This window comes from Monosiga brevicollis, genomic scaffold (genome assembly GCF_000002865.3).
Source record: "Monosiga brevicollis MX1 MONBRscaffold_2 genomic scaffold, whole genome shotgun sequence".
Taxonomy (NCBI): domain Eukaryota; class Choanoflagellata; order Craspedida; family Salpingoecidae; genus Monosiga; species Monosiga brevicollis.
Genome location: NW_001865039.1, coordinates 2,780,719 through 2,899,716, shown reverse-complemented (window position 1 = coordinate 2,899,716; position 118,998 = coordinate 2,780,719). Strand labels below are relative to the sequence as shown.

The 118,998-nt window shown below is 54.5% G+C and overlaps 26 protein-coding genes across 26 annotated transcripts; 15 read left to right on the top strand and 11 right to left on the bottom strand.

Moving 5' to 3' along the window:
- Nucleotides 1-2,053: 2,053 nt before the first annotated feature.
- On the bottom strand, nucleotides 2,054-2,353 carry MONBRDRAFT_14043 (uncharacterized protein; the record flags this gene model as incomplete). Its single annotated transcript, XM_001742351.1, has 1 exon — nucleotides 2,054-2,353. The coding sequence occupies one exon, from the start codon at nucleotides 2,351-2,353 to the stop codon at nucleotides 2,054-2,056; it is 300 nt and encodes a 99-aa protein (XP_001742403.1).
- A 657-nt stretch (nucleotides 2,354-3,010) lies between these two features.
- Nucleotides 3,011-15,172, top strand: MBCDH9 (uncharacterized protein; the record flags this gene model as incomplete). The annotated part of the gene is made up of 9 exons (XM_001742801.1): nucleotides 3,011-3,026; nucleotides 3,183-3,365; nucleotides 3,500-12,790; nucleotides 12,829-13,315; nucleotides 13,339-13,510; nucleotides 13,595-13,662; nucleotides 13,754-13,816; nucleotides 13,920-14,542; nucleotides 14,681-15,172. The coding sequence occupies 6 exons, from the start codon at nucleotides 3,011-3,013 to the stop codon at nucleotides 13,631-13,633; spliced, it is 10,188 nt and encodes a 3,395-aa protein (XP_001742853.1). The 3' UTR covers nucleotides 13,634-13,662; nucleotides 13,754-13,816; nucleotides 13,920-14,542; nucleotides 14,681-15,172.
- A 38-nt stretch (nucleotides 15,173-15,210) lies between these two features.
- Nucleotides 15,211-18,444, bottom strand: MONBRDRAFT_5354 (uncharacterized protein; the record flags this gene model as incomplete). Its single annotated transcript, XM_001742350.1, has 2 exons — nucleotides 15,211-16,904; nucleotides 17,121-18,444. 2 exons carry the CDS (start codon nucleotides 18,442-18,444, stop codon nucleotides 15,211-15,213), a joined length of 3,018 nt encoding a protein of 1,005 aa, XP_001742402.1.
- Nucleotides 18,445-19,028: 584 nt separating this feature from the next.
- MONBRDRAFT_17332 (uncharacterized protein) lies at nucleotides 19,029-23,097 on the top strand (the record flags this gene model as incomplete). Its single annotated transcript, XM_001742800.1, has 13 exons — nucleotides 19,029-19,129; nucleotides 19,288-19,317; nucleotides 19,450-19,520; nucleotides 19,649-19,713; nucleotides 19,841-20,090; nucleotides 20,196-20,291; nucleotides 20,418-20,482; nucleotides 20,585-20,871; nucleotides 20,977-21,041; nucleotides 21,236-21,323; nucleotides 21,448-21,974; nucleotides 22,066-22,763; nucleotides 22,941-23,097. The coding sequence occupies exons 2-13, from the start codon at nucleotides 19,308-19,310 to the stop codon at nucleotides 23,095-23,097; spliced, it is 2,379 nt and encodes a 792-aa protein (XP_001742852.1). The 5' UTR covers nucleotides 19,029-19,129; nucleotides 19,288-19,307.
- Nucleotides 23,098-25,498: 2,401 nt separating this feature from the next.
- On the bottom strand, nucleotides 25,499-26,799 carry MONBRDRAFT_2537 (uncharacterized protein; the record flags this gene model as incomplete). Its single annotated transcript, XM_001742349.1, has 5 exons — nucleotides 25,499-25,536; nucleotides 25,646-25,814; nucleotides 26,086-26,274; nucleotides 26,392-26,477; nucleotides 26,556-26,799. Coding segments are annotated over 5 exons (726 nt in total), but the record flags the coding sequence as incomplete, so codon positions are not given.
- A 1,365-nt stretch (nucleotides 26,800-28,164) lies between these two features.
- MONBRDRAFT_5351 (uncharacterized protein) lies at nucleotides 28,165-29,807 on the bottom strand (the record flags this gene model as incomplete). The annotated part of the gene is made up of 5 exons (XM_001742348.1): nucleotides 28,165-28,756; nucleotides 28,910-29,009; nucleotides 29,142-29,408; nucleotides 29,488-29,611; nucleotides 29,715-29,807. The coding sequence occupies 5 exons, from the start codon at nucleotides 29,805-29,807 to the stop codon at nucleotides 28,165-28,167; spliced, it is 1,176 nt and encodes a 391-aa protein (XP_001742400.1).
- Nucleotides 29,808-30,202: 395 nt separating this feature from the next.
- On the top strand, nucleotides 30,203-31,879 carry MONBRDRAFT_35682 (uncharacterized protein). Its single transcript, XM_001742799.1, has 5 exons — nucleotides 30,203-30,396; nucleotides 30,505-30,649; nucleotides 30,889-30,957; nucleotides 31,053-31,173; nucleotides 31,266-31,879. Exons 1-5 carry the CDS (start codon nucleotides 30,377-30,379, stop codon nucleotides 31,655-31,657), a joined length of 747 nt encoding a protein of 248 aa, XP_001742851.1. The 5' UTR covers nucleotides 30,203-30,376; the 3' UTR covers nucleotides 31,658-31,879.
- A 304-nt stretch (nucleotides 31,880-32,183) lies between these two features.
- MONBRDRAFT_19343 (uncharacterized protein) lies at nucleotides 32,184-35,232 on the top strand. Its single transcript, XM_001742798.1, has 10 exons — nucleotides 32,184-32,270; nucleotides 32,525-32,719; nucleotides 32,818-32,891; nucleotides 33,024-33,096; nucleotides 33,192-33,323; nucleotides 33,480-33,739; nucleotides 33,887-34,021; nucleotides 34,160-34,300; nucleotides 34,410-34,716; nucleotides 34,821-35,232. Exons 1-10 carry the CDS (start codon nucleotides 32,187-32,189, stop codon nucleotides 35,070-35,072), a joined length of 1,653 nt encoding a protein of 550 aa, XP_001742850.1. The 5' UTR covers nucleotides 32,184-32,186; the 3' UTR covers nucleotides 35,073-35,232.
- An 826-nt stretch (nucleotides 35,233-36,058) lies between these two features.
- MONBRDRAFT_21090 (uncharacterized protein) lies at nucleotides 36,059-37,657 on the top strand (the record flags this gene model as incomplete). The annotated part of the gene is made up of 3 exons (XM_001742797.1): nucleotides 36,059-36,091; nucleotides 36,313-36,465; nucleotides 36,932-37,657. 3 exons carry the CDS (start codon nucleotides 36,059-36,061, stop codon nucleotides 37,655-37,657), a joined length of 912 nt encoding a protein of 303 aa, XP_001742849.1.
- Nucleotides 37,658-38,079: 422 nt separating this feature from the next.
- Nucleotides 38,080-40,000, top strand: MONBRDRAFT_31008 (uncharacterized protein). The gene is made up of 8 exons (XM_001742796.1): nucleotides 38,080-38,096; nucleotides 38,266-38,427; nucleotides 38,536-38,600; nucleotides 38,690-38,757; nucleotides 38,833-39,068; nucleotides 39,188-39,227; nucleotides 39,388-39,573; nucleotides 39,784-40,000. Exons 2-8 carry the CDS (start codon nucleotides 38,291-38,293, stop codon nucleotides 39,925-39,927), a joined length of 876 nt encoding a protein of 291 aa, XP_001742848.1. The 5' UTR covers nucleotides 38,080-38,096; nucleotides 38,266-38,290; the 3' UTR covers nucleotides 39,928-40,000.
- A 231-nt stretch (nucleotides 40,001-40,231) lies between these two features.
- Nucleotides 40,232-41,227, bottom strand: MONBRDRAFT_14092 (uncharacterized protein; the record flags this gene model as incomplete). Its single annotated transcript, XM_001742347.1, has 5 exons — nucleotides 40,232-40,342; nucleotides 40,482-40,534; nucleotides 40,650-40,771; nucleotides 40,854-40,968; nucleotides 41,149-41,227. Coding segments are annotated over 5 exons (480 nt in total), but the record flags the coding sequence as incomplete, so codon positions are not given.
- A 1,304-nt stretch (nucleotides 41,228-42,531) lies between these two features.
- Nucleotides 42,532-43,371, top strand: MONBRDRAFT_22480 (uncharacterized protein; the record flags this gene model as incomplete). Its single annotated transcript, XM_001742795.1, has 4 exons — nucleotides 42,532-42,612; nucleotides 42,926-43,025; nucleotides 43,124-43,182; nucleotides 43,297-43,371. The coding sequence occupies 4 exons, from the start codon at nucleotides 42,532-42,534 to the stop codon at nucleotides 43,369-43,371; spliced, it is 315 nt and encodes a 104-aa protein (XP_001742847.1).
- Nucleotides 43,372-44,173: 802 nt separating this feature from the next.
- MONBRDRAFT_22479 (uncharacterized protein) lies at nucleotides 44,174-44,898 on the top strand (the record flags this gene model as incomplete). Its single annotated transcript, XM_001742794.1, has 4 exons — nucleotides 44,174-44,221; nucleotides 44,376-44,515; nucleotides 44,609-44,735; nucleotides 44,830-44,898. 4 exons carry the CDS (start codon nucleotides 44,174-44,176, stop codon nucleotides 44,896-44,898), a joined length of 384 nt encoding a protein of 127 aa, XP_001742846.1.
- Nucleotides 44,899-45,292: 394 nt separating this feature from the next.
- Nucleotides 45,293-45,838, bottom strand: MONBRDRAFT_22478 (uncharacterized protein; the record flags this gene model as incomplete). Its single annotated transcript, XM_001742346.1, has 3 exons — nucleotides 45,293-45,388; nucleotides 45,501-45,622; nucleotides 45,703-45,838. 3 exons carry the CDS (start codon nucleotides 45,836-45,838, stop codon nucleotides 45,293-45,295), a joined length of 354 nt encoding a protein of 117 aa, XP_001742398.1.
- A 147-nt stretch (nucleotides 45,839-45,985) lies between these two features.
- On the top strand, nucleotides 45,986-48,290 carry MONBRDRAFT_17321 (uncharacterized protein; the record flags this gene model as incomplete). Its single annotated transcript, XM_001742793.1, has 10 exons — nucleotides 45,986-46,203; nucleotides 46,425-46,463; nucleotides 46,545-46,658; nucleotides 46,774-46,848; nucleotides 47,015-47,114; nucleotides 47,213-47,335; nucleotides 47,461-47,577; nucleotides 47,723-47,813; nucleotides 47,916-48,045; nucleotides 48,099-48,290. The coding sequence occupies exons 1-10, from the start codon at nucleotides 45,991-45,993 to the stop codon at nucleotides 48,288-48,290; spliced, it is 1,194 nt and encodes a 397-aa protein (XP_001742845.1). The 5' UTR covers nucleotides 45,986-45,990.
- A 3,507-nt stretch (nucleotides 48,291-51,797) lies between these two features.
- Nucleotides 51,798-54,649, top strand: MONBRDRAFT_17320 (uncharacterized protein). The gene is made up of 10 exons (XM_001742792.1): nucleotides 51,798-52,000; nucleotides 52,124-52,291; nucleotides 52,423-52,789; nucleotides 52,928-53,125; nucleotides 53,251-53,469; nucleotides 53,576-53,636; nucleotides 53,758-53,828; nucleotides 53,951-54,113; nucleotides 54,250-54,401; nucleotides 54,475-54,649. The coding sequence occupies exons 1-10, from the start codon at nucleotides 51,807-51,809 to the stop codon at nucleotides 54,511-54,513; spliced, it is 1,632 nt and encodes a 543-aa protein (XP_001742844.1). The 5' UTR covers nucleotides 51,798-51,806; the 3' UTR covers nucleotides 54,514-54,649.
- A 1,435-nt stretch (nucleotides 54,650-56,084) lies between these two features.
- MONBRDRAFT_31004 (uncharacterized protein) lies at nucleotides 56,085-58,778 on the top strand (the record flags this gene model as incomplete). Its single annotated transcript, XM_001742791.1, has 12 exons — nucleotides 56,085-56,196; nucleotides 56,293-56,398; nucleotides 56,488-56,708; nucleotides 56,838-56,898; nucleotides 56,994-57,035; nucleotides 57,157-57,241; nucleotides 57,343-57,486; nucleotides 57,589-57,843; nucleotides 57,936-58,058; nucleotides 58,170-58,236; nucleotides 58,310-58,398; nucleotides 58,516-58,778. 12 exons carry the CDS (start codon nucleotides 56,085-56,087, stop codon nucleotides 58,699-58,701), a joined length of 1,491 nt encoding a protein of 496 aa, XP_001742843.1. The 3' UTR covers nucleotides 58,702-58,778.
- A 300-nt stretch (nucleotides 58,779-59,078) lies between these two features.
- Nucleotides 59,079-61,415, bottom strand: MONBRDRAFT_13989 (uncharacterized protein; the record flags this gene model as incomplete). The annotated part of the gene is made up of 2 exons (XM_001742345.1): nucleotides 59,079-60,059; nucleotides 60,231-61,415. 2 exons carry the CDS (start codon nucleotides 61,413-61,415, stop codon nucleotides 59,079-59,081), a joined length of 2,166 nt encoding a protein of 721 aa, XP_001742397.1.
- Nucleotides 61,416-73,753: 12,338 nt separating this feature from the next.
- Nucleotides 73,754-75,170, top strand: MONBRDRAFT_22474 (uncharacterized protein; the record flags this gene model as incomplete). Its single annotated transcript, XM_001742790.1, has 7 exons — nucleotides 73,754-73,846; nucleotides 73,963-74,001; nucleotides 74,134-74,204; nucleotides 74,309-74,408; nucleotides 74,496-74,537; nucleotides 74,715-74,779; nucleotides 75,056-75,170. 7 exons carry the CDS (start codon nucleotides 73,754-73,756, stop codon nucleotides 75,168-75,170), a joined length of 525 nt encoding a protein of 174 aa, XP_001742842.1.
- Nucleotides 75,171-75,320: 150 nt separating this feature from the next.
- Nucleotides 75,321-75,828, bottom strand: MONBRDRAFT_5342 (uncharacterized protein; the record flags this gene model as incomplete). Its single annotated transcript, XM_001742344.1, has 2 exons — nucleotides 75,321-75,474; nucleotides 75,611-75,828. 2 exons carry the CDS (start codon nucleotides 75,826-75,828, stop codon nucleotides 75,321-75,323), a joined length of 372 nt encoding a protein of 123 aa, XP_001742396.1.
- Nucleotides 75,829-77,375: 1,547 nt separating this feature from the next.
- MONBRDRAFT_22473 (uncharacterized protein) lies at nucleotides 77,376-79,949 on the top strand (the record flags this gene model as incomplete). The annotated part of the gene is made up of 12 exons (XM_001742789.1): nucleotides 77,376-77,490; nucleotides 77,596-77,654; nucleotides 77,785-77,841; nucleotides 77,941-78,015; nucleotides 78,184-78,279; nucleotides 78,387-78,461; nucleotides 78,581-78,790; nucleotides 78,880-79,012; nucleotides 79,106-79,236; nucleotides 79,289-79,397; nucleotides 79,596-79,695; nucleotides 79,772-79,949. The coding sequence occupies 12 exons, from the start codon at nucleotides 77,376-77,378 to the stop codon at nucleotides 79,947-79,949; spliced, it is 1,338 nt and encodes a 445-aa protein (XP_001742841.1).
- A 451-nt stretch (nucleotides 79,950-80,400) lies between these two features.
- On the top strand, nucleotides 80,401-101,809 carry MBCDH7 (uncharacterized protein; the record flags this gene model as incomplete). Its single annotated transcript, XM_001742788.1, has 3 exons — nucleotides 80,401-80,614; nucleotides 80,794-87,517; nucleotides 87,619-101,809. 3 exons carry the CDS (start codon nucleotides 80,401-80,403, stop codon nucleotides 101,807-101,809), a joined length of 21,129 nt encoding a protein of 7,042 aa, XP_001742840.1.
- A 634-nt stretch (nucleotides 101,810-102,443) lies between these two features.
- Nucleotides 102,444-103,765, bottom strand: MONBRDRAFT_14154 (uncharacterized protein; the record flags this gene model as incomplete). The annotated part of the gene is made up of 6 exons (XM_001742343.1): nucleotides 102,444-102,701; nucleotides 102,998-103,039; nucleotides 103,123-103,202; nucleotides 103,286-103,349; nucleotides 103,515-103,565; nucleotides 103,670-103,765. Coding segments are annotated over 6 exons (591 nt in total), but the record flags the coding sequence as incomplete, so codon positions are not given.
- A 2,130-nt stretch (nucleotides 103,766-105,895) lies between these two features.
- On the bottom strand, nucleotides 105,896-109,060 carry MONBRDRAFT_19326 (uncharacterized protein). The gene is made up of 14 exons (XM_001742342.1): nucleotides 108,938-109,060; nucleotides 108,701-108,843; nucleotides 108,470-108,605; nucleotides 108,307-108,358; nucleotides 108,167-108,202; nucleotides 107,942-108,032; nucleotides 107,598-107,793; nucleotides 107,278-107,432; nucleotides 107,016-107,112; nucleotides 106,831-106,893; nucleotides 106,574-106,735; nucleotides 106,389-106,455; nucleotides 106,191-106,247; nucleotides 105,896-106,057 (listed from the first exon to the last, which is right to left on the bottom strand). Exons 1-14 carry the CDS (start codon nucleotides 108,982-108,984, stop codon nucleotides 106,019-106,021), a joined length of 1,341 nt encoding a protein of 446 aa, XP_001742394.1. The 5' UTR covers nucleotides 108,985-109,060; the 3' UTR covers nucleotides 105,896-106,018.
- Nucleotides 109,061-109,343: 283 nt separating this feature from the next.
- MONBRDRAFT_22469 (uncharacterized protein) lies at nucleotides 109,344-111,793 on the top strand (the record flags this gene model as incomplete). Its single annotated transcript, XM_001742787.1, has 11 exons — nucleotides 109,344-109,577; nucleotides 109,713-109,798; nucleotides 109,883-110,011; nucleotides 110,159-110,222; nucleotides 110,350-110,466; nucleotides 110,509-110,662; nucleotides 110,788-110,890; nucleotides 110,972-111,073; nucleotides 111,152-111,230; nucleotides 111,373-111,534; nucleotides 111,650-111,793. 11 exons carry the CDS (start codon nucleotides 109,344-109,346, stop codon nucleotides 111,791-111,793), a joined length of 1,374 nt encoding a protein of 457 aa, XP_001742839.1.
- Nucleotides 111,794-112,764: 971 nt separating this feature from the next.
- MONBRDRAFT_35673 (uncharacterized protein) lies at nucleotides 112,765-116,544 on the bottom strand (the record flags this gene model as incomplete). Its single annotated transcript, XM_001742341.1, has 2 exons — nucleotides 112,765-116,314; nucleotides 116,434-116,544. The coding sequence occupies 2 exons, from the start codon at nucleotides 116,542-116,544 to the stop codon at nucleotides 112,919-112,921; spliced, it is 3,507 nt and encodes a 1,168-aa protein (XP_001742393.1). The 3' UTR covers nucleotides 112,765-112,918.
- Between the last annotated feature and the right edge of the window lie 2,454 nt (nucleotides 116,545-118,998).

The following is a 118,998-nucleotide window of genomic DNA, read 5'->3' as shown; positions in this document are numbered from 1 at the left end:
CAAGGTCTTAACGATGGGATCCACTTGTCGACCAATAGCCGCCTCCTCCTCCTCCTCCTTGGCAGCCGCAATAGCTGCGCTGTCGTGTTGTGGAAGTGCAGGGTTCGACACTGGCTCGGTCGACGGCGCCATGGGGGCTTCTAGTGAGGTGGTCGCCGCGGCAGGTTCGACGAGATCAGCGGACGCGTTGGTCGAGCTTTTGCTGGCAGAAGTGACAGGCGCCGTCTCTATAAAAGCAACCTCGGCCAGGCGCTCTTCGTCATCCTCGTCAAGCTCAGCAAAAGAGAGCGAGCTCTCGGAAAGCGCATCGTCCTCGTCGGCAGGCGGGCTCATGGCGGTCGCTTGGTTCAACAAAAAAGAGTTTGAACCCATTCGATCCGAATCTTCGGGTGCGTGGGCTTTCCGAGAAGATGTGCTTGTAGGGTCGCCCCCAGCGTTGGAGGGTGCTTCGGGTGGGGGCGTTGACGATTTGCTGGGCACAGGCATTAGATCATCCGTTCTGCAGCATCAAGCACAATTGAAAATGACAAACGCATGCATGAGAGGCGGGCGGGTGCGGCAGTCGCAAGGTGCCCCGCCCACGAACGCACCGCTCAGCCAACACAAACACCGTGTTCTCCTCAGACACGACCTTGTGTACAGCCAGGCCGTTCATGTTGTTCTCACGCAATAGCGCTTGACGAATGTCCTCCAGCTTCTTATTCAAACGATTGCGTTGCACCACACCTGATAGCTGGATGTGTGCGCAGCATAACCCATGATAAGAACACGCCCTCGCGTGATCCTGAAGCTGGGAAACGGTGGAGGTGGCTGGGGCGACAAAATGGACGAACACGTACCTGAGTGGACGAGAAAGCATTGGACTCGGAAGGTCCGCCATACTTTGAACGTCGCGAGCGGTTTTTATTCAGCTCACGGCGCTCCATGATGATCTCATACTGAATTTCCAAGGGCAGCTGGTCAAAGTCATGGGAAAAAATATCAATGGTGGTCGTGTCAATCTCATATTGCATGCCTGCACGAAATCCGCCACGAGGATCGCGGGCAGCAAGGACCTGCGCCGCTGAGGCAGTCCCCGGTGTTTCCTCCACGTTGGTGTGTGGTGGTGCCTGCGAGGGTGATGAGGCATGGGGTGAAAGTGTGGTTTCATCCAACCCCGATGCCTGCGTGCTGCCCGGTCCGGCATCACCAGCATCGTCACCGATGAGAATAAGGTCGTCTTCTGACCCGGAAAGTGCCGTGGCGAGCTGATCTTGCACGTCTCTATCCCAAGCGGCCTCCTCGTCGCTGCGCTCGGCAGCCTGGTCGGCCAGGATCTGATTATATCGTTGGGCCAACTCTCCCAGCGCAACAGGGCTCCGTCGTGGGCGCGAGGAACGGTGGGAGCGCTGACGAGGGTGTCGCTGCCGAGATGCAGAGGCATGGCGTCGAACAGGACTGCGTGCTTTCGGCTGCCACAAAGAGTCAGCGAGATCCTCATCCTCATCCAAATCCAGCTCGAACAGCGGCAAACCAGCTTTGAGGGCCATGAGGTCATCAGCCTCGCTCTCATCGTTGCTTTCCTTGCCTTCGTCCTCGCTGGAAGAGGATTGAGCTCTACTAGGTTCGGGCAGGTCAAACATATCGGATTCACCATGACGGCTCTTCAAATCATGACCTGCAACAAGTTTGTCGGACGCGGTCGTCGTATCCCCACGTAGTACCTAAGTACAAAGGATGTCCGATATGGAAATGCCAGGACGTCAGCGTGTGGGTTCAGTGAGCAGTGGCTTCGTCATGTCTGCGGCACTCAAGGTGGGTCGAGGGCAAAGGCCTACGTGTTGCTTGAGGCGATTGTGGAGCAGCTGCCGTTGGGCCTTTTGGAGGGCGTCGGAGCCCTGCGTGATTCGGCGACGTCGCTCAGCCTAGAGTATGCAGCAACCCCACCATGCCGCATCAGTACATATGCACAGACACAAAAATCTCGACGACGGAGAGGCTTGGGCTGAGGACGAGAGCACAGGTGCTGGCGATAGGGATGCCCAAGCCTACAACGCAAAACGTTGAGGCATAGCTACGGCTTTGGCTCGGCAGGAAAAGGAGCGCTTACCACAGCCTGCTGCTTGATGGCCGGCGCTGCGCCATCGAAAATAAAAACAGGTTTAATCTGGTGATACAGGAGCTTGCACAACCGGGAAAGGAGCGCATGTACATGGGCATTTTGAACCAGGTTGCCTTGTCGATCACGCATCGCCCGCACAATCTGGTGCAGCCAAATGCTCACGTCCACAGCCAAGATTTGCCCCTCCAACTCATCGGGCTGGACCGGCCGCTCAGCTTTCTCCAGCAATTGCCACAGTGAATGAACACCCATCGCCCTGGCTCAGGGACCAGCCGAGCTTCTGCCCGCCTGTCCCCGCTCCCACCAGCTCGAAATCAGAAAACAGCTTGGAGCCGTTCGACTCGACCTTTTTGTCTTACAATAAAATGTACCTTCACTGGTTTCGCGTACTGATTTCAGACGCTATTGACAACAGCTGTTGTGGCTGATATTTTGATTTGGTAGGGAGGACGACTGAATAATTTGAAAAAAAAAAAAGAGGGATGGGCATTGTTTCACAGTACAATTCAAGTGTGGCGGCAAGTACACTCCACCGCTCTAAACTGTAACCAATTGCCGCAAAACCCCTCCCTTGTCTTGTGCTACCAAATGTGCATGTTGTGTTGAAGAACACCAACAACAACTACCAAAGGCTTACAAAAAGCATTGCTTGGCACTGATGGGCGGAGAAAAGACACATGCCAGCAGCACCCTTCTGTGCATTCTTGGCGGGCCACTTTCCGTCACCGTCGACCACGCAGCCGGCCTGACTGAAGAGGTCGTGATTCGGCTCGAGCCGATGACAAGGCGCTTCGGCTGCAAAACGACTGCTTGATCTTGGAGCAGCTGAATCATTTCATACTGACTGCATTTCTTAACTTCCATTTCTTTCCACACCACGCGCTCCGGACTGGCGATCAAACGGCCAGCATGATCGTGCGGCAAGGTTTGTTGCATTGATTTCGCGTCGTGTTTTGCCAAATGCTTCTTCGTTGAGCCCGAGTTCTTGAAGCTCGCTGCTTCCCATTCAAGGTCTCCGTTGTAGGAGGCCGGGCGCCCATCTCGTGCACCTCACATGCCACTCGACTGCCTCAATGTTTAGGTTCTCTGGGCCTCGCAGGGCTGGTCGTCACGTTGCTTGCTATCGCTTCCGCAGCCTCGGCGCTGCAGGTCACGACGCAGGTGGCAGGTGATGCAGCCACCTTGGTGATTCAAGCCCACAATGCCTCATCAACCCTTACCGTCTCTACGCAAGGGGTGACGGCCACTTCCTCTGCAGGCACTGGTACGCGATTGCGCTTCAATCACTGCAAGCAAAGACCAGACCGCATCTCTTGCCTTCATCCACTCAATCCTCTCTAGCCTCGTCGAATCTTGCTTAATCTTACTCGCGCTTGATCCCTCTTCACTCGCCCACAGGTACTCTGCATGCAACCAAGTTGGCAGCCCAGAACAATTTGGCAGCCCAGGCCCAAGACACTGTGACCATTGGTGATGAGACGTACATGGCCCTGGCAGAGTACTTCTCTCAGTCCATCATGATCCAGCGCATTGATGGCCATAGCGTTGAACTGGTGCAGACCATAGCGGCCAATTCGCCAGTGGACGTTGAGTTTTATGAGTGGAACAGCGTCCATTACCTCGCAATCTGTAATCGCCGAAATCTATCATCCTACGGCGGTGGTGAAACCAACTCGGAGGTGTGGCGCCGCTCGGCATCCACCGGCGTTTGGTCTCGTCTGCAAACATTTGCCACCTCCTACTGCAGTGATGTCGAGGTGATCCCGTCCGCGGATGGCAGCCTCTTTCTGGGCTTTTCCAACTTTAAGTACATGGATAGTGATCGTGTCGACCTCGAGCTCGAGTCAGATATTTATGCCTGGAGCCCGACCTTACAGCGCTTTCAGCTGCAACACGCGATTACCACCCAAGGCGCTTCAAAAATGGAGAGCTTCATCTGGAACTCCAACACCTACCTTTTTGTTGGCAACAGCGAGATGTTTGAGAGCACCTGGGGTATTGTAGTCAAGGCCCAAGACTTCTCCTTAGACTCTAGCGTTTTCAAGCTCAACACCGCGTCGGCCACTTTTGAAAAAGTCTCAACCGTTGCTACCGCTGGCATCTCCGATGCCACAACCGCCGTCATTGACTCAGAACTGTACCTCTTTGTGACCAATCGCGTCTCGAACGACGGCGGCACGGACGACTATGCCCAAACCCTTGAGGTGTACTTGTGGGTCAACTCCCTTGAATCCTTCTTCAACGTCAATACGCCTTCCGCCACTGTCTATGCCGCCTCAGCCGTTCAAGTCGTCACGGTGGAAGACAACGTCTTCGTGGCTGTTGGTGCTGAGCGTGATGCGGCCGATTCCTCTGTCAATGCCACGCTTGATATTTTCCGCCTTGACTTGACCCTGAATGCTCTGGTACCCGTGTACTCGGCTGCCACGGGCACCGTTCGGTGCCTAAGCTCGCATACCATTGGCAACCAGGTGCTGCTCTTTGCTGCCGTTGAGCAACGCGAGGACAGCTACGAGGCGAACCCAGACCGCATTACCACTGTCGGTGCACTTGAGACACTCCGACTTTTTCGGGCCTCTGCTGCTGACACCGACTTTGCCAATACCGTCGGCTCGCTCTTCGTCGACGGCAGCGGTGAAGCAAGCATTCGCATTCCCGTCGTGGACAATAACGCCGTTGAACCGGACGAGTACTTTTATGTGTCCGTCACCGAAACCAATGGGGGCGTACAGGTGAATACGACGACTGTTCGCGTGGACCTGCCCGGAGTTGGGGTGGCTGATTTGACAGTTTCTCCGATTGTGACCGTGGTCAATGGCGATGAGCTTCTTCTTACCGAGGAACTGCCGGCAGGCCAGCAGCTTTGCACCTTTGCCTTTGGTGGTTCGCCCGTTTCAAGTGGCCTAAGCATTGTGCAGAGTAGTAGCAACTTTGCCATCGCCAGCGGGCTACTCTACACCACCGCCACCATCGACCTGGAGCAATACGATTCGGATTTCTTCACACTTTTGGTTGAGTACACCGGCACAAGCCCCGTTGCGCAGGCTTGGGTCGTCGTACGCATTGAAGACATCAACGACAACTTGCCCGTATTTGTTGGCAATGTTGGATCCAATGCCGCATACCAGGCTGACGTGGAGGAGAACCAAGCCGTGGGGACCACGGTCGTTCAGCTGGTCGTCACGGATCGCGATGCAGATCTAAACGTAGTTTACGGCATTACTGAGGTTTCGCCCAGCTCTGCTTCGGGTTATTTTGCCATTGACAACTCCACGGGTCTGATCACGACGCGCACCGTATTCGACCGCGAAGCTCTCGCAGCTGGAGGCTCAGAATCCTTTGTTATCAACGTTGAGGCATATGACCCCCGTGTGATCGACCACGTTGCTTCGACCTACGTTCTTGTTGACGTGACTGATCAAAATGACAACGCCCCCATCTTCGCACAGAGCAACTATTCTACCGTCATTCCGGAGTTTGTGCAAGCCAGCTATGTCGTGGTGGGCCAGCGCGAGGGAACTGCGATTGGCAGTACCATCATTACGGGCATCGCCGCCACGGATGCAGATGAGGCTGCCAACGCGGCTTTGACGTATACCATCATCTCCGGTGACCCCCAAAGGCTATTCTCCGTCGTAACGACCAACGGCGTCGCCAGCTTGCGTGCTGGCCTGCTCGACTTTGAAACTATGACCACGACCGATTTCAACATCACCGTTGCTGCTTGTGATACCCCCGCTGCCAGCGATCCTTTTGGCCAGCAGTGTGATTACACCTCGCTTTACATCACCGTTGAAGATGAGAACGATAATCCGCCCGTGCTAAGCCCAGTGGCTGTGAGCAGCGCCGTTGCCACGGTCGGTTCGACCAATTACATCCTGGCATCCTACAGCGCTGGCCAGTCCTTGGGCACCATCAGCGCCACCGATGCCGACTCGGGCATTAATGAAGTGATCACGTTCTCCACCTCCTCACCGGAGATCAACGTGGATAGCAACACCGGTCTCATCACCCTTGCCGTGAACGCTTCCACCCTCACGGTGGGGTCGCACACCGTGACCATTGCTGCAACAGATGGTGGATCGCCCTCCTTCACCCGAACCGCCACCTTTTCGTTCTCGGTTCTGGATATGCCCACTTTTACCGCCAGCCCGTATGCTTTGGATGTCACTGAGAATACGCCGGCCGGTGCCCTGCTGGGCACGTCTGTTCAGGCTGCTGTCCAAGTGCAGCTGACAGGTACCTCCTTTCAGTATCAGATTCTGAGTGGAAATGACCTGGGCCTCTTCAGCATCGGGTCCTCCTCGGGTACACTGGCCGTGGCCGCGGGTGCCAGCATTGATTATGAGACGCTGGCCGCGCATGAATTCACCCTCATGGTTCGAGCAACAGATCTGGGCAGTCCTCTCACAGGTCGCAGCTCCCTCACGGCCGTGAACATCACCATTCTTGATGAAAATGATGTAGCTCCCACCTTTGATCTTCCTGTCTATGCGCTCGGCTCTGTGCCAGAAGACGATGCAAACCTTGCTTTTGTTGCACGCAACTTTGTGAATGTCTCGGCCAGCGATGCTGATCAAGATCCCGTCTTGAGCTTTAGCATTCTCTCTGCCACCGCAACGCACCCCGAAACGGGTGCGGTCAGTGACGTCAGTGCTCTATTCTCCATCGACTCCAGCACGGGCTACTTCATGAATGTGGCACCCCTCGATGCCGAGCAATACTCGGCCTTTGCTCTTCAGCTAGGTGTGAGTGACGGCATTTTCAACGTATCAGCAGCTTTGACCCTGCAGCTTTCGGATATCAACGACGTTGCTCCTGTGTTTGAAGAGGCTTTGAACATCGATGCCACCACTGTTTCAGAGTCGTTGGCCGTGGGCAGCCACGTGATGTCATTTCTTGTCACGGACAAGGACGTGGGCTCAACAAGTCTCACTTGGAGCCTGATTGATCTGCCTACTACTACAGGCTTGGTTGGCAATAGCTCCCGCTTTGCACTCAGCCATGGTGTTCTTACTGTCGCCTCGCCTCTCGACTACGAAACGCACGAGTCGCACCGTTTCAATGTAACCGTTTCTGATGGCCGTTTTGAGGCGATGCTGACCTTCACCGTTTTCTTGACCAATCAAAACGAGGTTCCGCCCGTTTTTACCCCCTCCTCCCTTGGCAACACGACGGTCGTTGAGAACGTTTCAACGGGTTACGAGCTCGGCTATGTGGTGGCCATTGACACCGATACCGATGCAGTGGTCACTTACACGCTCATCTCGGGTGGCTTCGGCCACTTTGGGGTCGACAGCAACACTGGTCTCGTAGCGGTTATTGCCCCACTCGATCGCGAAAACAAGAGCGCATACTCCCTTGTTTTCCGTGCCGCCGATCAGTTTGGACTTGAATCTCGCAGCACCGTGCACGTGAGCATTGGGGATATCAATGATAACACACCAATTTTCACGCAAGCCAACTATGTTGCTGCCCCGGTGGCAGAGAATTCGGCTCAGGGTACCCCTGTCATCACCGTGTCTGCCACGGATATTGATGCAGGCATCAACGCCCAGCTGACTTACACCCTGCTGCCCGGCGCGGACGCCGGCCATTTCAGCGTGCACCCAACCACAGGTGCTGTGACCTTGAGTGCTGATCTCATCGACCGTGAGGCAAGCGTGTCTCTCAGTTTTGTCATTCAGGTCACGGATGGTGGCCACCCATCGCGCAGTGCGCAAGCCTCGGTTTCTGTCAACGTTTTGGATGCTAACGACAATGCACCTTACTTTCTTTCCAACGGGACTGCCCTGTCGCTTTCCGAAGCCACGTCCCCGGGCGCTGAGGTGTATGACCTCCAGGCCTTTGATGACGACGCTACCGTGGTTAACAATGTTGTCACCTACGAGCTCATTTCCGCGGACACCAGCGTGTTCAGTGTAGAGCAGTCGACGGGCAAGGTGGTTCTGGAGGCTGCTGTGGATTTCGAGACTCGTGGCGCCCAGCCCTTTGTTCTCACGCTCCGGGCTCTTGATTCAGGCTCTCCAACCCTCACCAGCAACGTCTTTACACTGACAATCACATTCACCGACGTTAATGACAATGATCCGGTGTTCGAGCCCACGCAGAGTTTCTCGTACAGCGTTGCCGAGGAGCTGACCAACTTTGCCGTGTTTACTGTTGAAGCTTCAGACCCAGACCTTGTGGATGTGGATCAACTCACCTACGATATCGTGTCCATCGTCCCGGATGATGACGTATTTGTCATCAATGACCAGGGTGTTGTGCGAACCTCCCCCACGAACCGCATTGACCGCGAGGCTTTTGGGCCGACCAACGCCGAATACGCAGTCACCATTCGCGTATCCGATAGCGGCAATCGCACGGCCACGGCCACATATACGGTGACCGTCATTGATGTCAATGATAATGCACCCGTTTTTAGCCAATCCCCATATTCCACCACTGTGCCAGAGAGTGCAGCCATCGGCACGACCGTGCTAACAGTGAGCGCCACTGATGCTGATGTGGCGGGCACGCCAGCGGGTACGATCTCTGGGTATACCATCATCTCAGGTAACTCGGCTGGCTTCTTTACTCTCAACAGCGCCACAGGTGTCATTCGCCTGGCCCGTAAACTTGACGCAGAGACAGCGCCGGCTGGTGGTTATCAACTGCGCATCCGCGCGTCCGATAGCGCCACCCCATTTGTTCTCAGCACACAGGTTACGGTCCAAATCATCGTGTCTGACGTGAACGACAACGCTCCGCAGTTTCAACCTGGTGGATACAATGCTACCGCCATCTCTGAGAGTGCATCGGCTGGCACCACTCTGATCCAGGTCACTGCCTACGACGCCGACAAGACCTCGGCTAACAACGCCATCACCTATGATATCGTGGGTGATGTCACGGGTCAATGGACCATTGATCAATCTGGAACCATCATGCTCGCGACGTCCCCGCTTGACCGCGAGACGTACCCGGGTGAGCTCACCATCACGGTGCGCGCCCGCGATGCTGGTGGCTTGTATGATACAACTGAAGTGCGGTATATTGTTGATGATATCAATGACAACGTGCCTGTCTTTGCCCAGAGCTCTGCCAGCATGGCCATTGATGAGGAAGTGGCGCCTGGCACTTTTGTCATGCAGGCCCAAGCCACCGACGCCGATATTGGACTCAATGCACGTGTTTATTATGGTCTGCGTGGCGCTGATGCCAACTTTTTTGTCGTTGATACCGATTCGGGTAACATCACCGTTGCGGCCCGACTTGATCGCGAGCAACAGGCGTCGTACACCCTCCAAGTGATTGCCTCCAACGCAGCGGCTCTATCGGACCCTGTCGGCACTCAAAACATCACCATCAATGTCAATGACATCAACGACAATGGGCCTCAAGTCGCGGCGACCAGCTCTGCATCCATTGCAGAGAACACGGCCTCGGGTGTTCTTGTCACTACGATTCAGGCATCTGATGCCGATGCCATCGCCTCGGGCTTTGGCGTTTTGAGCTACTCCATTACCAGTGCCTTGGCGTTTGAAACGGCCACCGGGTTTACGGCAGCGGCCTCGGGCGTTTTCCAGATCGACCCGCAAACGGGCGTTATTACGACCCAGGGCAGTTTGGATCGCGAGTTGTACGACAGCTTCACGATTGTGATTACTGTGCGAGATGGCGGTGTTGTTCCACGAACTAACAGTACAACGCTGACTATCACAATCACCGATCGCAACGACAACGCACCCCTCTTCGTCAGCAACCAGAGCAGCAGCTTTAGCATTGCTGAAAACTCCACCGTGGGTGTGACACTCGGCTCTGTCTCCGCAACAGATGCTGACCTGGACGACGCCGGGCGTGTGCGTTTTAGCTTCGTCGGCAGCAGCGGTCGGTTTAGCCTCAATGCTCTGTCAGGCACCATCACGCTGGCCTCAGCTCTCGACTACGAAACGCAGTCAACCACCTATTCTCTGGTGGTCAAGGCTGAAGATCTAGGCTCCCCCGCCTTGAGCACTTTGCTCAACATCACCATCACGGTGACTGACGTTAACGACAATGCCCCAAGCTTTGCACAGTCAGCCTATCCCTTTGAAGTTCTGGAGGGCCAGACTGGACTTGTTTATCATCTGTCTGCCACGGATGCCGACTCGGGTATCAATGCCATGATTACATACAGCCTCGTGCCTTCTGCCAATGCAAGCCACTTCAACATTGACCAGAATGGCAACATCACCCTGGTCGTGCCATTCGATCGCGAGCAGACAACATACGTCGAGTTTGATGTGATGGCCACAGATGGAGGCAGTCCGGCCCTCTCGACGACGACACAGGTCGTCGTACTTATTCGTGACATCAACGACAATGCCCCAGTTTTCAATCCCAGCTTCGACCAGGTGCTGGTGACCGAAAACACGGCTGATGTCGTCATTTTCCAGGTGTCGGCCACCGATGCTGACACCTCGCCCTTTGCTACGCTCGTCTATTTCTTGTACAACGCCAGCTCGCACTTTGCCATCAACAGCACCTCGGGCGAGGTGAGCCTTGTCCAGGGCCTGGACTATGAAGCTGCTTCATCTGTTATTGTAGTCATCGGTGCATCGGACCAAGGTGCTGAGACTCCCAATGCCTTTTTCACGCTCACTGTGCAAGTCGACGATGTGAATGACAACTTTCCCATCTTTGATGCAACGTCATACTCGGGCGATGTTGTCGAAAACTCCACCACGGCCCTCGTGGTCGGCCAGGTCTGGGCGACTGACGCCGATGCCGATGGGCTTGCAGCTGTCACCTATAGCATTGAGCCTCGCGACCCGACCTTCGCAGGATATTTGGCTATCAACGACTCGGGTGTGGTCTATCTTCGTGCGGGCTACGCATTTGATTACGAGCTTGTGCAGACTGTTGAGTTTGTAGTTACAGCCACCGATGTGGGCAACCAGGCGACGAATGCCAACTTTTCGCTGGCCATTTCTGACGTCAATGACAATGCCCCTGTTTACGTGGCCGCCCCTTACTCTTTTGACATTGACGAAGATGCAACTGTTTCTACCGTGGTGGGCACGGTCATGGCAACAGATGCAGACTCTGGTGCGTACGGCACTGTCGTCAACTACATCTTGTATTCTGCTGACGGTGCGCCGTTTGTTGTGGACGCACAAGGCACAATCTGGCTTGTGGCCCCATTGGACTATGAAGCGGTATCCTCCTACACCGTGATCATCACAGCTGTCGACGGCGGCATGGTTGCCACCAATACTTCAGTCACCATCATCGTACACGATGTCAACGACAATGCTCCGCTGTTTGGTCAGGCTGACTATGTGGTCCAAGTTGAAGAGAACGCCGTTGATGGCCTGGTGCTGCTAGTGCCGGCTGTGACCGATGCGGATAGCCCTCCTCATGATGTCTTTACGCTGAGCATTCAGTCATCTGCCGCTTCGCCTTACTTTACTATTGCCAACGGCTCGCTTGTCGTGAGCACAGCAGTTGGCGTCTTGGACCGCGATGTGGTGACTGCCAACCCCCGGATCTTGACTTTGACCTTGGTGGCGACGGATATGGGTGGTCTTCTCTCGACCGCTCAGGTCACTGTGCAGGTTATGGATGTGAATGATAACGCCCCCCAGTTTGATTCATCTACATATGCCGTCTCGGTGTCTGAGAACACGGCGGTGGGAGCGCTCATCAACCTTCAAGTTACGGCCACTGATGCTGATTATCAGAACAACTTGACTTATTCCGTGGACAACGCCAGCGGTGCTGTGCTGTCTGTGGATGTGGACGGCTCTTTGCGACTGGCCACATTGATTGACTATGAGACCAGCGTGCAACATGAAGTTACCGTGCGAGTGACAGATGATGGCACACCAACTCTTTCCAGTACAGTGGTCATCCGCGTCAATGTGGTTGACGAGAACGACAACTCGCCCATCTTTGAGATGAGCTCTCTCCAAGCTAATGTCTATGAAAATGCTGCACCAGGCATTATCGCCCAGGTCATGGCCTCGGATGCTGACGTAGTTAATGGTGGAAGCATCGCACGCTACGAGCTAATCTCTCACACGGATTTGTTCGGCATCAATAGCAACTCGGGTGTAGTGAGCACGCTCGTTCCCTTGGATCGCGAGGCAATGCCCTCGTACGCCGTGACAGTGCGAGCGTATGACAACGGCGTATCCACGCCCCGCTACACCGATGCTCAACTGCTCATCAGCGTGAAGGACGTGAACGACAATGCGCCTTATTTTCCTTGCGCATTGCTGGGTCACACCATTCGGCGTTCTGCCGAGGTGCATGACGTCGTGGCGACAGTGCGTGCCGAAGATGTTGACTTGACACCAGGAACGGTGACCCATCGTATCTCGGGTGGCAACTGCCAAGGCATGTTTGGCATTGCGCCGTATGATGGCCGTGTCTATTTGAACCGGCCCCTGGCAACGGTGGACAGCTCATTGTATGTACTCGAGGTCCAGGCCTCTGATAGCGTCCATGTGACCACTACTACCGTCTACTTTCAGATTGAAAGCGAGTTTGAGCAGGAAGGTCGTCGTGTGCTGGATGCTATACAAACAACCATGTCAATGGAAGGCATGAGTCCTAGCTATACCTTTGACTTTGGCACTGATGACCTGGCGTCTGTCACCTCTGGTTCCGGGGAGCTGCCATGGACCACTGCTGGGCCATTCGTCACTGGCGCCAATACAGGTGCTTCTTCTACGCTACTGCCTGTCACTACCGCACAGGCCACGATCACAACTACTGTAGTCACCACACCTACCATCACTGCCACCACCAGTCAGACGAGCCCTGCCACGACTACAACCCCTACCACTACCACTACCACTACCACTACCCCTACCCCTACCCCTACCACTACCACTACCACTACCCCTACCACTACCCCTACCACTACCCCTACCACTACCCCTACCACTACCCCTACCACTACCCCTACCACTACCCCTACCACTACCCCTACCACCAGCCAGACTACGACGCCAATGCCAACGACCACTTCCACAGCTGCTCCTTCCACATCCGCACCCAGTGTTGTCACAAATATCCCATCCACTTCTACGACAGACGGATCCTTGACCACTACGATCACCACCGACTCTCCATCGACTTCCACCACCACCGCTACCACCACCACTACTACGACCGCCACCACCACTACTACTGCCGCCACCACCACTACTACTACTACTACCGCCACCACCACTACTACAGGTGTATCATTCCCCATAATTCAGACCACCGGAGGAAACGGTGGAGGTGCCGACTGCTATTTCCCATTCACGTTCCAAGGCAAGACGTACGAAACGTGCACCAAGGATCCTGACAATCGTGCTCTTTTCTGGTGTTCCACGGGCCCTGCCTTTAATGGACAATCATCAACCAGCTATGGAAACTGCGTGCTTGAAGGTAAGACAGTGCTACCTCAAACTTGTCAAACCGGTCGTCAAATAAAAAAAAAATCCTCTTTCTCACATCGCTTCTTGCTTGCAGAGCTCACTCTTTTTTCCAACAACGGCCAGCTTGAGCTGAACTATTCCAACGCCCTGGTTGTCAACGAAGTCAGTTACCCCAAACCCGCTTGCCACACGTTGATTCTTTCCTTTGATCTCAATCATTACCACTCCAACTCTGCAACACGCTCATCTGTAGACATATGCATTTGAATTGGCACCCACTGTGGCGGCCGAGGTCTTCGTCTACAATAACAACACTGTACGTGACCTTGCAATGCCCCCGCATCATTGAGCTTGCATGCCCTGCCACTGCCCCTTATCCCTGATCCCTGCACTCACCCACGACCCTGGCTTCATCGCAGCACCAACGCATCACCTCGGGTGTCAAGTACAACGCTGACGAGGAAACTTTGTTCATCACGGTGGACACCAGCTACCCAGACTCTATTTTGCTGGCCATTGGTACCGATTTCGCCAATGGTGTGTCCCTAGCCGTCGCCAACCAACAGCAAGCTACGTCCACTGCGTACCCATCTTCTGGTGTGTACACCATTGCGGGCACTGGAAACCCAGGCACACGTCGAGAGTGCGTGTTCCCCTTCCTGTACAACGGTGTATCCTACACGGAATGTACGTGTGCGGGCAGCTTGGCCAGCTTCTGGTGTGCCACCACCGACAACCTTGATCGCGACTACGAGTGGGGCTTCTGCGACCCCTCAACATTCAATGCCTCGAGCGATAAATGCGCTGCGGATAATGCCCAAGATGCAGGTGCAGAAAACCAACAGGTATTGGATACATTTGTCGGTTGGGAGTCTTATTCTACAGACGACGACCAAAATGGGGCCAGTGGCGACACCAGTGCAGGCTCTGCAGACAGCGCCTCCACTGCGGCAGTGAGCGCAAGCGTCATGGCGGCCGTCGTCATTGTCTGCGTCATTCTCGTCATTGTGGCCACCGCTATGGTGGTAGTGCGCAAGAAGCGGTATGTCTGCGCGCCTGCTCCCAGTCCACTTCGTCTTCTCTCTGGCTACCGCTGAGCGAACCTGCTTGTTGTCTGCACACTTTGTGACCAAGCTCACTCTGCTTTCGCTGTGTCGCATGTTGCCTGCTTTTTCTCTAGTCAACAAAGCGCAGTGACTTTTTTGCCAGATACTCACCCCTCAGAGGAGGCACCCCCAGCTCCTCGGCGTGCCTTCGCGCGCCCCGCCCCACAGCCCCTTTATTTGAATCCGCTGCAGGCATAAGTCAACGCTGGAACTGCGAGCGGGCATCATCAATCTCTTGACATGTCTCGTGTGGTGTGATGCGTGTTTTCGTTTCGACTTTTTGATCTTTCGTTTCTCTTCTCCTGAAAGTGCCCGTGCAAAACAAGCGTGTGACCTACATGCGTTGTCGTCACCGACTGATTTTATGTAGCGTGTATGGTGCTCGGTCTCACCTGTTGTGGATGTTTTTTTCTTATCCGATGCTCATGCAATGATGCACGCGCGTGGGATTTTCTCGGAGCCCCTCGATTTCGGGCACTTTGAAGGCCTCACATCTGAGATTGATATGAATTTTGGTGCGAGTTAACCAGGCACGGGTCGCTCGCTTTGAATTGACTGATTAGAGTACACGCTGGTCAGCACAACGTGATTGCAACAACATGATTTAGACCGAATAAGCCCTCTCGGCTGAGGTGGTCCGGGAAGGCGTACCTGAAGTGCCCTTTTTCTTGCCGCCGCAAAACTGCTTGATTGTGCCCTTGAGGCGCGATGAGGCAGGCTGCTGTAAGGCTTGAACAACTTCCTGCGCAAATATTTGCTTGGCCGTAGCGCTCACAGAGTAGCGTGGAAAAGCCGGTTGATTGATGGCCCATGCGACCCATTCGCCCACGCGCTCGAGCGAGTAAGGCTGCATCAATCGACGAAACGTGGCAACCGTATCCTCAAGCATGTGGCTTGGGAAGATGAGACAGAGGGCAGACAGAAGAGTGGCCACAATCTCTGCAATGGCAGTAGGACGATGCTCAAGAGCCACATCGAAAATAGAGGGGCTGCCTTCCGGGCTTCGTGCCGCGCACGCCTCCACGTAGCCCAGAGCCGCAGAAATGACGGGACGGTGTTGCAACACGGCAGTAAACGTAGGCCCGAGAAAGTGGTGAATAAGAAGGTCAATGGCGAGCTCAGGTTGGTGGAGAAGATATTGGGGGTGAGTGCGCGCCACGGTCTGAAAGAGGCAAAATAGAGCCTCAACCGTGTCGGGCCCGGCATCTGCGTACGCTTGCACCAACCCTTCGCGGTTGCGCAAAAGTGCAAGCAGCTCATGCAGAGGTGCATCAAGGCCTTCGTGGTGAAGGGCGCCTTGATCAATGCACTCAGCAATGACGCGCAGGCATGGGGCTGAGGTGAAGTTGATGCGCGCAAAATAGAGCCAGAAACGCTGGAGCACGGCTGAAAGAGTCGAGGCAGAAGGCGGAGAAATGATGCCCAGGGTGGCAAAAGCCAGCTCCTGAAGCTGATCGAGTATTTCTGAAAGCTGACAGGGTCCACTGTTGGGGCCGCCAAAGAGGAGAGCCAGGATAAAGTGCGGACCACGAAAGAGATCGCTCATAAAAGCTGCTGCGGCTGGCAAGTGGATGCCGCGAACGGCAGCCACCAACTCAGCGAGAATGGCGCTCAGTTCCTGGGCGGTGTCGATATCTGCCCAGGCGGCTGGCCCCAGCAAATCGTGGGCTTGAACGACTTCACTGGCACGTTCGACGAGGGCCGTCAAGAGGGTCATGCAGGGCTCTTCGGGCTGAGAGGCTCGTAAAGCAGCTTGGACACACGCCTGTACGAGTAGGCGGCGACTGGCTTCAGCCATGGTGGGTCGCGCAGCCTGCTGTTGCCAGGCGTGGAAAAGATCCACAAAAATGGCACCCGCATCCGGACCTTGGACCAACTTGAGCAGAGCCACACTGGCTACGTGATCCTCCATAAGACGCATGGGAAAGTTGGCATCCTCTTCCGGCAGAGCGAGGGTTTGGATGCAGTGCCGGCCCACGTCCACGTAAAGGGCAGGATAGTGCGCAAGCCAGGGCCAAATCATGCCCAACGCTAGCACGAGTGTGCGCTGCAGACAGGGATGAAGGGGCAAACGAAGAGTAGCTGCGCAGAGTTCTTGGGCGACTTCAGGTGGGCAGGTTTGTACATCACTGGTGGTGTTGGTGGGGAAGACTAGTTTGCAACAAGCGCTCAGCGCATGCAAAAGCCCCTCAAGATGAAGGATCGTGACCAAGGACCAGGCATCATCACCCGCTTCGATTGCAGCAAGCGCCGTGCCGAGTTCATGCCGGAGATGTTGGGCAAACCACGACGCAATACCTGGAATGGGAATGGACGTACGCCGGAGGTGAGCAAGGATGAACTCACGCATTTGACAAGAACAAAAACCCCGACCCTCAAACAGCAGTATTATAGGGCTGCCTTGCAAAACAAGTTTTGACTCCAAAACTCGTCGCCAGGGCTCATCGCTTAACCTCGTTTTTTTTTTTTTTGTTTTTGTTTTTGTTTTTTTCAGCTATTTGGCGCGTAACTCACCGGGATTGGCTTTGATGGTAGCGCGGAGAGCTGCGCGGCCCTGCTCGCGCACATCAGTGAACTCGTCTTGAAACATGTGGTCCCGCTCCAAAATGTCTGATGGGTACTCGCAGGCTGCCAGGATGGCTGCAAAGACGGACTGAAGAACGGGTTCAAATCGCTGACACTGATCGCCCTTCAGCTCAAGCGCAAAAACTTCCCAAAAGTCAAGGCAGGCCGACGAGACAGAAAGCTCGCGGGCCTGGGTAGCTGTGATGATGATTTGCAACAGCGGTGGCCAGAGATCAAGGAGACGGGGGTCTTCAAGAAAGATCAGAGCACGTCGCCCACAGGTGGTCGCAAGATGTACAAGCGCCGGCTGAGCAGCAGCGGTGGGAAAGCCGATCACACTGGCCATGAACGTGCCCACGACTTCAACAGTCGAGTTGCTCTCAAGCACGGCGACAAAAACCTCGACCACAATCTGAAGCGTCTCTTGACTGGTGTCGAGGGGCAAGATTGTATGCAGCCCATTGGCCAGGCGTCCGAGCAGATGCTGCATGGCCTCCCAAGCAACGCCCACTCCCTCGATCCATGCGCGAGCGACACCACAGATGAGCTGCAGAGGTACAGACTCGTGATCCAGGCATGCCATCAGCTCGGAGAAAACTAAAGTGGCAATACTTTCTCGCAGGGCATTTTGAAGTGCTGTGCGGCGTTGGGGTGCGACCATCAGCAACTTGTTCGCGACGAGTTCGGGGAGTGATTCAAGGAGGTAAAACCATAGAAAGCGCCGCTGCGATTCGGAGGCGGGCACACCACCAATGTGTGCATGAAGCGCCTCTAGATCGGCATAGAGGGTTTCAATGTGTCCATGGCGCAACCAAAGAGCCGTGATAGCTCGCATAACGTGACGCTGCAGGACATCACTCTGGAGTTGGGCAGCGAGGGGCAGCAGCGCAGTTGCATCTGAGGACCAGGCATCTGCTTGTTGTTGCCACTTGCCCCGCATGGCAAGTTGCACCAACGTTTGGAGCGCAAAGTGCAGCACGTCGCTTTCTAACATAGCTGGGGTACGCGCCACCAGCTGACAGACGCGCCAGGCGAAGCGCTGTTTGCGAAAGCGCAGTAAGTGTTCGTGAGCCTTTTGCTGTGCATCGTCGCTGGTCGGGCGAAGGAAGGCGCCAATGGCATCCACAAAGCGCCTGGCCTCGTCGGCTTCTTCACTCGAGACGGAGGGTGCGGGAAAATGAGTCTGATGATGTGGCGACTGGCCAGTTTCTGAGGCGGAAGGACCATTGGCATCCCCCCGCCCTCCACCGGCCCCGAGCTCGAGGTGGCTCATGCTCGGTGGGCAGCGGGCGAGTGGTCGCGAGCGCGCGCCTGCGCGCGCCAGCAATACTTAGCAGAGCGCAGGCTGGCAGACCCACCAACGACGCGAGGTGTAATGTCTGCGACTTTGATAGTCGCATCAAATAGCCCGTGGCTAGAGGCCTTAGGGCCAGCACACGACAGTATGAATCCTCAAGCGCAGCGCCAAAAAAAAAAAAAAAAAAAAAAAAAAAATGTTGTAACGGCTTGTTCGGCAAAGAAAAGTGAAATTACGACTGATTTCGCCTGCTGCTGAGTAGGCGAAAGGAGTGACAAGGGCTATGCTTTCGCGGGATCGCGAATGGTTTTCAGGTACAATAACCGGCGTACAACAATAGCGAAACCAGAGTAGCCTATTATTAGCTCGTCCTTGCGAGAGTGGAGTCCCAGTCTCATCTGGTAGCGGCCGCAGTGGGAGGGACCCACAGAACAAAAGAAAACGGCAACATCATCTCTCTCTCTCTCTCTCTCTCTCTCTCTCTCTCTCTCTCTCTCTCTCTCTTCACACGATTTGTTGTGTTTCAGTGTCATTCTCTCTCTCTCTCTCTCTCTGTCTCTCTCGTCTGGCGGCGGTCGACGGGTGGCAGCCGGCATTGGTGAAAGGCTGAGCAGCTCAGCTCTCTCTTGGCATTCCGCTGCAGCACGCTCTAGAGTTTGAGGTAAGTCCTGCTTGGCGTGGCAGCCATTGCCAGAACCTGGTATGGGGCTGCTCTATCTGGTAACTGTCTCGATCCCAGAACTGCGCAAATGTGTGCCGTGAACTTTATGGAGCACTGGAGCACTCACACCAGCGCCTTGCAATCCCCCTCGTCCTTAGTGTTTCTCAGAACCAGCGCCATGTCATACGGTCAGTGTTCTTGTCGATGGATTTCCCAGCTGCATTGCTCGGCGCAGCCTCTCTCCCTCTCTTCCTCCCTCCCTCTCGCGATCCCGCTCGCCCCTTTGGTCTTGACTCACATCGCTGCATAAACCTCCACAGAACATTCAAGCAACTCAATGATGGGTGCTGAGGGCTTCGGCTCTGACTCCTTCAACGATCGCGGCGAGCTGGTATGCTTAAAGGATCGCTCCATGGCCATACGCTGCCTATCAGTGCTGTCCTCTTGTTGCCGCTCTGCTGTCGTGGCAGTTTTTGCGTCGCTGCATCACTCTTTGTGGCATTTTTTACGCATCTGCAGGTGACGGGCACAAGCGGCGGCATGTCGTATGCCCCATCTTCGGCCCAACGGGGAATCTTTCGCAAGTGCGTTCTTCCCAGCTTTTCCACCCACACACATCAACAGCTGGAAGCGCGAGCCAGTGTTGGCTAAGGCATCATCGCTGTTCGTATCTTGGTACCCGCGAGCTCACAGTGCAGTTATTTCCTCTAGGGGTACCAATGATCCTGCACAGATCTTGGACATCGGCAAGGATGCCGACAAGCTTCGCACCATGAAGGTGGTGATTCAGGAGATGGCACAGGGCAATGACCAGTCGGAGCTCTTCTCCTCTGTCGTCAAATGCGTAGTGACCAAGAACATGGAGCTCAAAAAGCTTGTGTACATGTATCTCGTTCGCTACGCCGAAGATGTGCCCGACCTGGCCCTCCTCTCTGTTGCCACCTTTCAAAAGGGTCTCGCAGTATGTCACTCGTGTTTTACTGTTGATGTTGTTGTTGATGTTGTTGTTGCTCGTTAAGTCTTGCGTGTGTACTCACAAACTCTCAAACTTGCATTCATGTTTAAGGATCCCAACCAGCTGATTCGAGCCAGCGCTCTGCGTGTTCTTTCCTCCATTCGCGTACCTGACATTGTGCCCATCATGGAGATTGCTCTCAAGCAGGTGCGGTGTCGGGCAGACTTGATCGTTTGCCGTCGACTCAAAATTGGCACATCAACGCTGACCAACCTTCCAACGCCACGTGAACCTTTTTTTTTCCTTTTTTTTTTTTCTCTCCCTTCTCTTCAGGCGGCTAGTGACATGTCTCCCTATGTCCGCAAAACGGCGGCCCACGCACTGCCCAAGCTTTTCGAGTAGGTCGACCCGAGCCTATAGGCTCGCCTTACCCCAGTGTTTTGACATTGGCACATTGTCATGGCTCATACGCTGCCTTTGATCGCCTTTTGCCTGAGCAGACTTGCCCCACATGAGAAGGATTCAATTGTGGATATTATCGAGAAGCTGCTTTGCGATCGTACCACCATGGTCCTGGGCTCCGTCATCATGGCTTTTGAGGAGATCTGTCCTGAACGCCTGGATTTGATCCACCGCCATTACCGCAAGCTGTGCAACACCCTCTTGGACATTGATGAGTGGGGCCAAGCCGCCATCATCAACCTACTCGTGCGCTATGCCCGCACTCAATTCACCGACCCCAATCAGGGTCATGCCGAAACTTCGTTGGATGCCGGGGGCTTCTACGGTCAGCCCTGTCTTTGCTCATGACTTGATACATTTGACTCTTCTTGGCTTATCCGACCACCGATTGATTGTCTTACAATCCGAATGCGACTGTTCGCACCGGCAGGCGATGAGGACGAGGAGGAATCCGAAGACTCGGATGATGACGACGATGACGATGATTCTGGCGATGTACGTACAACCTTCTTTTTCCTTGTTGCTGCTGCGTTACAATCGCCTGATGAGAGGCGTGGTCCGGTGGTCGACCCCCAGTCAGAATTCTTCTTATTGTATTCTTTATTTTTATGTTATTGATTATCTTTCCCTCCCCTTTTGGCTTGTATTTCTCACTTGACTGCTTGGTCCGTTGCACTTCTATCGTGCAGGGCAAAAAGAAGAAGACTTATGTCATGGATCCGGATCACCGTCTCTTCTTGCGCTCAATTCAACCGCTGCTGATGTCCCGCAATGCGAGTACGTTATTCTCTGTCATAAAACCCACAGCCGCCTTAACCGCCTTGACCGTCTGACTCGCATTTGGTCATGCACCAAGCTCACTTGTTCGTGTCGGCTTTGACCGCCTCCGCATCGATACCAGGTGTCATCATGGCCATTGCACAAGCCTACTACTACCTTGCACCACACTCAGAGATTAGCATCGTGGCCAAGCCCATGATTCGTCTTCTCAAGTGTGGTCGCGAGGCGCAGTACATCACCTTGACGGCCATTGCCAGCATGGTTTCCACCCGCCGCGGCATGTTCGAGCCATTCTTGACCTCATTTTTTGTCCAACATCTCGACCCACAATGCGTGCGTCTTCTGAAGCTTGAAATCCTGACCATTCTGGCCAATGAGAGCAACATTAGCCCCATCCTGCGCGAGTTCCAGGAATACGTCAAGCATCCCAACCGCGAGTTTGTGACGCAAACCATTCAATGCATCGGTCGCTGCGCTTCCACGCTGACCAACGTGACTGAGTCTTGTCTCACGGGCCTCATGGCCTTGATGAAGAACCGCGATGAGGCAGTCGTCGCCGAGTCAGTGGTCGTCATCAAGAAACTTTTGCAACTCAACCCCGAAGCTCACAAAGAAATCATCATTATGATGTCCAAGATGGCTAGCTCGGTACGTATGCACAACACGTCATGAGATTTCGGCCCTAAGTCGCCCGAGTGTCGTTGGCCCGCTCAATCCGCCTTTGAATTGGTTCCCGCAGATGAAAGTACCCATGGCCAAAGCTAGCATTCTGTGGCTCATTGGCGAGTACAGCAGCCATGTTCCCAAGATTGCACCCGATGTCTTGCGACAGATGGCGCAGACGTTTGCTTCGGAAGAGCCCATCGTCAAGTTGCAAATCTTGAACCTGGCTTCCAAGCTCTACGTCACAAACAGCAAGCAAACCAAGCTGCTGACTCAATACATTTTGAACATGGCCAAATACGACATGAACTATGACATTCGTGATCGTGCCCGTGTCATTCGGGGCCTTCTCTTGGTGAAGGACACCCGCTTGCATCGCAAGTCAAAAAAGTTTTTCCTGAGCGAAAAGCCTGCGCCCAACCTCAAGACGACCTTTGACGATCGCAACCGCTACCAGATTGGCACCATGTCACATGTGCTCAATCAGGAAGTGAATGGCTGGGAGCCCCTGCCTGATTTTCCCATGGAGGCGCCTGACCCGTCTGTGCGAGATGTCGATGAGAAGGTTGTCGAGGAAACCTACACCGACACGCGAGGTGCCTTCTTTGAGGAACCTTCGGCCTCAGATTCCGATACGGACAGCGACTCGGACAGCAGCGACAGCAGTGGCAGTGGCAGTGATAGTGGATCCGATTCTGACTCAGACGATAGCGACTCAGACTCGGACTCGGACAGCGACTCAGACGAGTATTCTGGTACGCTGAAAGTATTGCTGTCAGGCCTACTGCCTTATCTCATCTCTACCCCTTCCCATTTCCGCTTGTTGCCTTTGGCTATTTGTTCACATCATCCTTCTCTACCCTGCCTTTGTTTTGCAGCCGATGACGCACCTGTGGAGAAAGCCCGGTCCAAGAAGAAACCCGCCGTCGAAGTCTCTTCGGATGAATTTAGCGACTCTTCTGCAGATGAAAAAGAAAATAGCAGTGGAAGTGATAGCGGCAGTGATAGTGATAGTGATAGTGGCAGCGACAGTGACAGCGATGACAGCGAGAAGGCCGAGACCACTGCCAAGCCGGCCCCCAGCAACTTGGGTGATCTCTGTGCGTAGATTGCAACTTTTTTTTGTGTGTGTGTGTGTGTGTGTGTGTGTGTGTGTGTGTGTGTGTGTGTGTGTGTGTGTGTGTGTGTGTGTGTGTGTGTGTGTGTGTGTGTGTGTGTGTGTGTGTGTGTGTGTGTGTGTGTGTGTGTGTGTGTGTGTGTGTGTGTGTGTGTGTTCAAACCCGGTCAGTGCTACCCAGTCTCAGGCGGAATCGACCGAGGCCGCAGTTGAAGAGTCTGAAGAGGTTGTGACGAAGGATGAAGGCGAAGACACCAATAGCATCAACGAAGAAGCAGAGGCTGTCGAGGCCGTCGAAGCCGATGTTCCAGTGGAAGCTGCACCGGATGCTGAAGCACCGGATGCTGAAACACCTGAAGCCGAGGCAGCCGAGGCAGCTGAGGCGCAGGCAGATGATGAAACCGCGGTGGACGGAGAAGCATCTGACAAAGAAGCCGATGTCAAGTCTGACTCGGCTGATGACGAAACGACGGCGTAGTTCATCCATGCTACCCTTGTTCGATTAGGTCCTCCCTCATTTGTGCTGTGTAACTTTTTATACTTGTTGTGAATCTTTCCATCAGCTTGTTGTATTTTTTTTTCTTCTCTCTCTTTGCTGCCTTCTCGTTTTCTTCAGCAAATCCCAACCTTTGCCCTTTTTCTTGGAAGCATCACGAAGGTGAGGGTTACGGTGATGGCTCTTGTTAAATTTGCAGCGCCCTCTTGGCCCTGTGCGCTGGCTGGAGCCCATCGTCAGCAAATCAATGAATCAACAAAACGATGCAAACCACGTGCCCATAACGCCTCATGACTGTAAAACTTTACATCTCATCTAGCATGGGGTCATTCTGCATGAGTTTGTTCATAAACTGCATACATTCTTGACAAGCCCGAACGGGTTTACGTGCAGCCGTCGTTTTGACTCGGTCGGCGCAGCAGTTTGTACAAAATACCTACGGTAAGCGCATGCGTGTGAAGGGTGTGCGAGCAAACTAAGCCTTCAATACTCTGCGGCTGAGGTGCCACACGGGCAGGTTGTGTTCGAGGATTGGGGACATACCTCGCCACAGATGCGACAGTGGTGCGGGCGGATGCTAAACTTATTAAAGGGTAGCTGACAATTCGTGCACTGAGTGGTATTGGGCTCCCACTGGCTGAGAAACTTTTTACGGAAGAATTCACGCTGCTTGCGCAAGCGTTGCTTCAACTCGTCTACCAACGCGTGTGCCTCGTACAATTGCTCTTCCAAACGCTGGCACCGTTGCTGCCACGCAGCCAGATCATCGCCATGGGCCGCTTGCTCGTCAGCAGCTGTCGACTGGGCTGCGACTTGAAGCTCTTGCAGCTGTCCCGTCACCTGGTTGAGCTCGCTCTGCTGCTCAGTCAGCTGCCGGCGCATTTGTGCCAGCTCATCCTTGCGCTGTGCGTCTTGATCCCCCAGACTGGCTGCTTGAGCTTGCGCCTCGCTCAGCGCTGTCTCCAGCCCAAGAACTTTTTCCTCAGCTGCCTGAGCGCGACCATTGGCCTGTGCGAGCTCCTCTTGCAGTTGTTCGGCATGTGTGCGGGCCTCCTCTTCTGCCTGCGCAACCTTCTGTTGAGCCTCTTGAAGGTTCGCAACCTCGCGTTCAAGAAACGCAAGACGAGCCTGTGTGTCTGCTTCGTCGCCGGCTGCTGACTGTTGGGCCTGCTGCAATGCCTCCACTTCGCCCGCAAGCTTCTCCACCTCAGCCCGAGCAGCAAGCAATGCTTCGTCTAGCTCTTGTCGCGTTGTATTGGCAGCCGTGAGTGCTGTCTCTTGAGCCGAGAGCCGATCCTGAGCCTCTTGAAGCGCTTGCTCGGCATCGCTGGCGCGCTGTTCCAAAACCGTCGTGGTCTTGGTTGATGCATCTTGTGCGTCGCTTAACTGTTGTTGCAATTGGTCTCGAGCAGCCATGGCCGCCTCTAGTTGTTGTCCCAGTTCGAGGGCTCGGGCCTGGTCATGGAACGCAGCGCAATGCTTTCATGAGACTTAGAATTTGTTTAAGCGTGCATAATGACTTAAAATATGCGGCGAATGCGAGTCAATAATCATCAGGCGGAGTGAGCAGCCAACCTCGTGATCCGGGCCCTTCTCAGGTTCCGGTTCAGGATCTGTCTGCGTGCCCCTAGTTTCGTGGGGCACTGAAGGTTGTGGGGGTGGGGTGACGGCAACTGCAGCAGCGGCCTTGGCAGCACCACTGCTGCTCTGCTTCTTTAGTTCCTTTTTGAGCCTGAATGAAGGCAAGAGGGTCAACAATGGATGAGGGATGCTCTGAAGATGACGATGCCGAGATGACAAGAGTCTGGAAAACCAATCAGGAAAGGGCTGGCTACAAACCTACCGAACAATTTCGTCCTCCAGCTCTTTCATGGCGGCGGTGTTCCGGTCTTCATTGACCACAGCTGCATTAACAATCTTCTTGGCTCGGTCGGCTGGATGCACAGAGAACAGGCGATTGGTCATGCCCAGACGGCACGGGGTCAGCAAACCTGCACACCTGGAACCGTAGCTAGCCGCAGCACCCATGAGAAAGGCACGTACCGTATAAAAGCGTGGACAGGGTTTCTTTCCTATTGCATTCGGCTGGACTGATGGCCGCCACCATGAATGTGCGCGAGTTGCCGCCCAAAGACTCTTTGAGAAGCCACGTGAGACTTGAATCACGATAGGGAATGTGGACATCCTGCGACCGCACACGAGCATGCCACACCTCTGTTATGTTTTCAAAGCTGTTTTTCGCCGGCCACCTGGCCCTCAGCCCAAGTTCAGTCCTCATGTTCGCTCTCACTCTCACTCTCATCCTTACACTCGCTCTCGCTCTCACTCTCGTTCTCACTTCTTTTCCATTTCAAATGCCTCACATGCGCGTCAGCACAACGTACCGCGATGCGGCCAGCATTGGAGCTTGAACGCCTGAGAGAACCGCGTCGACTAGCGGAAGGACTGTCTGTGGTGTCCATTCCAGCAGAAGCAGCAGCGACCTTGGCCTTGTTGGCTAGCGCCTTGAGGCATTGACCAAACACAGTCAAAGATTTGTTGGTGGTGCCGCTGTCCTTGATGCGTGTCTCGCTGTGGCTGCCGGCGGCGGTGGACAGGCGCTCAATGCCTGCCATGTCCACAAGTTGCACGCGACTGCTGCGCTCAGTCAAAAGGCCGTTGCTATTGGTGAACTAGTGATGTCGCACGATGCAGGATGAGCCTGGGTTTCAAACTGGAGGCAACTGCGGCTTTGATGTTGGGGCTGGCATGGCAGCAAGGGCAAGGCTACGACGGTTGTGGAAACGGACCTGTCGGAAGGCAATGTCAAAGATGGCATGACCTCGATGCGAAGTGGGGTGAATGGGCGAGTCTCCAACCGTGCGCCGCGCGTGTCCTGTGCCGCACAAATTGCCATCAGGAAGAGCATGCCCTACGAGCAACGAGTTCATGCTGGTGGAAGGGCAGAGCTCACCTTGCCATAAAAGCTGCTCGAGATGAGCAATGTCAGTGATGGCATGGTGGGAAAGGCCCTCAACAAATGGCCCCTTCTTGGGATGTTCTCGCACCCGGAGGCGGGCTTGCTGGGCCTTGTCGGTGCTGAGCAGATCTTGAACATGCTCGTTGTAGAGTTCATAGCTGGAAAACTCGCAGGAGAATTCAGTTTGAGTCGCAGCACAATGATCAAAGAGTGCTCGGGCTATGCGCGGGATTAAGCCTGGCTCGGTCTGCCGTGGCAATGACCGAATGCATGGAAGGATTGCGGGTCAGAAGAAGATGAAAATGATTGGCTGCTTGGGGTATTCCTCGCAAAGAGCACGTTGACGTGCTTACCTCCGTCCCAACCATCGTGTGTGTTTTGCCGGCACCGACTTGACCGTATGCAAAAACGCAGACATCTACATGTGATTCACATGCCAAGCCGTGAGCGCTGATGGTCCCTTTGGTGGTTACGCTACGCGAAGGACGCTCAAAAGCAAAGCCAATGATCGTGGGCTTGACAAAAAAAAAAAAACTTACTATAGCCAGCGAGGGCGGCGAGAACGGCCTGATGACCAATGCCATCAAACACATCTTGCTGGGTAGCACAGTTTGTCATCTTGTCATCAACTGAGTCGTGACAGCGGTATTGGACGTACTCTTTTACGTCCGGCGCGCCGCCAGGAGTCTGTCGAAGCCAATGACCAATTGAAGGGGTTCAAGGCGTGAGTTGACCCAAGCGCTAGATGTTAGGAAGATGGCTACAGGGATCCGTGCCCAATACGCACCAACGTAGCAACATGCGTCTTGTGGCCTTCCATGTCAACGACGCGTGGAGATTGTTCGGAGAGCTCACTGCAGAAGAACGGATATGAGAGCCACAGCCACTGAGTGCCCCTTGAATGCCAGGCGAGATAATGATTTGGCGGTGCTGCTGAAATCCATCTAGTGACCAGGTGCTCACCTGGACAGGAAGGGACGAGCACGAATTGCCACCAACACTTGGCCTGGCCGGTCCAAAACCTCTTCATCCTTGGCGATAGATCCAGCATTCACAAAACTGTCGCCCCTGGCCACGCGGCTGCCTGGTTCCGTTTTCGCCTGTTCTGCCTGTTCTGCCTGTTCTGCCGTCGCCTCTGCCTGCTCCGCCGACTGCTCCGCCGGCTGCTCCGCCAGCTCAGCCAGTGACGGAGCTTCAACCTCGTGGCTCGCCATGCTTATGCTTTCGCGGAAAGCCAAGCTACAATCCCACTATCACACCCTGCCAGCCAATCAATGTAACCAATCAGCCACCAACTAATCTAATCAGCCAGTCAACGCCTCCAACCCCACCCCCTTCAACGCCCTCCCGGTTCCCTTTCCATCCGCCGCAACAAGACCAAGCAGGAGGCACGCACCCCGACCCCTTGAAATGCACACACACAGGCTCTCTCTCTACCAATTCAATCTCTGTGTGTGTGTGTGTGTCTCTCTCTCTCTCTCTTTGTGTCTCTCTCTGTGTGTGTGTCTCTCTCTGTCTCTCTCTCTCTCTCTCTCTCTCTTTTTCTCTCATGTGTGCGTTGCAGCTGATGTCAGATGTTTTCTGCTTGATGATCTGATATGGATTAGAGAGGCGCTTGGCCGGTTTGAACAAAATACATGGTGGAGGCCATGGTCACGGCCGTCGTCAGATAGAAAAGGATACGAGGTGTTTCATGCGCCAATTGCCGAAAGACGCCACCAAGCCCAGAGGCGGGTGCGTCGCGGTAATCCTCGAATTCGTCGGCCGCCGAGGCTTTGTGCGCAGGCTGATGTACAATGGTGGCCATGAAGCTTTGGTAGCGGGCCGTGACGCTGGCTTGAAGCAAATAGCGCGTCGCGCGTGTCCATGTGACTTGCTGGTATAGTTGCTGAACGGGCACTTCGTGCATTAGATTGTGCGCGGTCTGAATGGCACGCTCTACATCAAAGAGGCCAAGGGTTGTGAGGCGCTTGTAGACAAAAGGAAAGTCATCAGCGCTGCCCGTGATCATCTCATCCGGGGCCATGATGGACTCGCGATGCAGATCAACCACCGCCGCGATGAGATAGACAATGCCCAGAGGATGACAGCTCAACAAGAAGTCAAAGAGGCGTTGCACTCGCGGCAGTTCGTCAATGTCATGTGCAAACCAAGTGATCAGCCAGCTCACGGCAAACGTTGGTTCCACACCCGCCCTAAGCCAACCAGAGGCAGCACAGGCATGTGACTTTTTTACACAATGCAAGGGGCGCTCCACGAACCAGCTTCAACATGGAGGAAAGTTTAGGGGACAGGGGAGGGGGTGCAAATGATGCAAGAAGAACAAGACCAGTAGCATCTCTGCTTACCGCTGGATAAAATTATTCAACTCGGGATCCAGATGCTGCAGTAGAACAGGAAGCAACTCCAGCTGCTGAATCACGGGTTGCATGGTTGAACAGAGATAATCTAGGCGAAAAAAAAAGGAGGGGGTGGGGGTGGGGGGGGAGTGAGAGCACGCCCCGCGCCCGTGAGGAAGCCCGGTAGAATGGAGCACGCTGATGCGAATCGACAAAACAGTTGCGCGCCATAAACACTGACTTTTGAGATGGCAGCGTACGAGGCGCCGCATAATGGCAAGCGTCAATGCGTCATTTTTGCAGGTTAGCATGATGACAGCCGTAACGTCATGGAAGCCTTGGTAGTAGTGCAGATCCGGGTACTCGTGCAAGATGTTCAACATGATATTCAGCAGGCGGGTGCGCAGCACCTCGCGCTGGTCAGCATTGATGTTGTCTGGGTATTTCCACAGGGAGCGGGCCACATCCACCTCGAGTTGTCGTCGAACAGAGTCCTCAACTTCCACATCTGAATCAAGGCGAGAGGAGTGGGTGAACACCGATCATTTCAGCTGAAGCAGCGCCTGTTTTCGTGCTGTGAAACGCACCCGTGACGGAGCCGCGAACCGAGGGATCGACGCCAACGAGGCGGGCCCAAACTTGAGACCTTGTCACATTGTTGCAAAAGCCGTTCTCGGCAGTAGCCAGCGCCCGTAGAGCGCGTACGTCCACCTAAAACGGACAGTTCTCGCAGGGGTTGTGGTGCCAATGAGTTGACAACTTCGGCTCCACGCAGTGGCGATGTTATCAGCAGGGGGAGAGAACCGAAACGCACCGGATCAGCATCACAGGCTTCAATGAGGGCCCGAACACGGCGACGCACGGCGTTGGTCGTGCGACGACGCATGGCCAGGCCCCGCTGCGGCATCGCTGCGACGGAAGAAGCCGAGGAGCTGAGCGGAACGAGTCTCACTGAATTGTTCGCGGCTACTTCGGACCTCGCACACAAGCAGGCGAGGACGATGGGACGGTGTGAAGGTGGCTCAAGAACCACCGTTCACCCAGCTTGCCCCCATGCACTCTGCTCCCTCTGATGAGGCACTTGCAAACCAGTCACGAGCGCATGCACCGAACCCCCAACACCAAGCCCCCACGACGAAAGACGAGCAAGCACGCACACACACACACACACACAAGAGAAGCCAACTTGAAGAAGAGGCGTAGAACCGTGCAGCGCGTTGTCAGCAAAAATACAAGGGCTTGAGTCAGGGAGAGCAGAGATAGAAGCCGAGGCTGAGATCTTGCCAGTTCTACAGTGCAGGAGCAGAACGCCGACATCGCCCCTGGATGCGGGACGGGCTGACTGGGTCGGCAGCGACGCGCCAGGGACCAGGCTTGAAGACGCCATCGTGGGCAGAGCCACCCTTTGAGGAGTGACTCTGTGGCAAGTTGGCTTTTAATTCATTCTGTATTTTATTTAGCCTTGCAACCAGAGACATGGAGGAAGACGGGACCCGGTGAGTCTCTCGGCGGCAGCGCGCGCGCTTGGTGGAAGCTGTTCGGAGTTGCATTCCGCAGTGGAATCTGACCTTGCTGCCTTCATATTGTGGTACCTTATGACCCAGGGTGGACGCATCCAAGGCCGCTCGTAAAAATGCCAAGGTGCGAGACATGAGCCAGCTGGCCAACACCGAACTGGGTGAAACGCTTTATGGCAATCGCCGGGTGTGCGAGCTGGACGTGGATGAGCGTGTCAACGTCTACTGCAAGGTCTGTCATGCCTGTCTGCCCTACTCTACCCACGTTTCTTCACCCCCTCCTCTCCTCCTCTCCTCCCTTTCTCCCCTTCTCTGCTTGTCTGCTTCTCGCCTTCTTTCCTTAAGTCTTGTCGCACTGCGCGATCGCGCTTTCACTCGTTTTCTTTCGATGAGCGCTTGATAAAAGATGTTTTCCGGCTCTGGTCGTTGTGTGGCTCGCCTGCTGACCATGGCAATCACTTTCTGGCTTAGGACACGGGGGTCAAGCAACATGGCAACAAAGCACCGCTCGCGCGCAATCTCCGTAATTGGTTGAGTGGGGTGAGTGCATGCACGGACAGGCTGGGCATCCCCTGACGCGACTGATGTTGAACGTTGGCGCCTTCTCACTGGCATACGAGGGGCGTCATCACTAGCACCCAACCTTTGTTGTTGGGTCGCCCTGCTCTTCTCGGCGGTCGAGGGCCAAAAAGCGCAACGGTGATGCAACACCGGCCGCCAAGCGCTCCAAGCTGGATTCCGACATTACCGTTCATGGTGAGCCATACCCTCCACCTCGTTCTGCCAACCATGTGGCACCGCCTCGACCAGACTTTTCTCAGCACTTTCGCTCCTGCGCTCTGTGTCAGCTGGAAAGGATGGCAAGGCTGGCAAAGCTAATAAACCACCAATCAAGACGGGTCGGCGAGGACGACCGCCCAAATGGATGACCGCCCCAACCCCCGTCCTGGGTGCTGTTGGAAACAACAAGGCTAATCGCGCCAAGGTCAAGGTGGAGCCTGTAGTGGTGCTCAACCGACATGGTCACACGATCAAGATTCCCGAGGAACTTCGCCCTCATGTTCAGGACCTCAATCTGATCTCCAGCGATGAGCAGTTTGTCGAGCAGGTGGAGCTCATGACGAGGTTCTTTCTCAAGGGCTCGCGTGAGCTGGCCAATGCCAATTTTCGCGACGCCACTGTTGCCTTTGACAAAGCCTCCCTGGCCTGCCAACGCCTACGCACGCAGTTGGATGACTGACACGCAGACCCGAAGAGTTGTGGCGCCCATGCAACCCGCATCTCTCCCCTCCCGTCCTTTGCGACAGACGCCGAGCAAAGGACGCATCTTGTTGAGCATCGTTTATGACGTGTGTTTGTGTTTTTGCCTCTCCCATTCCTCTGTCTCTGGGTGCTTTGATGTGCGGCCTGCGGTCGCGAGGTTTAGACCCCCTATTTGTACAATTGCCATGATTTTGGCTTGTCATGTTAGTCCCACTACAGCATTAGTCTTTTATTCTGATCAACAACCGGCACGATCATCCGCCGTGGCATGGCACAGCCCGTTCATTGCTATGCCATTACCACGTTCAAAGCCGAACACATGTGCAAGGTCTCTGCACCGGGCCCCAAAACGACAAGAGACCCAAGAAGGAACCAAGAAGGAGCCAACAAAAAAAAAAAAAAGAAAGAGAGAGAGACACACACACAGAAGAAAAACAAGTGACAACGAGCACATTGTCATCATTTTCTTGCTGGCGTTGGTCGCAGGTTTCATTGGGACCGTCGCGATGGGCTGGGGCGACTTTGGGCTGGATGGTCGACTGCTCAAGGCCATTGGTCGTTTGGGCTGGGGGAAACCTACCCTTATTCAGGTACGATGAAAAGATTGTGCACATGGACCTTGGCTCCGGGGAAGAGGCGTCACGACCCAGTCTGACTCCGTCGGCTGTGCTGCCGACGCGCTCGTGGCCACGTGGGGCTGCTCTCCCAAACCCGAGGAAAAAGTCAAAACACTTCTGGACAAAAAGGCGGCGTAGCCGCTCACAGTTTTGCGAATGAGAAGCGCATTTGCACATTGCTCACGACACTTGCCCACGTTACGTCTACCCATGTTTACTTCGCCTAGCAACATGCGATCCGCGAGCTGATGAATGGTCGCGATGTGCTGGCGCGCGCTCGCACGGGCTCGGGCAAGACTGGGGCCTATACCGTGCCTCTGCTCAACGTCCTGCTTTCGGCCACGGATGAGGAACAGGGTGTTCTTGGCATTGTTTTGGTCCCGACCAAAGAGTTGGCTTTCCAAGTAACAGAAAATATCAAGGTCTGCACGTGGCCTAGATGTCGGTTGGCCGCTCTGTGTTGCTCCTGCCGCAAGGAGCTAGCCGTCCTGACCCGCCCGTGTGCCGCCATGTCGCTCAGGAACTGGCCAAATTCTGCCTTGATGTCATCAACGTCGGCGTCCTCGCCACCAATCAGTCCAAGAAGCAACTCAAGTCGGTCTTGATCACGCGGCTTGCAGGCACCGCCTGATTTCCTCTGCTTTTTTTTTTTTTTTAGTTGCTGTGTTTTTGATTTTTGGTTTTTATTTTCATCTCTTTCTCTCATCTGTTGCACGCCCGTGGTAGGAGCCTGGCGGCCTCAAAGCCGCCAATCTTGGTTGGCACGCCCACGCGGATACTGCAACACATTCAAAATGAGGTTTGTCCCTATGCCCAAAGCTCGTTCGGGCAGGCAAGGCAACATCACAACGGCTATCTGAGCTCACCTCAATTTTCTGCGGGGTGGGGGCACAGGCCAAAGAAGTGCGCCAAACACTCAAGCTCATGATCCTCGACGAGGCCGACCTGCTCTTTTCTTATGGCTATCATGAAGATCTCCGCAGGCTGTGCGCACTTCTGCCTCGCTTGCGGCAAACCATCCTCATGGTAAAAGATGCAACCCTTTCCCTTTCCTCTTTGCCGTCTAGTTTCTGGTTTTGCTAACCCTTCTCTGCTGTCCACCCTTGCTTGTGTGTTTGCTTGCCTGTTTGTTTGTTTGTTTGTTTGTTTGCTTTTTGCTTTTTTTCATCTCGTCGCACTTAGAGCGCCACCATGGGCGACGATGTCAATGCCCTCAAGGAACTAGCCCTGCGCAACCCAGCTGTCATCAAGTTGGAGGAGAGCGATCTTCCCGACGAGGATCAGCTCAAGCAGTACAAGCTCTACTGCGAGCCATCAGAGCGCCTCCTTCACCTTTGCGCGCTCCTCAAGTTTCAGCTTGTGCGTGGCAAGACGCTCATCTTTGTGAATGATATTGACAGCTGCTACCGTGTGAAGCTCTTCCTGGACAAATTTGGCATTCGGTATGCTTCGCCTGAACGAGCTTTTGTTGTCTTTACTTGTTCAGACCCTTTGGCAAGAGTATCAAACCCCCTCGCGCGTGTGTTTGGGTCTTCCAAGGCTTGGCCCCGAGTCTTTTAGTGTTGTGCTGACTGCTTGGTTATTGACAGGTGCTGTGTTCTCAACTCTGAGCTGCCCTTGAACTCGCGACGCCACATCGTGTCACAGTTCAACAAGGGAGTTTACGACTACATTATTGCCTCGGACGAAGGTGCCACGGGTAAGAGTCTATGGGGCGGGATATGGTTGCCTTGAGGCAGTGGCACTAGCTCACGTATCGTGTTGGTTGAAGACTCGACGTTGTCCTCGACTCAGGCCACGGCCAAGACTGCTGAGCAGTCAGCGGAAGCTGCAGCTGGTGCCAGCTCGGACGCGAGCGAGAGCAAGCGAGGCAAGGGTCGTGCAGAGCCAAGTGCTGACCAGGAGTATGGTGTCGCGCGTGGTGTTGACTTTAAGGGCATCAAGAACGTGATTAATTTTGACTTTCCAGCCACGGCGGCAGCCTATGTGCATCGTGTCGGCCGGTAAGTTTGTTGCCTTCTTTGGCTTGTGTACTCGGAGCATTGCAGAGCTGGTGTGTGGTGCCCATGTGGGGTGATTGCTGACTGCTGACTGGATGTCATGGCAACATAGGACGGCGCGTGGTCATCGGGCCGGTCTGGCTTTGTCCTTTTACCTTCATGCCGATAACGAGCGAGTGGCCCAGGTTGAGCGCTTGTTGGAGGTGGCCGAGGCGCAGGAGCAGGAAGAGGCTGAGACGGCCAAGCCTAACAGCGAGGCCAGTGCGCATCGCTTGGTGGCGTACAGCATTGACAAGCGCGTCCTGGACAAAATCCGCTATCGTGTGGAGGATGTGCTCTCGATGGTCAGCCGCAATGCCATCAAGAAGGCTCGCCGGGCCGAGATTGAGAACGAGATTCTCAACTCGGAAAAGCTGCAGGTGAGATCGTCTATCCTTTTGTTTGGCGCGATTTCTGCCCTCTGCGTCGATTCAACCTGATCTTTCATCTCTCATTCTCTGATTCGAATGCGATTGTACGCCAGGCTCATTTTGAAGATAATCCCAAGGATTTGGAGGTCTTGCGGCACGACCGCAACCTGCAACAGAGAGACCAGCATATGCATCACTTGAAGCACTTGCCTGCGTACATCAAGCAAGGTGTGAGCGTGCCTGCTATTCAGAGCGGGGCAAACGACAAGAACGGCCGTGCCGGTGGGGCTAATGGCAAGCGACGACCCAACAAGAACAACAAGAGCAGCAAGCGCCGCAAGGACGATCCTCTCAAGGCTCTTTAGATCTCCAAAGCAAGAGAGAGGGGTGTCCCTTGTTCTTTCGCAGAGATTCTTGCTCTACTCCTTGATGTCTCTGTCTTTTGCTTGTTTGTGACTTTGGCTGACTCTTTCCGGCCCTTCACGCGCGGTGCGCTTGGCCAGTGACAATAGCAAAAAGAAATACAACTCTCCCCCATACTTATTTGACATGGGATGTGCAATGTTCAACTTACACGACTTACAACGTCATGTTACACATGAGTCGATCAAAGATATGGACCGTGCTTCGGGCCTTGTTCTAAGGCGGAAAGCGTCTTTGACAGCTTGACCTCTTCCGGATCCCCTGTGTTAAACCGGGCATCGTTGGAGTACAGCGACGATGCTTTGGGCAGAACGTCCGTCCGTCGCCATAAGGAAGGAATTGTCAGAAAATTGACGATGCTGAAGCTTCAAATTTTACTTCTACAAAGTTTGACCCCCAGACTGCTGGAAAAGAACTACCAAATGAAAAGCCAGCGCTCCACCTGCCTGCAGGTGTGGCTCATGTCTTTACGTTTCCCTTTGCAAATGGTCGCGACGTGTTCAATCGCTCAAACCTGAACAAAGAGGCATTTTTGCTCATCGTTCCTGGTGAGGTCTTCTCTCTCTCTTCTCTCTCGCTTCTCTCTCGCTTCTCTCTCTCTCTCTCTCTCTCTCTCTCTCTCTCTCTCTCTCTCTCTCTCTCTCTCTCTCTCTCTCTCTCTCTCTCTCTCTCTCTCTCTCTCTCTCTCTCTTCTCTCTCTCTCTCTCTCTCTCTCTCTCTCTCTCTCTCTCTTCTCTCTCTCTCTCTCTCTCTCTCTCTCTCTCTCTCTCTCTCTCTCTCTCTCTCTCTCTCTCTCTCTCTCTTCTCTCGGTCTTGCAGCCCGTGAGGATTCGTGTCTGACGGCTCTCTGCTCGCTTGTGGCGCGACGCCGGCGCTTGCCTCACATTTGTTGGATCCTGTTGGTTGCAGAGTATCATTATCAGTCATTATGTTTCGCCCCGTGACTCGCGTTGCCGCCCCGGTATGTATGATATGGGTCGCCAGGAGTGCTTGCTCCAGGTCGATGCCAGTGACGTGCGCCTCCTCGCACGCGCCATGAGCGCTTTGGGGGGCCCACATTTGGCAGCCTGATTCACACCACATGCCACCACATGGGCGCGCCTTTTCGCATCATCAAAGGAATTGACCAAATTGCTTCGCTAACCGGGTCCCCTGGCTTGTATGTGTGGCCTGCCTCTATAGCTGCGCCAGTACGCTCGTTCGCGTCTGGCCAGCACCTTGGTGTATGTGGACCACAACAACGGTGCCCTCAACCCAGCCGTGCGCAGCGCCATCAATGCTGCCTCCAAGCTGGGCGGCGATGTGACTGCCCTCGTTGCTGGTGGTGATGACGCGGTGAGTCGTTTATTTTCGCCATCTTGTCTTTTTTTCTGCTTCTTCTTTTTGCTCTTCTTTTTTCTTCAACCCATTGACGCTCAAGCGGACGTCTCGTCTCGGGGCTCCCGGCATTATCGCCTCGTTTTGGAGGTTGATACTTTTGCGGATCGAGGAGTTGATTGACGGACGAGCTCTTTGCTAATCCTGGCCCCTACTTTTTTCAGGTCGTTGCGTCGGTGGCTAGCATTGCCGGTGTCAACAAGGTTCTGGTGGCTGGCGGCAGCTTTGAAGGCCACCTCCCCGGTACGTGCCAGCTTTTTCATCTTCACTGATGCGCCCTGGGCACTCCCATGCCGAGTCCATTTTTCAAACTCTTTTGAGCCCTCGAAGATGACTGCTCACGTTGCCAATCCTCTGCGTTGTTGCTGTTGTTTTGTTTGTGTGGTTGCCGGCGCTCGTTGTCCCCTTCTTATTACGTGCAGAGAGCGTGGCGCCTGTGATCTTGAAGGCCCAAGAGGCCAACAAGTACACGCACATTTTGGCCGCTGCTTCGTCTGTCGGCAAGAACGTGATGCCGCGCGTGGCCGCCAAGCTCGATGTGTCCATGGTCTCGGACGTGACTGGCATCTCTTCCGAAGACACCTTTGAGCGCCCCATCTACGCTGGCAACGCCATGGCCAGTGTCAAGAGCAGCGATGCCGTCAAGATCCTGACCATCCGTCCCACGGCCTTTGATGAGGCGGCTGCCGAGGGTGGCTCTGCTACCACTGAGGCGTTTGAGGTGGATGCCACTCAAGACCTGGCCACCTTCAAGGGCCAGGAGCTGACCAAGTCGGACCGCCCTCAGCTGGCCGATGCCTCCCGCGTGGTGTCGGGTGGTCGTGCTCTGAAGAGCTCGGAGAACTTTTCCATCATTTATGACTTGGCCGATGCCATGGGTGCTGCCGTTGGTGCCTCGCGCGCAGCAGTCGATGCTGGCTACGTCCCCAACGACCTGCAGGTCGGCCAGACAGGCAAGATTGTGGCCCCCGAGCTGTATCTGGCCGTTGGTATCTCTGGTGCCATCCAGCACATTGCGGGCATGAAGGACAGCAAGACCATCGCTTGCATCAACAAGGACGCCGAAGCCCCCATTTTCCAGATCTCCGACTATGGCCTCGAGGCGGACCTCTTCAAGGCCGTCCCTGAGATGACCGAGAAGCTGAAATAAATTGGCCCGGGCTCTGCCCTCGTTCCTTTTAGACTTCCCGTTCTCCTTGCCTAACAGGTCGCGTGTTTTGGTACCAAGTCGACGCAAGGAGGCCTGATGTCTTGACATGATGACGACCTGAAATTTGGCCCCCTCCCCCTTCGCTTCATGTGTCACCGTCTCGCTCCACTCGCGTCGTGTGGTTTGCTCTTTGTAAGAGCCAGACCCGTGCGCGATGAAGCTGCTCGACTGCTCAAAACCAACAACCACCCTCATCCAACCTCCTCCTAATCAAAAGAAAAAAATTGAGATTTTTGCTCCTTTTTTGCTCCAACAACTTCAAACACATCATCATGAAGCCCAAAGCAGAGAAACGCACATGAATGTCAGATTGGAGGAGCCTCATCATGACTTTTCCTTCACACAAACACACACACCTTTTTTCTCAATCTCAAAGGAGGTGCGTGGCCGACGACAATCATGTGGTGGCGGCTGGGAGGAGGGGGTGGTGGTGGCCCCAGGGTTCACTGGCCGTGTCGATGCTGTCTGTCAACTGTGCTGTGCTGATGGTGGTGCATTCTTCCTATTGTCTCTGACTCGCGTGCTGTGCATGCCTTACGCCGGCTTAGCGTGAGATTTGCTGAGACTGCTCGAATGTTGGGTCGACTGTTGCAGCCAATCGGGTCGCAGCTTTGGACTGCTGTTCGCCGCCCTGCCGCCCTGCACCGCCTTGCGGCCCATAGCCGAGCCACCATGTCCCTTCAGGCCGACAACGTCTATGAAACCAACAAGTACGTTGATTTAGCGACAAATCTGTCAACTGGTTTTGGCAGCTCGCGAAAGCCAGTGGACGCCAAAGCAGTCGCCCTTGCGCTCACATCCGTGACCACACTCACTAGGTATGTCTCTGAGTATCTCGCCTTTCACTATGGCCAAGACAAGGACGACTACATGCCGTACCAGGGTGAGTTGCTTCTGTAGCAGCGGTGTATCCAGATGCGCCATATGTTTGTGAGACGCTTCGCCTCACCTCCCAGATGTCCACCTCCGCAGCCGGACCAGTCAATGCCATCGATTTCAACGTCCACATTGTTGAGGAGTGCATGAGCCACCTCACCAAGGTCAATACTATGCTGCATAAATGTAACTGGATCACTTCCTTGTGACTCATGGTGCCCTATCCTCGTGTACTGCAGGATCGCTCGGCTGATTCTCAATTGCGTGCACTGGACGTCGGATGTGCTGTGGGCCGTGCCTGCTTCGAGTTTGCCAAGCATACCGATGAGGTCGTTGGTATTGACTTTAGCCAAGCCTTTGTGGACTGCTGCAATGAACTCAAGGCCAAGGGCAGCATGCCTTACGAGCGCCTCGATGAAGGCGTCAATTACTCCCAACATGTCGCTGAGGTGGCTGCTGATGTTGATCGGGCGCGGTACGAGCTGGAAAAAGACCGATGGCCACTCGCCTGTGGGCCTGTGGGCCTGCACCAACACGGCGCCGCCCTCACCAACTTGAGCTCATTTCTTTGTTGTGCTTTTTTTTTCCACATAGCTGCCACTTTCGTCAGGGCGACGCATGTGCCTTACCTGAGGTCAGCCCAGCTTGCTGAGACCTGCCAATTTCCACACACACACACACACACACACACACACACACACACACACACACACACACACACACACACACACAATCGTTTTGACGAGATTGTTCATGTTGCATGTGTATTTTGCATTCCTCAACTGTTGAAACAGGACCTGGGTCAGTTTGATGTGGTCTTGTTGGCCAACCTGCTGTGCCGCCTACCCGACCCAGTGGCTTGCCTTGAGCGCATGCAGCATCTGGTCAAGCCCGGGGGCATCCTCGTCACCACCTCGCCCTTCTCATGGCTCGATCAGTTTACTGAGCGCACCCAATGGCTTGGTGGCTACGATGGAAAGGTACGTGTGTGTGTGTGTGTGTGTGTGTGTGTGTGTGTGTGTGTGTGTGTGTGTGTGTGTGTGTGTGTGTGTGTGTGTGTGTGTGTGTGTGTGTGTGTGTGTGTGTGTGTGTCACACCCAAAGATAACTTTTGTGAGCGTGACCACCTGTCCCTGTGGGATTCCAACATTGGCGAGCTCACTTGACCGATGTTGCGCTTTGGACATGCAGGAGTCGCGCGACAAGCTTGTTGAGGTGGTGACCAATGCAGGCTTCGAGCTGGTCAAGGAGGGTGACATGCCTTTCTTGATTCGCGAGCATCGTCGCAAGTACCAGCTCGTCTTCCCTCACCTGGCCGTGTTTCGCCGCGTCTAAAGTTTCTTATCCTTTCGCCAAGCTATGCCATGCCCAAGAGCGTTTTGCAGTTGAAAATCGAATCATATTCAAACCCAACACACAGAAACAGTTTGGAATTTCAACCACACGAGCAATGTTGGTCATGAAGCGTTTCTTACGCCGTACCATTGAATGAGAAAATAGATGGCACAAGGTGCACGTTTTAAGTTTTCTTTTTTGACTTTGCCGGAAAAACAAGAAAAAAAAACAGAACACAAGGAGCCAAAAAAAAAACAAAAAAAACAAGAGGCATGTTGAGGTCTACGAAAGAAGTTGAAAGCAGTTACGCCACCTTGACATTGGCCAGGCCACCAACACAAGGACCCTTGCCCTCGACGACAAACGGAATGCCCTTGAAGGTGGCGATACCCTCAGCGTTGGTGGCAAGGTCAGGCTGGAGAAACACGTAAAAACAAAAAAAAAGTTGGGATGGGGCAGAGATGGGAATGCCAACGGGATGAGTTGAGCGATGACACTAGAGGTGGCCCAGATATCCGAGCCCAAGAGGCGTTTTGTGGCGTTGCATAACATACCGCCACCGCTTCGTAAATCTTCTTCTTGGGATTCATCACGGCATCGGGGTTACCTGCAAACGCCGGGTGCCGGCCGGATATGGTCAAGTCATTTTGGTGCACCACAACGAGTGACGCATTTTCGAGGATAAACAAAACTGGAAGATCGAAAAGGGCGGGCATACGCACGAGCAAAGCCTTCAAATACAACGGGGTCGCCTGGCTTGCTGCCAGCCGGTGGCGCAATGGGCACCACCTTCTCCGGTGTGCTGGCACACATGACCATGCCCTGCGATTCAATGCCACGCATTCTTAAAAGGTGGGGCAGTGCGAGGTGAGTCAAATGCCCAACACTGGCGAGGCCTGCCCGCAAGCATGCGAGTGTGGACATACTTGCGGGGCTTGAGGTTGGCACAAATGACGACCAAGCGGTTCTGCATCTCCTCTAGAGGCACGTATTTGGCCAGACCCGAGATGATGGTGCGTGGCTCGGCGTCACCAGCCTCGACTGCATGAAGGTACGGTGGACCAGAACATGAAGGGGCGACGAGGTGTGAGTCCGAATGTAAGAGATGGAAGTCGGTGCACAATTGGCCCTTTTCTATCCCCTTTCATTCTCTGCGGCGCCACGTGTCAGCGCAAAAAAAGCAGAGTGATATACAGGATGGGCACAAGGAAGCAGACGCACTGGTCTCAACGTAAAGAGCATCAGCATCGGGGTGCATCTTGGCCTCGGTGATGAGACCGACGCGAAAGTCCACTCGAGAAATGGGAGGCAGATCTAGCAATATGACAAGGTGTACAAAAGCAAATCCAACAGTGATGAATGCTGTGGATTGACAGACGATAAGAAGGGGCTAGGGCGAATGTACAAGGCAACGGACCATCGTTGGCCGGGGCAGCATTCTTGTCCTCCTTCTTCTTGCCCTGAAAGACGAAGAGTTCAATGCAAAATGCACATCATATGGAGCAAGTTGGAATGAGCAAGGCAAACTCCCGTATTGCATGTAGAGAGCAGCACAAGACGGACGAACCTCCTTCTTGGCCTTGGCCTTCTTGTCGGCCTTGGCGGCCTTCTTGTCGGAAGCGGCTGCGGGGGCTGGCTTTTCAGAAACAGGCTTGGCCTGAGCAGCAGAAGCGGCCTTGGTGTTGCCTGTGGAGGCAGCCCATTTCTCGGCAAACTCCTCGCTGATGGCGTCACCGGGGACGGCAATTTGTGCTGTAGCAAGAGGGGGAGGCGGAGTGTCAAGTCACGCACACCAAAAAGGGAATGCGGCATGGCGTGCCGGGTGCGCCGTCGAGCTAAGCTCGGGCGAGAAAAAAGAAGGCGGGACTCACCTTGTCCCTGGGCCATGTGCTTGCTGCGAAGCTCGCGCTTGGCTGCCTCAACCTGGGCGCGCAGGCGCGCGTTTTCAGTTTCCAGTACGCTCAGACGATCAGCCTCGGCACGCTCACGGAGCAGCTTGACCTTGTCGGTCAGGGCGAGCACGAGGTTTTCAGCCTCGATGGCGCGCTGTTCATAGGACTGAGCTGACATGGCGCGGGTGCTGGCAAAGCTGGCGCTTTGAAGAGCCTAGCAGAACGATGCCAAAGAGGCCGCAGTGATACGCAAGGGCGAGTGTGACGGTGGTGAGCAACACGTGGACTCGTGCGTGGGACAAGATGTTTTCGGAAGCCATGGGTAATGGAGCTTTCGAGGCACATTTGGGCGACAGGTCATCAACACATCGCTATGCCTCCGTGCAGGGAGCGCGACGGGGGCTCGCGGACGGGCTTACGGCGAGGGTCCGAGGGTTGGCCAGCCGGTGCAGCAGGAACACGGACATTGAGAGAGAGAGAATGTGCACGGAACTGAGAAACCATGATTCGTCCACTACATGTGTTCTGGACGGCACTTCACCTCGACCGAGCTCTCTCGACCCCGCAGGGACCGGGAGATCAGGAGACTCGGCACTTCGTGTGGATTGGGAGCGCGCAAACGGAGTTGTCCGATTTTTTTAAAATTCGGTGACCACCAACAAACAACAATAAACAACAACAATAATTGTCAACAACATGCATCTTCCCTCCAATGGTGTGGCGTGGTCTGTTTGCTGTAATGGGGCAAGTGCTTGTTCCTGATTTCTTCAACCGCAAACACACGCTGACATTGGTACGTGGGTTTGCGCGCGTGCTCTCTACAGCAAGGAACCGTAAAGAACAACAAAGAAAAAAAAATCGTCATTCTTACCTAACGTTGTCTTGTTACAACTGGTCACACACACACACACACACACACACACACACACACACACACACTTTTAGCTTGCGTTATCCCTTGGGCGCCTTTTGGACTTTGAGGTTGGCGAGGGGAGGCGTTGCGGTTGGCGTCAGATGTGCATTTTTCTTTCGCCACTCCCGTGATCAGAGAACTTTTGTTGGCTATACGCCCCCGCGCGATCAAGATCAACTTTTCGTTTCGGCAGCCCCCGCTTTTAATCTTCTACTTCATCTGCACTACCGTCATTATGACTTACCGTCGTGTCTTGAGCGAGATGACCCGCACTGCTTCGCGTCTGAGCAAGAGTAAGTTTATCTGGACTGATCTGGCGCCCATGCCACCGCCATGTTGTCAAACGCTGAATCTCATTGAAAGTGGAATTTCTTTCTTTTCTGTTTTTCAGACTCGCGCGGCGTGCCTACGATCCGTGAGAACATCAAGGCTGAGCTCAGGCTGCCCAAGGTAGGCTTGTTGAGCTCGACACGACGGCTCAGCGCAAATATTGTGCTCAATAGCGATTTGCCACTTGTGATGAGCCGCTTCTCACCTTTCTCTCTCTTGCCTTTTCGTGTCTAGACGCCTGCTCCTGCCGAGCGCACGCCCATTCAGAGCAACCTGTTCATGATGGGTCAGCAGCTGCCCAAGCTTTAAATCAATCTGGGTGCTGTGCCTCTCGCAAGCCACCTGCTTGAGCACCGACACGCAGCCTCTGCCTTTTTTGTCTAATTCCTTTTCTTTTTTTTTTTGGTTTTGGCTTTGACTGCTTGTCGTGTCGACGCTGTGCGTCCCGGGTGTGCTCGCTCGGGCTTTTCCCCGTCACCTCCCGCTCATGCGTGCCTGTTCATAGTCGGGGATGAGCCCTCGTGTTTTCCCGTCAATTTATTTTTCGTCCAAATATCACATCACCTTGCCTCCATGACGATGCTTACAAGAGAAAACAAAAGCCCGGGCTTCATTATTGGCATGCTTGGTCAGATCAACAAAACAACTGCTTCTCCAAGAGCCCGGGGTTGGTGGCCCGCCCATTTGAGGACAGCCAAGTGTCTTCCCCACCGACCCAACACAAGCCCCAACGGCACACTGTGACCTGTTTTTCTTGTGTCTTTGCTGTTTATCCCTTTCTCTTTCTCTTCTCTCTCTTCAAAAAAAGCTAGCTTTGATGATTGTCAGAATATATTGTCAGAAGACTGGTGTGGTTGGCAACATGTGTTGTGATCGAGTGTTGCACGGGACATTTTCAAGGTGGTCCCGCTCAAGGTCAGGTGGTGGTAGTGGTGCCCCGGCTCGACTCGTCCTCCCGCTTCATTGCCTCGCCCTGGATGCATTCCTGGACCCCTGATATTCATCCTCCCACCGGGGGTTTTTTTGGCGGGGAAAGTAGTGTGCCAGGCAGAGGTCATTGATCACCAGTGAGTTTTGTACAAGTCCACGTGACTTACAAGAGCTCGGTAGCATGGCGCCGTCGTACGAGCTGTCGCTCATCTACCGGGCCATGGACAAGGTACGCGCACGAGGCTGCTCACGAGGCTGCTTGGCTTCGGCTCAGCCTCTCCCCCCTCTAACCCAGCACTCCGACATTCGCATGTGTTGGAATGTAAGATTCGTTTGAGCACCTCTGTCTTGGTTCCTCATGTCGCACACATCCGCACCTGCAGACCCAGCTGGCCAAGACCATCCGTCCCTTGTGCGAGCACCTTTTGCAGCGCGGCAGCATCATCCGCAATGTCCAGACAGAGAACAACACAGACCTGCCCTTCCGCATGCGCGCACACTTTGAGTACCACACTCAAGGCCGGTTCGTTGAACACCTTTGACCGCACCTTGGCTAAATCAACCTGACCGGGCGGACCCTGATTCCGTACTTGCTACTCCATCTTCCCCACAACAGATATGCGTACCTGAAATTTGATGCGTCGCCCGAGGCCATGACCTCTGCCCTCGACCTCTGCCGTCTTGATCAAAACCTGATTCGTTACAACGTGTTCAAGCAACCAGACATTACAAAGTACAGCGCGGTACGTCCACGCAACCGTGGCACTCGTCCATAGCGCCCTTTGAATGGATTTGCGGCCGTATCAAACTCATTTTTATTTGGCCCACTCTTTCCAGGGACCTCGCTGCAAGCACATGCGCAAGCCGACCTCTGCGGCTGCACCCAAACCTGCAGCTGCAGAGTAGAGCCAACCGAAACCCCACTCGGCTTCTGGAGCATATACCCCACCCTTTTTTTTTTTTTTTTCATGCTTCCTTGAGCCACGACTGGCGCCTCCACCGACTTTTCTAGCCACCTCTCTTGGTTGTGCCATTGTACTTAAAACCTGCTGCAAATTGCCTCGGCGTTCTTCCCGACAGTTCATGCGCTTGCGCTCAACTGGGCTTGAGGCTTTTTATTTTGCTTTGGCCTGTATGTGCCCGACAACAGACTTTGTGACGGACCAGGCCGGGATAAGGAGTACCCCGTTAGCGGCAGTTCATTGGAATAAGATGCACCATCTTTCCCCTATCATTGAATCGATTTCATAATGCCAAGCACACAGCTCCAACGCACACATGAGATGGCTCAACCTTCTCCTCAATAACCCTCATTGGAAAAGTGAATCTTGGGATAAGAGGGATACGCTTTGCGTAGCATGTCCACGGCCAGAGCATGATCACCTTGCCCATATGCCTGTTGGTATGCCAAGGGCGGCCGTGAGTTGAGTAGCGTCGGTTCATGAAGCTACAACGAGTCAAATCAAGACCAACAGAGCTAGGCAAGAGGCAAGCGAATCGAGCCTGACCATCGAGTAGCCATAGACGAAAATTTCTTGATCAGGAACATGGCGGATGCGACCTCCGCCCAGCACGCGAGACTTTAGACCCAAAGCATCCAGACCCGGCCGCACCGCCTGATACACATCATCTACAAGGCCATCACATCAGCCTCGTCAATCGAGGTGACCCCGCGTGCCGCCAATCTGCCCCGCGCACACTAAAACTAACCATGATACTCTGCATGTGTATAACCGCGCAGTAGCGTACGCTTCGCACCATTGGCCTCTTGCAGCTCAATCAACACATACTTGAACACCCCCTGATCAATCTCCACGGGCGGCACGGCCGCCAATGCCCCCTCCATTCCGACGAGAAAACAAGAAAAAAGAAAAAGGTCGCTCTCCCTTCTTCACACACACACACACTCTCTCTCTCTCTCTCTCTCTCTCTCCCACTCTCTCGAGAATCTGACATGCTGACAAATAATTTCTTCTGACAAACGAGCACAACCACAAGATGGTGGTGGTGGTGGTGGGACGAGCATGGCGGGCCAGGGCGCGAGCGACAGGGGTGGGGCGATGGCTCCCGGGCTCTTTTCGGTGGGCTCATCAGCCCAATGTGGCGGGATGGCAGCTGAAGGTTGGCCTTGAGATTCATGCTCAGATTGCTGCGCATAGCAAGATCTTCTCGTCAGCCCCCGTCCGCTTCAATGCAGCACCCAATACCTTGGTTCGTCCTCTGCGCTTGAATGCTGCACGCTGAACAGACCCCCGCTGCTCATTCGACCATCCCATGTTAATGACTGCATCCCCTTCTCTCTCTCTCTCTCTCTCCCTCTCCCTCTCCCTCTCTCTCTCTCTCTCTCTCTCTCTCTCTCTCTCTCTCTCTCTCTCTCTCTCTCTCTCTCTCTCTCTCTTTGCTCGCTATCTTCCCCACTTTGTCCTCATCAGGTGCAGCCCATGGACTTGGCGCTGCCAGGCGCCCTGCCGGTAAATTTCAGATTTCTGCAGCCGACCTCCATGCCCCAAGGTTCTATGCCCATGTCTCATTCTCCGACGCATTGCGTGTAGGTGTTGAACAAGCGTTGTGTTGAAGCCGCCATCCGTACTGCACTAGCCTGCGGCGCTCGTCTCAATCACGAGTCTTTCTTTGACCGAAAGCACTACTTTTACCATGACTTGCCAGTGCGTTGCCTGGCCAGCCTCGTGACTTTGCCTCCGAACGATTGTTTTGCTGCTATTTCATGCACACCTAGCTGATCTGATGCCACCCGTGCCATGACCATTGGATGCTCCTTAGGCTGGCTACCAAATCACTCAACAGCGTGTTCCCATCGCTGAAGAGGGCACTATTGCTGCTGGCTTTGAACCCGAGGTCTGAACAAACTCGCCCCAACGCCCCCGACCATGCTGCTCTTTTCATGTTGTTCTTGCGTGTTTGTCTGTTTATCATTTGTCATGTTGGGAAGGGACGTGCCGCGCTCTCATGCATCATATGTCATCCTTCTTGTATGGGGGCACTTGCTTCTTGCTCTCGCCAGGCACCCCTTGTTCGTTTGCAAAGAATTCAACTTGAGCAAGACAGTGGCAAAAGTGTTCACACGCATGGCGCGACGACCCTGGTAGACTACAACCGTGCAGGTCAGCGCTGTGGGCTGGTTTATTGGCCTTTGGTACAACCCCAGATCTGACACGCCTCACCACGCTTGAGCTGCCCCACACCCTTTTCCGACCCACAGGCGCAGGCTTGATGGAGATTGTAACAGAGCCCGACTTGACTTCGAGCACGGCTGCCATGAATTTTGTCCGACAGCTCATTCACATCCTGACGGCACTCGAGGTGAACGATGGCAAGCTGGCAGGTGAATTTTCGCCCCCTCACATGGTGTAGCACTATCGCACCCCGCTCACCCACACCAACACCTGCTCTCCATGTCCCCTGCTGGTTCTTGTTTTCTTTGATGCCGGTTGCTGACAATGAAATTAGAGGGCTCGCTGCGCGTCGATGCCAACGTAAGCGCTCATTGCCCAGCGCGTGGCATCGATGGCCCGCGCAGCGAGATCAAAAACATCAACGGCATGCGTTTTTTGAAGAAAGCCATCGGTATGTTCGTGCCCCTGCGTGTCGGTGCCCACATGCGTACGACTCGCCCCGCCTGCCATTGGCTTGACACCAATCACGCGCATGCATATTCGAGCGAACACACCCGTGCTTTGATCAATGTTCTGTCCGCCTGGGCCAACATCAGATTTTGAGTTTGCTCGCCACGTTCAACTCCTCGAGGCCGGTGAAACACTCGTGCGCGAAACGCGCTACTACGATGCGGCCACCAAGTGCGCGTTGCCCTGCTCAATGAGCTGAATCCGGGTGCAAGCCTTCTGCTTGCCTGACACCTGGCCTGCACTCATGTCGCCCTACCCTGTGTTGCACGGATGCACTAGTACGACGATTGCCATGCGCTCAAAGGAAGATGACCTCGATTACCGCTTCATGCCAGATCCTGACTTACCCCCTCTTGTTTTGACGGAAGCCGAGGCAAGGCAGCGTCTCAGCCAATTGGATGCACCACCGGTTTGAAAACTCCTGAATCTCATGTGCCTGCTCCTTGGTTGGCTATGTAAAAGCAGATTGCTCATGTACAAAAGCGCCTACCTGAGCTTCCACGAGCCCGGGTCCATCGCTGGGTCCAGGACTATGGTTCGTATCCCATGCACTTGATGTGCGCAGAGCAATCACAACTCGCGCCACCAAGTTTCCCCATGCTGAGCCAAAGAAGCAGGCCATTGGGCAAGCTCACTCACAATAGTGGCTCCTGATCGTAGGCTTGCGCTTGGCCGATGCCATCACCATCGAGGAGGAATCAGGTCTTGTCCCACGCTTCTTATCAGAAACGCCTGCCTAGAGCCACAGCGAAACCTGCCTCACCCACGCTCGGCGATGCACGCTGGCCAATAGGAGGTGCACACTACTTTGAGGCTTGTGTAGCTCACCTGTCTGCCAACACCAGTGCTTCGGCCCTGGCAGCCATCCAAGCCACCGCAACTCTTCTCTACAGCAGTGTCTTTGCCATACTGAGGTATGTTTTGGGGGCTGCTCGACTTGGCCTTTAGACCCAGCAAAGGTGTCTATTCTCCCGCTCGGACCCGAGCATCATTGTTTGTATTTGGCTTTTGGGGTAGACAACAAGCGGTGTCGCTCTCAGAGCTGGCCATTGAGCCTGAGCGCTTGGCGGAACTGGGGCGTCTCTTTGCAGCCCGCCAGCTGAGCAAGCTGAACGCCGTGGCCGTCCTGGAGCAAATGCTGACCAACTCGGCTGCACCGCGCGCCCTCGCTGAAGCTGCCGGTCTTTTGCAACAAGAGCATGACGTACGTCACTCCGCTATTGGAGATCATCCACACAAGCTTCGATGCGGGCAGGGTCATGGTCCCGAGAACCCTCCCGAGTGCACCCAAACCTTCATTTCGCTTTCTCCGATTCGCTCAACTCATTGCTGCGGCTCGGCGGAGGTGGCACAGAATCTGGACAGTGTCGTTGCTGACGTTTTGAACGCCAACCCCAGCGAAGTCGAAAAGTTTCTCAACGGTGCGGTATGCCAGGCCGGCACTTGTGTGTTTATCCGCACCAAAGCATAGCCACTCACCCACCATATACCCTGCACAGGCCAAGAAGGCATCAAAAAGTTTTTCGTTGGGCAAACGATGCGCAAACTGGGTATGTTGACAACAAGCTGATGATGTGTTGTCTGCCTGCATGATGCAAGCCTCTCACATTTTTTTTCTGGTGAACTTTTCCACTCATGACACGTCTATTTTGGTTGGTCATCAGGCAAATCTGCGGATCCACGCGCCGTCAGCCAGGCAGTGGACACCCTGCTTGCAGCCCGCGTCCGTGGGTCGGAATGATGCTTCTCATCTACCATAGCATCCACTCAAGTGCCTTGGTTGTGAACACGTCAGCCTATTCGAATCTTTCTAATTGACAATTTACTCCACCTCCTTACTCTACCTGCACATCCACTGCATCATGGCATGATGATCGCCCGCCCGTCGACAGTCATGCTTCCAAGGGGAGCCTAAGAGAGACGGATAGAGACACGGATAGAGGCCAACTCGAAGAAACACAAAAGTAAGACAAGTGTCAACCAACCACGTGCAAACGCATCTCTGTGTGTGTGTGTGTGTGTGTGTGTGTGTTGACATCATTTGTCAGCACTCCCTCGTCATTCGCAAGCATGGCCGCGGAACCAACAACAGGGATGGCGCTCGAGTCGTCGGAGATGGTCGAGGCCTTTCTCCTGGTGGCGCTCTTGGAGAGCGATGTTGACCTTGCACATATTGGTACGGTGGCTGCTGTGCTGCGGTGCCTTGGGTACCTTGGTTTTCATCATGCTCAAAGGCTGTAGAGGCACACAACATGATAAATCAATGCCCGCGTTCGCGTCGTGACGCAAAATAGATTCGGCGTTTCCCCGTCTGCTGCGTGCCGAATATCCGGCTGTCCTTGCGGAAGATGCTTTTCGTCCTCTTTGGACAGCCATCGAATCTCTTTTCTCTCAAGCCCTCGCCCTAGGCACCGGGGTTTTGCCAGGTACGGGCCCACGAGTGTGAAGCATCACTCAGACCCTGTGCTTGGCAGCCTGCTTGGCAGAGCCGCCGACGCCACCTCTGCGGGCGTTGGCTTTGGCCTTTGCACTCCCTCTTGATTCGGCGTACCATTGTCTCACATTTAATCTCATCACCCAGATGATCTTGTGACCGAGATCGAGCAGGGCATCACAGAGCAGCTTGCCGCCCTCCCCACGTACGCTCGCTCCTCTGACGCCACGTCATTTACATGTCTGGCAGACAAATGCTCATCCTCTCGCATCCTAGCACCTCTCCCTCACTCTTGTATGCACTGCCTGCCTTTGACACGTTGCCTGCCTGTGCACCAATGCTGTCGGCCGATACTGGCACATCCTGTAGACTACAGCGCCATGTGTTGGCCACAGCTAGCCTCGGCCTATTTCAGCAGCTCAACTGGACGGGTGAGTCGCTGCTCAAGTTCAGCCTCCCTGGGCCTTTATTAGATCAACCCCCTGCCCAATTCAATGCATGCATGACTTGGCCCCAGGTCCGGCTTTGGACGAAAGTGAGGAACAACCATGGTCCCGTTACCTGTCCACCAAGACCTCGAGCACCTGGGACCGTGCGTTACTTCAGCTCTTGCAAGTCGATGGCGAGGTGCGTTCTCTCGTAGGATTGACATTCGTGGCACTGACATTCACGCCCACCTCAAAAGAAGATGTGCAAACGGGTTCTTATTTTACGTTTGTTTGTCTGTTTGCTTTTTTTTTTTTTTTTTTTTTTTTTTTTTTTTTTTTTTTTTTTTTTTTTTTTTTAATTTTTTTGGGGGTCACTCTCGCTTTTGCAACTTCACACTAAATAATCCCGGGGCCACAAATTAATTTCCGCCTCGCCATTTTTAGAGCATGTACCGATGGGCCAAGGCACCGCTGCTTCTGCTGTTTGCGCTTCGAGGCCTGCCCACCCTCGCTGCTCACCCAGATCTGGACCTGGTCTGTTCAATGCTCGCACGCCACCGCTGAGCGCCCATGTTTTCTCATCTACCTTGGTTGATGCCGACGCGGTACTCCATTTTGCGCAGGGCTTGAGCGTACTGCGCCTCCGTACACTCTTTGCTCATCAACAGATGCTTGAGCAAACCACTGGGTCAATTCACACTGAGTTTGAACAACTGGCCAAGCATGGTAAGCTTCCCGCGCGCACATGAGACAGTCATTTTGTCTGCTCTCGTACTTGCCTGTGCTTCCCGTCGCTCGAGTCGATGCTACGATGTGAGCCCTCACTCAGATTGTGCACATAGTGCTGGCGGGTCTTGCACAAGCTGAGGATGGCAATACTTTGAAGATGGCGCGTGCGCGAGGTCTGGCCGTCCGCCTGAACTTGGAGATTGGACTTTTCTGGGCTTATTACCGCGAGATGGCCCAGGCTCGTCCCTTTTTTGAGCAAGCACAGCAAGCCTGCGGCTCTTCTTTTGAGGTCACTGGCAAGCTTGGCCGCCGAACCAAGTTCCAAGTGGATGCCATTGCCCAGGTACCGCAATGATTTTCCACCTTGACCCCAGGATCTGTCGGACCATCCTAGTTTCTCTTAACTGTTGCACCGCTGTTTCCCGTCCTAGCCCGTTCTTGTTGTTGATGTGCAAGAAGGCGCAGTCCTGCCACCCTACGTGGCGGAAGAAGCCGACTTTATTCCCAAGGTGTGCAGGGTCATTTACGGCCTTGAGAAAATGCGTTGACTTGCGCCAACCTCAATCTCACAACCACTGTATGCCTGGCCTACGTTTGTGTGCGATTTGGCTTCGCCAGCAATGTGCTCTGATCGATGATACGCTTTTGGCTGAGTGGAGCTTCGAGGAAGACCCGCAGTTGGCTCAAGCAGCTGATGCTGTTTTGGCCACTCATGTTCAGGCCGCCATCATGGCCCTTTGCTTGAATGTGGAAAATCAGAATCCTCGCAATGGGTATGAGAACGCTTCCACTGGAAGACTCTCACCTGCTCAGAGACGCTGTCCAGGCCTGGCTAAAGCCATGACACTTGGTAGCTGGCAGTCATGAAACCCTAATTTGCACTCCTGACCTCGCAGGTTGACCACGGAAGAGATGTTCCCCTACGTGCACTACGTATTGCGCCATCCACAGGATTGGAGCCTCCACACCATGGCCTTGCTCACCCAAGCCCGCTTGGAAAAGGCCAAGGTGCGCACCCTGCAGCGTGCCTGCGAGCAACTGGACGCCGTATCCGGGTTGTACAGGTACGTCTTTTGAGGTGACCAGTTGTCGTCACGTCATTGGTCGAGTGCGCGCGAGCCCACTGCATGGGTCTTGCATGATCTACTCGTGTGTGACATGACACTGCCATAACTACTTGGTTCGGGTGTGATAGCGCTTCCGCAGCACCCGCTGTCGCGCGCTTGCGGTATCTATCCTGCGTGAATTTGCCACCGCACTGGAAGCTGTTGCGGGAGCTGGGCCGCGTGTACAATTCGCTTGGCATCTATCGAGATGCTTTGGAAATCTTCCAGCGCTTGGAGCTTTGGGAAGGCGTCATTTCGTGTCACCAGTCTCTGGATCAGGATGAGCAAGCCGAGGCATTGGTTCGCCGCCGTCTGTCAGAGGAGCCCAGCCCCGATTTGTACTGTGTCTTGGGTGATCTGAAACGTGACGTGACGTTTTATGACCAAGCTTGGGAGCTCAGCAAGCATCGCTCCAGCCGAGCCATGCGCAGCAAAGGCATCTTCCTTTTGCGCGACGTACGACACATTGTTACTTGTTTGCCGTGGCAGCTTCCGGCTGGCCATCGGCACTACACCGGGGGAAGGCGACTGCCCTCATTTCATGACTCACCTTTCATGTGATTTAATTTTGTACCACGTGCGCTCGTTGGGCAGGCTGAGCGCAACCGGGAGAAACACGGCACGCTGCAGACTGAGAAGTATGAAAAGGCCATTGAAGCCTTTGAGGCCTGCCTGAAGCTCAATCACATGCAAACGGATGTGTGGTTTTCGCTGGGCGCCTGCGGCCTTCGGCTGGAACGCTGGCCCTTGGTGTGCAAGGCTTTCCGCCGCAAGGTTGAAATCGATGACGATGTACGCAACTTTGCTTGCTGTGATGCCAAGGCCTTCTTGGCCTTTTTCCCCTTGCCTTTGCCCCCAAGTCCGTTGTTTTTGTTGGCCCTGGACTCACCGTTTACGATCATTGGTCCAACTTGTAGGACTTTGAGTCTTGGAACAACCTGGCCAATGGCTACGTCAAGACTGGGGACAAGCGTCGCGCGTACTATGCCTTTCACGAGGCCAGTCGCCATGCCTACGACAACTGGAAAGTGTGGGAAAATTTGAGTGCAGTGGCGGTCGACGTGGGCGCGTTTCAAGATGTGCTGCATGCCATCGAGCGCATCATGGACATTAAAAAGTCTTACGATGACTTTGAGGTGTGCACTTGAACGGGCATCCTCGACAACTCTATCTAGTTTGCACTTCATCTCGCTCAAGAGATCATGACCGCTCACACGCTGCACTTGTTCTTGAATATGGCAGGTACTCAGTGCACTGGTTCATGCGCTGGTGGCTGACGTCAAGGACTTGTCTGATAGCCCAGGTTTGTGACGTTGCTCAAAGCTCTCAAGTCTCTTCCGAAGACTTGCCTTTTGGTGATTAAAAGTTTTTCGTGCAATTTTGGACGCCACTCTCATTCTGAATTCCACTTGCATTTTCACCAGCACGGCGTTTAGAAGCGCGAGTTCGTGCAGCGTGTGATCGCCTGCGTACCATCAAGGTGTCTCGCTATGAGGTACGTTTTTGCTTCTTCACCTTTGTGCGACATTGCGACATTGAAACAGTTTATCTTCATGGCCCGCAAACAATGTAGGCCGGCCTTTATCTTATGCTTGTAACCCCCATTTGACTCTGCAGGTGTGGATTTCAGCGGCTCGGTTTTACAACTATGCCCATCAGCATGCGCAGGCATTTGAGGCACGCCGCAACGCCTACCAGCTGGTGAAGGCTCAGGCGCACTGGGACCGCGATCCTCAGCAATTAGTCCATGTCGTGCGTTGCTTGCAGGACATGCTGGAAGGTAAGCGCCGTCTTGCCTCTGGCTACTGCATGCAACACTGTATTCCAGCCGAGAGGTTCAGTCAGCGATGGCAGGGGTGTCCAAGTTGGTAGCACGTTGACCAGGCTCTCAACTCACCACTGCCGTGCGACAATAGCCAACCGGGAAAACCCTGAGGCCAAACAGCTCTCGTCGTCCCGCTTGCTGGTGCGGGGTGCCATCAAGTCAGTGGAGAATGCAGTAGGCCGTGAGCACGATCGCGCCGACATCCGTGCTTTGCAGGATGAGCTCGAGGCGGTGGCATCTGAGGTATGCACATTGGCCGCACCTGCCCCCGTGGCGCGTCTCGAACCTGCTCTGATGCTGGCTTGTGCTGCTGTAGACGGATACCTTGTTGGCGACGGCACGTGGACAGGCCTAGAGCTGTTGTGCCAGCTTGAACCAGCACACTCTCTCCAGGGAAGAGGGGGTCGGTGTTGCGGGCTGCGCGGCGCTGCTCGTTTGCATGAACATATGAAACAATGATGCCTGTTAATTAAAACTGACAGTGCTTTCACAATCAGATCTCTCTCCAGCCATCAGAGCTGAATGTACCTCGGCGTTTTCGGCCCCATCTCAATGCGAAACAGAAGCTTGCTTTACACACGCCATGACCAACCAAAGGAAGACACTTCAGACCTTCTCTGTCCGTGTCAGAATGAAGAAGGAACGATCGGACCTTGAGCCCCTAATGTGCGACGCCGACCTGCGCAGCCAGCGAGCGGGATGTTCAACTCGGGTCCTTTTCAATTTTTTGTCAAAACACAAGTTGGAGAATGTCCGTAGGGATCATGTAGCAACCGTGTGTGTTTGTGTGCGCGCGCGCGTGAGTGTGTGAGTGGATACCTGTTTTGAGCTTGGCAATCTTTAAAGCGTGCTTGAGCAAAGCATCGATCCACTTGGAAACCGCGCACATCTCGCTGTGGTTCAATTCGAGTTTTGATTGAATTTTTCCTGAATTTTTAAGGTTTTTTCTTCATTTATTGCATCTGGATGTGTATTTGTTGGCAACTGAGAATCCTCGGTGTGTGTGTCGCATGTCTCCCTGTGTGCAATTCCTCACACCTCTCAGCCTTGGACGTGTGAGGTACATTGAAATGGCAAAGAGCGCGCTGACTCTTCGACTAAAACTGAGTCTCAACCTTTCAGAAACTGTGGCTCCAGAAACCCAATCGGGCGCGAAAGAAATCTCGGACTGGGTTCGTTCCTGTGTGTATCAGTCATGAGTTCTACTCGTCGCGTGCCCACAGCATTCCGGCAACCCGGCAGGCGAGTGCCTTAGAGTCTGGTCAGCTGTTCTCGTGATGGAAACCCTCGTGCTTTACTCCACTTCCACTTGCCCCAAGCCTCCATAGTTCTCTCTGCCTTATGAGCACCACCATCAACGACAGTCAGCGAATGCAAAACAAAAACAACATCGTGTCACACATAAAGGGCATTTCCTGTCTCAAAATAACAGTGTCTCTGAATCTTGCATCCCCCTTTTCGTATTCTCTCCTTATGCTCTTCTTTTTGCCTTACATCGCGTCCACAAGTCGCTCTGTCTCTGTCTGTGTCTCCGTGTGCATCTGTATCTCTGCCTCTGTTTCTCTCTCTCGACTTTTAAATTGCTGTTGCTCGACGTGCATCGGGGGCGACGCGTGTAGCGGAGGCGCTTGACTGCCGCTTCTCGCCATCATTGGAGACGGGTCGCGCGTCACCACTGTTGTTGGCACAGCTGTTGTGCGTGTGACTTGAGCGTCCTCGGCGTCGTCACTGTCGCCTGAATGCATCTTCTCGAGTAAGCCTCCTCGGGGCGCAAGACCCACGAAGCAGTGACAGTGTGTCAAAGACTTCTGCGCGGGCCGGCCCCAGGGAAGTGCAGGCAAGCCGGCCCCACCTTTGAGCCATACTATTGTGGAGCTGGTGTGTCCGGCTGCCCGTGCACAACACCGCTGCTAGCTCGCCAGCAGTATGGCACATCTCCACTATCAAATGAGTCGAATGAAGGACGACCAGATCCTCAAGGCGCTGCGCGTCAACGAGCTGAAGGGTGTCCTTAGGGCCCTTGGCACCAGTACAACTGGTACGCAGCAGTTGTGCCTTGCCTCAAAACACGTGTGGACCGGCGCCTCTCACCCGTGGTTCCCGCTTCTCTCGTACTTCTGTCTTGAACTGGCAGGCAATCGTAGCCTACTGGTCCAGCGAATTAAGGCTTATCTCGACTCGGCCGACCAACACACGCACCGCATAACACGCAGCAACCTCGAGCACTTTTATCATCAACTGTACGTGACCCACTGCCATGCATCGCACGGCCGCTTAGGGTGTGATCATAGTGGCTGACAACGCCTCATGCCACTTGTTTGTGCTGCAGACTTGATGAGAGAGACACCAACAACGCCTCGGCACGGGCTAGCGCAACCACGAGTAGCCCATCAAGACCAGCCACAGTGTCAAGCTCGCCACAAAGCACGGCCCATTCACATCCACCTGCGCCAAAGCCTCAGATGAAGCACACCCCTTTTCTGGAAAGCGTAATCTCCGTCATCCCGCCACAGCTCATGACCACAGGCGCCATGCATCGCGTTGGTCCCGGTAGGCTGCCTCTTGTCGGTCTTGCCACCGGATGTGTCAAGCCCTGTCGTAGATAGTGCTCACAGATTGGCTCCTTGTTGACAATTTCCGTGTTTCTATCCTCGGTCATCTCTCGTGGCGCATGTTTAGCGGGACGACCTGCATATTATTTCCATGCCGAGCTGAGTCCACAACAAGTGATGCTGCTGCAGTCAGTCCCTCCCCCTTTTTAAATTGTGGCTTCGTGTGGCCAGGGACAGAACGCCCTCCTCAAAGTCGCACTGTTTCTTGGTTCACGCGGCACAGGTCGGTCACGCCAACGAACAAGCCTTTTCGACTCTTTCTACGGTTGGTTGCACTTGCAAGGCCCCAGACGCCAGGCTCAGCGGGTATAGTTTATCACAGTCCGTCTCCTTGAACATGCTTGTTCAGCTCATCCAACATTTCAACGGCACATGTTGAACAATAGCGTTGGCCACAAACGTAAAGGCGACGCCTACTATAGCGACGAATTTCCTAGAAACGGCAGCTGGCAAATCAACGACCGGACACCAGTAAGTTGGGCTTCTCGGTGCCATCTGTAAATGCACAACACCAGCGTTGCAAATAAAAGGGGAGGAACAGCTCATCAACTTTTACTCGGCGCTAAATATAGGTTGATCGTCTGAGCTTGCGGGGCCGACCGCTGGATATCACGCCGTACGTTCATATCAATAACCCACCCATGGCCACGCGCATCAAAATCGAGGGTATTCGAACCACAGACCAGGTTCAAAACTTCGACGTCGCACTGGTTGAGGTGGGTCTGGCATGCCACTGTGCTTTGTCCGCGTGGTTCATGGGCGGCACTCTCATACGAACAACACAACCGTTTCACACGCCCTCTCTCCTCGTGCGTCAGGTTGTGATAGCCAACGAAGTGTCTCCAACGGAATTGTTCCATGGACTACTTCATCTTGAGGCCGAGGCAGGAAGAGCTTGGGCACAACAAAAGCTCGCTTCCCCCGAAAGTGAAGGCGGAGACGAGGACCTGATTGTCAACACGACCGAATCCATCAGCTTGAAGTGCCCCTTGAGCCACAAGCGCATCTCAACACCCGCACGCGGCGAGTACTGTAATCATCTTCAATGCTTTGACGCTCTCACCTATATCCAGGTCAGGCACATCATCCCTACCGGATCTGAACTCGCAAGAGCAGTGTTCTGCCTTGTCGTCCCAGTCAACTTCTCCTGACTATACTGTGGTAGATGAATGCGTTGCAGTGTCGCTGGAATTGCCCCATTTGTCACCGCCCAATTCTGATTCAAGGCCTGCGCATTTGTGACTGGATGACTGGGGTGCTTGAGCTAGCACCGTCGGACTGTGAACATGTGCGTTCTGTCTGCCACGTGTCGGACCAATGAAACAAGGCGAGCCGCTCCCGTCAGCATGGGCACGGATTTTATTCTCATGGACCTTGCCTTTGAACCTTGATTTCTTAGGCACTCGTGCATCCAGACTTGCGCGTGGAATACGCGCCTTCTTCGATGCCCACTTCACCATCAAGCGGTCCGTAATGTTCAAAGTCAAGCAACTCAATGCATTCGGTGCAACTCACTGCTCTCCTACCACCCACGTGTAGATGCGGGACCCCATGCGCTTAGCTCGATGAAGCAGGAGGCGAAGGACGAATATCCTGTTGACTTGAGTCCAGAAGATCTCAGCGAGCTGGTGCGCTTCGAGGCTGACCGGCTTGTTTCATATCATATCTGTTAATTTTTGCGCGTCCCAATGTTCAACCCATTCATTCCCTCCCCATTGGTGTGTGTGTGTGTGTGTTTGATGCAGGTACGGATGCTCGAGGAAGACGACCGCTTGAGCCAGTCACAAAGCGCCGACGCTCCAGACGTCGCGGCTGCCAGCATCACCGTCAGTGCGCCACCAGCCAAGCGAGCTCACACAGAGCCATCGGCATTGCCGTCTGCTGCCGGTCCCGCGCGAGGATCGCGCCATGACCCGATTCTTCTGGACTGAGAATGACTTTTTGCTCGACCATCTCATTCCCTACTAGTTGCTATAAACGTATCAAATCCCAGACTTTTACATTCTGACTTTTCTCCAACGAGTAGCTTCTTTTTTGCTGGCACCAACACAGAAGACAAGACACAATTGCGCGGAGCATGAGAGCCAGCACAGACGCTTTCACCCGGGCCCGTTTGCCCCAGCTCTATGCCCCTCTTTGCGCTTCGTGTTAGTAAGATTATCAGGAATCAACACCGGAATATTATATGCTCAACTGACATCGGTGAACACCCAGGATGCAGTCAAATCGCATGCGACGCAGCAAAGTCTCAACCTTGCGCGTGCCAGTATTTAAAATGGGCAAAACAAAACACGGTTAATCATTTGCCTCAGGCAATGCTGTCAGGGTCCATGTCGTGTGCGTGTTGGCGGATGCCCGCGTAGCATGAGTTGCAGACACGCACGGGGCGGTTAATGTGCAAAGCAGGGATGACAGCCGAATGGCTGGAGCACTTGTGGCACACCACGCGCCCACAATTCCGACAGTGGTGACGTCGCGCAGTGAGGGTGAACTTGGTGCCGCATTCCATACAGCTCGTGGCCGCATCATCGTCCGCCCAATGGTCGTTGGATTGTCCAGCCACGTCAGGCAATGTCCAGCTATACACATGCCCATTATCCGAACCCGTGTATACCTTGCCTGCACTGTTGTCTACGCTAAGTGCAACGATGGGCGAGGGGTCGGCCTGCCGCGGCGCATGTGTTGCCTCCAGTGGCAAGGCCACCCGCGCTCGCAGATGGCGCGTCCAGACCACGGCTAGCGCGGGCTCTTCAGAGTCACCCATCGCGACGAATTGTGGTTGCCCATGCACACCGCCAAGCGGGAGATCCAACGGTACCTGGCCAGTGCCCATCGTTTCATGTAGCTGGGGCAACTCCTCGGCCACCTCCACATCCACTTCAACAGGTGTGTAGTGCAGATCCCACATGCGTATACGACCATCTTCATGGCCCGTAATAATCAAATCCTCGAGCGAGTACTCGCACACCTCACTCAAGGTGCAGCAGAGAATGGGGTTGTTGATGGCGGCAACGATGGAGCGGGCCAAGAGAGTGCCGTTGAGAGACCACAAATAAATGGCGGTACTTGTTACCACCACAATGTCTGCAGTGTGATTATTGATGGCAATGTCCACTACACTGCCGTCGTGCCCACGCAACTGCCGGAGATAATTGCGCCGCGCCATATCCCACAAAATGCAAGTTCCATCCTCTGAGCCACTGGCCAACGTGTGGTAAGCTGCGTTGCACGCCAAGCAAGTGACGGGTCCCACATGGCCCGTCAGGGTTTCCTGCAACTCCAGCCGAGGCTGTACACGCGGTCACACAAGCACGCAAGACAAGCGGTGATGGCACGTGAGCACATAGGGCCACCACGACAGCTAACAACACAGCAAAACCACGACAGCAAAACTTTGGCAAGAGAGGCGATCACTTTTCAAAACGCGTACAACGGTGACAAAAGCAAATGGTACACGCACCGTCTTGTCGCGCGAGAGTTGCCACATGCGAATCGTGCCGTCCTCACCACCGGTACAGATCTCCCGAGAGGAGGGGGCCACTACGCATGTGATTGCACATTGGTGTAGTCCTTCATAAAAAACTGTGGAGTCTGTTCGCTCCGACACCAGGTCAAAGCTCACGATAGAACCCAGCTCCTGAGTAAAGTCCAAGCAACGTGTGTAGGAAGACGGCAGCAGCACCTGGCCAAACGCACAGACAGCCAATCGCCCTGTCTCATCAAGGGCCAGCTGTCCGACGGGGGCATTGATCACCTTAATAGGGTGTGCCGATACAACCATGCCGGCGAGAGCAGCGGTCGCTTTGACGCTGTGTCCAACAGTTTGGCGGTACATGGTTTTTTTGTTAGGATGCGGCTTTTTGAACAACTGGCGTGGCGTCTGACCGAAGTTGTTAATAATGCCAATCGTAGCCCGCCGTTGGACTGGGTCCTGGATAGCGTCAATATCTACCGAGCCTTCATAGGTCAGGTGATGAAACACGTTGAGCGCGGCTACAGCCTCTGGCCCCCGCTGCTTGTAGCCGAAAATCAGATCAATCCATTCGTGCAGGTGCGCTGATACGAGGTCGCTTTCCAGGGCAGCGCGATGTACTCGCACAAAATGATGAGGGTCGCCCTTGGCCCAGGGTGGCAAGAGAACATGGTCCAGAGGTTCGCCACTTTGCTTAATCCCCAAATCAAAGCGATTGCAGTTGACCAGAAATTCGGGCAAGCAGAAGAACTCGGGAATGAGCTCCTTCACGTCTGCGTTGCTCTTAGCCGAGGCAGATAGCCAGCTCTCTCCGATGCTATGAAACATGCGGTCCGGATGGTCAAAGTGCCCGCCTTGCATCTGCAAGAAAAACTCGGCAAACGGTTCCAGGCGAACCAAAAAAGTGGCTACGGCAGCCGCACTGGAGTAATGGGTGCCGTAGTGGAAAGCCGGCGTGTCTGCGTCCAGGCTCTCGTCCCAGGCTTCAAAGCGCTGACGAAAGCTCTCGGCTCGAGCTGCGGACTGAGCCCCCATGGGCTTACTGAGGTCTCGATAATTTGAGGGATCCTCGAGGTCCAGCTCCTGGGCCTCATAGTTTGCAACCACAAACGGGAACACGGGATACTGGTTCAAATCGTTATAGGTTCGGCCCGCCAGTGTGTTGAGCGACATGAGATACTGAAAGTTGGAAATCTCGCCACTCTCCCAACGCTGCATGATCGTCTTTCCGGCGGTGAGCGAGGTTAGAAAGTTTTGTTCAATCTTGGCATCCCGCAACATGCCACCCACGCTGTCCTCAGCGCGGCTTGCCAACGCCGGCGCCAGAGCCAGAAGGGCACTATACACAGCATCGCGTGCGGCGCGATCCGGAAAGGACAAAAGCGTGTTGTTGCCAATGCTACTGTACAGCTCCAAGGCTTGGTCCTGCAGCAGGTATCGAGCACGACGAATGTCACGCAAATCCTCATACATCCATGTCGTGCGCGCGTCAGAGATCATCTCCGAGTCCCCCCCAGTCACGGCAGCAGAGGAGGCACCGCCCGCAAAGCGTGCTGAGGCGTTGAGTGGGGGGGATGTACCGCTACGGGCACCCAGGCTTCCACCGTCGGTGACGGCTGCCGCTCCAATCTCCACCAGTCGTTGCTTTTCTAGGGTGAAGCCGGGTAGGAGACACACGCGTTGTTCGCAAAGGAAAAGCACGCTTGCAATCGCATCCATGCCGTGAACAATGATGCAAGGCCAGGTTGCCTTGACCGGGTCACTTGGATCCAACAGGCGCAACACCGTGGGGTGGGCCTGCAGCTCTTCCTGACTCGGTACGTGCTGTCCTTCCAGAGAGGCCGATGTGCGCTTTGAGAGGGATGAGGAACGCTTGCGACCCAAGGCAAGCCCCTCGCTACGCAGCTTGTCTACCACAGAAATGGCCGACGCTTGTCGCGATGATTGGCGGCTTCGCGTGGCTCGCAGCTCCATTTGTGCTTGGCCGCGATCCAGCGATGTGGAAAGCGCAGAGGAGCAATTTTGTGCTTGCAACAGGGCAAAGGCGGTCGTCGAGAGGAAGGCGTCTGAGCCCTCTGGACGGCGGAAGAGCATGCGCATAATTTTGACCTCATCCAACCCTAGCAGCGCCTCAGCCTCACCCTGGGCCATTGCATCAAGAATCAGAGTAGCCGCACGACTGCAGGGTAGCAGGGCTTCTGCTGGGTCCATGCCAGCAGCTCGCGATGCGCGCACGAGCAGCTCACGCCCGTGAAAGCCGTCCAAAAGCAGCGGTACAAATGCCCGGCAAAACTCATCGCTGTCCAGAGAGTAGGGCAAGTTTTTATTGCGCTTTGGATCATCGCGCTGCGCTTGGGCATCAGCACGGAGACGCAGGGGATATTCGGCAAAAAAACTCGTGTTGGGTCGCAAGCGCCGTCGCACGCGGTGTGGGCCTTCGTGATGGTCGAGCTGCCATTTATCCAGACGGCTTGCTGATATGGGGCCAAAAACGCCGCGTTCACGGCACAAAAGCGTCAAAAGCCGATCCCACTCGCTCACCACAAATCGGGCCGACTCTGCGAACATGTGCTGTCGACGGAGCTGCTGAGCACGTACATGGTGACAAGCGTGTGCGATAGTTGTGGCAGCAGTGGCCCGAAAATCTTCAATCAGGGCGCTTGCTTTGCCCAAACGACGCGGCAAGCCACGAAGTGAGCTTCGGGCAGGACGAGCACGATCATGGGTTGCAGAGAAGGAAAGCCACGCTTTGTTGCACGCTTGCATGAGCTTCTGGCGGTTCGAGTTCAGAGCGCTATTGGCTAGCGCTCGGGTGAGGCGAGAGCCATCATAGGTCGTGTCCAGCAGTTGCGACAAGTGCTGATTCCGTTGCCGCAGAAAAGCGTACGCCAGCGCCGTGGCACTGTCCCGCACGGTGGGGTCATCGTGCTTCTGTGTGCATACGTTAACGGGAGGAAGAGAGAACGAGAAAAGAAAAAAGGCAAGGGAAGAAAAAAAAGGTGAATCAATGAACACACCCCCCCACCTTCCCTTCTCACGCGCGAGAGAACAGATGAACGAATCTGACAACTGACAAGGACAAGGAGTCGCGAAAGCTGTTGCAAAACGCACCGAAAGAACGAGGATCTGGTACAACGCGCATTCCAAAAGAGCGTTCTCGGTGTTGCCAGTCAAGAAGAGAACGGGTGTGCAGCGCACGAGGCGCTCGATCATCTCAAGGTGGGATAAAAGTTCAGCTGCATGCTCCTCAACCACTAATTTCGCGAGGTAGTCGCCAATGCGCTGCACAGCGTGCAGAAGTGCAAGCGTGCCAAGGCGAAAATAGGCCGCACTGGCTTGCTCAGCAGCCAACGCGCCGTGGATGCTGCGCAAAAATGAGTGTGGGCTTCCCGTTTCGTCCACCATCTGTCCAAGCACATTCACAAGGGCACACCACATCAAAGTAGCACAACAAGTTGGCAGACAGAAGAATAAGCATGAGGGCAGCCAGAGAGTGTGGTGTCCCATCAAAGTCTCGGGTTGGGGCGGCAGAGGCTCAGAAAGGGGACGATCATTCTTTCGAACACACACCTGCTTGACAAAGGCCACCGTCTGCTCTACCAACGCAACGGCATCTTGAGTTCTCCCCAGATTGAGCAGCAATGGTCCCATGGCATCCACGACCTTGATCAGGTTGGGCAAGAGACGGGTGTGGGAACCCGGGGTATGGCCCAGACTCTGGGTGTGTACGACAGTGGCCTGAAGCTCGGCCAACAGAGCCAGCACCAATGTAGCACAAGACTCTCCCCCAAGGCTCAACTCGTCGAGAAGCACCTCTAGCAGCGGAATAGACTTTTCTTTGCACGTCATCAAGTGCTGTAGCAACACATCGGTCATGAGTCGCATGAGCGCCACATGAGTGGGGTTCTGCACATCCCAGATGCAATCCTAGATACAGAGGCAACGAAATAATGGTCGGGTTATTCACGCTCAGGCCAACCGATGCTTGGTTGGCAGGGTCTGGCATATGCGTCAAGGTTATGCGCGCCCAGCAAAATTGGGAGCGTACCACCATGCTATCCGTTCTTCCTTCCAAAGTTGCGCTGGCCTCGCCTTGCACGGGAGACAAGAAGCAGGAGATCTAAAGGCCGAAGCATTGGTGAGGGTAGTCCCGACATTCAGAGCACCACAGACATTCAAATATGCTAGGTACTTTGTTCCGATGGAGCAAGGGGCACGCACGCGTACCATGGCGGAAAAGACGGCAGGGGCTGCAAAACAATCGGCTTGTCGGGATTCGGCATGCAGGAACTGTAAGTAGCCAACAATCACAGCGGCTATAGGGTGCTCGTTGATGGCTTTATCATGTGACGAGGCCGGAGTCGAGGAAGGCTCAAAGGGATTAAGGCTGGGTGCGTTCTGAGCAGAATCCCGAGCAGAATCCCGAGTAGAATCCTGAGTAGAATCCCGAGTAGATTGAGCAGAAGTCAATCCGGCAGACTGTGTAGTGCTCTCGGCTACATCGCCATCAAACGGGTTGAGCGATGCAGATGCCTTCGTTGGTTTGGGAAGATGCGCTGAAGCCTTCAATGCCTCCTCAAATGGATTGCTGGTCGGGGCTGTTTCCACTGTGGATGCTGTAATGGCCTCCGCAAATGGATTGACCGGTGCCTTGGTCTTTTCATGCAGCGGCGGCTTGACATCTTGCGGACAGATGCCAAACGGATTATCAAGCCTGGTGGACTGGTCCTTGTCAGCATCAGGCACCGCTGTCAAAGCGGGCTCAGTGGTCGTCATCGGAGCGTCGATCTCATCAGGAGCGGACGCCTCAACGACCAGCGTGGACTCTGAAGTGACAGTGGCATCTTCATTTTGGCCTGAGGTGACTTCTATCACCTCATAATCACTTTCTTCCTCACTGCGTGACGTGTTCAACGCAGTGACGTCAATGGTCGTCTCGACCGGCTGGGCCAAGCTGCGCAGTGCGGTCTGCACCAGGCGCAATAACCCCAAGAGCAGGTCTGGGTTGATAATGGGTTTAATATTGGTGTGATAAATGCGGCGCAGCGTATCAACGCTGAGAGTCATGTTCTGCAGCGGCTGGGGGTGATATTGGCCAAGCATCGTGCCCACCAACATGATTACCACCTCCTTCACGGCATGGTATGGCTCCAGGGTAGCTGCAAGAATTTCAAATCCATTGGCAGCTTGAAACTTGTTCAGGAAGAGATGATTCTCATCCACCAGTAAGATGCACAGCAAGCGCAGACCCGTGAGAGCTGCGGCTTCATCCTTTGCCGCTTGAAGCAGATAGAGTGGGTACAAAGGCGTTGAAACTTTGCAAAGCGTATCGACAAAGACCGTCTTGCTTTCCATGCTATGGTCAAGCAGGCGATGCACCACCTGCAGCAACACACGTTGCGCGCGGGCTGCAACATCTCGGTCGTCCTGACTGTAAAGCCCGACCGCACAACAACCGCAGTGAGTGAGAGGCAGGTATTTTTTCTCCCAATAAATTTTTTTGTGCCTTTGACACGGCGCGGATCGCGTGTAGGCGTACTCATCCAAAGTTGCTGTCAGGGCTTCCAACAGCTGACGGATGTCATTGCCGCCGACATGTGGTTCCCATATGAAGGATAACAAAAGGCCGGCCGAGGTCGCCACTTGATCGTCTGTCGAGACAGAGTCCTATTGTGCCCAGCAGGGAGTTTGTCAAGTCGAATCCGTGCGAATGCTGGTCAATGCAAACAGCAGGGGGTCGGCGCGCTACACAAACACAAACCTGAATGACGGCCAGGCAAACCTGAACAATGCCAAGTTCGCGAAGCAAACGCGCATTGTCTTTTGCAAATGGCGAGCTGGACTTGACCAGAAGTTGCAATGTTTGCATGAGAAGGATGCGCACATCGGACTGGTCGGACAGCTGCCAAAACTGCTGGTGGAGGAAGATATCACGCAACAAGCTGGGCCAGATGATCAGGCCCATTGAAATGTCTGCAAGCAGCGGTGCAGTCAGAATTGAGCCCATCAAAGACAATGAGATGAGATGAGATGAGATGAGACGAGATGATCCAGTTCAAAGAAATGGGCGCGGGCGCATAGGGCATAGTGAATCGTGTTGCACGCTGAGCAGGGAAAATGAACTTACGCTGGGTTGGGCGCGATAGGACGCAAAGTTGCAGGCAATGGTTCAGCACGCTCACGGAAACAAACTCCGACTTGGCCATCAACGTGGCACCAACGACCTTCACATGGTGGCCCACGACAGCCCAGCCGAATAAGGAGAGCAAAAAAAAAAAGAAAAAAAAAAGAAACAGAGCAAAAAGAATCAAAGATGGAAAAAAAATAAAATTCACAGCACAACAGCCTTGAATGTAGGAACGCTCCGGCTACCATACAAACTTCGACGTGCAGAAGGATGGGATGCGACAAATCAGATTTCGTACCTGACCAAGCTGGGTCGAGGCAAGTTCGCGAGCGGCTTGAGCAGAGCGTCGAACGGTGTGCGCCAAAAGCTTGACGCCCACTTCCAAGTAAGTTTGGCTATCAGCTTCGGCTATGAGTCGCAGGCATAGACCAACACCTCCCACCTGATGGGATTGTCATTGATGACACATAAAGCGGGCGGATGAAGTGGGTGAGCGGCATGGGCAAAATGAGGAGGAGGAGGAGGAGGAGGAGGAGGAGGGATACGCAAAATTTGTTGCAAGAGGTCACCGCACCGTTTCAATAGCCGTTGAGAATGACCTGCCCACGAAAACGCGAGCCGAACCAAAGAAGTGTCCATAAGGGGGGAAAAGCACACCATTGGAGAGGCTGAGCAGCAGCGAGCCTGGAGAGGTAACGTCACAGTTGCGGCCAAAGTCGCGTCCAGCGATCGGACCACCCATGATCGCTCGCCCAGTCTCCGCACTGATGGAGCACACTGAGTTTGGGTGTAAAGAGAGCCAGACCCGCGCCGGGCTGATAACGGGCGCGGGCAGCGTCTCAAGGTCGACGTGGTCAAGCTGACATGCTTGTAGCAGAACACTCTGCTGTTCGCTCAACGACACCCCACCGCTCCTGGGGTCATGCATGGCGCAGAAGGGCCAGCTCTCAAGCTGCGACAAGTTGCCTTGAAGATGGCCCACATACGTTGGGCCCAAGCGATGCATGAGTCGGATGGTGGCCTCAGAAAGGACATCATCCATGAAGTGCAAAGCAGACATCTGCCACAAAAGGGTTGTTGGTTGGCTTTTTGAGCGTGCTGTTCCCATCCTGCATCACCGCGCATCCATCAACCACGGCGTTTATGCAGACAAGCGGTGAGAACAGGAGGAAAGAGCATGAGTCAAGATGGGCCACAAAGAGCACTAAACACACGATGCGATTCACACAAGTAGGATGGTAAACTGGCAAGCTGCTGAGGAGCTGGTGGGAGCGAGTCACGCACCGAGCACAGACTTGACTGTGGATATCCGATTGGAGAAGAGAGCTGGGGCCGCAATCGGGATAGTTGATGCGGCCACCATCGGTCGCCGTCCCATTGAGGTACACCGTAACGGGGCAAGACCGCATGCGTGGACGTCCCTGGTATGAAAGAGAGAGAGAGAGAGAGTGTGTGTGTGTGTGTAGGAGAGAGAAAGTGTGTGTTTGAAATCTTAACGTGAGACAGCTCGCTCAAGAAGAAGAGGAAGAAGAAGAAGAGGAAGAAGGGATAAAGTCAAAACATGCTGACGTCGTTGTGGAAGAAGCATGCTATCACTGACCTTGATGACCACTGCAATATGATACCACCGCCCAGTTTCAATCTTTGCACGATGAAACAAGCAGGTGTCCGAGGTGGCAAGAGCAATGCAGTGCTGTTCCGCATCCACCTGGACATTTCACGAATCAAGACATGTTAGTATGCAACGGCACAGGCGTTGTGGCATGACAATTCTTTGAAAAAGGTCTGCAAAACCCAAAAGGAGAGCAACCAAGTCGAGGCTTTCAGTTATCTTACAAAGAGGGTAAAAAAAGTGTGTTCTCGTTCCGCTGGACTAAACGCTGAGAAGAGGCGAACTGGGTGCGCGCCCGTGCCACCAAGACCGTAACGTTCGATCCGAGCCCAGACCGTGAGAGTGATGCCATTGGGCGGGGGCCAGATGCGATCTGTCAAGGCTTCGGCCAACATCGTGGATGTCCCCGAATTGAAGCCCGAAGTTGCTCGCGGTAATACGGCAATGGACGGAACAAAACAGCCAGCAAAGCCCGCCGGGCCAGCCATATTGAACTCCTAAAATTAGGCACCAGACAAAGACCTTGTCAGCTCTCGCCGTTGAGACACTGACACGAGAGAACGCCGAGTACCCACCATAAGTGGCCAGCTGCTGCCACGCTCCTGGTTCTGTGTAATGGCCAGAAGCATATTGATGGTGCTGAGGGGCACAGCTGGTTGCGGAGAGCAAGGTTGGTCGTGATGCTTGGATGACTGCTGTGCATGAGCAAGTAGAGTGTCGGGCATCAAGGCAAACTTCGGCAGAGCAATCTGCATTAGACCACGCAAGTCTTCGGCACTAAGCACGCGACTGCCTGTTGCCACCATAATGGCGAGGGCGGCCTCATGCAACTCCGAATGGTCATCCAACAAGGCATGCCGAAATTGCGTTAGAATATTTTTGAACAAGCCGGCTTCAGCCAGCTGCTGCGCATTGGCGCTCAGCTGACACAAATTCTGCAGGATGGCCAGCACCTCCCGCTGCAAAAGCCAAGAGGGAGAGGGATTGAGGGAAGCTCAGGCACGACCAGCTCGTTCGTTTCAGTTGGGCTGATGCCAATAGCAAGAGCACTTGAATTAGTAATCTAACCTGCACATCGGGTCCCATGGAGTCCAGTAGGGGCATTAAAATCTGGGTGATGGCACTGGCATTGATAATGGGCATGACCTGCCATCGGTTTGATCACCGGTTGACACAAATAAGTTGACCGTTAAAAATGCAGTTTCGAGGGACCTGATGCGGCGGGGTGATGTGCATGGGCCTCAAGCCATGATTCGCGACGTGCCTGGTTCAGCGGCAGTGCTTCACTGCCAAAAGAAGCCCCGGCAACTTGGATTGCAAAGCGCACGATACGACGCGGGGCATCTGGGCTTAGCTCTAGAATCCGAGACAATTGAATGCTGTTGACGATGGACTCATAACGCACATCCCGTTCGAAGGTCTGAGCGAACATGTCAAACGTTTGGCGACAGAAAAAAAAACCAAAACAAAACAAAACAAAACAAAGCAAAAACAAAAGAAAAAGAGGAGATCGAAACGGATCAGTGTTATGAATGAGTAAAAAAAAAAGGGAAGACGAAGGTGTGTCCATGTCAAAAATGACAAGACATGCTCGACCCAGATAAATCTTGGATCAACACAACATCCACAAAGAGATACAGAATACCTGCAAGTTGATGCGAGAGTGCAACGTGGCAGCGGTGATTGTGTGTAACACCGATTCCAGCAGCTCCAACTTCCGAGCAACGGCATCTGGGCAACCACCAACCAAGGTACGCAGAGGTCAGCAATGTGCATTTCTGGTTGTGCTGAGCTTTTCAGCTCAGAAGAGCCCATTTCAGACACACCACCTACCCATGTCCTTGGATGGCGCACCCCCGGGCAAAAAGGTGCCCACATCTTCAGCTTCAACATCAGACAGGCCCACCAGTGCATGAATGACGTATACAAAGCCATGGACCTAAAACGTTTCCGGTGGACAGACAGGAGACAAACAGACACGAGCACGTAGAAATGAGGAAAAAAAAAAAAACAACAACAAAAAAACAAAAACAAAAACAAAAACGGGGGAGCATGATGTTGGGGACTTTGCTCATGAGTTGATGAAGCGGCGAACACCTACCTCACGAAAATAGTCCTTGACACGGTGGTCCAACGCAAAAAGGCGAACCACGGTTCGCAAGATGTCAATTTTGACTCCAAATGCGTCGGGGCGAGTACTCTGCATGAGCTCAAGGAGGGTTGCCAGGTCTTCGCGACCCAGCGCACCATCGTGTCCCAAAATCAGCTGCTGCACGACGCGCAAAGCCTGCCAGCGATGCTGTGTCAGGGCAATCATGTTGTACAGCGCACGGGCGCCATTTTTCGAGCGAAATCGTTCAGCATTTTCCTACACACGAGACAAGAGATCGACGCACAGCGGGTGTATGAACTTTTTGCGCAGGTGCATTGTTGCAATGCAATGACCAAATGCAAGCCCCCAACAAACCTTGCGATCCGTGAGCAAGAGAGCTAAGCATTCAAGCAGGAGGCTGTGATCCTCGGCATTTGCCAGCTCTGGTGTTGAGGGACGCGTACCAAATGGGTCCTTGCGAAGAGGGAGGAGATACGAGATATAATCGGTGGATGAGCAGGTCATCGACTGTGGTTGCCCCTCTGCTTTCAAAAGTCATTCAAACCGCTGCTGCTCTCCAAGAATACATCAAGCAAAAGTTTTGAACAAAACCAAAGCAAACTGCAGTCCCGCTTACCTCCATGGTTGGGTTGCGTTGGCATTCATAGAGCGAGTTGCTAGCCGACGACTCTTTGAGCTGGTTGCTAATCCAAACCAGGCGCTCGATCATAACATCCAGCAAGCCAAGGTGTAAGCAGACATCAGCATACTTGCTATTGAAATTGACAAACTTGATAACCGTGTTCATGCTAAGAGTCAAGACACTTGCTGAAGTGGGATGTGCAAGCTTGCGCGTAAGAATGCGAAGTTCTTCCTCGGGTACGTAATTGATGCTGCAAACTACAAACTCAAGTAGTTTGAATACTTTCAGCTGAACGTCGGGAAGGAAGCGCTCAAGCTCCTCCAGGAGCGTGCTTAGGACGCGCTCCTCTTGCATCACAAAGTAGTTGGCATGATCACGGGTGAAGATTTCAAAGATGGCGTCGAGCACGGCCACCTGGATCTCATCAGACTGCGCCTTGAGAAGCGTGGAGAGCATTGTTCGCAATACGAAGAGGTTGCGCACAACTGGTCCGTCGGTATGCGCAGGTGGAAAGCGAAAGGAGGGGTCTTGGTAGGGGCTGGTCAGCTGTCGGTAACGCACGTTGGTTAGGCCAGCAAAAGCAAGCTGGCCGAAAGCTGCAAGAAGGCCCTGGCCTGCCTTTACCAGCGTATCCAATTGCGCCTGCACAGCAGCACTAGCAGTTGCATCCAGAGTCGTAGGCGAGTTGTTCTCATCCTCGCAGTCTGTGGCCCGCGTAGTGGTCGCCACAGCAGAATGGCGCCGCAGACGGGGCAGCTGCTGACTGAGGCGTGCACATTTGGCATCCAAAGCAACGGCGACCTGCTTGACGCGCTTGTAGCCTTCCTCAAGCCGAAAATCTTCGAGGAGATGACTAGAGCGCAAGCGACTTGTGGCGGCAACCACACTAGCCAGCGTGGCTACTATATCGGCTTGCTCAGCGGGATCTGACCCAGCGGAACCGGCCTTGAAGACATGGTCGAGAGTAGACTTGACAAGGCCGGCTTTGTAGACTTGCGAGACCATTTCGGGTGAGGTGTTGTGGGAAAAGAGCACACACAATGCCTTCATGGCCAGTTTGCGCCAGCGGTAGTTGGTGGGGTGGCACGGCGTGATGACAAGTTCAAAGAGGCGTGCAACTTCGTTGACAGCATCTTTTGGGCCGTGTGCACGGCTAATCGCCGTACCTGCGGCTGGAACGCGCAAAAGGCCAAGCAGCACTGCCTCATACTTGCTGCAAAACGTTTCAATGGCTGAACCCTGACTGTCAACGAGAGCTGGATCAAGGTCAAGAAAGAGATAAAGAGCCTTGATCAAGTGCGTAGGTAGCATGAGCTCGACCATGGGCTTGGCAGTGGTTGGTCCCAAGCCGATGAGTAGCTGGAGGGCATCGAGGAGTAGAAGGCCCGCAGGCCCAGAGAGATAGCTGACAACGTCACCGGCAGCCGTGACGGTGTCTTTGCCCCCCGCCTTACTTCGAATCTGCAGAGCCGTTTCACGGGCCACGTGCATGGCAAAGGATTGAAGCGACTCACGACGAAACGCTTTCTCAATGCTGTCGGAAGATGCCGCTTTGTAAATTGCCAGAAACTGGCGAATGATGTCCGGGAGTCGATCGCTCTTTCCTTGTTCATCTTTGAGGAGTTCAAAATCAAAGAAGCTGGCGCGCAATTGCCCAACCTCCAGAGACACGGCCTCCTTGGGCGGTTTGCTCCGAGGGCTGGACGAAGCAGCTGCTGGACTGGCAAGAGCGGAGGAAGGCGTTGCGCTGGAAGCCGTGCCTGTGTGTGATTATTGCAATGACCGCGAGAGCCAAAGGCCAACCATAGCCAGTAAGTAGGGAAGAGTGGGGTTGGTGCAAGCGGCTGGCTCAGCGAGATCCATAGCGGCTACGCACCTTGAGATGGGCGTGGATGCGTTTGAGGCGCGCGGCCCAATTTAAACCAGCTCATAATGTCGGTTGCTTCGCGCCGCAGCGCCCCGCACAAGAGCAGCAGCCCGCGGTCGGCTAAAATGAGGGACACACCGAATTTGATTTCAACGCGACAGAGTGAGAAACAAGCGCGCCGTGGCAATGTGCACATAAGAAGCGCGCGCAGGAGTCTTGGACAAGAAACAAGAAATAAGAAAAGCAAACGCATAAAAAAGCTCACGTACCAAAGACTCAAACCACAAATCACAGCCGTCAAGTGTGCCTCTCAGCTCATGATGAATGGTCGGCTGAACGCAGAGTCTTAGGCGCACGCTCTGAGATAAGGAGGCCTTTCTCCGTAGGGCGATTTGCTGCTGCGTTCCTCGACCAACTTGTAAAAAAAGGCGTACTCAAAGTCGGACGGAGCGCAAGGGGGCGAGAAATGAGCATCTATTCCCAGAGCACGATCAGCATGACCTCCCGAGTGCGTGAGTGTGGCCGGCGCAAGCGTTCATCAAGGGACAGAGGATCGATATGATTATCACCATCGTGAGGAGGAAACCAGCCAGCAAGCCTGAGAAAAGACCAGCATGGCAGTACCAATGGATTTTAAATCAAGCGTGCTGAGGTTGGCTGCGGATGCGTACCGATCAGCCCAGAAAACTCAGAGACGCAGTATCGTTGCCGTTGCCGTTGCTGCTGCTGCTGCTGCTGCTGCTGAGAGAGAGGACGCACTGGTCTCAAGTGCACAACATCACTTCTCTCTCTCTTGTGATGTTTGACACATTACAGATACAGAATGCGAAGGCAGTGAAGAGGGTGTTTGCTTGTGCCACTGGCTGGAACTACGTGTGCAGCTGAAAAGAAGCTGATTTTGTAGTCTTATGAAGACTTGTTGCGGTGCTAAACGGGTTACCAGCTTGAGCTTATGTAGAAGAATTAATTATAGTTTGTTGATTTTTTTGAATCAAGCAATCATGTTGCTTTCCGAGGTTGGTCGGCACAGGGCGGTGGCTTGATCGTGCTGGGGACTGAGCCTCGCTGCATGCTGTGAGGGGATCCCATGTGCTCTTGACGGGCCATGGCGGGGTTGATGTTTCTTCTTTGACGTTCCTTCTTTTCCCTTGGGACTGCGGTTTGTGGTTGATGGTGGGCTCACGCGGCTGGGGCTTGCAGATCATTTTTCGCCGCTACGATCGCGATGGCTCGGGCACGATCTCGGCCTCCGAGTTGACCGAGGTAGGTGGTCTGCTGGCTCCTGACGGTGCATCAATTTACATGTTAAATCGCAGGTCACATGCGGTGTTGGTGTGAAACGTGTTGCATTGACTCCGAGATGCTGCTTGGCCTTTTAGGTCGCCTACAAAATGGGCCATCCCATGACAGAGGAGCAAGTGCGGGCAGGCCTCAAACTGATTGACCGTGAGCCATGCATGGCCATGCTATGGGATTTGTGACACAAGGCATCGAAAAAAAAAAAAAACACAGAGCAGAAGGGGATTGCTCTGCATGATGCAATTGCTCAGTATCGGTTCCACGCTCCCTGCGCAGTGGATGGCAGCGGCGAACTCAACTACAGCGAGTTTAAGCGCTGGTGGTAAGTCTAGCCGCCCCGCCCCCCTCTGCTCATGCCTGTCCATGCCTCTGCCGTGAGGTTAAGTCTGAAACGCACTCATCAGGCCATTGCCATTTCGTATCTAGGGCTAACAAAGACCGCTTCACCCAGTTGGAGGATCAACCTGCGCATGAAGACGAGCAAGCTGCCGAGCAAGATATGGCAGCAGCTGCGGCCTGGACAAAAGTAAGGTGCTCCTCCCTTGCCCGTCGAACAATGTCGATTTACGTGTTGATCTGAGTTTCATCTTTGAATGCATGTTGCTCTGTTTAGTGGGTTGACTCAGTCGTGGCACACTTTGAGTTCTTCGACAAGGTGCGGCTTGTTGACCTGCCGGGCGCCTGTCTGTCTACAGCAGCGAGCGTCCCGTGACAGAGGGTCTCCGACCCTCGCCTACATCATGTGCCATGCATGTTTTGCTCGCTTCGCGTGCAAGCAAGTGTGCTTGTCTTCTGGTGATATCTTCTCACATTTGGAATGTGGCCTTGCTAGGATCATTCGGGCTCCATCTCTCGTGATGAGTTTGGCGAGTTATTTCAGAATTTGCGCGGCAACGGGTACGTCTAACACGACACAAACCAGACGCTTTCAAAAACAACAATAGCAACAATGATGCAAAGCAGATACGATAGATCAAACAGACAAACAAGGGGGCGAGCAAGGAACGGCAGCTGGGCATTCTTTTTATTCTTATTGTTTGTGGGTGGGGGTGGGGGTGGGGGCGGGGGTGGGGGTGGGGTGTTGTTCTGGCACGATGCGGTTGCTTCGAGACCAGACCAACGGTTCCTGAGCCGAGCGTATTCACATCCAGTTTGTGAAATTACTTGCTTTAGGTACGACCTTCCATCCACACCCGATGCTGCCCTGGCAGTCTTGGACGCCAACGGCGATGGGTCCGTGTCCTTGCGCGAATACGTACAGTGGATGCGTCGAACCGGTTCTCATTAAAAGGGGTTCAGCGACCCGCAGTCTATGGAGCCAATTTCTGCCACGTCACCCAGTACTGCATCCACATCGGAGAGGGCATCAAGGGACAAGTCCAACCCTATGGCATGGTATCAAGGCTTGCGGTCAGACGGATTTGTCTCATTGGAAGTTTCAGAAATTGAAATTGAAGTTGTCTCGTTTCAAGTCTGCACCTGGCATCTCGGGCATCTCCTCTGTTGCGAAGCTGGGCTCAGCCTCCATGGGCAAAGCAACGGTCGCGTTGTGGTCAGCTGCATGGCATCGCTCAAGAAAGCCGAAAAAAGATCTGAGTAGCAGAGGTGGGCGCCCAGGCATGGACAGAGGGTCGTTTGAGGAATTGAAATAAAAACGAGTAAACAAGAAGCACCGCGGATCGAGCCAACAAGCGGCAGCATTGCCAGGGTACACGCCACACCACGCACTTGTCCATGCGTTCCCGCAGGCGATCCGGGTCTGTGGGCAGCTCTTCACTGGGCGCCATGTATTCGGGTTCGGGTACACTGGGCCCGCGAGCAACCGCTAGGGGCTTGCGCTCAGCGGTCGTGGCGCTGACCATGGGGCCTTTGATTCGTGAAACGGCTTGCCCACGGACGTTGCTGATGTTGCCCAGGGCCTTGCGCTGGGAGCCAGGCACACCCATGCTCTAATGTAGTGTATGACATGGTGCCAGGGATTAGAGGCGGGAGGCGGGCTTGGGCCAGGTGCTTCCTTGCTTGCTTCTCTGTTGCTCGCATTCTACTGCCTGGTCTTCCTTCTTTTCTCAACGTGGCGAAAGCCCGTGTGTTTGAGCAAAGGATGCGAGGCTTTCGGACCTTGGTTCGGAATGGGGTAGCTTGGGAAGAGCGCGCCGATAGACCTAATTTGTTGTCGTCCCCATGGTCGTTGAAGCAGCCAAACAACCAATCAGTGGGTGAGTATCAACGTCAACTCTTATTATCAGATCGTATACAGCCGCTTGATGAGTGCACTTGAAGCAGGTGAGCTCTTGACGCCGGCCTCGCAGAACAGCGCGAGGCAGCAGGATCACCCACTCCTGCACTCGTGTTTCGCTTTGGCCATGCTAGGTCGATGGCGGTGGAGCCAAAACCCACAATTGCCCTCTGAACCAAACTCACCCTTGGTGGCGGGGCGCATGATGTTCGTTGGTTCCATAGCGCTTGGCGCGTCCGTGTACACCCAGCTGGCCATGATGGTTGTTTGACGTTGGCCAGATGCTTGTGGCAAGGCGATACGCTCGCGCCCTCAAGCACTCGGGTCCAAAAGTGACAACACCTGATTCAATCAATTTTCTAATGCCGTCAATGATCCTCTTGGCGATCGGGTCGCACGGGGAGAAACTATCGTTTGTGGCTTGAACAATCACGGTTGAACTTCTGATCAACTCACGTCCTGCACCAGCCATTCAAATTCTCCCGCCAATAAGTGTATTATGTGCGGTCTGACACACTTTCAATCTACTACCAACTGTCATTTTCTCTGGCGATGAACAAGCTGACATCTCTGTCTCTTTGTAACGTTGAAATCGTTCAAGCCAGAGAGCCAGACACTTTCACTCTTGTGCTCACTCCAGCCAGCCTCCCTCTGTACTTTTTCTTTGCCACCATCAATGCTATCGGCCGTGTGGCGGACGGTGGGATCGAGTGACCAGGATCGGGGATGTGTGATGGGGCACAGCTTCATAAACTCAGCTCTACTCTCAACACTCTTCTTCTTGCCCATTGGCACTGAACTACGGGATCAAGCGCGGTGCCGTCACGGCCTTAAAGGCTGCAAGCCTTCGCCACTGTCGCAGTAGCTTGGTCTCGAGCGCCACGCACTTTGTGATTCGACGACGTTCCCCATCGGAGAGCCAGGGGCTTCCTTTGGAGTGCTCAGGCATCATAACCACGGTGCTTTTGGCTTGAGGACAGTGTGTGATTTCATCTTCCAAAAGCGGGTTGCTGCTCGCTGCCCCGCAACCCATCTTCTTCTTCCGAGCTGCCGTGCCCTTGACAGCGCGCCATACCCATGGTCAAACGCCGGCTGTGCAACCTGTTTTTTTTCTTCTATTTTTGGTGGCTCATCTCATCCTTTTTTTGGGTTGGGCAATATCCTTGAGTTGCCCCTGGGGGGCGGGGTGGAGAAAGACGACGAACAAACACTCATTAGCGAGCGCGTTTCACCGCTGCGATGCCAATGCTTGCGCACATGAAGAAACACCTTTTCAAAGGGTCAACCTCTTCTGGATCAGGATCATTCGAGCCCGGGAGCGAGGTGGTCGTTGATAACTACCATGTCACTATTGAGTCGCTCATTGCTGAAGGTATCACCATTTTTTATTTTAATTTTTTTTGTTGTCTGGTCACCTCAACCCCAGGTGTGAAAATACCGCTGACAGAGCCGTTGTCCTCGCCTTGATTTCTTTCAGGTGGATTTGGAAGTGTGTATCTCGTGACAGACGGTGCCAAAAAGTATGCCCTCAAAAAGGTAGGAGCCGGTGTGGAATGCTTTCGCAGTACACGAGCAGCCGCTCGTTAGCGCGCGCTTTTGCCAGTGGGCCTCGCCCTGACAAATTTTGTGCTGTGGACGACGCATTGGGGTGTGGGACGTTTCACAGGTCATGGTTCATGACCAAGAAACCCTTGACGCCACAACACGGGAGATTGAATTTATGGTGTGTCCCATACGAGTTTGGAAAGCGCAAGGCTCGCGCCCAGGGTATTGCCGACGACGGCCTTCTGGGACAAGGGGTGCTCATCGCGTATGCTGATAGAAACAACTGCCGTTTCACCACAACATCGTGACGATTCATGCGTCAGACTTGAAGCCTGCTGGCAAGCACGCCGAGGTACGCATCTGCCTGGCGTCTTGGCCCTTCACACACACACACACACACACACACACACACACACACACACACACACACACACCAAAAAGACAAAGCAACAAAAAGCAGCACATTGGCCCTGCCGACCAGAGCCAAGATTCACTCGGAAGGTGTGCTGCGATCTGGCAGGTCGTGATTCTCATGGAGCACTGCCCCGGTGGCCATGTGGTGGATATCATGAACCGTCGCCTCACTCGACCATTTACCGAGCGCGAGGTGCTCAAGGTAGACACTTTTTACGCTCTGTTGTTCTGTACCAGGCTCGCTGTGCGCAGTTTGAGCGGGAACAAGCCACCAACACTCAGCCCACGCACGCGTCGCAATGCTGACAGATTTTCTCAGACATCTGCTTGGCCGTGACGGCCTTGCATCAACAACGACCTCCGATCATTCATCGGGATTTGAAGGTGGGTGAGATTAATATCAAATTACAGCTTTCATTCCACTTGTTTTCCGGCCTGCCCTACACCCGCGCACATGCATGGCTGAAGCACGTCAGGGCCCCTCTCATCGCGCCATTGGCCAGCTCGAAAATGTACTATTAAGCGAGGATAAAGGCAGTTTCAAGCTGTGCGACTTTGGATCCGCCACCGTGAAGGTGCTTCATCCTGGAGCGCAGGATCCTATCCCTGTTTGCGAAGAGGAAATTCAGAAATACACGACCCCAAATTATCGAGCACCCGAAATGGTTGATCTCTATCAGAGCCACGCCATCAATGAGAAGGCTGATATTTGGGTAATGTTCGCCCACAGTTACTTTGCGTGCATGACAGCCCTTTGCTCTGGCCCCGCCAGGTGACTTACAACTCTGTCACACCCCACTAGGCGCTCGGTTGCGTCCTTTACAAGTTATGCTTCTTTACGGACGCTTTTGGTGACTCCTCCCTTTCCATCGTCAGCGGCAAGTACAAAATTCCAGACCATCACGACTTTAGCCCTGCCGTCATTGATCTCCTCGGTACGTTGAATCAGCACAAAAGCGGCCCTTCACATGTCTTTGGCTCGTCTCTCCACTCTCAAATGTTTTGTTTTCTTTTCCACCTTGCCTCAGCCGCTACCTTTGAACTGGATCCCACAAAGCGAATCGGGGCAGAAGCATTGTGCAAGGTGACCAAACTTGGGCATGCCAGCGACTCCAAAGTTCTTGCCTCTTTGCTATTGCTTAAGCGCGGTGTATCTCACGTCAGGACGATGTCACTGCTCTCGTGCCACCGTTGCGCCTTTTCGCCTGTAGCGTGTTTTCGCCCTGCGCCAAATGCCATGTCCTTTGCTGCCTTCGAGCATCACGACTTTGTCAACGCCCGCCGCAGCCGCGCCGCCACTGACAGCCGCCACTGCGAGTGGTGCGTCGACAAAATCCGCCTCAGTACCGACGCCAGCACCAGCACCGGCCCCGCCCGCCTCCGTGGCTTCCGCGGCGCCACCGGCACGTCGGTCGCCGTCCAAGCACCCAGCCTCAGTCTCAGACACCAGCGACTTCCATCCTCGTCGCCCTGCGCACGCCACGCACCGCCGGAACAAGTCCAATCCCTTTGATGCAGTCCTGCTTGGTGCTGGTCACAAGAAAACCCACCAAAGGTCGCCCAGTAACCCATTTGATATCCCGCCCAATCCCTCCAATCCGTTTGCACGCGCATCTACGTAAGTTGACGTGCACTCGTGTGGCTGGCACAGCACCACTTCGTATTCATTCTCCATCATGGCGTGTGTGCACCAGGCCCAACGTCAAGCTAAAAAGCCCTTTTGCCTCGAATCAAGATTTGTCTGCTGACTGGGCCTTTGGAGGAGATAGCGCAGCGTCGTCTTTGACAACTTCTACGGCCTCTGCCACGCCATCAAACCCCGCCAAAGACTCTGGCAGGCACACAACCTGGGAGAATAACCCATTTGCATGAACTCAACGGCTTAGGCTCGGAGGCTGTGCAATTCACAACAGGCCCCACTACTGCGTAGAAATCCCTTTGCCAATGTCGGCTGTTATTTCTGTATCGTTCCCTCAACCCTGCTCGTCTCAGCTCTCAAAGCGCCTTTTCACATTGTTGATTTCCACAGTTGATTCACACGTAAAATGGCACACTTTTTTTTTCGAAAACAGGCTGGAGGCTGCCTCTAAACAAAGACCAAGCACAACTCCCCTAAATCCTGTTTCGACAGGAAACTTATATAACAAGGAATAAGCTTTGAAAAGGTCAAAGTAAAAATTCTGAATCAGCGAAGCAGAGTTTTTGTGCTAAACATCATTGTATTTACTTCACTCAAAGGGTTTAAAGAAGAAGACAATAGGGAAGGGGGGCGTAACGTCGGCGCACCCTCTTCGACGACAACGACACCAAGCGACCGGCGACCATGTCATCCAAACCAGGGGCCACACTCGTGGCCTTGGTCTTGGCTGTCGTGGTCGCGCTTCTAGTCGCGCCTGCCGTTGCCGTGAACATTACACTCGAGGAAGGTGTTCTCTCGGAGCCATATGAGATCGATCTCAACGTCTCAGCGCCCGCACAGGGCGTAACGGTGTCTACGATTGGCACCGCCACCGTTGCAACGCCAGATGACTCAGCAGGTACGTTCCGGTCCCAGTAGGATCCGAGCCAACACAGGGTATGGGAGTAACGCCTCGAGGGCAGGGCATGATCAAGCCAACATTGGGGCAAGGCAGAGACTGTTAGCATTTGCAACTCCTCTCGTGTTCCTTTCGTTCCCTCACGAGCCTCTTGTCCCTGTCAACTGCTGCTCTGATAGCCGGTGTTCCAGCATTCTTCCCGGATAAGCCTTGGGTGGAGCAAGGACTGGAGGCTGAGAATGTCGCTATCCTCCCAAACAACGATCTGGTCCTCTATGGCGAGGGCTATGTGACTTTTGCCTCATCAGAGGGGAGCACAACCAGTTTCGTCGTGTCCGAGCCGGTAGACGCCTGCGTGGCCACCTGGGGCTCCATCACCTACGTGGCAGTCGCCAACTACCGTGCAGGGAGCAATTATCGCATTTCATCTCCCATCTTTGCCAACAACGGTGCCGGATGGACACAGGTGGATGCCGTTGAGACGCTGGGCGGTCAGGGTTGTGCCTTCAATGTCCTGGATGATGCCCTGCTGCTTGCGTTTGCCAATAGTCACGACAGCAGCTTTACCACCTCGATACAGTCGTTTGTATATGTGCTCCAAGACGGCAGTTTTCAGCTCCGGGATACGGCGGCCACCATTGGTGCTCAAAGTGTTGCACCAGTTACTGCCGGCGACGCTGTTGGGTTTGTGTTTGGCAATGTCTATGATTCAGAGAGCCAAAGCTCCAGCGTGGCCTCTCACCTGTGGCTATACGATTCAAACCAGCTACTCGAATCTGGCGCAAGTTTGACTGTGGGTGCTACCCATGACGTCTCTTCAGTTACTTGCCTAAACAATCAAAGCTTTGTAGCCGTGGCGCTTCAGGCAACGGGGAGCTTTACGTCCTCCGTGGCCGTCTTCTCCATCAGCCCCGCCGGTGCCGCGCAGACGCTCAGCGTTGTGGCAACCACTTATGCTGCCCGGGACGTGACACTCTTTTGTGACGCGCAGTTGTCACTCCTCATCTCTCAGTCGGAGGTTGACGGCAGCGAGGCGGCTTCCGCTTGGTATGACTGGAGTGTGGCGCGAGGCAGTTTTGTGGCGGCCTCTCGTTCCCTGCCTGCGGCTCAATCTGTGGATATGAACCAAGCTGGGCACATCGCGTTGGTGGATCGTTTGGCCTCGTCACGCGTGATCGTCTACGACATGGTCCGCTACTCCGTGGCCGATGTGATCATTCACTTTGCAAACAGTCAGCTGTACCTCGACGTGGAGGACGACGACGAAGACGAGCAATCAGAGTCCCTCGTCATCACTTTGGCTGGTGCCAGCCCCGCTGAAATTTACCTTACCTTGCTGGACAATGACGTGACCCTGTTCACAGTTGAAACGTTGGCCCTCAACGTCTCCGAGGATGTTGCCAATGGCACGATTGTTTATACCTCTTTGTCAAATTTGGTCAACTCTTCTGGCACTGTGCAGTTTCAGCTTGAGGACACCACACGTACTTTCGCGATTCTTGGCGACGATCTGATCCTCACTCAGACGCTTGATCGCGAAACGATTGACAGCTACTTGGTGCGCTTGGAGGCCAGTCAGGCTGGCGTTGACGGTGTCGATGCCCTTATCATCGAGGTTTCGGTCCTCGACGTCAACGACAATGCTCCTGCCTACAGCCAAAGTGCCTACTACCTCTTTTTCAACGAGAACAGCTCCGTCGGCACCAGCCTGGCCATGCTACCAGCAACAGACGCAGACTTGCACGCGGCCCTCGTTTATAGCCTCAGCAGCAGTTCCCAATTTGCATTGGACAGCTTGACGGCCAACCTTACCTCGCTGGTCGTATTCGATGCCGACCCCGTGGCGCTATCCCCAATCAGCCTGCAGATGACAGCCTCAGATGGCACCTTCTCTTCAAGCGCCGCCGTAACCGTTGTCATCTTGGATGTCAACGACAATGCTCCGGTTTTTGACCAGGTGCAGTACCAAGTGACTGTTCCCGAAAGCACAGCCACAGGCACGCAGCTTGCCCGAGTTCAAGCTACCGACGCCGATCGCGCCCTTGTGAATCGCCAGCTTAAGTATACCTTGCTCAACGCTACTGACATTGTGCGCGTTGCCGCTAGCACGGGCGCCATCACTCTCATCGGGGCTCTTGACTACGAGTCTCAAACAAGCTTCGTGGTTGCAGTGCAGGCCAGCGATAGTGCAGCGACCCCGCAGCGCACCACAGTTTATTTTCGCCTCCTCGTGTCGGATGTCAACGACAACGGGCCTAGGTTCTCTGCCCTTTCTGCTAACTTCTCCTTCCCAGAATCCACAACTGTTGGCACGACAGTGTTTACCACTTCAGCCGCGGACCCAGACACGGTTGGGCCACGCCCCACCTACTCATCTAACAACCTACCAGCTTTCTTCAGCCTCAACTCCCAATCGGGGGCCTTGGTACTGAGCATCGCCGTTGACTATGAGACTGCAGCTGCCTCCTACGCCTTTGAGATTGTGGCCACCGATGCCGATAACGGTCTCACGGCCACGCAAAGCATTCAGGTTCAGCTGCTTGATGTCAACGACAATGCCCCCGAGTTTGTGGGCAGCACCACAGAGTTTGATGTTCTTGAAAGTGCCAGCGTCGAAACCGTTATAGCTCGCATCGAGGTCCGAGACGCCGACTCGGGCGCCAACGGCAACGTCACGCTGAGCATTGACGCTACCTTTTCCGACGCGGTAGTGGTCATTCACCCAACAACCGGCGTTGTATCGCTGACCAGTAGTTTGGACTATGAGCAGGATCAAGAATACTTTTTCCGCGTCCTGGCTCGTGATGCCGGCTCGCCGCAGCAAGAAACAATTCGGGATTTTCGCATCAACGTACTGGACGTCAACGATAACACTCCTGTCGCCGACGATCTGGCTATTAGTGTGTGGGAAAATGCCACTGTGGGCTCTGTCCTTGCATGGATTGATGCTCGTGACGCTGATTTGACGCCTGCCTTCCGCAACATCAGTTTCACCACAAACAGTCCCGTCGTCTCGATTGACAGCGAGGGGCGCGTCATCCTTGAAGAAGCACTGGACTACGAGGCCGACACCTTTTACGAGGTGACAGTTTTCCTTTCTGATGGACGGTTTGTGTCCTCCATGCTCCTCTCACTCACCGTACTCGACGTCAACGACAACCGGCCCATTTTTGACGGTCTCCCTTCTTCCATCACGCTTGCTGAAGATCTGGTGACCGGCACGAGCGTGCTGACGGTGACCGCTCTAGACCTCGACTCGGGGGTCAACGCTGCGCTGCGTTATACCCTCGCCAGCGATGAGAGCTTCTTGACTATTGGCAGTGTTTCGGGCATTTTGACGCTCGACTCAGCTCTCGATTTCGAGTCGTTGTCGAGCTTCAGCGTCAACGTGACCGTCACCGACATGGGCTCGCCGGCCTTGTCCACTACGGCCATACTGCAGGTCATGGTGTTGGATGTCAACGATAACAGCCCGGTTTTTCCCAATCAAACCCTGTCTGAGACCGTGGATGAAAACACTGCGGGTAGCATTGCCTTCAGTGGTGCCACCGATGCCGATGCCGGTGACAACGGCGCCGTCACATACGCCTTGGTAAATGACTTTGGGGGTCTATTTTCCTTGAGTGGTACGTCGTTGACACATGCGCAATTGGATGCTGAGGTAGCCACGGAGTATTCCGTGGTGGTGCGTGCTACCGATGGCGGCACCCCGGCTCTCTCGAGCGATCTGGTCCTGGTCATCTCCGTGCAGGATTTGAACGACGAAGCTCCTATCATTGCTGCACCGAGTGTCCTGCAGTTCTCAGTGCGAGAGGACGATGTTTTCCCCACAAACCTCTCAACGCTGACCATCAGTGATGCCGATGTGACCGCTAGTAACCGTGAGAGTGAGCTTGAGGTGTCTGAGAATTGCGCGGCCTTTGTGGAGGTGCAGGACACCTTGTTGATTTTGCGCACAATTCCCGATGAAACGCCACAACTGCAGTGTAGCGTCACCACACGCAACCTCAATGATCCTGCAATGGCAACCACTTCGCCGCTGACCATCAACATTGAGTTGCTCAACAAATATACTCCTGTCTTCGTCAACTTGACGGACACCATGACCGTGCTGGAGAACCAAGCTGTTGGTACGGTGGTGGGCCAAGTCTGGGTTGAGGATGCCGACTTGGACGAGAACGGTGCCATCACATTTGCACTTTTGAACGCCACCAGCTTCTTCTCCATCGCCAAGGGCGCTCGCGTGGGTAACACAACCAGCGCGACTCTGTACAGCCAGTATCGCTTTGATCGCGAGGCGCAGGCAACTTATCTTGTGGCGCTCCGCGCAAGCGACGGTGGAGCCGACACCAAGTCGGCCACCGTGACCATCACCGTACAGATTGGCGATCTCAATGACAATCCACCGCAATTCGACCAGGGCTCATACTCTGTATCAGTGTCCGAAGCATTGTCTGTGGGAACTACCGTATTGCAGCTCACTGCATCCGATGCCGACGTGGGGGAGAATGCGGCCTTCTTTTTTGAGCGCGTGTCCGGCTCCGCTTCTTTCAACACAACTCTTGCTGGGGCCATTCAGGTCATTGCACCTCTGGATTATGAGACGCAAACCTTTCACACCCTGACAGTGGCCGTGCTGGACGAATCAGGCAGCGGCGCTCTTCGCACGGTTCAGATCTACATTGTTGATGAGAACGATAACAGCCCTGTCTTTGGAGCTCTTTCCAAAGTTGTCATTACCGAAGCAACTAGTCCAGGAACGTCCATCGAGCAGGTGTTTGCCACGGACGCCGACAGCGGCATGAATGCCGCCCTGACCTACTCCATTGTCAGCGTCGTGCCATCTGTTACCGGCGAGACACCTTCAAGCCAGCTCTTTGCCATGGCACCAACCACTGGCGTGGTGACCACGACGGCGCCGTTGGATTTCGAAAAAGTCAAAGCTTACAACATCACCGTGCAAGCGACCGATGCTGGTGTACCTCCACGCGCCACAACAAGCGTGTTCACTGTGGAGTTGACCGATGTCAACGACAATGCACCTGCATTGAGCGCCGGCTTTGCGCTGGCCTACAACGTGTCCGAGGATAGTGCTGTGGGCTTGACCCTCTTTGCTGCCATGCCGGTGACGGATGCTGATTCGGGGCTCAATGCTGCCCTTTCGTTTACCCTCAGCTCACCCTACTTTGCCATCAATGCCTCGACGGGTGGAGTGACGCTTGCAGCTCCCATCGACTATGAGCAGGTGCAGGCTTTGGCTCTCAATGTTTTGGTGACAGATGGTGGCGTGCCAACAAGAACACTGCCCGTCAGCCTTGCCATCACCGTCCTGGACGTCAATGACAACGCGCCCATGGCATCAAACGCCAGTTTCAGCGTGCGCGAGGATGCCTCTGTCAACGCGGTGCTGGGTACTGTCTCGGTGTCAGATGCGGACACTGGGTCTAATTTTGTCTTCGTGGTTCCACCTAGCGTTCCGGTGATTATTGCTGGTGATGGAACAGTCACGTTGTCAGAGCCGCTGGATCGCGAACAAGTGGCGTCGTATGATGTGCTTGTCACAGTGTACGATCAGCCGGCTGCTCCTCGCAACAGTGCCCAGTTTCGACTTGTGGTGACGGTGACAGACGTGAATGACAACGTGCCGGCGTTTGACTCTTCCTATCTTGCGGTGAATGTGACCGAGTCGAGCAACAGCATTACAGTGTTGGGCCCTTACTTGGCGACCGATCCTGATGTAGACAATGCCATCGTCTACAATCTTGTGCAAGATGGCGTCGTGGCCACCCGCAACGCGACGGGCCACCTGCTATTGGATCCTTTGGATCGCGAGACTGTGAGTGCCTTTAATCTTACTCTCGTGGCGTTTAACCCGGATAAGCCAGCCAGCCAGGGCCGACTGGTTATTGCCGTGACTGTGACAGACATCAATGACAACGTGCCTGAGATCCCTGCAGCCCAGCTCACCAATATTAACGTCATTGAGGAGAACACGACTGGTGTTTTACGCACCTTTGCTCCTGTCGATGCGGATGAAGGAATCAACGCTGTCATTACCCTCTCTCTGGCAAATGATTACGACGGTCGCTTCGTGCTCTCCCCAACCTACGAGCTCTCGCTGACGCAGCAACTTGACCGCGAGGCCTTTCCCAACGGCATCGACTTGGTCATTACTGTCCAAGACGCCGGCACCCCTAGCCTCAACAGCTCAGCCAGTGTGCATGTCAACATTATTGACGTGTCAGATAATGCCCCCGTTTTTGCCAACAACACATATACGTTTTCTCTGCCTGAAGGTACCTATGCCACCTCAAGCGTGGTGGGTCAAGTGACAGCCACAAGCTCGGATTCGGGCGCCAACGCCGACGTGGCCTATAGTGTTTCACCCACCACCCGGTTTCGCATCAATGCCTCTACAGGTGTCATCTCTACCCAGCCAAACATGACCTTTGATCGTGAAACAATCGCAAGCCATACGCTGACCGTCTCGGCCGTTTCGGGCCCTGAGAACAAGCCTCTGGTCGCTCAAGTGGCTGTGACGGTTGCAATTGCTGATATCAACGACAACACGCCGGTTTTAATGGCGGCCCCAGCATCATTGACGCTTTCAGAGGCCACGGCAGTTGGCACGACGCTGCATACGTTTGAGGCTACAGACGCCGATGCGGGCGTCAACGCAGCCTTGACCTGGAGCCTGCAAGATACAAACAACGGGCGTTTTAGTATCAACGAGAACGGCGAACTGAAACTCGAGCGTGCCTTTGACTTTGAAGCGCAGCCCTATCATCAGCTAACAGTCGTAGTAACGGACGGCGGTATTCCGGCTCGATCGGCCTCTACGAACATGCTGATCATTCTGACTGATGCCAATGATGAGACACCTCAATTACAGCGGTGCAAGTGGTATCGTCCATTCCAGAAAGTGCCGTAGTGGGCGAGGTTTTGGGGCAAGTCACGGCTACTGACCGTGATGCGACGCCTGCCAACGCCCGCTTGATATTTAGCCTCAGCGCTGATCAGACCAATGGTGCCGTTGCCGTTTCAAATACCGGTGTGATCACCCTGGCCAAGGCCCTGGACCGCGAGACCATGGCTGTTTTGCGCTTTGATGTTCTTGTCACCGATACAGGTGAGCCGCCTTTGAGCAACAGCACGAGCATCATGATCACCGTTAGTGACGTGAATGACAACGCGCCGGCTTTTGCTGACAGTGACATCAGCATCGGTGTGGCCGAGGATGAGGCCATCGGTTTTGCCCTCGTGCAGCTCGTGGCCACAGACGCCGACAGTGGTATAAACGCTGCCGTGACCCTCTCTGTGGATGCTGTGTCTGCCGAGCGCTTTCACATTGATAATGATGGATACCTGCGCTTGTCGCAGCGACTGGACTATGAGGTGCGACGGGCTTACAACGTGACCATTACGGCCACTGATGGCGGGTTCCCCGCTCTTTCCAGTACCGCCCTTGTGCGCGTTCATGTTACCGATGTGGACGACAACGCAGCAGTTATTGTTGATCCCGGCGTGGCGATCATGGCTGAGGACGCACCTGTGCAGGCTACCGTTGCAATCCTGCACTTTACCGATGCAGATACCGGGATCAACGCGCAAGGAACTTGGAGCATCACGGCGCAGACCTCAGCGGGCCAGTTTGGTATCAACGCTTCATCGGGTCGCCTCGTCCTTTTGAAAGCGCTTGATTTTGAGATGCTGCAGGAGCACGAGGTGTCCGTGCAGGTCACGAATCAAGCAACGGGACTGGCCTCCAGCGTGTTCGTGGTCGAGGTCGATGTCACAGACGTCAATGATAATGCGCCTATTTGTAGCGAGAGTAGCTATGCCTTTAGCATCCCCGAAAACGTGGCAAATGGTGTGGTCGGGGTGATTACGGCGACTGATGCCGACAGCTTGGGTCTAAGCAACGCTTCCTTCGTGCTCAACAGCTCTGCTTTTACCGTGGACAGCGAGGGAGTTGTGCGCACCGCCATGGCATTGGATGCGGATAACGCCAGCTCGCAGTACTTTTCGCTTTCCGTTATCATCACAGACCACCAATATCCCGGTCCCCTTAGCAGCGTGCCGTGCCCAGTGGAGATTACCGTGGTTGACGTTAACGACAACGCTCCCCTTTACACGAGCAGCCTGTCGTTTGTTGTAGCTGAGAGCGCAGAGACTGGCGCTGTGCTAGGCCCGCTCATCTTCACCGATGCTGATTCTGGTAACAACGGGGTTGTCAATGTGCAGCTGAACAATTCGCACTTTGCCGTGTCTAATAATCAGTTGGTCTTGCAAGCTGCTCTCGACTACGAAATTGTCACATCGCTGGCTGTTGCCGTTCAGGCAACCGATGAAGGGTCACCTGCGCAGAGTACGACCGTAGTGGTCTTGGTGACAGTCACGGACGTCAATGACAACGCCCCCCGGTTTGCAAAAGCCGAGTACACGGCAACTATCAATGAGAATGTTGCTTCGGCCGAAGTGGCGACGCTTGTGGTGATGGATGCCGACAATGAACCCTATGCAGCCAGCCACATCTTCCTCAACGACTCGAATACACAGTGCGAGCAGTATTTGACCGTCAACTCCACAAGTGGAGCAGTGGCCTTGGTGGCTCCACTGGATTACGAGGTTATTCAAGAACTGAGCTGCACGGTAGCCGTGGTCAATATCTTGCCATTGGTAGGGTCAGCTGCCGCAGAGCCCTGGGCTACCACGTTGGTTCGTGTGAGCGTTGTGGACTTGGACGATAATGCACCTGCCTTTACGTCGGTGCCAGACACCGTCACAGTGCCCGAGAATGTGCCTAGGGGAACCATTGTGCATGTTTTTACGGGCGCGGATGCTGATGTCTTCCAGTCACCAGCCTTCAGTTTTGTGCTTGCGCTCAACACAGGAGCAGCACCGGTGACGCTGGCCCCTAATGGCACCCTGTACACTTCAGGAGATGTGGATCATGAGCAGCTGACCGAAGCCCCGCTGATCATTCGAATCCAGGATGATAACAATCCACTCTATTTTGCCGACGCCAACGTTACGCTCCTGATCGAGGATGTAAACGACAATGCCCCCGTTTTCAACAACGCTAACACGCTCGACGTGCTGGAGGAGCTTTCAGTGGGCACAACACTAAGTCTGTTGAACGTCACGGATGCCGATGCAGGAGCAAACAGTCAAATCACTTACAGCATTCTCGATAGCGGGAGTCGATTGGGCATCAACAGCACCACGGGCGAGCTGCGAGTACTGCGGCGTCTGAATCGGGAGAGTACGGATGCGCTTGTCATTATCGTGACAGCCACGGATGGTGGTGCTCCACCTCGTTCCACATCCCAGACCATCACCATTCAACTAACAGATATTAATGATAATGTCCCAACCTTCCTGAGCCTTGCCTACTATGAGCAGGTTGGCGAGCTGACGCCGGTGAACACTACGGTTCTACAGGTCGAAGCGGTTGATGCCGACATTAATGACAACGCCGCCATCGAATACCTCCTCTTTGGTGCAGCTGGCTCTTACTTTAATCTAAACTCCACCACCGGTACTCTGGCTGTGCAGCAGTCTCTTTTGCCGCTAGTTGGCACAACAGTCACCCTGGAGATCATGGCCCGCCACCCCATCGTCACCAGCAGTCGCTCGGCTCGGAACGCCACAGTTGTTATTCAAATTCTAAATGAGAATGAGAACGCTCCCGTATTTCAAAGCAGCGCGGATATCAGCGTGCTGGAGAACGTGACGACGGGCACGGTCATTGGGCAAATGGTTGCCACAGATGCAGATGAGGGTGCAAATGGCGAGGTCCGCTACAGCTTGACTCAGGGTGGTTCGTTCGTGAGCATTGACGCGATCACGGGTGTCTTGACTTTGCGATCGGGTCTGGACTACGAAACGCGACAGCGGGTTGAAGTGACTGTTGTGGCTCGCGATCAAGGCGCCATATTTCAGTCGTCTAGCGTCACCTTCGCTCTCATTATTGTTGACGTCAACGACAACGGCCCTCAATTTGCAGGTACCACGGCCACTTTTAGTGTGCTGGAAAACACACGTGCTACCTTTATGGGCTTGCAGGTTACGGACGCCGATTCGGTTCCCGACTTTTCCTTGGCCATTGTGGACGACATCACGGGTGTGTTTGCTATTCTACCCAACGCCACCATCACGATGAGCGATTCCTTGGATCGGGAAGTCGTTGCCACTGTTGTTTTCAGGGCCGTTGCTACAGATTCCTTGGGGCGCACATCTCAAGTAACCGTGACGGTGACTGTTCTGGATGAGAACGACAATGCGCCCACGTTCCCACAAGCCGTTGTGAACAGCACCGTTCGTGAAGGTGATACTTTGCCTAGCTTAGGATACGTGACTGCCACGGATGCAGACAGCGGCGTTAACGGCCAGCTCACGTACTCAATTTTGAGCCCCACCTACGGCTTTACCGTCGATGCTTCGACCGGCCTGGTGACGGGTACCGTCCCATTGGATTTTGAGACCCGCCCGCACTTGACGCTCACAATCGTAGCCACCGACGGTGGTTCCCCAGCCCTATCCTCCTCCGTGCTTGTCAACGTTCAAGTGCAGGACACAAACGACCACTCGCCCAACTTCAATGCATCCTCGATCACGGTCACAATTGACGAGAATGTGGCCTCAGATACTCTGGTCGTCCAAGTTGTGGCCACCGATCTGGATGCCAACAGCATTTTGACCTACCAGTTGGATGCCATTGGCGCTGCTCTCTTCAACATTGATGCGAGCTCGGGTGAGATTTTCACTGACGCTCCTCTTGATTACGAGGAGCGCCAGCAAGTGATCATGGTGGTGACCGCATATGACGAGGATTCCAGGAGTGATAGCATCACGGTCGTGTTGAACATTCGTGACCTGAATGACAACGTCCCCGTCTTTTCCCCGTCTTCTTACTCCACCACCGTGGTTGAAACCCTCCAGAGCGACTACTTGGTCGCTGTCGTCAGCGCAACCGACGCAGACTCGGGCATGTACGGCACAGCAGGGTTGCAGTATTCCATCGTGCCGTCGTCCGGTTCGCACCTGTTCTATCTTGTGGGCAACTACCTGTATCTGCGCGATAATGTCGATCGTGAGGTCTATCCCATTCTTAACATCATGGTCCAGGCGCGGGATGGCGGAAATCTGACGGCCACTGCCTCAGTGACAGTCAGCATGATCGACCTGAATGACAACCCGCCGTCCTTCCCCAATCCCAACATTTCTCTCGGTATTATGGAGAATCGACCCGTGGGCAGCTTTGTGGGGTTGGCCAACGCCAGCGATCCTGATGAGGGTGTCAATGCTTTGATTCGTTACGAGATGACTGGGGCGGATGCCGGGCTCTTTGCCATCAACACCAGCACCGGCGCCATCACCACTGCCGCCGTCTTTGATCGTGAGGCTCGAGAACATTACCAGGTCATTGTGACGGCTCGTGATGCTGGCAATCTTGCCTCGGTCTTTTTTGACACAGCCACGGTCGAGATCACCATTCTTGATGAAAATGACAACGCGCCTCAGATTGAGCAGGTACCGACTGCCTTTACAGTACGCGAGGATGCGGCCGTGAATACGACGTTGTTTGGCGTCGTTGCTTCAGACAGAGATACTGGTGCCAATGCAGCCTTGCGCTTTGAGCTGTGGAACTGCGCGCCTGCCACCTTGATGACATGTCCGTTTGGCTTCAGTGGCCAGCAACTGTTACTCATTGCCCCGGTCGACCGTGAGACCATTGATCGATACAATCTTACCGTGGCTGTCCTGGACGCTGCAGCCGACGCCGGACCCCTCAACGACACGGCCTCCGTAACGGTAGTTATCGGCGACGTCAACGATAATAGTCCCATCTTCGTGCAAGGCGTTTACAACTTTTCTGTGGCCGAGAATACAGCACCGGGTGTGATTGGCAATGTTGCAGCCACTGACGCGGACCTGGGGATCAATGCTCTCATCCGATATGAAAGCGCAAACGCCAGCATCGCCAGCGTCGGCAGTGACGGGACAGTGTACCTGGTTGGTCATTTGGACTACGAGCAAGCGGTAGAAGTTAGCTTCTACGTGTGGGCCTTTGATTCGGGCAACCTTAGCGGGTCAACACTAGTCCACATCATGGTTCAGGACGTGAACGACAACGCGCCAGTCTTTAGCGTACCTCGCATTGATATCGTGTTGCCTGAGAACGAGAATCGCAGCAGCCTTGCCTCAGTAGTGGTTACGGATGCTGACTCCGGCTTGAATCAACAGTTTGACCTCTCAGTCACAGGAGAGGGCGCAGAGTATGTTGTGATTGAGCGTGAAAACGCCACGGTCCGTATTTCCGTTTTGGCCATTGACCGAGAGGAGTACAGTGCTTTGAACGTCTCTCTCCTGGCAACAGATCAAGGCACACCCTCGCAAATGAGCAGCCTACCCATCAGCATCACGGTGACTGACGTCAATGACAACGCTCCAACCGGCCCCGCGACGTTCGAGGCCACTGTTCTTGAAAATCAGCCCGCAGGCACCATCGTTGCTCGTGTGCCCTTCACCGACGCCGATGCGGGCGCCAACGGACTGTTGCAGTTTTACTTGTTCGATGCAGCCACGGTGGGTAGCAACTTTTTGCTGCAACCCTTGACTGGAGAGATTGTGACGTCGCGAATCTTTGATCGTGAAGTGCAAGGTCGCTATGAGTTCCGCGTTATCGCACAAGACTCAGGCACGCCTTCCTTGAGCAGCACCATGAACGTGACTATCATCATCGGAGATCTGAACGACAACCGTCCTCGCTTCACTTCTACTGAATTCACTGCCGCCGTGCCAGAGGACATCAACGCCACCGTCCCCGCGCTTGTACTGAACGCAACAGACGCAGACATCGGAGTCAACGCGCTGCTCAACTTTACCCTATTGTCTAGTGATTGGGCCGATCTGTTTGTGGATGCTGGAACGGGAGCCATCTTCTTGTCAGCCGACTACGAGACGCAGACTGTGATTACGGGTACAGTCAAGGTTGAAAATGTCAATACCACGGTCAGCACATATGACGTGGCAACCTTCACCATCAATATACTGGATGTTAATGACGTTGCACCCACCGTGACAGTGCCCACCAATGTTAGCGTGTACGAGAACACCCTGGAGGCGGTGATCCTGGGCTCAGTCACAGGTACAGACCCCGATACTGGCCTCGGAGGAGTCATCACGTATTCCACAAACAGCTCCTTCTTTGCCATCAATGCGACTACGGGTGTTGTCACAACTATTCCGAACGCACCACTCGACCGCGAGGCCGCGACTGTCGTGGAGCTGGTGATCATTGCCACTGACGGTGTTCACAACACGTCAGCTACCATCTTCGTCACGGTTTTGGATCGAAATGACAACCCGCCTATCCCCACCGCGTCAGTATTATACTTGGAAGCGGCCGAAGACTTTGTTGGCGAGCTTGCCATCATCACCGGTACCGATGCCGACGAGGGCGCCAACGCAGTCATCTCCTACTATATTGCCAACAGCACAGCAATGGCTCGATTTGCCATTGACTCTGTGACAGGAAACCTGACCTGTGCAGATCTTGATTATGAGGAGTCAATCCGCGAGATGATTATCGTAGGCTTGACGGATGGCCTCCCAGGTAGCAATGACTCCTTTGTGACGATCAACGTGAATGTCACGGACGTGAACGACGAAGCCCCCGTCTTTGACTCAACCACATACTACGATGTTTTTGAGAATGAGTTCGACGGCGCTGTAGTAGCTCAAGTCGTGGCCTTTGATCGTGACACGGGCAGCGGTGGTGTCGTGCGGTATGCATTGACAGCTGCGGATAATTGCACTGCCTTTTTTACCGTTGACCCTGTTACGGGCGTGCTGGAGACAGTCACTCGCCTCGACCGCGAGCGCCAAGAAACATTCACCTGCGTGGTTTTGGCTGCAGATCAAGGAAGCCCTTCACTCTCCTCCACGACCACGGTGGACATTGTCGTCCTTGACCGTAATGACAACGAGCCCAGCTTTGAGCAGACGGCGTATGCTTTCGACGTGGCTGAACTCTTTTTGGGGCAATTTGCTAGTGTCTCTGCCACTGACGCTGATACTCCTGCCAACACCAACATTTCATTTGGCCTGCTTGAGCCATCGGCTGCATTTGGTATCGACCCTCTGTCGGGGTCGCTCTTCACCAAAATCGCTCTTGACCGAGAGACCCGGGAAATGTATGAGCTGACCCTGACCGTCAGCGACGGCCAACTCTCGTCAACGGCCACTGCGCTCATCACTGTCACGGATGTCAACGACAATGGCCCTGTTGTGGCAGGAGGCACCAACGGCGCGGTGACAGAGAATATGCCATTCAACGAAACCGTTTTGCAGCTCATTGTGACCGACGCAGATATTGGCTTAAACGCCGAAGTCAACTACACGCTGCTCGGTAACGTATCCCTCTTTGAGATGGACCATACGGGGCGGCTTTACACCCTTGGCCCGCTCGATCGAGAGCTCCAGGCCAGCTACTTCCTATCTGTTTTGGTTCAAAACACGGCGCCTCCTTACTTTTCGACCACTGCCACAGTCAGCGTCACAGTCTTGGACATTAACGACAACGCACCTATTTTTGTGGCACCTCCCATGTCCGTAAGCATCCCCGAAAATGCGCCTCTAGGCCTGCTGCCCGTCGAGTTGGAGGTGACGGACAGTGATGTGGGCACCAACGCTCAGGTGACGCTGTCAGTGTTCGATCCCATCGGTAAGATTGACATAGATGCCTCAGGCCAGCTGTTGCTGATTGGTGAGCTCGACCGTGAGGCCCTGGCAGCGTTTGAGATTATGATCATGGCCATTGATGCGGGCACACCACAGCTGTCAACAAATATCACCATCATGATCAACGTCGAGGATGTCAACGACAACGCGCCCGTATTCGAGCAGCTAGTTTATGAATATGATGTGCCCGAAGATCTGGCTCTTGGTCCCATGGGCCTGTACGTTCATGCTACTGAGTCAGATCTCAATGAGACGACGACCTATGCCGTTGAAGACAACAACTACCTTGGCGTGAATAGCAGTTCAGGTGAACTTATTCTTCTGGCAGCTTTGGATCGCGAGAGTTTTGTCGAGCTCTTTGTGCAGGTGTCGGCCACGGATGTGGTCGGCAACAATGCAACGGCGCGTGTGGAGCTGACCATTACTGATGTTAACGACAACGCACCAGTGTTTGACCTCACCTCGTATAGCACCAGCATCAGCGAGGGTCAAACCGGCGCGTTGCTGTCCGTGTCCGCAACAGACGCGGACGAGGGCCTGGCTGGCACTGCAGGAATTCGCTTCCGCCTGGTGGACAATCCCAACAACTTGAGTCTAACGGTGGATGCAACGTCTGGTCTGATCACCCTGACTGCTGCCATTGATTATGAGGTTCTGCCCAACGCGACCTTCGTCGTTGAGGCCTACAACCTTCTGGATAGCAGCTTGGCAACCTCCGTTGAGGTTACTGTTGTTGTGCTGGACGTGAATGACAACGCCCCGGCCTTTACAGATGGCATTACCTCTGTATCTGTGACGGAAAATGCGCCGCTGAGCACTGTCATGGCTCAGTTCACTGCCTCGGACGTGGACGTATCCAGCACCTTGCTTTCCTTTTATCTTCGAAGCGCTGACGGCGTGTTTGCTGTAGGCGAGGTGACAGGAGTTTTGTCACCGCTCATCAACCTGGATCGCGAGACCCGTGCAGCTTACGCCATCATCGTTGGGTGCAGCGATGGCAGCTTCACAGTTGAGAAAACCGTGCAAGTTTCCGTGTTGGACCAAAATGACAACGAGCCCTTGTTCGTCGGCACAACACCTAGTAATCTATCGCTGTCCGAAGGTGCAGCCATCGGCGACGTGTTCTACACGTTTGCTGCCACAGATGCGGATCTCAACAGTAACATCACATTTGCTCTGGTTAACACCACACGTGCTGGCGTGTTTGCTGTCTCGCCAGATGGCGTGCTGTCATTAGCCAGCTTACTGGACTATGAGAACTGGACAATGGCGACCGTCGTGGTGCGCGCCGATGATAACGGCGGTCCGGCCGTGACTGTGGGCAGCAACATGACTGGTGCTGCCCTCACACCTTGCAAGGGTCACTGCACCGATCACGTCATTGTCCTGAATGTCGAGGATGCCAACGATAACGCTCCACAGTTTGCTGTCGCATACCAGGAGATCACCATCTCAGAGTCGCTGACGGTGGGCACGCCTGTTGCTCAGGTTAACGCCTCAGATGCCGACTCGGGCGTAAACGCCGAGGTACGCTTCTCAGTGACAATGGGGGGCTCCATTTTTGCCATTGACGCTGTGAGTGGCGTTCTATCTGTGAGTGGTACGCTGGATTTTGAGTCTGAAGAGACGATTCAGGTACAAATCATGGCCACGGACCAAGGCACGCCGGCACTCACGGCCACTGCCACGGTTCTCGTACAGCTGACAGACTTTAATGACAATGCACCACGGTTTGTTTCAAATCTCCCAACCTCTATCATGGTGGCGGAGGACACCACTCCGTCCAACCTGGGTGTTTGGGCCGCCTCAGACTTGGATTCTGGTATCAACGCAGTGCTCTCCTATAGTCTTCAGAACGATTTCAGCGGTCTCTTTGCTCTGCAGAGCACGACCGGACTTTTGAGCCTTGAGCAGTCTTTGGACTACGAGATGCGTCAGGCATATGATCTTACTATCATCGTACAAGACAGCGGCACACCGTCGCTTAGCACGAGCATGGTCTTGCGCATCAATGTTGGCAACGTCAATGACAACGCCCCGGTTTTTGTGCCGGTGTCGCAAACTTTGGAGGTCGAAGAGAACGCCGAATTTGTGACTCTCGTGACCGTGCAAGCCACGGACGCCGATGGCGACGTGCTGCGCTATCGCCTGCAGCCTACAGAGCACGCCGACGCATTTGGTTTGCAGGCCACCTCTGGTGTGCTGGTGCTGCGGGACGCTTTGGACTATGAGGCTGTCCAACAGGTCGACCTTGTGATCGAGGCATATGACACGACGGCTAATCCCTTGCGCGCCACCTTGAATTTGACCATTCATATTTTGAACGTGAATGACAATGCCCCAGTGTTTTCTCGGCAGCTCTACTCGGTCGACGTTTCAGAAAGCACAGCAATCGGGACAACCATCCTCACAACAACAGCCACGGATCTTGATGCCAGCGATACCCTCACATACACAGTGAGCGGTGCACCTGGTGTCGTGGTCATCAACTCAACATCTGGTCAGCTCTCAACAGAGGCTGGGCTGGACTACGAGCAAATGCAGAGTTACACCTTGACGGTCGTGGCCGAGGATCAAGGTGGGCTCGTTGGCACAGCATTGGTCTATGTCACCGTACTGGACGTCAACGATAATCATCCGCAGTTTGCATCCTCAGCCTATGCAGGTGCCGTCCCCGAGAACGCAGCAGCTAATACTGCCATTGCCATGAGCAGCGTGTTTGAGGCAACCGATGCCGACCTTGAAGTTGGCAACGTGGTCTCGTATGCCCTTGAAAACTCTTCTGCGCTGTTCCGGATTGAGGCTGAAACTGGCATTCTCTACACAACTGCGCCACTGGACGCGGAGGTGCAGCGCGTTTATTCTCTTTGGGTGCGTGCCATTGACAATGGCAGTCCACCCCTCTCGTCGGCCCTTGTGGCGGTTGTCATCAACGTGACAGACCTCAACGACAATTCGCCCGTCTTCATGGACCGCGGCGAAGGCGGTGTGGCATTCACCCCTGCACAAAATGGTGTGCGAGCCCAATACGAATTGACGACAGCGGATGACGATTGCACGGACAACTTTGAGCTATGCGATGTCGGTCGCGTGCTCCTGACTGTAGCAGCTAGCGATCTCGATGTCGGGACCAATGCAGACATCACATTCACATTTGCCACTGCATCGACCACACTGGCTATTGACGCTAGCTCTGGTGCCATTTCCCTTACTGCAGGCGTGGATCGCGAAGTCACGGAGGAACTTGAAGTCGTTGTGGTAGCTACTGATGGTGGTTCACCCGCGCGGGCGGTTGAGGCCCTTGTGCGCCTTTCGGTGGAAGACCGAAACGACAACAGCCCAGCTTTTCTGCAAGACGCTGTCAACCTGACCTTGGCCGAAAACACACCGGCCAATTCGGTGCTTGTAACCTTGACAGCCACCGACCCAGATGAGAGTGGGGCCGCGACAGTGAACTATTTCTTGGTTGATGCAAGCAACCGTATTCAAACGCACGACAGCTTTGTTGTGGGCCAGTCATCAGGCATTGTGTCAACCCGGCGCAGCTTGGACTATGAGACCGACGCACCGACCTATGAGCTGCGTGTGGCTGCGGTGGATCAGGACGAGAACCTGGCCGTGGCTATTGTCCGCGTTGCCTTGCTGGACGTCAATGACCTTGCTCCCACAATTTCTTTCGGAGGGGCCACGACCGTTCTCATCTCCGAGATTGTTCGCAGCGAGCTTCCTGTCGGAGGCCTTCTCCTTGAGGACGGTGACGGGTCTGACGAATTTTCCATGAGCGCAGTGGCTTGGTCAGTATCACCCACAACGAGCGCCTTTAGCGTGTCCTCCGACTACATGGCTTCTGGAAGTGTTGTGCCGATCTACGTGTCTAACCTAGCTTACGTAAGCACGGCAACGAATACATACACGCTAACTGCGCGCGCCTCCAATGTTGGCGGGACACCTTCGTCGGGTTCTGTTGCTCGTCAATATCGTGTAGTGCCATTTATTGATGCCGCTGAAACAGAAGATGCCCGCGCCGTGCGTTTCAATCTTCAGCGCCCCTCAATCTGCGACGAGTTCCCGGAGTATGATGCTTGCAGTTCAGCGCGACGTCGCCGCAACACGCTCAATCTCACGCGGGTCGAAGTGTGGATGCGCCGCAATTACGACTGTACCCCGGAGCTCTGTTTGGGTCAAGAAGGTGAAACTATTGCGATGGAGGATGGCTACTGCTGGTGTCAAATTTTTGGTCCCGCCAATGCCGACTACAATGCTTCAGCCGACACTTATGAGTTGGATGGACTCTTACCCAGCACATCATACCAGTTTCAGTTGCGCGAGTACGACGAAGGCAACAATCTCGTGTATAGCAGCCGATCCTACAGCCGCCAGACTCTTGACTTTAATGTTGATTCGGAGAGTGTCACCGTGCGCCAGCTAACGTCCCGGCCCAGCTTCAACGTCTCCTGGACGGCACCAAGTGAGCCCAACGGGCAGATCCTGGGCTATCGCCTGTGTTACTGCGCACCCAGCATTCCACGCAGCGATTGCTCGTGTAGTCTTGACGATGCCATGGCCGTCCCAGCCTCAGGGTATACCGACTTCTCTTGGGTGGTTGTCCCGGATCAGGGTGAAACCTTGGAGGTTGGTGTCAACTATTCATTCGTTGTGCAAACCCGTACTTTGCTTAACAACGAAGTAGTGGCGGTTGAGACGGACCCGATGGTGCTGAATACGGTTAATCAGAACACGTCCTCGACAGGATCAACATCCTCCAATGAAGCCGCGTCCTCTGCACTTATCGCTGCCATTGTAGTGGTTGCAGTGTTGGGGCTCTTGATCCTCGTCTTGGTTGTCATGTTCTTGCGCCGCAAGGACGCACGCACCGGTACCTCCAACCTGGGGCCCGCTATTTTCCCCATGGAGGATCGCACGCTGGGTGCAAGCACCAAAACGGTGACCATCGACCTGGATACTTTGAAGCGAGACATGCTTCAAGACAGCATGACCAGCTTGGACCAGACAGGCTTGAGCGCAAGCTCTGGGGCTGCTGTCAACGGCCTTGGTGGATCACAGTGGAACTACATGACTCAGGAGCGGGCGGAACAATTCTGGAGTGCACCCGATGGAGGCCTCGGGGCCAGTCAGGAGGAGCCCGAGTTGATGGAAACAAGCATTCCTCGTCGATCCTTTGGTCTGAATACAGTCCGTGTCATGGCCGACGGTGTGGGCGGAGTGCAGGTACGCAACAGTCCACTCGCGCCGCCCCGATCAGCGGCCACTCCCAATGCTGCATACCACCAACACCTGTCCATGCTACATGCGCGTTTTGCTGGGGAGGAGCGTACTCCCACGACGGTCGATGCCTCTTATTTGGAAGCCGTTGTTGAGGAGAGACGTGTGAAGAACCAGATTGATGCTGAGTTTGATGCAATCAAACACGACTCGGAGAGCTCGCCCTTCACGTTCAAGGCGGCCACTGAGACGTACAACGTCAAGAAGAATCGCTATGGCAATGTGTTGCCCATTGATGACACTCGCGTCTTGCTGTCGCACACAGGGCAACTCGGATCAGACTACATCAATGCCAACTACATTCCCAGCTGGACACGCGACAACGCCTTCATTGCCTCACAGGGGCCAATTGCCTCGACAGTAGGCGACTTTTGGCGCATGATTTGGGAGACAAATTCCTCCAGCATCATCATGATGACGCGTGAGGTGGAGGAGGGTCGCCTCAAGTGCTACAAGTACTGGCCCGAGCCGGAAGTACCAATGCGGGTGGGTGGCTACAGCATCGTGGCTCTGGACTACACCAATCTTTCACCCGAGTATGGCGTGCGCACGTTGCGCCTCATCGACCTGGAAACCAACGAGGCTCGCATCATCAAGCAATTTGACTACTTTAGCTGGCCTGATGGCGGAGCCCCACCCACGGCCGTGGGCTTTATCCGCTTTGTGCTCGACGTGAAGCAGCACATTGAGGCAGCGCGATCTGGGAATGAGGTTGGGCCGCCAGTTGTGCATTGCAGCGCCGGCATTGGCCGAACAGGCACCTTTTTAGCCATGTATGCTCTCATGCAGCGGCTGGAGTCACTGGGCAATGTGGATGTGGCAGCCACCGTTGCCTACCTGCGCATGTACCGCGCCGGTCTTGTGCAGACCGTGGTGCAATATCGGTTCCTCTACGAGGCCATTGTCACATATTACAAAACAAACCCACAGTTGTACAACATGACACGGGCTGCCACCGCCGCTGCGCAGCACAACGCTCGTGCCCAGGCCAGTCTCGATCCCCAGACAGTGTATGGAGCGTCGGGAGCTACGGCCAACACTTCCTTGTACTCTTCGACGAGTGCATCGTCCCAGCAGCACGAGCTGCAGACGTTCCAGGCGTCATCAGACGATGCCGACGACGACTTTGAGTCTTTGATTCAAACTTTGAACACAATTGTCTGAGCACAAGCCAGGACCATGGTTGATGGTGCAAAAAGGTGACGGACGTTGTAATTTCAGCTCACCTTGCTTCGTTCCTTTTGTGTACATCATGTATCCATCACATACCATCCTTGCTCATTGCTCAAAAACCAAGATCAAGAATAATTCATAGTAGTTACAGCACAGCATTTTGATCAGTGGATGAGGTGCCAAAAGCACCGAAAGATCGTACGCTCGGCGATGTGTGATACGATTTCCAGACTTTGCCCGACATACAATTGAGGCATTTGAACATTGATCAAGTTGGGACACTGTGTCCTTGAACATTTCTCTCCACTTGCTCGAGAAAACAGCAATTACGACGCACTCACAGAGAGGAAGAGAGAAAAGAGAGGGCTTGCACACCCAAGGATACTGGAGCTCAAATGGCTCAGAAAAAAAAAAAGGAAAGAAAGATAGAAAGAACAGAACATGGGAGTGGGGCAATGGGGCAGGGGAAGTCGAAGACTTAGTTTTCCTCGTCGGAATCTCCATAATCATCATCAGCCACCACTGACTTGCGAATCATGAGATAGCTAAGGTGATAAAATAGGATCAACAGAGTCAAGTGAGCGACGGAGAAAACGGGGCTGGCATACGCGTCTTCTTCATTCCCTTACCGAGCGCAATCGGGGCTCTTCGCCTTGGCCAATGCAAAAGGGGTTTCGCCATTGCTATTGACGATGCTTCGATCAGCCTTGTGCTCGAGCAGGGCCAGGACGACCTCAGCACTTCCCTTCCAAGCCGCGTTGTGCAGGGGCGTATCGCCAAGCTTATTTTGCACATCGACGCGTACGGTGGGTTGACCAAGAAGCTCCTGTACACACTCTAAATGCCCACCACGCGCTGCCCAGTGCAGTGGCGTCGAGCCTGCCTATTATTCATGGCAAGCCAAAAAAAAAAAAAAAAAAAAAAAAAAAAAAAAAATAAGAGTGGGCCTGGTCAAACACACTGACACTGACACTGACACTGACACTGACACTGACACCCAAACACCCGGACACCCGGACACCCGGACACACAAAGCAAAGCAGAGACAGAGACAGGGACAGAGACAGAGCGAGAGACAGAGACAGATACAGATGCAGCCAGCGAGACGAAGATGGATGGCGGCAAATCCGATTGTGAAGTTTGTAGGGGAGCACAACCAGCCAAGGACCCAAGGCGTACCTTGTCCAGTGCGTTTGGGGACACGCCAGCTGCAAGACTCTCCTGATTCAGACCAAAGGCATGAGGGGAAAAGATAGGTCAAACTTCATCAAACAAGGATGCGAAAACCATCAATGAAAACCAACCCGTAAGTAACTGAGATTGCCACGCTTGGCAGCATCATGCAGTGGGTTATCAATGGCCTCTGCATTGCCATCCGCCTCGACTAACGAATGCGCCACATGAGAGCGTGTCAGGGATTGGGTCTCGAGGGCAGATGAGTTCAAGCAGGATGTGCATGCCACGCACCGTAGTTGCCAGGAATGATGCCCGACTTTCCCCCAATGGTGGCGCGGTACCAGCCGTCAGCTTGCTACAAACGCACAAGAGTCATGTCAAGCATGGCTGGACTGGGCATGTAGTTGATGCCAATGTTTTGGCTGCGCCGCTTTCCTTTCTTTGGCTGGCTCGGCTTGGCTCGGCTCAGGGGCACAGGGTTAGCGGGGATGCTCGAGCATCCGATTGGTGACTGACGTACCTTTTCCTGAACGTAGATCATCTCCCCCTCCTCAAAGCTCAGCTCGTCCGACTACGAGGCCACAAACGCACAAGTATGGTGAGCTGGCACAAATCTTCGACAGTCTGCGCAACTGCAGCTGGGCCGAGGCCCTGGCAAAGTCCTCAAACACGAACATGCTGCGCAGTGTACGGATACACGGCACGGTAGACGGTGACGCGGCCAGGCTTGCGCGGGGCCGGGGGCGGGGCTTTGGGTGGCATGGTGCTGCTTTTCTATGTAAAAGTCGGAAAACATGGTTTGAGTTGACACGACAAGAGAAGACCAAGGCTTGAGAGAATGGTTAACAACAACTCACCGTACGGATACGCAAGGTCCGGTTGGTAATACGTGAAGCAAACCGCGGGAGTGGCGAAGAAACAGAGAACTGCGGCTGCGCGGCGATGAGTAAATGGCAGCGCGGAGGTGTGTGATTTGGCACAACAACAACATCAAGATCACTGAACACAGAGAAGAGAGAGAGAGAGAGAGAGAGAGAGAGAGAGAGAGAGAGAGAGAGAGAGAGAGAGAGAGAGAGAGAGAGAGAGAGAGAGAGAGAGAGAGAGAGAGAGAGAGAGAGAGAGAGAGAGAGAGAGAGAGAGAGAGAGAGAGAGAGAGAGAGAGAGAGAGAGAGATTAGAGATTAGAGAGAGAGAGAGAGAGAGACAGACAGACAGACAGACAGACAGACAGACAGACAGACAGACAGACAGACAGACAAACAGAATTAATGCAGACAGACTTAAAGTTGTAGTTGCCACCAAGCGGGGCCCAAGCCAGACTTTCGTCGCTGTTCTGGTACAAAACGTCGGTCCTATTCTTCTTGCTGAGCCAGGGGTCGACAGTCTCTTGCATTGTCATACTTTTTGGGCTGAGGAGAGGGAATAACGGAACGAAACAGCTCTTTTTCTGGCGCGAAAGCTGATAAACTGTCGACAAACAAGATTGAGCTGGATCGGCGGGGCAAACGCGACTTGCCAAGGCACCTAAGGACTGCGACTGGCAGTTGGTGCTTGTTTGGATAACGACGGCATGAATCGTGGACAGCTGGAGCAGCAGGCAGTTTTGCGCCATTTTCGAGAAGCCACCGAGTGCGTGCCAAACGACCCTATGCTCCGGCCTTCTGCATGCTGCTCACGATGCACTTTCTGATGCCCGCAGGCCACATACACATCAAGAGTTGTTGGGGTTTGCCCACCAGCGCAACCTCACGCCCGAAGGCTGCATTGCGAGTGTTGGCGCCCTTGTGGATGCGGGCCTCGTGCACAAGAAATGGATGGTCCAGCTAAAGTGCAACATGTATTGGCCCTCAGACAAGCTCCTGCACACCCACGTGAGTGCCATCTCTCCCCCGGTCTGGTCTTTTCTGAGCAGAAGATCAGAGGGCAGTACTGTTGAACCTCACATTCTGAACCTCGATGCACAAACGTACATGAACTCGTCGCGCCAACTGGGATCGCCAATTCTAGCCCGCCCTCCTGAAAACTCCGCTGAAGACGCCACGCAAGTCCATGGCTATGCAACCGGGCTCAGCGTCGGCAGCCGTGCCGACAACGCCCACATCTGTGGCGTCATCTCCAGCCAAACGCCCGAGCAGTAGCGACCCCATGGCCAATGGCGCCACAGCCTATAAAACACCCAAAGCCCGCGGGCGATTGCGCAGGCCTTTTGTTGTCCCGCGGTCGGCCCCTGGCGCGTCCACGCCACCATCCAAAGCGGCGTCACCACCAGCATCCCACCCACCCACCACTCCAGTTGGCACAAAGCGCGCCAATACAGCGGCGCCTACCACATCGACAGCTGCTTTCTCACCTTCCAAAGTCGCTCAAAGCCCAGCATCGAAGTTGCCCGCTGGTTCGGCAGCCTCTGATGTGGATGCCCTCAAAGCCGAGGTGGCTGAGCTGGAGGCCTCGTGCAAAGCCATGTCTGCCAAGCAAGTAACTGCCCCGACTCCCTGTCATCTTGGCCTTGGGCTTTGACTCATGACTTTTGAGGTCCTGGATGTGTCACCTTTTAGGTACAACATTGACGAGCTGGACGTTCTCATCGACCGTCTGCATCGATACAACGAAGTCAGTCGTCAATACAAGTCTGATTCGCCTGCTTGGCCAGCGACAGAACCAGGGACAGGAAGTGCAAGGGAGGGGCCTTCACCTCATGATCCATGCATTTTTTGCCTTGGTATGGTCACTCGCCCAGATCAAAGACATTGCACAACAAATGCTCGGCGACCTTGGTACGGTATTTTTAGTGTTGCCTTGCACCTGAGTGAGCTGCTGCACTGGTCACTGTTGTGGTGACGCACAACATCGCTCGAGTACATGCACAGATGCACAGATGCACATGCTCACGCTACTTCGGTATCTGCTTTTGTCTCGATTATGAGCACAGCCACCTTCAAGGGCTGCACTGTGAAGGAGATGTACCACGAATATGACATTGACTGGGACACCTGACACATTGTCAACCTGCTCCTGGTTGCACTGGCTACTGCTCTTCCGCCACCACGTGCTTGGACCGCTCCGCCTAAGAGAATAAGCAAAGCAGTGAGGTAGCCCCTCGTTGCGCCCAAACTCATATTTCTTCAACTCCTCTGGGAACCTTTGCGCCCGGTCAGAATTGTCATGCATATGATAACAGAAGTGAAGGACAATCTCACCTTGAAGGGCACGCTGCCTTTTTTGCTGTGAGCGCGACGATTGTCCTCTTTCCGTTTCTGTGAGCCACAGCATGGTTGCGCAAGAGATGATGAACAAAATTGCCACGCAGATTGTAGCTCTGCCCAGAGAGTGCAAGTCAAGCTCGCCCAATAACACGCAACCGTCATTCAAACTGTCTCCCAATTTAATCAACCCACCTCTGATTGTTCGACGATATGCTTGAGATTTTTCGCCGACTTGATGGCCTTGGGCAGATGACGCTGGCTGCAAAGCAGCGCACCAGATAGCACCGAGCATAACCGGCAGGTTCAGTTAGCAAACCACGATCACATGCCAGGCACGCATCAGAAGCAGACAAGGGGCGAGGCGAATGTGGGCATACCGCTGAATGCGTCGCACTTCGGGGTGGTGTTTGAAGCGTTCCTTCAGCTTCTCCTGATACTGGAGATTGGCCTTTTGCCGTGAAGACTTGGTGCCAATGTGTTCCCACGCTGTCGACTTCCATAGTCGCACGTTGGTCTCATCAGAGCCCGACAAAATGTAGCTACAAATTCACGCCACCCGGCGGTCGGTCGGTTAGTGAAGAGCAAGAGATCGCGCACTCGACGGCTCGTCAAATATGCACACCAGGGTGCGTACCGGTTATCACCCGACCACTGCGTACAATAGACTCGCTGCATGCGCTGCGTGTGATAAATTTCGCTGCCATCCGTTTCCGCGGCAAGGACACACGACGTGATGATTAGTTTCATGATGCGCGCGGGGCACACGACGGACGGGCAGACGATGACACGGTGAAAAGAGACAACGCCAGAAAGACATACCGGCTGTGGCCTTGACGAACGGAAAAGATACGGAGCGTGCAATCATAGGATGCGCTGACAAACTCTTGGCCGGTTGGTGAATAGGACACGTCCATGACTAAGTCAGGGTGGGGGGGGGGGGTGGCAATGGCAGGTCGGGAGGTGAGACAAGCCGACACCTGATTGGCCTGCACCAGTGGGGCCATGTTGAAAAAGCGGTGGCGCTCCACGGGGGGCGAATTTGTCGGGTGCCGGGTGTCGGGTGATGGAACGTGCGCCTTACCAGCCGACACGTGATCTTTGTGTACATTGAGAGCGTGCTTGAGCTTGCGCATGTCAAATGTGTACAGGTTGTGGTCTTCATTGGCCACCGTGAAGTTCATGGCCTCCATGGGGTTCCAGCATAAGCGGTTGCTTCGCATTTCAAGAACAACCTTGCTATAATATTGAGCGATGGGAGGGAGGTCAATGACAAAACTCAACACGAGTCGAGGCCATATCAAGCGAGGCCATATCAAGCACAGCCTTTGGCTTTGTTCTCTCGGGCAAAGCCGGAGAGCAAAGGGGCTGCAGCACGATCAGGTCAGCGGAAGCAGCACATACCGCATGGGAGATGAGGCTCGGATATCGTAAAGTGTGATGGAGCGATCATCCGCCGTGGTGGCAACAACGTTTGTCTCAACAGGGTTGAACCGGACGCAATTACAAGTATCAACGCCCCAAGTAAGGTCGCGCAGGGGCTCACTTCGGAGCTGTGACCACAACTCCACAGTTGGGCCGCATGTGACAAATTTGTCCTCTACGGAGACGGCCATCAATAACAGGAGCGCGAGCGCGTGATGCAAAAGAGTTGAGATCCACGGCACTATGCCTTGACTGCTGCATATGCAACGGCCCGATACGCGCCGCTCGACACGCTGTGGACGCAGAGAGGTGATTCCACTGACCAAAGCGGTGGTGAGACACGTCGTTGAAGAAGTTTTGCCCAATAATGCTCAAAGGGGCTTCCTCTTCATCCTCATGACCACGCTCGGCTGCCTCGACACCCATTTGATCCTATGTCAACATGCAAATATAAAAGCATGATCCCAATCAGCGGGCAGCCGGGGGAACATCCAGGATCATCTCAAACGTCAGAGAAGCATCAAGGGATGGGAGCATGCAATACGAACCAGCTTGGTGACTTTGATAGTCTTATCAGCGCCAACCTTGACAACGCCAAGTGAGAGGGAGATGAAATGACGTCGCTTGTGAGTCAATACAGCGTCATGACGCGCGCACAGCTGTGAGCAGGGTGAGACGGCTAACATACCGTAATCACCTTGTCGGCCAAGGGCGTGAGAGCAATACCACGAATAAAACCGCTGTCGTGGTACAAAGGCCATTGGAAAGTTGAGACCAAGCCAGACTCAACAGCAGACCGCGATCAGCAGGCCCTTCAATGTCGGGTGCAGTTGACGCTTGGCCAGACTCACCGGTGCAGCGTGCGTGCAAAGATGCATTCTTGCTTGGCCAGATTCCAGGCACGTAGCTCACCATCGCAGGCCCCGCTGAAGACCACGCCCAAGCGCTTGGGGTGCGGGGCCAGGCAGTGCACGCCATCCCGGTGGCCTGGGGTCGAAACGCGAGTGTAGCAGGTGCAAGATAAGAGAAGACACGAATACTATCCCATCACCCTGTCAACGGGCGACGTCATACGAGCGCACCGTCAAGGCCGGCCACAAAGGGCTTTGCAAACATGCGCTCCATCTTGACAGCATTGACGGCACGCTTGTATTCGCGCGCAGCTTCAAGGGGATGAAGATTTGGGTCCACATTGCTCTGCATGGGATGAATGTCATGCTTGGTCCTGCCGACGTCGAGGGCCAGGAAGGCACAACGCAGGCATGAGTCGAGCCCCTCGACGCCAATGCTGCAGTCAAAACCAAGGAGAGCCCACATACTTGCGCTGGTATTGGCGCGAGTCACGCGACAGCGTTTTAATCTTCATCGTGCCTGGTTTGATCGCCTTCCAGACTTACCGCTCACCACGACCAAGACAAGCCAGAGGTAAAGAAAAAAAAAAATGCTCGACTCGCCACATGCACACGCGGTGTTTGCGGTTTTTGCACGCACACGGCGAAATAAATCTGACATTATGACATATGCTCACTGCTTTCGAGCTCTCATTTTGCTGGCAACCGATCAAATTTTTGTCGTCGCTGGTGCTGGTGCTGCTGTTGCGCCCTCCTCCGCCTGCTGCTGGTGCTGCTGGTGCTGCTGGTGCTGCTGGTGCTGCTGGTGCTGCTGGTGCTGCTGGTGCTGCTGCTGGTGCTGCTGCGTCTGCTTGTCGTTGTTGAAAGCGTCGTTATGGTGACGACACGCCGTCGCGCGACTGCGGGCGAGGCAGCAAAGGCTGTGCCCGAAGCAGCTCCTGAAGGACGGTCCCTCGCAAGTGATGCTGCTGCTGGTGAGGAAGCACCCCCAGCCACACAAGCCGAAACAGAGCATGCCGGGCCTGCAAAGTCACTACGCAAAGGCTCGGCCATTGAAGCAGCGCTCCGCAGTGCCACCCAAACAGCCTCGTACAACGTCATTGTACAGGTATGACGCGATAGGGTTCGATCAGCTGCGCAAAAACATACAGTCCTGCGCCAAAGGGTCGCGCCTCGAAGCAGTTGGGCACCCATGTTCACCGATACCGTTGCTCGGCGCTGCCTCCTACCATGATTCCCTTAGCTGGCGCTGCGGGTGATAACATTTGTATCCAACGCCATCATTATTCGCCACGTCTCCAAGGAGTTTCTTGGCGTCGTCAATGTGCGGTGCGTGGCGAGCTCACCAATTCCTGTGTGCACACGTCCGCCAACCGCCGTCGCACGCTGACCTCTTTGGCACTGATACCTTAGGCTCATGTTGCTATACTCAACAGTCATCTTCTTGGCACGTGAAGCTTTTATCAAAGCCTGCCTCAGTGCTAATCGCCATGAGCGGAACAAAGCCTACTGGGCCGGCATTGTCAATCTCTGCTGGCTTGTGTAAGTTGATGCCACGCCCTTTGGATGACACATGCCCAGCATTCGTATCAGTTGCATGTCCCGCTCGTCTTTATGATGGCTTGAGTGACAACCGCCAAACCAGGCATGCTGACGCCATCGCCGGCAAATTGCAATCTGCGAATTCAGGCCTATTCTTGGACTCTTTTGGAGTACCCTCCTTGGGTTTGTTTGGACCAATTTGATCAAGCAGGTGCGAACAATCTCATGGCGGCTTTGGCACGTGTGGCATCCTTGGAGGCCCTCTGCGGTTCATCGCAGCCACAATCTAACAAGGCACCTTTCTTCTGAATGCCCTTATCCCTCTCGCCGCTTGCTAGCCTGACTTACCCGGCTATGAATATGCCGTGATGGGCTACGCGGCTGCAGCCGTAATTGAGCTGCTCGCCGTGCCAGCGCTCGTCATTGAAATGATTCATCTCCGCACCACCCGCAAGGTATGAATTTTGACCCCCTTTTATGCTTTACTGCGTGATCAGAGCCCCAAGCTAAGGCGTGTGTCATTCCTTGAATCGCAGGTCGTGGCAGAGGGCGCCGCCTTGACCGTGAACATCATCATCCGACTGGCCCTGGTCATGTTGCGACCCGAGTGGGGACTTTTCAACGTGTGCCTGGCCCAGCTTGCGCATGCCGGTAGGCGACTGCCTCTTTCCTCTCTTCGCCTTTTGCGTGGCTCCGCGAGTCAGACGACAGCGACGTGGACTGGATGAACGCTTGTCAGCATGATAATGACCTCCGCGTGACTTTGCCCGCCACAGCCACATATTTGGTTTACATCTGCGGTACCTCCCTGCTTGACGTTCAGCAAGGTCAACATCCGGTATTTACATCAGTGTGGGACATGCTGCCTCGCAGCTTGGGGTACGCCTAGCATTATAGCACAGACCGCTATGTTCGTGTACACCGAGACTTTTCAGCCGCTCACTTTGGGCCCGCTATCAGGGGCAAGCCATGGTATCGCGCCGTCAACAAAGAGATGGCTGCAATCGCCTGGGCGTTTAGCCAGCATGGCATTCTGAAGCAGCTCCTGACCGAGGGCGAACGGTGAGGCTGCGTGTGCCTTTCCTGCAGGGCGGCCGCGCAATCCAGGCGCCATGCTCACCCCTTTGCCCGTTGTTTCAGCTACTTGATGACCGTATTTGGACTCCTGACCTTTTCACAGCAGGGCGTTTATGACGTTGTCCATAATCTTGGCTCATTGGTAGCGCGCTTTTTTTTCCATGTTGGTAGCTGACTTGGCCCCGCTCCTCTTTTCCCCTGCATGTACCGTACAACAGAGCTGGCGATGGTGGCCGAATACAATTGCCTTGCCTCATAATGGGTCTTTTCCAAACTTTGTGTAGCCGATTGAGGACAATTATTATCCCTTTTTCGCGGCACTGTTGGAACGTAATGGCGCTAAAAGCAGCGAGTTGTCGTCCGAGGGCAATAACGGCAATTCCTCTGACCGTCGCCCCAGTGAGGCCGCTTTGAACGCAGCCAAAGCCGCCTCGGAACACGACCTGGTTGGAATGGCTTGGTTTGCAAATTATGCGAAGGAAGCTTGAGGCTTTGATTTGTTGCTTTGTGCACGAGCAACCCCTCAACCACCTTGGGCGCATGTGGTATTGGCATTCGCAGCAGGTGGCTGGACAGACGCTGTCGGTGTTGTTCAAGCTCATGATCCTGGTGGGCGCGACCATCGCCGCTTTTGGTCAAGGCTATGCTCAACTGCTTTTGCATATCTATGGAGGTAGGCGACCGCTGCGCGTGCCTTCAACCTGACACTGGTCAGACTCGAGGTTTTATGCATGCAGCACTCTAATTCGGGGGCTTCCTTTGTTCAAGGACCAACTTTGTCGGCCAGTGAAGGCCCGATACTGCTGCAAGCCTACGCTGTCTATGTGCTGTTCATGGCGATCAACGGAATCACCGAATGCTTTGTGTCGGCGGTACGTGTTGTCTTAAGCTGCTGGTTCCGGCTTGAGAGCACGCCATGCTTACTGACGCGCACTCTCTCGGCAGACAAGCCACGAGCAACACATTAACACGCACAACCGCTGGATGGTGGTCTTCTCGCTGGCCTTTGTGCTGGCGACTGGCGTCTTTACCAGCTACTTTGGCACTGTTGGCTTTATCTTAGCCAATTGCTTCAACATGATTCTGCGCTCTGCCCACAGGTATGCCCTAGTCCGTGGTGGCAGCAATCGTCCCTTGGCTACAGGGCCAGCCTTACTGTGCGCTTGGTGATTATAGCGTACATGTGATTGAGGAGATTGTCCACACCAGACCGGCTTTGGGGCATCCGCTCCAAGAGGGTTTACCATCAAACATGGTCCTGATGTCCTACCTCCTCACGCTAGTTGCGGTCTGCGTTTCACGGATGCAGTTTTTGCCCGATACAAGCCTGTCTTTTGACCTGCATGCGGTCTTGCTCCATGTGGGCGTGGGCGTCGTGGGGCTGGCATTTGTGGCTATGGCCCTCATGGCCGAGGTACGGTGTCAGCGCAAAGCCTGTCTACTATGGTCTGCTTTGGGGAAAAAAGAACACTCACTCAGCCTGTACGTGGACAACACGCTTGTTCAAAAATAGGAGGAATCCTTTCTGCAACATGTACGAGAGCTTACCTTTGGTCGTCAAAAGAAGACACAGTGAATTACATGTATATGCCCCACCCCTTTCCCTTCTGGTGACGCAAGGAGCGGTGCATCGTTCAACTGTGACGTGTGCGCAAGGCAGTGGGGAAGGGACGAATCAATTGATGACAAAATACACAATCAACACGCGAGAACAACTCTCAATCTGAGCATGAATGATAGGCCTTGCCTGCGCGGGACCGTGAATCAAGGCCCGGACACGGTAACGGGCCAAGAGTGTCCATACGCACGCGGCGCATTCAGCGAAGGAGCTCAATGTTGCGTCGAAACGAGTTGCACCATGGCAGCTGAGTGGGCTTCACGTTGTGATTTGTTGAAGCTGAGAATCGGCATTTCGTCGTTCCAGAACTTGCGTCGGGCCGCCGTATCGCGGGGGCCCGCAACGTGTGATGCACCCCGAGCAATTTGGTCCAACACCTGAGTGTAGCAATGGCGCAATGTCGCGTCGCGCTGCTCCTCAGCCACCTGATTTGCAATTTGTGCACCGTACACCGTGCGTAGCAATTGATCCAAGACTCGGTCTCGAGCCACCAGCTCGCCATGCGTCGGGGTGGGGGGCACGGCCAGTCGTCGTAGGCGCTCGGCCTGCTCCAGCTCATTCGATGCAATGCGGTTGAAGTGAGAGAGCATGGCCTGCATGACCAAGGCGTGATGCTCTTCTGTTATGCGGCGACTGCGCTCCTCCTCCTCAGCTGCGATCACCTCCTGCTTGGCACGATGGTGGGCGACGTCGGCGCACACGCCCTGCATTCGTTCGTGATGCACACGTTCCGCCCGCTCCTGGTTCTCAATCTCGTCCAACTGCCGCCGACGAGCATGAGCGGCAGCCTCCTCTTGAACCTGCAGCATTTCTTGCCCGGGCTGACGTGGTGCGCTGATCCGCGCCAAGCGCTCCTGCTCTTCCAACAGCGCGGCTTCAGCACGCGCTCCGCTGGCACGCAGCTGCTCGCACACCTGGTCCATGATCCGACGCGCCTTGGCAGCTTGCAGTTCTTGTGCCGCTGCGCGAGTCGCAAGGCGACGGTTAATAGTACTTTCGATGGCCCGCAACACCGGCCCATACCGATGCTCGTGCATGGCCGCAGCGTGCGCATCCGCAGCGAGTTCATCGGCTTGCCGGGCACGCGCGGCGCGCACCACGTCGTCGAGCACTGGAGCCATGCGATCAACCACCATGCGCTCCTGGCGCTCTGCTTCGGCCGCACGGTCCACTTCACGGGCATGGGCCCTAGCCACCACCGCCTCACGCAGATGCACTTGCGCGGGTGCAAAGCGATCCGCGGCATGCGTGTCGCCTTCTTCAACTTGACGGCGCCGCTCCTCGTCGATGGCAATGTCCGCAAAATGACGAGCCACGTGACGCTCCTTGGCAGCCAACAGGTCTTGATCGTGTTCGACGCGCATGCGCTCCTCGCGTTCTGCTTCAGCCAAAAGGTCCGCCGTATGCGCAGCGTATTGCTGCTCAAGCTGACCCATGCAGTTGCGGTGAAACTCCTCCTGCACGCGGCGACCTCGCTCCGCCTCACACTCGGCGCGCAGCATGCCGCGCACATAGTTGTTACGCAGTTGATGAAGTACTTGATGCATGTTGCCCCGCTGCTTGCTCATCTGAATATGTTCCTGCACTGCACGAGCCACATCGCGACATGCCGCTTGTGCGCGCAGTTGTTCCAGCACATCCACAAACTGATGCCGCGCAACCGCTTCAGTGGCCGCAGCCCGAGCCACAGCCTCAGATTCGCGCGCTTGCATAGTCGTAGTGAGCTGCTCAAGAGTCGCAGAAAGTGCGTGGCGGTGGGAAGCGGTGGGGGGCGTGTCATGCACCGGCTGCTGACACAGATCCTCGTACATGCGGCGCGTGCCAGCTTGCCAAATACCCTCCTGGACACCAGCAGCAAACAGGTACTCCTGGGTTCGTCGTACACGCTCTTCGTCCATGGCTTGGTCTGCCTGCGCGGCATTGGTTGCACGCTGCAGTTCGTCCATGACCTGGTCGTAGGTTTGCTGAGACACTTGTGCGGCTCGCTCCTCCTCAACCAAAGTGCGCAGATGCTGGACCACGGCTTGATTGGTCAATTGCCCCAGAACCAGGTTCATGTTGCTGCGGGCCATGCGTTGGGCTTGCTCGGCCTGCTCCGCTTGGCGCGTGTCGCGGCGGTTGTGAAAAGACAGGAGGGCTGGCAATACCTGCTCGCGCATGTGTGAAGCAGCCATCTGCTCGTCTTGCTCCATACGTGAGCGCTCGCGTGCTTCTGCTTGCGAGGCACGAGAAAGTAGCTCGGCGTGCAGGTCGTCCAATTGCCCAATGACCTCGGCCGTCGTTGCAAGGTTCTCGGGGGCTTGGCGGCGCGCCTGCTCCTCCAGCGCCGCAAGATCCGCAAAGTGGGCGTGAAGCTGGCGCAGAACATCGGCTTGATATGCTTGATGTACGTTGTCAGCCATTTGCTCGGCGCGTTCCGTTTCCATGGCACGGTCAACAGCGACCGCGATGCAATGACGCTCCAACTGGTCTAAAACCTGACCAAAGACGTCGTGGTGCATGCGCTCGGCGCGCTCGAGCTCCATGGCGGAGCGGGTTTCGCGTGCACGCAGGGTCGACTGAAGCTGGGGCAAAACCACGTTGGTGAGCTGAGCTTGCTGTACCCGCTGGGCTTGCTCCAGGTCGCTGGCAGCATTGGCTGTCTTTGCGGCGCTGCTACGGCGCAGCTGAGGTAGCACTTCTGCCCGCAGATATTCCAGAGCACTGCGCTGAGCGCGTTCGTCGTCCATGGCACGGCAGACCTGACGCGTGTGCACTAGCCGCTCGATATCTACCATGAGCTCACGCATGGCATCGGCATCAAAATGGTTCACTGCTGCTTCGATGTGATCATCGGTCAGGGCCTCAGCGCGGCCCACAGCAGCGGCGGCCTGGGCCGTCTGGGCAGCACTGCGGCGCTCCAAATCTTCGTGCAGATGCGTCATGAGATCATAGTGGATACGCTCGGCGCGCTCGTGTTCGGCGGCTTGGTCAGCGTCGCGGGCAGCCACGGCGCGCTCGAGATCGGTTAGAACGTGCTGCATTTGGCCCTGGGCAATGCGCTGGTGCTGCTCGAGATCAGCCGCTTGGTCAACTTCCTTGGCATGGGTACTGTGCTGAAGCTCTTCAAACACCCGCTGCATGACGTTGTCATAGTATGCGTGAGCGTCGCTCTTGTTTCGGGCCTGTTGCAGTTGGAGCTCAAAGACGCGCTCCATAAATTGTGCCAAAATGGCGTGGAGCACATTGTTGTGACCGACAGTAGGAGCGGCTTCTGCCACGCGGCGTTGTTGCTCGGCTTGTTCGGCATGGCGGGCTTGCTCGCGGGCGGCAGCAGTCTCAAGATGACGCAGGACCATGTCGTAGCGAAGTTTGTTGATGCGGGCGGCCTGCTCGCACATGGTGGCATGAATGGCAAGCTTGGTGTTGTAGGCAACAAGAAGCTGTTCGTGGACTTGCTTCAGGTGCTGCTCAACCTCAAGGGGCCGGAAGCGGTTTGCATCTGGATCCGAAACGCGACGGCGGCGCTCTTCTTCGACGGCCTGATCAGCGTCGCGGCAGTTTGCGATGCGCACCGCCTCTTGCAAGACGTCCAGGTAGCGCTCCTCGGCGACGCGACGTTCGCGCTCCTGTGTCACACACAGTGCACCATACACAGAGTCAGAACGTGGCGAGGCACCGAAGCCTGGGAAGCTTGGGGGCATGGTTGCCGGCGAATGGCAGAGTGGGGGACAGATTGCGTGCGTACCTCGTTCTCCAGCGCCTTGGCCTGACGCCGGGAGGCTGAGCTGAGCATCTGGCCATGAACCTGCTCCTTGAGCTTTTGCTGCTCAACAAGCTGACGCTTGAGCGTTGCCATCGTGTCAAGAAGTTGACAGGAAACAAGAGGGAAGCAAGCTCGGTGCAGAGGACGAGATATCAGAGGTCTAAAAACACAAGTATCTCAAGTGAGAAACCATGAAAGGGCAGCGGGTGGGTCGGCAACAAGAGAGAAAAAATGGCACGGGCGGGACTGGTCCTTGCAAATGAGAGGGTGGCAGAGCAGCCAAGACCTTCTTGGCACAAGCAGACAAGGATTGTGGAGGGCTCGGATCACAAAAGGGAGTCAGAAGGGACGCGGGAATGATAATAATAATAATAATAGCATGGTTTGTGCAGGTGCAATCCAGATAGAGTTGGTCAAAAGCCCAAAATTGTGGACAAGCGAGACCGGCCCGAGTGCAAGACCCGGCTCGCCTCGGCCTGGCGACGCATGTGGTAGCAAGGGGATGGACAAGCGCTCACTCGTGTCACAGCCGAATAAAAGTGTCAAAAGTGTCAGGCTGTTTTTGTTGATGTGTGATGATGGTGATGGTGATGACGGAGAAGAGCAAGGAGCTGAAGCAGACTCATGATGCTGCCAATTAATTGGCAGCACACATCCCAAGGCTCGGGCACTTCTGCCCAGACATTCCACCAGCGCCTCAGCGACATGCGGACCAACCCATATCCAGCCACCACCACCGACCAGAACCCGGCCCTCCTGTCAACGCAGGCCTCACCTTGACAACACTCCCTTTGAATTGGATGGCCGTAGAAAGAGCCACAAGAGAAAAGGAAAATGACGTCGTCGTGAAACAGCTTCCATACAAGGTGGTGGTGGTGGGGGATGCTTCGTCTGAGTTAACACACCCTAAGCATGCACGAGCGGTGCTTTTTCATTGTATGGTGTGTGTGTGTGTGTGTGTGTGTGTGTGCGCGCGCGCGCGCGTGCGTGCGTGCGATTGGTGTGGTACCGCTTGGGTGCTCTGCGATTGTTGCAGTACCGCTGCTGGTATTGCTCGACTGCCGTTTGCTTCCCCCCCCCCCCCCCTACACGCCAACAGCACTGCTGACATGACGTGGTCCACATTGCCCATGAACTCTACCAAGGTTACATGTGTACATCATAGGGTTGGATGGTAGTGTTTCAAACAGTTGTTGAACGGTAATATTTAAAGTGGGAGCATGGCTACACTTTGGTACATTGCCTGACGACGGGCTTATTGTCAGCAAAATTTGGTAGATCCCTTGGTCCTCCCCTTTTTGAGCGGGCAGACAACCTCTCTCTCTCCTCTCAGTCTCTCTCTCTCTCTTGTCTCTGTCTCTCTCTCTCTCTCTCTGTCTCTCTCTCTCTCTCTCTCTCTCTCTCTCTCTCTCTCTCTCTCTCTCTCTCTCTCTCTCTCTGTCTCTGTCTCTCTCTCTCTCTCTCTCTCTCTCTCTCTCTCTCTCTCTCTCTCTCTCTCTCTCTCTCTCTCTCTCTCTCTCTCTCTCTCTCTCTCTCTCTCTCTCTCTCTCTCTCTCTCTCTCTCTCTCTCTCTCTCTCTCTCTCTCTCTCTCTCTCTCTCTCTCTCTCTCTCTCTCTCTCTCTCTCTCTTTCTGTGTTCACCTGACGAGAGAGGAGCTACAACAGGCAACAGTCGACGGGGGCTCTTGAAGCGACCTCCCCCGCCTCCATTCTTGAGAGCACATACAGAGGGTCGAGTCAACATGGCGACGGCGAGCATGTCGCGCGAGACTTCGCTGCCCGGCGCCAGCGTCGTCTCGGCGGAGGCGGAGGCGCCACCCATCACCAACCAGTCTGCTCAAGCTCTCCGGCACGATGAGAGTATGGAAGAGGCCATCCCCTCGCTCGACGAAAACGCGTCGCGACCGACGAGCCGGAGCATGACTGCCGAAGCAGGCCCCAAAAATCATACCCGATCGTATGTCGAATCGCCCCTCCGCCATGACGAGCACATGCTACCCCAATGCCACCATCAACACCTTCACCCCCTCGTGGCCGAGCTCATCCCCCTTCTCTCCCTGCTTTGCCCCCCTCACCCCGCTTTTGGCTGCGATATGATAGCAATCGGGTGGCACCCGATGACAAGCATGACTCCTCCGGGTCGGATGATGCTCAACAACGTGCCTTGGCCTGGCGTGCCTCCACTTCAAGCAGTCTGTCAAGCGAATTGGACGACAGCCGCAATAGCAAAATGACAACCAACACGGTGACTACCGTTGCCGTTCAGCCCATCGAGACAACAGTCCTCAATCTGGATGACATTGACGGTGGCAAGGAAAACATGCTCAGCCCAGCAGAACACGAGCTGGCCAACATTTCCACTGTTCTCCACCACCGTACCTACGTGCCCCTGGACCTCGCAACCCAGCGCATAGCCGAGGTATTTCGAAGCGCCTTTTAAACCCGAGCCCCTGAGTCGGCCCTCATTCTTGCCCAACCCCTCTTTCGGAACAAACACAGCTTCAAAATCATTTGACAGAATTGCGTACCGCACATCTTGCCATGATT

Bases quoted from the DNA above. Each gene is read 5' to 3' on its own strand.
- MONBRDRAFT_17320 (XM_001742792.1), top strand. From the start codon at position 51,807: ATGCCTGGCCTACGTTTGTGTGCGATTTGGCTTCGCCAGCAATGTGCT. The intron at 54,114-54,249 runs GTAAGCGCCGTC...GTGCGACAATAG, and splicing joins CTTGCAGGACATGCTGGAAG to CCAACCGGGAAAACCCTGAG. The intron at 54,402-54,474 runs GTATGCACATTG...GTGCTGCTGTAG, and splicing joins TCGAGGCGGTGGCATCTGAG to ACGGATACCTTGTTGGCGAC.
- MONBRDRAFT_19326 (XM_001742342.1), bottom strand. From the start codon at position 108,984: ATGAAGATTAAAACGCTGTCGCGTGACTCGCGCCAATACCAGCGCAA. The intron at 108,844-108,937 runs GTATGTGGGCTC...CGACGTCGGCAG, and splicing joins TCGCGCCAATACCAGCGCAA to GACCAAGCATGACATTCATC. The intron at 106,894-107,015 runs GTATGTCTTTCT...AACGGATGGCAG, and splicing joins GTTCGTCAAGGCCACAGCCG to CGAAATTTATCACACGCAGC.
- MONBRDRAFT_31008 (XM_001742796.1), top strand. From the start codon at position 38,291: ATGTTGGGTCGACTGTTGCAGCCAATCGGGTCGCAGCTTTGGACTGCT. The intron at 38,758-38,832 runs GTCAATACTATG...CGTGTACTGCAG, and splicing joins GCATGAGCCACCTCACCAAG to GATCGCTCGGCTGATTCTCA. The intron at 39,574-39,783 runs GTACGTGTGTGT...TTGGACATGCAG, and splicing joins TTGGTGGCTACGATGGAAAG to GAGTCGCGCGACAAGCTTGT.
- MONBRDRAFT_19343 (XM_001742798.1), top strand. From the start codon at position 32,187: ATGGGCTGGGGCGACTTTGGGCTGGATGGTCGACTGCTCAAGGCCATT. The intron at 33,097-33,191 runs GTTTGTCCCTAT...GTGGGGGCACAG, and splicing joins TGCAACACATTCAAAATGAG to GCCAAAGAAGTGCGCCAAAC. The intron at 33,324-33,479 runs GTAAAAGATGCA...CGTCGCACTTAG, and splicing joins TGCGGCAAACCATCCTCATG to AGCGCCACCATGGGCGACGA.
- MONBRDRAFT_35682 (XM_001742799.1), top strand. From the start codon at position 30,377: ATGGAGGAAGACGGGACCCG. The intron at 30,650-30,888 runs GTCTGTCATGCC...TTTCTGGCTTAG, and splicing joins GTGTCAACGTCTACTGCAAG to GACACGGGGGTCAAGCAACA. The intron at 30,958-31,052 runs GTGAGTGCATGC...CGTCATCACTAG, and splicing joins TCCGTAATTGGTTGAGTGGG to CACCCAACCTTTGTTGTTGG.